The 121,965-nt window shown below is 31.7% G+C and overlaps 11 protein-coding genes, 1 long non-coding RNA gene, 1 other non-coding gene and 3 pseudogenes across 13 annotated transcripts; 6 read left to right on the top strand and 10 right to left on the bottom strand.

Annotated features, from left to right (window-relative positions):
- The first annotated feature begins 21,350 nt into the window (after positions 1-21,350).
- LOC129289431 (homeobox-leucine zipper protein GLABRA 2-like) lies at positions 21,351-29,014 on the top strand. The gene is made up of 11 exons (XM_054926203.1): positions 21,351-21,532; positions 21,650-21,948; positions 23,110-23,227; positions 23,327-23,521; positions 23,612-23,995; positions 24,870-24,971; positions 26,354-26,563; positions 27,473-27,647; positions 27,780-28,051; positions 28,134-28,220; positions 28,307-29,014. The coding sequence occupies exons 1-11, from the start codon at positions 21,449-21,451 to the stop codon at positions 28,685-28,687; spliced, it is 2,307 nt and encodes a 768-aa protein (XP_054782178.1). The 5' UTR covers positions 21,351-21,448; the 3' UTR covers positions 28,688-29,014.
- Positions 29,015-31,016: 2,002 nt separating this feature from the next.
- Positions 31,017-31,703, bottom strand: LOC129288958 (30S ribosomal protein S17, chloroplastic-like). Its single transcript, XM_054925782.1, has one exon. It carries the CDS (start codon positions 31,620-31,622, stop codon positions 31,170-31,172), a length of 453 nt encoding a protein of 150 aa, XP_054781757.1. The 5' UTR covers positions 31,623-31,703; the 3' UTR covers positions 31,017-31,169.
- A 2,600-nt stretch (positions 31,704-34,303) lies between these two features.
- LOC129289323 (photosystem I reaction center subunit VI-1, chloroplastic-like) lies at positions 34,304-35,570 on the top strand (annotated as a pseudogene).
- Positions 34,835-34,908, bottom strand: TRNAT-AGU (transfer RNA threonine (anticodon AGU)). The gene has a single exon. It is a non-coding gene; the product is annotated as a tRNA-Thr (tRNA).
- Positions 35,571-36,088: 518 nt separating the features above from the next.
- On the bottom strand, positions 36,089-38,806 carry LOC129289588 (rop guanine nucleotide exchange factor 12-like). Its single transcript, XM_054926383.1, has 7 exons — positions 38,429-38,806; positions 38,208-38,324; positions 37,889-38,043; positions 37,720-37,794; positions 37,348-37,611; positions 36,928-37,248; positions 36,089-36,774 (listed from the first exon to the last, which is right to left on the bottom strand). The coding sequence occupies exons 1-7, from the start codon at positions 38,676-38,678 to the stop codon at positions 36,358-36,360; spliced, it is 1,599 nt and encodes a 532-aa protein (XP_054782358.1). The 5' UTR covers positions 38,679-38,806; the 3' UTR covers positions 36,089-36,357.
- Positions 38,807-46,227: 7,421 nt separating this feature from the next.
- Positions 46,228-49,167, top strand: LOC129288745 (glyoxylate/hydroxypyruvate/pyruvate reductase 2KGR-like). The gene is made up of 2 exons (XM_054925478.1): positions 46,228-46,788; positions 48,464-49,167. Exons 1-2 carry the CDS (start codon positions 46,371-46,373, stop codon positions 48,985-48,987), a joined length of 942 nt encoding a protein of 313 aa, XP_054781453.1. The 5' UTR covers positions 46,228-46,370; the 3' UTR covers positions 48,988-49,167.
- Positions 49,168-50,121: 954 nt separating this feature from the next.
- LOC129288748 (dynein light chain 1, cytoplasmic) lies at positions 50,122-50,951 on the bottom strand. The gene is made up of 2 exons (XM_054925480.1): positions 50,649-50,951; positions 50,122-50,563 (listed from the first exon to the last, which is right to left on the bottom strand). Exons 1-2 carry the CDS (start codon positions 50,784-50,786, stop codon positions 50,405-50,407), a joined length of 297 nt encoding a protein of 98 aa, XP_054781455.1. The 5' UTR covers positions 50,787-50,951; the 3' UTR covers positions 50,122-50,404.
- Positions 50,952-51,262: 311 nt separating this feature from the next.
- Positions 51,263-51,372, top strand: LOC129289723 (U6 spliceosomal RNA; annotated as a pseudogene).
- Positions 51,373-53,734: 2,362 nt separating this feature from the next.
- LOC129288746 (uncharacterized) lies at positions 53,735-56,990 on the top strand (annotated as a pseudogene).
- A 653-nt stretch (positions 56,991-57,643) lies between these two features.
- On the top strand, positions 57,644-66,137 carry LOC129288744 (protein disulfide isomerase-like 1-6). Its single transcript, XM_054925477.1, has 12 exons — positions 57,644-58,356; positions 59,291-59,420; positions 60,283-60,448; positions 60,832-60,950; positions 61,908-61,988; positions 62,081-62,170; positions 62,277-62,348; positions 62,674-62,742; positions 62,956-63,036; positions 63,626-63,760; positions 65,633-65,686; positions 65,767-66,137. Exons 1-12 carry the CDS (start codon positions 57,812-57,814, stop codon positions 65,860-65,862), a joined length of 1,638 nt encoding a protein of 545 aa, XP_054781452.1. The 5' UTR covers positions 57,644-57,811; the 3' UTR covers positions 65,863-66,137.
- An 834-nt stretch (positions 66,138-66,971) lies between these two features.
- LOC129288747 (uncharacterized) lies at positions 66,972-67,686 on the bottom strand. The gene has a single exon (XM_054925479.1). The coding sequence runs from the start codon at positions 67,625-67,627 to the stop codon at positions 67,145-67,147; it is 483 nt and encodes a 160-aa protein (XP_054781454.1). The 5' UTR covers positions 67,628-67,686; the 3' UTR covers positions 66,972-67,144.
- Positions 67,687-70,108: 2,422 nt separating this feature from the next.
- On the bottom strand, positions 70,109-73,384 carry LOC129287623 (ras-related protein Rab7). Its single transcript, XM_054923844.1, has 7 exons — positions 73,220-73,384; positions 72,687-72,713; positions 72,483-72,582; positions 72,055-72,201; positions 71,883-71,963; positions 71,541-71,686; positions 70,109-70,464 (listed from the first exon to the last, which is right to left on the bottom strand). The coding sequence occupies exons 1-7, from the start codon at positions 73,270-73,272 to the stop codon at positions 70,395-70,397; spliced, it is 624 nt and encodes a 207-aa protein (XP_054779819.1). The 5' UTR covers positions 73,273-73,384; the 3' UTR covers positions 70,109-70,394.
- A 2,359-nt stretch (positions 73,385-75,743) lies between these two features.
- LOC129289322 (proline-rich receptor-like protein kinase PERK15) lies at positions 75,744-85,548 on the bottom strand. Its single transcript, XM_054926087.1, has 9 exons — positions 85,523-85,548; positions 84,697-84,905; positions 83,898-84,269; positions 82,440-82,526; positions 82,269-82,339; positions 77,667-77,743; positions 77,328-77,475; positions 76,273-76,434; positions 75,744-76,055 (listed from the first exon to the last, which is right to left on the bottom strand). Exons 1-9 carry the CDS (start codon positions 85,546-85,548, stop codon positions 75,849-75,851), a joined length of 1,359 nt encoding a protein of 452 aa, XP_054782062.1. The 3' UTR covers positions 75,744-75,848.
- A 3,351-nt stretch (positions 85,549-88,899) lies between these two features.
- On the bottom strand, positions 88,900-89,450 carry LOC129289320 (extensin-like; the record flags this gene model as incomplete). The annotated part of the gene is made up of 1 exon (XM_054926086.1): positions 88,900-89,450. A coding segment is annotated over exon 1 (474 nt), but the record flags the coding sequence as incomplete, so codon positions are not given.
- A 3,876-nt stretch (positions 89,451-93,326) lies between these two features.
- LOC129287421 (uncharacterized) lies at positions 93,327-95,038 on the bottom strand. The gene is made up of 3 exons (XR_008587702.1): positions 94,753-95,038; positions 94,540-94,578; positions 93,327-93,680 (listed from the first exon to the last, which is right to left on the bottom strand). It is a non-coding gene; the product is annotated as an uncharacterized LOC129287421 (long non-coding RNA).
- A 15,868-nt stretch (positions 95,039-110,906) lies between these two features.
- Positions 110,907-117,549, bottom strand: LOC129289319 (uncharacterized). Its single transcript, XM_054926085.1, has 6 exons — positions 117,481-117,549; positions 116,862-116,952; positions 116,593-116,674; positions 113,861-113,957; positions 113,698-113,775; positions 110,907-111,109 (listed from the first exon to the last, which is right to left on the bottom strand). Exons 1-6 carry the CDS (start codon positions 117,547-117,549, stop codon positions 111,083-111,085), a joined length of 444 nt encoding a protein of 147 aa, XP_054782060.1. The 3' UTR covers positions 110,907-111,082.
- Positions 117,550-121,965: the final 4,416 nt, after the last annotated feature.

Raw genomic sequence — 121,965 nt, 5'->3', positions numbered from 1 at the left:
TTGTTCCTGATAGCAAAGCCATCAAAGAAAAATAGTGTGTGGATATAGAATGAGTCAATGTCTTATAACTAGTCTTTTTATGGTCCAGTATTATTAAGCCTACCCTACATGATAAATTCTGACAGCAAACACATTGAATGATGAAATTTCCTAATGACAATTTGCTTGGTTAAAATATTTAAGGGGATCAATAATCAGCCTACGACGGATTCATCTGTCAGAGTTGGGTATAGAATTCAATTTCATGTGTACGTAAGATATTAAATAAGGCTATTTGCTGGCTGTCTTCAATATAATAATTTAATTTTTTAAGTCGACTTGATCCTTTACGATCAAATCTGTACGACCAAGTGGCTAAGAGTTTGATCCTTGCCATCTCCATTTTTCATAATTAAATAAAGTTCACCACAAGGTGAGATTAGCCTATGATTTATCCACATTCACTTCACTTATAAGGCTCCTCAATGTGGAACTTATAATAATGTCATCCCATTTAAGACTCAAGAGTCACTCGGCCTCATGCCAGTCATGATCCTTTATGAATATCCTTCTCTATGACATTGGCCTCAATGAAAGTAGCATTGTTAGAAGTGGGAAATGACCGCCCATAAATGAGGGAGAGAACAAATGAATAAAGAGTAACAATGGGCACTATATCTTAACTTAATATTTTAAGGCTCAAGTTTATAAATCCTTCTTCTACAGTCCTTTGAACTTCCCCAATGTGGGACTGGTAATACCTTCTTTTATCACGTAATTAAATTTTGAAGTTAAAATGGAAATTGATGCTAGCATTGCATGACCTAATATATATACTATGCTGCACCATTTTGGAGACTATAATGTGAATCATTCCAACTCATATAATTTTATTTGATCTTGATCTTCTGCATATAAATAAATACACGATTCATGTTTAGTAACAATCAGTTCAGTTGTGTCATATCATATAAAGAGCATTGTGATGTAGATTTTGCATCATGGTACTGCTGCAGAAACCCTAGTTTTGTCCTCTTCAGGTCTTCACTCGCTCTGCAGTATCTGCAAGATGCTTATTGGAGGATAACGTAAAAGAGGGTTGTGAAGTCCTCTTTCATATATCAGTAAGCTTATTAAGATAAAAGACAAACAAAGATTAAGAAACCATCCCTACATGCAGGAACTTATATTCATTTCATGCAATAGTGTTGGCTAATGGCCATGCATAAAGAACAACTCATCAAAGTGCAGAAACACTCATCAAGTAATATTTCTAAATCAAGTTACTCAGATTTACTTCAATAAAAGCCTTTAGAAAAATTTCACTGTTATATTTTTATTGACAAATCTGATATCAAGCAACTCAAGTGTTATGCACGAGTCTTGTTCTCAAGAATCAAACCCACCAAAACTTATTGTGTTGATTAAACTCATTAAATCCAGCGAATTGTACGCACCCTTTTCGGCTATTTCAAATTTATTATATAAAACTCAAGCATATGTGACAGCTATAAGGAGGAGTTAGCTTTTTTATTTCATCATCCCCACAAGGCTTCCTTTTTTCATCTAATCGTCAAAACTAACTGTCTCTCGAAGTTGGTTGAGATGCTTTCTTTCATTTTTCTTATATTCTAGTTTTTTACACTAGTTGAATGTCCAATCTTTCGTGTCAAATATGCTAAAAAACAGAAGCTCTTGGAATCCTTTATTTGACTGGACGTCTACTGATGCCATCTTAAGGAGGATTCATTATCAAATTGTCATCATCTTTATATATATATATATATATATCTATGAAGCCTGACAGTTCCCTTAATTACTTGTCGTGTTGGAATTTATATGTTAGCATGGTTGTTGGAAATGTCTAATTCAATAACATGATGCTAAGCCAGTCTTAGCCTAAATATGCCGACCACTGTATTGGGAAGATGCTCATTATTATGTTCATTTTTATAAGCAATTAGGCTCTCCCTTGAATCATGATTGTTAAGACAACCTATGAAATGTGGGACCGGCTAATATTTATTGTCTACATTTGGATAGAACTTGGTTCAATTTGCATGTATAAGAATTCTGGTGTTGTCTCTTGGATTTCAGCTGATTCTTAAGGGTTTATGCTAGTTCTGAAACAGACACCAAGGTTGTGTTGTTTCTAATGTTATAGTTGTAACATGTTTAATCAGTTTTTGCTTTTCAAAGATAAGTTTAGTCATCAAAGTGAGAAGAGACGTTTTGCGACACATTGAATCACCTGAGATAGAATGAGATTAAGCATAGAAGTATAAAGTAAAGCATATATACAAGGAGCTTTTGTTTTTTTAATGAATGAAACCATTATGATGTAACTAAGCGGTTTAATATTTTTCTTATTATGGTATTTTTTTGGCTGAGTATGTTCACCATTGGATTTTACTTTCTTATGAATCAGAAAGATATTCCATATATATAGCTTCTATCAAGGTTGATTTCTTTTATTATATACTCTCTTTAAATCACAAGTTGGAGTATTGATAACTAATTCACAGTTTTAAAAAAAGTTTTAGTCAAAATCTCAATCTCTTAAAAAAATTTTCAATTTTTCAATTTTATATATCCTTATTAAATATCTTATATAAGTACATTAATAATTGCAATTGAAATTAAAATCCATTGTTTTTCAAAAATAGTAATAAAGAAGTAAGGATATATTTGAAAAAGCATATTACAAAAATTATATATCCAATGTCTTATATTCTGAACCAAGACTTATAGAATATATCATATTTTGTGGTGTAGAGAAAATATACAGATAAATATAGATATTTTATGCTCATTTATTATAAGTTAACATCATCATTAAAGCCTACAATGAACTGCATGTGTGGATCTAAATAAGACTTTTTCAATAAAATAAATGAATTTAAAAATTTTCAGAAGAATAAAATTTTTGTTTTCCCTGGGAAAAATAAATTCTTAGAATACTTTTCTTTGAAAAAAAATTTGGAATAAAAGAATGAAAAAGAGAAGACAAAAAAGAAAAAAGGTTTGATTTGAACATATAAAGATTAAGAGAAATGTCAGACCAAACATTCCTCCTCCTTTTTCTTTCTAACATTAATTTTTGTTCACAATCAAATTATATAAAGAGATGCCATCCACATCCACTGTTATCAATTATACTGTGTCCCCAAAAATAAGTTTGAAAGTTGAAAGTTGATCTCAATCTTTTTGTTAATTATTAAATCAAATATAAAATTAGTTATAGTTATGACATAGTTTGGAAACATAAGAAACATATTCATCTGATAATTAGAGGCGTGAGTGGCATCTTTGTTGAGAACAAAAACTTATGCTAGAAGAAAGGGACAAATTAAAGGCTTGGAATGTAAGAAAGAAAGATCCCACTTTTGGGGGAAGGATTTTTTGGAATTTCTCTTCTTGAAGTTTCCTTGATGGAGGAACAATAAAATTATTTAAAAAGTTGAAAATAAATAAATAATTAAAAGGAAAATGTATGAGAAGAGAGAAGATAAAGATAAAGATAAAGGAAGCGCAAGTAATCTTCAAAACAATGAATGCTCTTATTCATTAGGTTTTGCAATGGAATAATCATGTGATTGCTTGAACCCATCTACCCTTCTCAACCACCATAACCACAACAAACATTATGCATCGCTGTTTTTTTTTTTAATGAAAATATGAAAATGCAAATTGAAAGATAAAGTAACATAGTAAGAGTTTAAAAGATACTAGACAACATTATGCCTGTTTTTTTTTTTTTTCATTTGCTCTAGTCAATAGCTTGTGGGAATCTCTTTAAGAGACATACCTAGCTACATATCCAGGGCTCGAACTTGATATTTCTAATTAAATTAGATCAATTTCCTAACTAGTTAATTCATGTACTAAATGGTTATACCTAGCTTTTTTATTTAAATTAAATGTTACTATAATTGTAGCAATAACTAGTACGTAGAAAGTACTTTTAACACATGTTAAAATTGACTTACTTGAATAATTTCTTTATAGTTGATAATAATTATACTAAATTGTATAGATTTTATTTGAATTTTTTTATGAGGAGAAGTCTTAAGTTCTTAGCTTTATGTGCTCATTGAACTTACTTTCAGTTAAACAAGGGCAAGTGAATTTAAAATTTAAAATAAATTAAACGTATTAATAATCAAAGCTAATAAAGGTTAAATCATAAATTTAAAAATATTTATTTATCTTAATTTAATTGGAAGAAAATACCTTAAATGTATAAACTTAATCACTTAGAGGTCTTTCCTTATGCAAATTATATCAATTTTATTCTAATAAAACCTTATCTCAACTTTTTTTTAGAATTTTCTTGATTTTATTTTATTTTTTCAAAACTTGCATAATTTTTTCCTAAAATAAAAAATAAATTACATACTTTCAACAAATTGTATTCAGACTACATGTGCATTTCGTTCTGTATAGAATACGAGAGGCAACAAAGTGAGTCAATTTATTTCTTTTATTCCATTATCTGGTATTCCATCGGAAACATGAGGGTATTATTATCACCCACCCAAACTAATTTGAATCCCCATTATGTGGGATCATTGTTACTAATGATAGTCTAACAGGTGCCTTAAGAATGTCTTTGGCATATTTATTTAACGTGATTATACATCACAAAATTTAAAATATATATATATATATATATATATATATATATCATAGCTGCATTCCATGTGTCTTTCTATCTAGCTATTTGTAAAATATACATAAACGACACTAAAAAAACAGATATCCGTGTAATTTTACCATAATTTGTGTGATTACTACTTGTTTTTCAAGACAATTTTTTTTATTTTCAAAATAAATGAGAAATGTCTGTAATTGTAATAAGCCTCAAATGATATTCAAGTGACCTATGGGAAATTTGCTAGGTCCGACAAATACATGGGAAGAGAAATTGTGTAAAATTTGCACAAATTTTGAAATATATATTCTTTATTTTTATGGGAGGTTTGTATAGGTTTTATTTCTCAGGAAAAAAAATGCTGATGATTTGATCAAATCATCACATGTTAAGGGTTTGAATCTTATAGATTAAAAAAAAGTTAGGAGAGAGAGACTCCAATTAAATCCAATAATAATAATACATGTAAGAAAAGTTAACATATATAATTAAGTTTTAAAAATAAAAAGAAATTTACATGATTTTAATAAAACCAAAAAATACTAAATATATATTTATGTAAATATTTACCTTTTATTAACCAAGCTAGTACTTCAAAAATGATTTAGCTGGTTGATAGGTAAATTTAATGATAACCCACATGACACCAAAACTTTAATTATGGAGGACTATTTTTGACTTGTGTATAAATCATAATCTTTGTTGTTACAACAATAACAAAATCAAGGTTGATAGTGCCAATCAACTAACCTAAGAGAATGAAATTTCAAGTAGTACTAATGCAATGATAATAATTAGTTTCTATTAGTCAAACAACTTTCATTTCATGTTTGCTTTACCACCCCATTATCACCTTTTGTTAACACTCGCCTTTGTGTTCCCCACCTGCCCCAATAAATTATTATTAGTTCAATTAACATGTTATAATAATGAGGAAATGTATAATTTTTAATTAAAATATACTTTTAATATATTATGCAAACTGGGAAAAATGTTATATAACTTTGATTGGTTGTCAATGGGTGAGATATGTGACATAAGAAAAGATAAAGGAAAGTTTATATACTACTAGAAAAATAAAAAAAATTTCCTTATTAAATTGCATTTTAGCAAAGAATTTTATCTTTCGCTAAATTCATAGCTAAAAAAGAGGTTCATTAAATTTAGCAAGGGATTGTATTTCTTTTTTAATTAGTAAGAGATTCAATCCCTCACTAAAATTAGCTAGGGACTAAATATCTCACTAACCTCTTGTTAATACTATTTAAAATTTGATAATTTTATTGAAGGATTAACCCCTCCATGATACCTCGCTAAATATGTTTATATTTAAAAATAATGAGACCACATCACCCGTCATATGTGTGTCAACTTGTAACATGCCACCAATAACCTCGTATCTCATCAACTGTCATGTCACCTACCATTTCATGCTTCATCACCTGCCATATGTGTGACAACTCATGACATATTATTATCCACCTTGCGTCATGTCACTTGCTTCTTATCATATCATATATTTACTATATTTATGTCAAAATCAAGACTTGAACCCTTGACCTCATACTTTCTAAGCCTTATGTTCTCATTCTTTTTCAGTTGAACTAAAAGGCACATGCAGTCATTATATGATAAATTAAATATATATTGGTTAACTAAATAAATATATTAAATAAAATATTACAAAAATGCACATATATACATATTAAATTTTATTTTCAAGTATTAATATGTTAAAAATATTTATATTTATTTAAATTATTCTTTATATTATATTTTTAATAAAATATTATTTTATTAATGACAATCAACTTAAAATAAAGAACATATTAAATATTAAATAATTTTATTATGAATATTTTAGTTAATTTTTATTTTTAAATGAAAATAATTAAATATATAATTAAAAGTTATTGTCAAAAGTTAAATTTTTTTTATAGTAATTAGCTAGGAATAGAAGTACTTGCTAAATTCCTCACTAATTATTTTATTTAGAGAGGGATCGGTAGTCCCTCATCATTTTCCTCATTAATTGTCTTATTTTAGAGAGAGATTGGCAGTTTCTCATTATTTTTCTCGCTAATTCTCTTATTTTAGATAGGAATTCATAGTTTTTCATTATTTTTCTCACTAATTTTAAGTCAAGCTATAAAATTAACATACCTTGCTAATTTAATATTTTAAAGAGGAATAGACGATCCCTCACTAAATTTTCTTACTAATTTACATTTTTTTTAGTAGTGATAATGCGTAGATGGGCACAAACCTAGGTTGGTAAAAGCCTCTTAGGGGAATGACATTTCTTTTCTTAAAAAAAAAAAGTTTAGGTAAATTGAGTATCATGTAATTTACCTGGAACCAGGGACATGGTTATAGATTTAAAAAATGCTTATAAAAATATACTTATAGATCACTTATTAACAAAGTTTTTACATTAATTAGTAGCAATATTTAATTTTAAAATAGGATTTAATTCAATAAACTTGCGGGATTAAATCAAATCTTTACCAATTGACAAGCCTTTGTTGGCAGGGAATGACATTTTGGATGCTATAAAAAAAAAGTATTAACACTTTAGTCTCTTAAATACTCGAGTCTCTTTAGATTTGAGGACAACTATTATATGCTATATTAATAACTTATTTTGGGGCAGGTAAGGATCAAAACGTTGGTAATTTTCTTGTGAAGAACTCAAATGTTATTCTCTCTATCTTCTAATTATAAAGCCATTTTACATTTTGTTTGGCAGATATCTCTTCCTAGAGAGATTCTTATTAATTTGAACGCTTGATTCGCTAACAATTATTTAAATTCTACGACAATGGATTAATCTTTTGAATCATATCTCAAACATGGTATTAAAAGCCAACTAAATTTGTTTATTAGACTAAAGAATTGATGAACTAATCCCCTAATCAATTTGATTAAAAGTTTTGGAAGAGGTTGACTATGTTAGATTTTGTATATTTTTCTTTTCTTTATTAAGCCTAAAATGACATAGTTTTAAACATGGCACAGAAACTCAGACTAGACCGACCGGGCCAACCCATAAACTAACGACCCGATCTCTTTTATCAATTTGGGTTTCCATCTAACCCAGTTAGTGGTTGACTCAGTGTGACCTAGCATAACCTGGCTAACCTAATGGGTTGACCAAGTTATTATTATTTTTTGCCAAAACTCCAAAAACAACATCGTTTTGGGGTTTTTTTTTTAAGTTTTCAAATTTTAAAATTGAATGAAGAAATAAAAAATGAAACCAGAGGCAAAGCAGAATGCATTAGTGTAGACATTCATCTCTCGCCCTAACCTAATCGGCCAATCACTCTTGTCTCTATCTCTTGTCCTTTTCTTACCTTAAACCTCTGCTTGCCAGAAACCTAATCAGATACTATAGTTCCTCTCCTCGTCGATAGCGTATAGCATAGCTCGATAACTAAGCTCAATAGCTCGTGCTCAAGTTTCAAATCCCAGCTCATGCTCAAGTGATGCTGTAATCAACGCATCCTAGTGTTCATCTTCGTGAGTCTCGTCATCCGCCATCAACGTCCTTTCTCTTCTCACCTTTACTATTGAAGTCTTCTACATCCTAGCTCGTGCTTGCATTCCCTTTGCATTAGGTAAGTCTTCATAGCTTGTGTCTCATCTTCTCTTCCCTCTCCCTTTTGCATTTTTTATTTTACTTTGGTTGATTGTTACCTTAAGCTTGGAGATTTGAATGAAGTTAATGATGAATTTGGTGTTGGTGAATATTAATTTTAGATTTTTTAATGATTGAAAGATTGTAATTGTAATGATAGATATTTAAAATGATGTATTTTATTATTGTTAGACTTTTTAATGGTTGGATTTGATTGAATTTTTTTATAATCAATATCTTTTTATTTAAATTATATTATTTTAATCATATCCAGTTTTTCACAAGTTTCATCCTCGGTCTAACCCTAATTAAACCACTAACTCGTGACCCAATGCCATAATTGATTTAATGACCGGTTCGATTTTTCATACCTTGGTTTTGAGTAAAAAAATTAGAGAAAAGTAGCAGTTCATCATATTTGCATTTTTGTAACTTTGTTTTATAGAATTATGTGTGTTTTATACATAAATGTTTTATTTACTTGTAGATTAATGCCTTTCTATTTAAATATCATTCTATTCAGAGATATTATATATGGTTATTTTTGTATATTTTATTAAATTATATTATTTTAATTATAATTGAGTTTGATCTCGATTCAATCATGAATTGACCATTAATCTTTAAATCATATTGATCAGTCCTATGACCAGTCCAATTTTCAGTGCATTGGTCTGGACAAATATTTTCAAGGTGCCATGAACGACCGCCTTATGACATAAGCATGAAAGATCTCTGATAAATGGTAGATTGTGCATTAAATTTCGTTTGTAATTTCATGCCGTAAGATCCTATACTTATATATAAATAAAAAATAAAAAAATATATATTTTCAATCTGCGAGTGATATGCCCTTCTTGATAGAATTGACACTCCCATGTTACAAGCAGAGCTCCCATGCTGGGGACTGAAAATTCACCCTCCCCACCCCCCCTCTCTCAATGTATAGACTTACAACCACCACCGATTTACATGGATGTAATTTCTCTCAATTAAAGGCATTATATATATAATTTTAAAATCCTGCACTTTTCTTGCATTTTATTATAGGTGTTTATACTTTTTTTTATATTTTAGATCCTTGTATTTTTATTTTTCGGTGTTATAAGGACCTGAAAAATTAAAAAATAAAAGTGTAAGGATCTAGAATATTGAAAAAAGTTCAAGAACTTATAATAAAATTCGAGCAAATTACAGGGATTTAAAGTGATATTTTTTAATAATTTTTGACCTTAATAAGATACTATTATAATATTTGATGAGAAGAAAAGTGTTTTCTATAAAAGACATAAAAAAATAAAAAAATGCACTTATCTCAATTTTTTTCTAATACATTTCTTATTTTTTTAGAAAATATTTTTGGGAGAAAATGACAAATAAATTTTCCTAAAATAGAAAAATAATAATTTGGTCTTATAAAATGTGATAATCACATAGAGGTCCCAAGAGACATTTTAGAATTAAATTTCTGTGTGAAATTACTTATTACCCCTCTACTTGATTTTCTAAATCATTATAGTAAGTAGTGGAATCAAACTTATGATATTTATACCAAACTTGTAAATAATATAATATTAATTCGACTTTACTGATAAAAAGTTATAATTTTTTAAATTGATTTACTTATTGGTAAAAGCAAACTTATGAATATTTATACCTAACTTGAGAATAATATAAAATTAGTTGAACTTTGCTAATTAAAAATATTAATAATAAAAAGTTGTGATTTTTTAAATTATTTTAATTATTGGCAGAATATAACTTAAAAATACTTGCACCAAATTTATGAACCATATAAAATTAGTTGTAGAAGAGTATCAAAAAAAATTTATACAAAAAATTAATCTCAAAAAAGCCTCTTACAATTTCACTGTAATTATCACATTTTGCTTGAGTAAATTGTATTTTTCTCTCTTAGAGAAATTTATCAATCTTCTTCCAATATATTTTGGTACACCAAACGTGAAGTATATGCATTTCTGAAAGGAATCTAGGCATCAACAATGAAAGTTAGGTGCATTAACGAAGATGCCACTGAGGAGAGAGTATCTTGAAATAATGAAGTGTGATGTGAAATGTCAATTTACTTGAATCATGAGCAGGCTCACCGTATGATCATACACTTATTGATGAGTGTAATCATTTCTTATTAGGTCCTTTGGATAATGGGCTCTACACCACTAATTTCTTCCCTCTCTTGCATACTTAATCCATAGCCTTTATGAAAAACAAAATCCCCACATACAAACCTCAGCCATATTTATATAATATAAAATTTATTTTAAACAAAATACTCCCTCCATTTACTATTATTGTAAAAAGCATTTTACCTAATTCATGCCTACTAAAAAAATAACCATAAATTATGTCACAAAATGAACACACACACATATTGTTAAAATACATATATTTAAAAAAATATTTCTGACCCCTAATTTACTATTACTATAAAGTATTTTTAACTAATTCATGCCAACTGAAAAAGTATTTGATATCTCAAGTTTTTTTAATTTATCCTTATTTAATTATAATCAACCCTCTTAATGTCTAATCAGAATTCATTATAACCATTAATTGTTTGATATAGTCTTTGGGGCCTTTTATGTAAAATTCATTAATTTCTCTTAAAATTATACAAAATATATAAATTGAAATGTAGCTAGAACTTAAAAAAAAAGTGCCTCATAAATTATGAATTAACTTGCATCAAATTCATCCTAAATAAGAAATGGTTAATATGTAATTTGGACCATAAACTATAGATTTAGGAATTTGAACCATAAATTATTAAAAAGTACATTTTAATTTTAAATAATTAAAGTTGAAGTAATTTCACTCCTACCATTAACTTTCAACTAATGTCTGTCAAATTGAGACCTAATATATAATTGTTATCAAATGAAGGTAGGAGGAGGGAGATGGAGGATAAATTTTGATAAAAATTACACACTAAATCCTAATTTAAGAAACGTTTATTGAAAGTTAACTGTAAGGATAAAATTATTTTAATATTAATTGTCTAAGATTTAAAAGATATCTTTTAAAAGTTTAGGTTCAAATCACCTCTAAATTTATAATTTAAAATTTAAATTATGTATTAACCCAAAAAAAAATCATAGTTTAGTTTCTGATTTATACATACATATATAAGGTGTCCTACATCACAGGTCATATTTGTTGCGTTTTGTCCCTAGTGCGCTGGTGCTGATTTCTTTTGAACTGAACTTGTACGGAGTTATTCATAACCATAACTTCATTTTCCTAAAGAAAAAAGTTATGGTTTATTAAGTTATAACACACCGTACTGTATTATACGAGCTGGGAATACCAATAGTTGGGAAGAATTATATTCAACTTGGTCAAATTAAAAAAAGGATGAATTATATTCAAAAATCACTCAAGTTATTTATTCATAAATAATGATTAATAACAAAATCTCATCTTAAAAAAATTAAAAAAATAAGTTACGATATTATTTCAACAATAATTTATTTTATATTAATATTTGTCCATAAATATCTTTTTTAAAGTTATCCTTGGATGTGATTCTCATTAAAGTTATTTATGTACGGATGCCACCGCTTCTTCTTATTTCGGGATTCACACCACGTCATTTTTTGTCTTTTGCACCCAAAATCTTAATTACAAGTGAGCCATTTGGACATGTAAGATTATATCAGATTTTATTGAATATTTAATGCAAACTAGTGAAATACACGTGGAATGCGCAAGTTATATACAATTTTTAAATGGGCGTTCATTTTATAGAAACTTTTTTTCAAAAAAATAACTTGTAATGGATACTTTTTTCATATCGTTCTATGCATAATGATATGTGTAATTAATAATACTAATTATCATCATTAATATTAAATAGATATATTATAGTATAACAATATAAATGGAAAGTAAATTAACACAATTTTATAATTATTTAAATTAAATTATTAAAAAAATTTCTATAAATAACATTAAAAATTATTTTGTTGAACATTTAATGCAAATATATTGACTATAAGGACTTGAAGTGCAATTTTCCTTTTATTATAACCCTGTTATAACTCACCGAATGACATGAAATCTTTTTGTCCTTTGTCTTTTTGAGCAGACAGAAACACATTAAATGTGGCCTTTATAATAAGGGAGAACAACGGATGGGTTTCAAGAGAGTTACTTAATTTAATTTAAATTTTAAGTGTTTAATTTTAAAAATTTATAAGTTTAATTCTTAATTTTATAACTTCATTATGATATATTTGTAACTTATATTTTAAATTTTAATAAAAAAATTTATTTATTTTTAATCAAATTAAAATATAAAAAATAAATTATAAATTTATCATAACAAAATTATAAATTAAGAGTCAAATTTATAAATTTTTAAAGTTCAATACATGAGACCTAAATTAAATTGATCATTTTTAATATCTCTCTGTCATTTTTTTAATAATAATCACTCCCAATTCCAGTCAATTCCATCCTATTGTCCTATCCAAGAATATGTTTTTTTAAAGAAAAAAAGATTGCGTGGTTAAAGTGTCCATTCTATATATAAAATTAGGATCATGTAACTTTCAGCTTTATGGATGGGGAAGTTGTCAATTCGGTTGTTCATATTTAATTTCTATTATTTCAATTTTTAATATTTGTTTTTATTATCGAACTAGTCTTCTGAATTTGTAAGATAAAGTGGCCTTTAAAAAAGCTAAAGTATAAATTAGGCGTTTGATGTATAACGTACATGTAGATTAAGTAACTTACGTGACCTTTTTTTTTTTTTTCCAATTTATGGGGCTTGTCTATTGAATATGTTGTTTTTCCCTCATTAAGTTCGCGTTATTGCAAGATAAGTCTATAAAACGTTAAGAACTACTATTTTCATTTAAAAGTATAAGACAATTATAATCGAATCTCACCTCTAATAAAGTAGTTGCTTACTTTTAAACTAATCATATCTTTCTATATTTACCTCTATTAAACACCCTATAATACATATAAAATCACTATTAATATGAATACTTTTAAAAAATTAATAATAATTACATCTCAAAAAATGAAAATATTTTACATTTTTTAACATCTAATTACTTAAAAAATGCCTTACATTTTTAAATGGAGAGAGTAAAATAATTGAAATTAAATTTAAAATATTAAATGAATAATTTTTTCAAATATAAGGGACGAAAAATTGCATTACCTTTGTGGATTATTCTCAACTACTCACTTTAATTTTATTATAAGTTACTTCTAATTATTTTATAAAATTAATTATAGAATATTAATTTATAACCCTGTTAAAGATTTTTTTTTAATTTTACCCTTATTAATTTAGAGTATAGAAAACATTGCATCATACTTTTTTTTTTTTTTGGGTGGAACATTGCGTCAGACTTCATGTTGTCTCCTAGAAAATTACAATAGGAATAATATTTAAAAAGTTAATTAACTTATACATATGAGACGATCGAGGGAGTAATTTTACAAGACTAAAAAGGCTTGTTAAATTTAATTTTCATCCTTAAAATTGTCTCATCTTTGCAATATTATCCTTTATTAATTAACTATAATAAATGTTAACCCAATCTTGCTCATTTCTTCAAATTCCTCTCCCATCCACAAATATACTTATTAGTACCACGAATTTAAACAAATTAATTTCATCATGGATTTTTTAAAGTAACTTATAAATACATGACCATAAAACACTTGTAGAACGTGGCATTTAAAAAATAACAAAGGAAACATTTTATATGCTTATTTTGCTCTCTAAAACATTTCATTTTTACATTTAAAAAATAAAATGACTATTCAATAATTAGATTATACAAATTCTTAATTATGCTTGGCTAAAATAATTTCCGACTAGTTCTTTAACTATTTCTTATTTAATTTCCATCTACATAAAATCACAATTTAATAAGGAAAAATTATTAAAATTTAATATTCTATTAGAATTTAAAACGAAAATTACTTTAAAAGATGACCAAATAATTTTAAATATGGCGGCCATGTTTCATAATAGTAGTATATTTAAAAGCATTTAATTAATTATCAAAATCTTTTTTTAGTGGTTAAACCATAATTAAATTTTTAATAATTAATAATACTTCCATTTTATTGCTGACAATGGAGATTAGGAACTTTAATTAATGTCTAAGATAAGAAGATTAATAAATTTGACTTTTAAGAAATGCACTTTCCACTTTAGATTTAAAGAATGGGAGCGAGCTTGGATGCAAATCCATTAATTGCATATTCCCAGTTTTCAACACTTTAATTGATATAAAGACACAATGAAATTTAATGAATTAAATATTTATTTATTCTCTCGACAGGCCAATTCAATTGTAAATGGACTTTCTTGTTTGGCTTCACCTTCAAGCCTTTCACCTTTCGGCTCCTGTGGCTCATGGCTCTGCTGACTTTGCTCGTATGAGCCGACTGGTCAAACATGTGTGAAGCGTATTGGAATAGCCGTTACACGTGGACACCGGAATAAACGTGTTCTACTATATTCATATTTTATATTTTCAAGCATTATTTAATTATTAAATTTAAAAGCAAATTGAAAGTTAAATATTTCATTACTTATATTACCTTAAAAGCAAAAATTATATTTAAAATAAGCTATTCCAATGGTCATCATAATAATAACTAATAAGATATCTACTTATAATACCAAATATTGAATGGTTATATAAGAGATAGCAAATCATTAAAAATTAAAATTTTATTTTGATTATTATTTATTATGTTTCTCAAAATTATCATCCTCACTTTTTAAAATTATATGATTTTTTTCGGTGTTGAAAAGATGATTATCATTTGTTTTTTAGGGAAAAAAAAATTTGAACATCCATGTTATGATTTTAAATGGTGTGATTAATAATTTTCAAATATACCGATAGTAATTTAATTTTATGGACATTGAGGGAAATTTTTAATTTTTTTTTAAAATACAGTGACACCATTAATATTTTATTGGCGAGCTTGATATCATTAACATTATTTATGGCCTTTGTTACCATTTTTTCTAAAAAATTTCGAATATGTCCTTCACTCTTCAAAATCTGCATTGGATGCTAGCTATAGTTCTGAAGTTGAATGGACTCACTTCGAGAAAATGAAAAGCTATTTTGATATTTAATTTTCTAGTACTATCATCTCAAAAAATAATTGCTTTAATTAATTTTTTATTAATATTGTGATTAGGAGTAGCCTTCTTTTTAGTGACCACATTTTGCCTGCAAAGCATGAATTTATTATTATAAATCCATCAACCTATGAGTAATCTGACCCTGAGTTTATATCAAGTGTCTAAATTTTATTTTTTGGGTCGAAGTTTCTAAGTTAATAGAATTTTTCTAAAAACTTTTTCTTCATGCATGCGTATATGCTCAAACCTTAGTCATCATGCATAAATGAATAAACCTAACCTCTTTCGCTAAGACTGCCATCTATCAGGAGTGACTTTTTATTTTGCCATGTCTCAAGTAAAATATAAATATTAAGCATTAATAATATCAAATTTAAGTATTGCCTCGTGCATTTGAATTAACGAAAATGAAAATAACAAATGGTTTTCAATATTGGATAATGTGAGTTGTTTTACTTAGTGGGGATGGAAACACTTGATTAATTGCCATTTGTATTATCAAGAAAATTAGACTCTGCCTTTAGTAAAGAATATTACTGATCTCACCAAGATAATAATAATGGGTGCATGTATAGATATCAAGATAGCCAGATTGATGCTGATTGTATAAGGCCTGATTAATTATATGACATAATACATTATGAATTTATTATATGTACAACTATATGGTATATTATATAAGGTTATAGTATATAATTGACTTTTCACACTTAAAGATAAGGGAGAATCACATCCAACCATTTCAGAAAATTATTCATAGATAATGACCAATACAAAATAACTTATTGTTAAAATGAGAACACATTTTTTTTTCCTTAAACGAGACTTGTTCGTTGTTAGCTCTATCTATGAATAATTTGCTTGAATAATCTTTGAATGTGATTCTCATTAAAAATATTACTAATCATCAAGCCTAAGAGGGTAGGGTTAGACTACCAACCATTGTACATGCATAGAGTCAGTAATTCATGCAGGCCAAGTTCATTTGGGTTGGGCTCAATTCAAGCTGATCTTATTTAGATTAAGCTTAAAGTATCTTATTCTTTTTAAAAAGCTTATATAACCAAGTACAATCCTAACTTTTTTTCTGAGTTCAAGTTGACCTGTTAGACTTGATCAAAATTACAGACTCTACATATATAGAGTTAAAAATTCTAGTAGTCGGGCTTATTTGAGTCGAGTTTAATTAGGGTCGGGCTTAAAACATTATATCCTCTTAAAAAACTCATATAATTAGGCTCGAATTCAACTTTTTTCGATTATGTTAGAGCTGATTCGTCAAACTTAATTCAAATTATAGGCTCTAACTGTATAGTTTGGTTAATTCGAAAATGCGTTAGTTTAATCAATGGTCTCAGATTCAAACACTAACAAGAAATATAATTATGTTAGAAACTCATTAAGAAAGTTTTGATGCCCTTGTGATCCATCTTGATTTGACTCGAATTAGTCAAGTTCCAATATAACTATCCGGTACCGCGGATTTGATAAAAAGACAGAGAGAGTATGCATGGTTAGACTTGATCTCATTTAATTTTGATATATTGGGCAAATCTTTTATATATATCTACTTAATTTTCTTCTGCAATGCAATAACCATGGGGTCAAATGATTATTAAAAAAAACTAAACATCTCTTGAGTAAAATATTCAATATTCAAGTTTTATAAAGGAAAATGCCATGTGGGGAGAATTTCATCCTATTTAAATTAAGTCTGACTCATATTGATGTAATTTGATTCAATTTTGAAACATAATCATCTAGGAAAATTATGGATTGTGTTATAGATTTTGAATCTTTGGTTGTAGACAGATAGAAAAATCTCCGAATCAATTTAATTTCAATAAATGCATAGACAACAGGCAATTAAATTATAATTTGTCCTTTGTGAGAGAGATGTGGTAGCTTTCAGCATTTAGTACGTACAAGTATATAGTATAATATCATACGTGTCATGTGTGTGGACTTTGTTTATGGGGTCTGGTTTGTGGATATGTATAAATGAGAGTTCGTTGAATTCAGAACTAAAATTCAATGTAAGATCGAGACCATTAGTTGTTCATTATTTCCAAAAAATTCCATGTTTTGCGTTGCGGTTTCTCTTTTTTATAACAAAATTAGCTGAAAACTTCCTCAAAAGCTGTCTCTGCACTTTCTTTCTTTCTTTGCTTTTTTTTTTTTTTTTGATTGTGGTCTCTCCACCTTTACTGTCGAGTCCTCCTTCCCAGCTTCCTTCTATATCCTCTATTTTTAAATGTAAAAGAAAAAAACTCTATCTGATCTTATATATAAGTTTTTTTTAAAAAAAATTATATTTCTTTTTATAAGTGACTTTCTATTAAAAACATGAGTCATTAATGAATTTCTTTCTATTTTATCTTTTTTACAATTTTCTGATGAGTGGAAATAAGAAGTTCCGTGAGAGAAAAAACGTTTATGGTACATTTATTAAGAGTAAGTTGGAAAATATCTTTTCATTTTGAGACAATATTAACAATCTAACAATATCTCATTAGATTTGATAAAGTAATTGGAAGAGACTTATAAAAAGAATCAAAGGAAATAATTAATTTACATAATTTAAGAAAATTAGTTAAGTATAATGATTATGTCTCAAATTAAAAAAGATTAATTTATCCCTATAATTAATAAAATAAATTTGTCTAGTGAAAATAAACATTAACTTTATAAGGAACAATTTGAGAAAAATATGATAAATGTTTGTTAAAATTTATAGTTTTGCTTATAAATAAAAACAAAAAGACACACATGGTAGTTTTTTTATTATTAAAAAAATAAAATATAATGTATACTATACTCCCTCTATCCCTATATATAAAGTGTTTTTAATCCAATCCTATATATCAACAAAAAGCTATTATTTAGTTGGAATCATATAAAATCATAATGGCTTTTCAATTTTGCCTCTACTAATGTCATAATTAATATCATAATGATAGTAGGTAAAACTTACAATATCTCATCTTTTTTTTAAGATAAGGGTAAAATTATTTAGTTACTTAAAAACATCATGACACTCCTTATATTTAAGAATAAAATAAGTTTTTAGAAAACACTATCTACTATATATGGGGATGGGGGAAGTATGTTATAGTTAATTAATTTACGTTTCTTAAAAAATTGTTAAAATCTTTATTTTGCTAAAAACTTTATAGTCATACTATTAATTAAAATAAATATAATATTTAACTTATTTAATATATTCTCATTAGTTACTTGAATGAAATATAATAAAGTAAGGGTGTGAGTGAATGTACATAACTTACCTAATACCCTATAGTTTAAATTAAACAAATATAGTAATAAATAAGAGAGAGGGATTGATGGCACATGTTTTAAATCTGTTATACAAAAATTCGTTTATATGTAAAGCTGCGTGAAATTACATGAAATTTACTTGGAAGATAATCTTTTATCTTGTTAACTATTTTCTTGAAAGTAAAAATTAATTAAAAATGTTTTATAATTTTGAACTGGGTGAGTAAATTTTGTTTTACATAAAATATTCCATGTCCAAGTGCAACAGAGTAAGAAAAAATGAAAGGGAAATGGTGGCATTTTTTTTATAATGCATGAAAGATTAGTAGAAATATAAATAAAAGTTAGAAATAGAAACGGAGGAGGTTGTCCACCAAGAAAGAAGTACTTCAATCCCTCCTATTTTAAATATAGGACATTTTAATTTCTTCCAATTAAGGGTTGTCCAAAATGTAGAATACTTTAATTTGTACAAAGTTGATAGTATTAAATTTTTCTTGTTCACTCCGGTCCCAAAAAAAAAAATCTTGTTCACCAATACCATTATTAAATATACAGTAGAGGGATATTATACAAGAAAGAAAGTAAATATATGATTAGGTGCTTTGGATCATCTGGCTATGAAATTGGTCCAACTTAACTAAAAATTTCAAGTTTGAATCCTATGTATACAATAATGATTAAATTTTTGGTGGATGATAGGCTTGTCTGCAAGCTGCCAATTGAATTAGTTTATAGTAGGGACGAATCTCCCCTGCTTCTCACTTCCCTTTGAATTTTTTTTAAATTTTCTTTACTAAAATTGCTAAAATTAATTCTAGAGCACAAAAAAAAATGTTTTATGTTATTTGAAATTCCCCTCATGCACATCATGCTGGATCCTTGCAAAGCAGAAAAAAAAATAAAGTAAATGTTAATTAAAATGTATTAATTTTAATTGGAATGAAATCTTTGAAAATCAGTGATAATCGTTTACTTATTTAACGATTCAAGAAACTTTCAGTTACTTTTCTTAATTCTTCTAAACATAGTTAAAAGAATCTTACATATTGGAGAGTAAAGGGAGTAGAAAGGAAAAGGACAAAGGAACACATGTCCAACCAACCAACCAGGTTGTGAAATTTAGATTCACCAAACCCTCCAATCAACTTGGAGTCATATGAGTGCCTTGATAACTGTACTGTGCAGAAGCAATAGTGAAGTATTCATTGGCTGTGTTGCATGTATATGCTCTTGCATTGTCTTACTAGGGTTAGGTGCTTTCATATGATACGACTTCACCCAAACCCTCCATCTACCATCACATTGTTTCTACTCTCTTCATTTCTCACGTCCTATATATTTTCCTGCAAAATGATTTTACAATTAAGTTCAAGCTCCTTATGACCTTACCCATAAATGATTTTTCATTTTTGTGCTTAATCATAATTCTTCCTGTTAAGTACTAATTAATAATTCTGATCGATGTGAGTTAAGTTGTTTTCCGGAACCCTCTTAATGTATTTTGGGAGAATGACAATTCAAGATCCTATATAAACAAATAATCTAAAATGGGAACTAGATTTGTGTAAACAATTGTTTTTAACTCTTTTACTACATGCATATAGACGAGTAGTTCTTATTTTTTGAAAATAATTATTTAATCTCTATAATTTTGACTTTTTTTTGGCTAAATCTATAATTTTGACTTGATTACAATTTTGTTTTTGAAATAACTAAGTGCAACTTAATCTCTCAAATTATAATAATTTAAACCCTTAATTTTTACATTTTTTTGGGTCTTTGATATTATTACTATTTACTACTTTCTCTGTTAAAAAATATAAAATATTTTTTGTGAAGTTGAATCATATAAAATATAAAATATTTTTAATCTTTTAAGATATAACCATTGTCTTTTTTAAAGATTGCCTCTATTAATAATAATTTTATATTTATTATAGAATATTTAATAGGGATAAATATAAAAAGATATAATTAATTTAAAAATAAATAATTACTTTATTAAAAAATAAAATATAATTAAAAATATTTTATATTTTTAAATAGAGAGGCGCCCGTTGATCCTAATTTTAATGTTTGTGAAAAATCTGAAATAGTAATAAATTCGAGATAGACACCAAAGACAGTTATGACCTGTGGCTGTACGAGCGAGTCAGCAGGCTGAAGCAGACAAAAGACCAGAGAGTCCACACTCGACTGGAAAAAGTGAATTACAGAGTCAAACCGGAAAAAAACACTGATTTCCCATCACAAACATCCAAACACAGCCTTAACTGCTGAGCCACTAAGCCGGACGAGCTAGCCACTTAAGCTGGCTAAACCCTGGACAAAAGAATCCTTAATTTTTCTTTGTGTTTTTATTTTAATTTTTTTAAAAAAAACCGTTGGATTCATAAATTCAACTGCTTTTAACGTTAGTTGGGTCTCACTCTCTCTCATCACCAAATATCTAACAGTCAACCCTACCAGCCTTCCCTCCTTTTTTGCTGTCAATTTTTATCTCATTTTTCATTACCGTCCAAACTAATAAAACTCGAAATTATAAACAAAACCAAAATGGAATAAAAAATAGTTAAAATAAAACTTAGCGAGTTCCTTCCTTTTGTTTTTATATTCTTAAATTGAGCAGTCCTTTACCCTCTCTCTCTCTCTCTCTCTCATCCACCATTTTTGCCCCTTAAAAAACTTAAGCATTCGTCGTCACACACAACATCCAACGTTGTTGTTTTTGAAGCAAATGGGCGTGGACATGTCGAATAACCCATCTCCAACTTCTCACACTAAAGATTTCTTCGCTTCTCCGGCTCTCTCTCTTAGCCTCGTAAGTGATATTATCCATTAAAGTTCTCACCTTTCTTCATCCCCGGGTGCTGAACTTCGTCACTTTGTTTTTTGTTTTTTGAATTCTCTGACTGATTTTTCTGTGCTGTCAATCAAGGCTGGGATTTTCCGAAACAGGGAACCTGCTGTGGCTGCCGGGGCTACCGCGTCCAGCAGGGAGGTGGAGGAGGGGGACGAAGGGAGCGGCGGCGGAGGCGTAGGAGGCCGGCGAGATGAAACAGTGGAGATTAGCAGCGAGAACTCCGGCCACACGAGATCCAGATCGGACGATATTGATTTCGAAGGAGAAGGAGAGCATGACGATGACGATGACGGCGACGGAGACAACAAGAACAAGAAGAAGAAGCGGAAGAAATATCACAGGCACACTGCTGAGCAGATCAGAGAAATGGAAGCGTACGTTAAATTATATCTATTTAATGTTAATTTCGGTTTCATCTTTTTTCTCTCTTCAGAATTAATATTTCAATTACATAATGAAGATAACATCACCAAACAAAACACATATGAATGTGTTCAGAAGGGATTACTTAAATTAGAATGCTATATATATGTTCATCCTAGCTAATCAGTCGAGCATAATCTACCTTTCAATGAAGTTTCTTCAGAGTATTGGCATTGCTAGTGAGAGAAAGTGAGAATAAACTACTCAGAAAGTTGAGAAAAGTTTAATTTTTTTCCCCCGAAATTTTTAATGTTGGGTGATTTTTGTGTGCAAATGTTAGGTGCCAACTAATCATCACTCACTAATTTGGAGAGAAACCAATGGAATGGGTCTTTGTGAAGTTTTGGAAAAGAAAAATATTAATATCAACTCAAAATAAAATATATAGGGAATCACTGAAAGCCACCACCTTATTCACAGCACAGAGTTATGAACAGTGAAATCTAGTTATACTTGTGTAAAAAAATAGTGACATATTAATATTTATAATTTTGAGAACAGGATTGCAATTTTGGATTCTTTCCAATTGTGTTGGGAAAATGAGCTCTGTCGGATTGCAAAGGAAACTCTCTTTTTAGTTGTTAATTACATTATTTTTTAAAATTCTTACATAACCAAAATATCATTTTAATTAAGACTAGGAGGAAGTTGCTTTTTTAAAAATATTAAGCTCAATCATAATACATATAATATTTCAATAGTCTAGATCTCTCCCAATATAATAAAAACTGCTCCCTTTAATTTTTATGCAAATCATCACTTCTAATTAACTCATCTAAATCGAAACAAGTTAATTAAAACAATAAAAGTTGTCTGAAAATTGAATTACTTTCAAATTTATCCCCTGCTAAATACCGTCATTGAATATTTTCATACATTGGAACGTGATAAAGCTCAAAGGGTATTTGTGGAATAATTCATTAAATTGAACACAAAACAATGAACAATGACTTATATTAAGGACTATGACTTCCTCTAGAATAGTAGCGGAGAGAGTATATAATAAGTTTAGAGTGTTAAAAAAATATAAATTTAGAGAAAAGAGTTTATCAAATGTGTCGTGACAGAAAAAAGTAGGCTGAGAAGAATTAATAATGTACATTATGTTTCAGGCTTTTTAAAGAGTCACCACATCCTGATGAAAAGCAAAGGCAACAACTTAGCAAGCAACTAGGCCTTGCTCCTAGACAAGTCAAGTTCTGGTTCCAGAATCGTCGAACCCAAATCAAGGTTTCTTCTTCTTGTTTTTTTTTTTTTTCAGAGATCAAAAAAAATCAGACCAAAAAATCCATCATTTTTGCGTACGTGTCTAACAAGCATTGCATGCAGGCAATACAAGAGCGTCACGAGAATTCATTATTGAAGTCAGAAATCGAGAAACTGAGAGAAGAAAACAAGCAAATGCGAGAGACCATCAACAAAGCTTGCTGTCCCAACTGTGGCATGGCCACCACAAGCAGAGACTCCGTCATGTCCACCGAAGAACAACAACTTCGCATCGAAAACGCCAAACTCAAAGCCGAGGTTCGACAACACACACAATCTCATGCATGCAGTTGCAGAAACTTATTGAAACTTGAGAAGTACTTGAAAACTTGCTGTACTGTGTTGCAGGTGGAGAAGTTAAGAGCAGTAATAGGGAAGTACCCGCAAGGGACGGCGTCTCCGTCGTGTTCAGGAGGGAACGAGCAAGAGAACAGAAGCTCGTTGGATTTCTACACTGGCATATTTGGGCTGGACAAGTCCAGGATCATGGAGATTGTGAATCAGGCCTTGGACGAACTGGTCAAAATGGCCACTGTGGGAGAGCCGTTGTGGGTTCGGAGCTTGGAGACTGGTCGGGAAATTCTCAACTATGATGAGTACGTGAAGGAGTTCGCGTCTTCTTCAGGTCAAGGTTCGAGCCATGCAAGGCCCAAAAGATCCATTGAAGCTTCCAGAGAAACTGGGGTTGTTTTTGTTGATCCCCCTCGCCTCGTTCAGAGATTCTTAGATGTGGTATGCCTTGCCTCCTTCAAATCTCTTATATTTAAAGCTAAAACATCTCTCTCTCTCTCTCTCTCTCTCTCGGGCTATAGAGAGACCGGTGAAGTTAAAGTCTAGCAAATTAGCTTTTGTATATCAATTATGACTCAACTTAGTCAAATGAACTCGATATTAACCATGGTGTTAAAGTCCAATCCGGGTTGGCAGTTAGACTAGTAAACCGGTTAACTAATCTCCTAACTGATCTGATCAAGAGTTTTGAACAGGGATTGATCAGGTTAGATTTTTTTTCCTCTCCTTACTAAGCCCGAAACGGCATTGTTAGATTTGTGCTATAGTAACTCTGTTTAATGTTCATTTGCTTGTGAATTGATGCTTTTTTTAATTAAATATTACTCTTTTCAGAGTCATATATAGATATTTTTATATATTTTAATTAATTTATATTATTTTAATAATGACTGAGTTGATTGTAGTTCAACCATGTTTAATTTGGATCATTAACCTTTGAATTACTACTTTAACCTGTTTAATGGCAGGACCAATTTCTAGTGCCTTGATATTATTAACTCGTTATTAAATTCTGCCAATATAAGGGTTTTGATTATGAATCATTCATGATCCACGATATTATAAGTTTAAATTCCACTATTGATAAATAAAATTTGTTGACAGATGATTTATAAGTGCTTTTATATGTATTTTTTAAATCTAGAGACATGTGCTGTTAAGATTAAATATTGCCAAATTGATTAGAGGATTATCCACTAAACAAGGAAAACAAACACTAAACTTGTCAATAGAAGATCATAATGGACTTGTAGGGATAGGATTAAAACATGTTTATGTTGATGAGAATGAGATCATGTTTGGGTGATATATGCAGAATCAGTGGAAGGAGATGTTTCCATGGTTGATATCAAAAGCAGCAACTGTAGATGTCATCTGCAGCGGAGAAGGGCCTCACAGGAATGGTGCGGTTCATCTGGTGAGTTCCCAAACAAACAAACAAAGAAAGCAAGAATCATTCACTTTAATTTTCCTTGTTTTTTCTGTGGGCCCACCTAATCAAAGCTTTAATCAGTGTTTTTAGTAATCAAAGCTTTAATAAGCTTTGAAAAAACATGTTTTTAGTATATCTTCAATATCATCTTCATTACATTCAGTAACGTACAGTAATAAGATATTTTTCAAATAATATATTTGTATTTCTCTAGTGTGGTCCATCTATAGAAAATGATGTCCTTTTACTTTATCAAACTTTCCACGTTTAAGAGAATCATTTCATGGCCTCAAATTCAATTTCAGAGATGAGATTCTCCCCCCCCCCCCCGGAATTTTACTACTACATTAGATAGAAAGTTTTACGTGGTTTACAATAACCCATTTATCTTCTATTTTTTTTATTTTAAAAAAAAGGTTGCTCGTGACTTTAAACAAAGCCTTTTGTTTGGATATGAGAAAGTGAAATGATAAAAAGATACAAAAAAGCATTAAAGAGAATATTTACGGAAGTTCCAATATCATTCACCGACTCTTTTCCGCAGTTTCCTCCTCCCCCCCCCCCTTTTCCGTACTCCTATGATACATATTGTATAAGATTTTAAATTAATTTTTTACTATATATTTAAAAAATGATAAAAATATATTTATGTGTAAAAATCACATCACTTTACCTGCATTCTCTTTATTTCTTTGGGCGCATTGCATGCATTACTTTTACCACCACATACTTTTAGGACTAATTAGCAAAGAAGTTTTGTTCATACATATGTGAGTTAATTGGCTTAACACATGACTTAACTAAAACCTAGACTCAAATCCCATGTATTACACGGATTGACTTGACACAATTGTTTTAAACTGCACATTTCAAAAATTTAAATGCACCAATGGTGATTGAACTAAGTGGATGGCATTTGATTCTTTTAAAACAAGGTCGAAAGTTTGAACCTTGTCGATGAGAAAAATAACATTAGGAGAATTACTCTAATTAGATTTAACAATGCTCAAATATAATAGATCCTAACTAAATGTATTAAAAAAAAAGAAATTTAAACTAATTTTAGACTTATATAATTATAGCAATAAACTTGGATTAACTTGATTAGTTGAACGGATAAATTGTTGAATTAGTATATTGACCAACTTAATGAAATGCTTTGTTTATGATGATTTACATTATGATTTTAACTATCAGCTTTAAAACTATTATCTTAGTGGAATTTGCAATGTATTTTGATACTATGAGCGGCATGGTTGTCTGTTTACAAAACAGACAACCCAATTGGCCAATCCCTAAAGCTTAAGAGCTATGGCATTCACGAGTGTTGTGGTTTTGGAAATTGAAAGTGAAAATGGTGGATGCAGATGTTCGCAGAGGTGCAAATGCTAACACCAATGGTGGCCACAAGAGAAGTGTATTTCGTGAGGTACTGCAAGCAACTAAGCGCAGAGCAGTGGGCGGTCGTGGACGTCTCCGTCGACAAGGTTGAAGACAACATCGATGCCTCCCTCGTGAAATGTCGAAAACGCCCCTCTGGCTGCATTATTCACGACAAGTCTAACGGCCATTGCAAGGTAATTTTTCCTTCTTCTCTCTTTCACTCCACAGCATCATAATAAGATTCTTTCCTCCTTTCATTTCTTTCTACCCTGTCCATCATCATGCTCAAGACTTTCACAAAGTTTTTCCTCAAAATTACGTCCAAGGATCCCCGATCATATCAAATTTAGGTTAAAATTCTGAATTTTCTGGGTACCTTTGTTACTTGGCCACTATACTATTAGTATCCTATCATTGTCAAATTATAATCATTTCTAATGACCAAAGTCAGCCAAACTTTTGGTGTTTTATTTTAACCTGATATTAGGAAAGTTGTTATCAGATTCGAAAGGTTTGTTTGGTTCAAATAAAGGATGGGGAAAAACATTTGTTTAGTTCAGAAGAGGATTAAAAGGAAGCTAATTATAAATTAATGATCTTACCCTTATCAAGTTTAAGTTGTTTTCTCTTTTAGCTGGTTCTAGGAAAGTTTAAGAGAAACTTTACCTTTAAGTTTTTCTTCCCTTTTTAAAAAGAATAATAATAACTTTCTTAAAGCATTCTGCGAAATTTGATGACAACTCTAATCTTTGAAGAATTGTTGTATTTTTTTTTAAAAAAAAGAAATTACTTCGTCTTGTTGATAGCCATGTGGCCTGGCCTGGCAGCACACCATGTCCATCCTTGTAAGCACCAGATCGCAGGTTCAATCCCACATGCCATTACTCATAATAAAAAGAAAAGTTAGTTGGTCTCAGTTGAAAACAAGATTTAATTTCAGGCAAAATTTAAGCATACCTTAACTACGTACCAAAGAAATGTTCATCCTAAAAGACTTAACCCCAGCAACAAATTTTTTTTGATGATTTTCAAGTATTGAAATGCAAAGATGTTAGTTCAGTAGAAGGCAGCTAAAGCCTAAAACCCAATGATTGTGTTCTCAGGTAACCTGGGTGGAGCACTTGGAATGCCAGAAGAGCACAGTCCACACAATGTACCGCACCATAGTTAACAGTGGCATGGCTTTTGGTGCAAGGCACTGGGTTGCCACCCTCCAACTTCAATGTGAACGTCTCGTTTTCTTCATGGCCACAAATGTTCCCATGAAGGATTCAACTGGTGAGACTCAGTACACAATAGCTCTCTTCATCAACATGAATTTCATTCCTCTAAAATGCACTGATATAAAAGAATACCTCTAAAATTGGTTATGATAGTGCTAACCAGATATGACGATTTCCACTTGTTCAGGTGTTGCCACGTTAGCAGGAAGGAAGAGCATGTTGAAGCTTGCCCAGAGAATGACAAGTAATTTCTGCCACGCTGTCGGAGCTTCAAGCTTCCATACATGGACCAAGGTTACCAGCAAAACAGGGGAAGACATCAGAATAAGTTCTAGGAAGAATTTGAATGATCCTGGGGAACCTCTAGGGGTGATCTTGTGTGCTGTTTCTTCTGTGTGGCTGCCAGTTTCTCCTAACGTTCTGTTTGATTTCTTGAGGGATGAAACTCGCAGATCTGAGGTAACACCTCTGAAAATTCTTTAGCCTATATCGCAAGTTATTATAACAACTAGGGATTAACTTTTCATCATCTTTGTTCTAGTGGGATATCATGTCCAATGGTGCATCAGTGCAATCCATAGCAAACTTGGCCAAGGGACAGGATCGAGGCAATTCAGTAACCGTCCAAGTAAGTCCTTCGCAATAGCAAATCACACATAATCTGATTCCTAATCAGTTCTAATCACACATAATCTGATTCTTCACATCTTGCAGACAATTAAATCAAAAGATAACAGCATGTGGGTTCTGCAAGATAGCTGCACAAATGCATATGAATCGTTGGTGGTGTATGCTCCAGTGGACATCCCAGGGATTCAGTCTGTGATGACAGGATGTGACTCTAGCAATCTAGCCATACTTCCCTCAGGCTTTTCCATACTCCCTGATGGGCTGGATGCAAGGCCATTGGTCATAACTTCAAGAGAGGAAGAGGGAAACACAGAAGGAGGGTCTTTGCTCACAGTGGCTTTCCAGGCCCTTACTAATACATCTCCTACAGCTAAGTTAACTATGGAGTCTGTGGAATCTGTCAACACTCTTATATCTTGTACATTAAGAAATATCAGAACCAGCTTACAATGTGAGGATGGTTGATCAAACATAAAATTGATACTATTATGATTGTTATCAGCTAGATAGATAGATTTAAGTTAGCTTTGATACGCATAGGCTTTCTTTCTAGTTAGAGTTAGTGTTTGGTTCAGCAAAAATATAGCTTAACTGCTTTCCGATCATCCCTTATTCTGGGTTTGTTTCATTCATTGTTCTAGTTGAAAGGAGGGCTTGCAGTAAATGTACATCTGAATCTGGCACTCCATAGAGAGGAAGAGACACCAAAACTTTTAGAACCAAGAAATTTAAGGTTGTCTCATGTATAGCATTATTATTTTATTAATGAAATGTGGTTTCTTTATTGTATTACAGTACACTGAAATTAAATCCAACGCTCGAAGATCAACTCTAAATTGATAAGGAGAGATATTATCTCTTTTAAAAACCGACCTAACTCTATAGAAAGCCTCGTACACTTGTTTTAATGGAACTATCAGAGTTCACCAAGTTTGTGATCTTTTATTCTACGACCTACTTGGTGTCAACCGCATGTATGTACAGTGCTATGTAGAAAGTTACATTGCCATACTCTTCGAACATAAATTTTAAATGCACTAGGCAGGACAATTCGAGCTGTTTGAAGTTGGCAAGAACAAAACAAGCTTCAGGGAAGGGACTAAGAATAATAATGTTTAAACTCAGCTTTCATAGAAATCTACACGCTTCTCTCTCATCCAAAGTTTTCAACATTTCAGCGTGTTTGCAATTTTATGCATGTGCACTTTATGCGATGTTCAATTTTACAAATACACTTTCAACGGCATCCGTGGATCTTCCATGAAAAACATAGCATGTCAGTTTCAAGATACACATGTACGTGCCTACACACACGGGCACACATACAGAAAGATCTAATATCTAATAAAATAGTAGAGTTTACTAATTTATCAGCAGGCCTTGCTTTTCTCCCTCTCATATTGACTTTTCATTAAAAAGACGCATAACTCGCAGTCATCAAGGAACTATCATTCAATTCCCAGCAATAGACTGATTCCTTTGTCTGGGATTATAAACCAAGATCAATTGCATTTAGATCCCAACCCAAAATGTACCCACAGAATTGGATTTCTCATCTCCTCAGTTATAGGCTATCTCATTGTGGTAGTTGACAAGAAAATGAGATACACTGAGGCACCGAAATGAGAATAAACAAAAGCCAGGATCAACAATTAAAATCTTGAAATAGCGATTCCTCCTTACTTGAGAAAAAGATGGCAGTGAGATAAAAATCCTGGATCTCATGGGCAAATGAAGTTGGTCCAATAGGTAAAAATGCAATTCATATAGGTGTGAATTTGAAACTCATAATCAATAGAAAACCTGTTAAGAAGTAACCTGTAAACACTTTTGTAAATACTCTTTGAGCTGTGAGATCTGTTTTGATATTAGTGGGCCCTTGAGACCAATTCAACTAAAGTTTTTCTAATTTAAAAAATATGGACCTTATGGGTCGAGCCATTGCCACTAATGAGAAAACACAGGTTAATAAAAAATGAAGAAGTAAAGTAATAAGGTAAGTAAAGCAAAAGATTTTATGATGTAAATATTGCTATCTGCATCAATGACCTCCACCACACTTGTCTAGCACAATAAGCATTGAAAGTGCAACGTAATACAACTCCGAATTTTTGAGGTTACCAACAGCCTACTCTAATTTCATCAAGTTTTGTCTGTCACTATAAGCATTCAAATTATAAACTCCTCGTGACAAAAGTTATAATTTTGGAGCAAAAATTCAAAATTTGGCCGGACGCAGTATCCTCAGATTTATGAATATCTCAATTTTCCCCCCTCAAGGTCATATAATTGCACCCTAGAACAAATCCAAAAATCAAATGAAATCTTTATGCAGAAGAAATTTCCTTTCATCATGAATACATTACAGAAAAATGAAAACCAAAATGATATAGAGGTGCATTAACAACCTTCACAAACATTTCATTAAACACTTTCAGGCAAAATGAATTCTGAAATCCAGTTTTATAACTAAGCATTTGCAACTATCATAAACCAAGACCAACTTCACACAACTTTTGTCTTGCATCACTGAAACTCTAAACGTCCCAGGACAATACATGTAACCTAGAACAGAGAACAAAATTTGGCTGGACCAAATTTCGTCCCTAAATTCAAGAATATCTCAATTTCCTTCTCAACGCCACACAAATACAATCTACAAAAAAATTAGGAAAACAACTGCCATTCTCTTTACAATATCTGAAATGGAAAAAAATAAATATTTCAAAATGTTGTAACTTGTAAATGAGCTACTTGAAGTTAAATCCCTGACTAAAGAAATTCAGAAGCGTCATGATTCAGAATATAGCATATTTAATAAGCTCAAATAAATGTAAGTGTAAGCCATACATATCCATCACGAACACATCATAAGACCTCTAAATCCGAAACAACTTCAACAAAAGGAAAGCACAATCAACAAATCAAACATAAAATTGACATCACCCTAAGCGACCGGCTGCTGCTCCTGCTGCGATTCCAACGGAATTCCAAGCTCACCGGAATCTTCTTTCTTCCTGGAAACCCTGGCCGGAACTGCGATGGCAATGAAGGTCTTGGTCTTACTGATAGGTCTGCTCTTCTCAAGCTGAACAACGTCCCCAACCTTGAACTGATTGTCAGGGTCATGAGCCTGATACTTCTTCTTCTTCCTGACACGCCTCTTGTACTTGGGGTGAGGCGCCAAACGAACGACTTCGACGGCAACGGTCTTGTCGTTGGTGGCACAGACGACCCTTCCCTGCATCGATTTCATGGCCCTGATCGGAGGAAGGAAGGAAGGAGGAGAAATGGTTGGAGGGGGAAGACAAGAAGCGGTTTTGGAGAGAGGAGAGGAGCCATGGAGGAAGGGGGTGGAGAGCTTGAGAGAGTGTAAGGGAGGCAGTTGCAGAAGTGACATTGAGGATTGGGACTACGGAGCCAAAGGGATCGGATAAGGAGAAGCAGATAAATAGTGCCTCTCTCCTCTTTAGCCTCTCTGTATTTTATCCCACCAGTGCATTGCGATGCTTGCTCACTATACGTCGGGTATAATTTCAATTTTGGTGGGGAATAAACACTTTTAGACTCTTTTACATTTTTTCAAATTCAATATATATAATGTTACATTAGTTTATATATAATTATATTAATTTCAGTATAATAAATTCTGTGTATTTGTAATTTTATTTTATTTTTTAAAAAAACTATACTAAGCCTTTATAACACATAGCAATAATTAAAAAAAAAATATGCAACTTCTCTATCCTAAGTTCTAAATAAGAAAAGTCTTCCTTTGGTTTCAGAATATATAAATTTTGCAAGGTATTTGCATTATAGGTTAAAAAAAATCTAATTAACATAGCAATATTCTTTTAAATTTTTAAATATACCCCTAATTTATTTTATAATTAATAAAAAGAGAAGACTTTAGTGCACCCTTATTTAATACTAATATATTATTATCCAATCAAATCAGAATAGATAAATTTTAAAGCTTTGATTATATTAATAATAAAAACTTATTATATAATAAATAATATATATATATATATATATATATATATGATTCACTTGCTTGAATTTGTTATAAAAATAAATAAACACGTATTCCCGTAAATGTATATAATTTTGTTGTATTTTAGTTATATTACCACTTTTTTAATGATAATAAATGGAGATTCAGCCCACATAAGCCAATAATTTATTTGAAAATAAATTTAAAAGTGATTTTGTATTTATAAAATTTACTGCTGTGATTTCTTTTTACAAGAAAATTTAGGTGATTGGTGACAGGGGTTTGAAAGCTCTTTAGGCGGTTATAGAGAATTATTGGAGCACCTTTGCTATCACTATTAAAGTGGATTGCGTCAAATGGAATCCAAGTCATGAGATAAGTCAATGGTACACAAAAAAAACATGAATTGGACAACCCTGTCTGATTACAAAAATTAGGATATTTGGATTGATTGATGTAAGAAAGATTTTGACGATGATGATACTCATAGTCACCATGCAGCCTTTTCTAGCTTGTTTAGAGCATGCTCAAGTATAGATCTTAACACATTAGCACCCTCCTTGTCCTTGTGTGAACAAACGCTGTTAGGAGAGCTTTACATACAGAAATGACACTATCAAACTCAAAGTGGATGGATCTGTACTATCCAATGGTAATAGTTGTTGAGAAGGAACCATTTGGGATAAATATGGGAACAAAGTTAGACGCTTCAATTGCAAACTTGTTAATGTCCCGCTAGCAATTGTGGAGCTGCTTGCCATTATTCAATGCCTAAATCTCTGTTGGGCAAATGTTTTTTTGACCTGTGGATATTTACTAAACCTATATTCAGATTATTTTTTGATTACTGATTCACACCATTTTAAAGATATCGTTTATAATGCCTGTTTTTTTTTTTTTATCATAAGAATTGGAGCTTGTTTATTTATCATTTTAGTAGAAGCTCCAATATTTATATATGCTGATTATTTGGTTAGGTTGTCCCTTTAATTAGATGTTAATTTCTGTATCTTTAATTATCTCTCACCTTCCCTTTAAGATTAAGAGCCATCAATTAAAAACTTCACTATTGCTGTAAGCATTTTTTCAATAAAAAAAAAAAGCTTGCTAAATTGCTCCTTTAGAGAGCACATCAACATCTTAAAAAGTACCCATAAAAATACTTATAAATTACCAACATATAAAATTATTATATTGATAATAGGATTCAATCATTCTTCTCATAGGAATAAAAAATTATAATTTTTTTAAAAAAAAATAAATATATAATTTGAAAATTTTAACCAACTTAGTAGTACAACGCTAATTAAATACTTTGTTGAAAAGATACTAAGTTATGGCTAAAGTATATCTTTCATCCTATAACTTTATATAAAATTTCAGTTTAGTCTTTAATTTTGTAAATTACCTTTTCAATCATTTAATTCTAAAATTGTTAATTTTAACTGATTATTTTTATGCTAAGTGTTATTATTTAAAAAAAAAATCAAATTTAATATGTCATCATTGATAATGTATTAATTTATTATCAATATTTAAAATTTTAATCTAAAATTGTTTTATAAAATTAATCATATTAAGATTAAAAGACTTAAAAAATAATTTATAAAATTAAATATCAAATAAAATCTTCTATAAAATTAAAAGAATAAATGTGCTTGATTAGCATTGAATAAAAACTGAAGATGGATATAATATTAGGAGAATACAATATAGGTCTCAAGAAGATCAATTAATTCAAATTAAGTTTTAAGTATCAATCTTTAACAATTTACAAAATTAACTCTCAATTTTACAACTCTATTATAATAAATTTATAAATTATTTTTTAAAATTTTAATATAATTAAATTTATTTTTTATTAAAAATTTAAATTTAAAATATAAATTCATCATAATAAAATTATAAAATTAAAAATTAAACTTATAAATTTTAAAGTTTGATATTTAAAATTTAATTTTAATTAATTCATCCTCCTAGCATCCATGTGTCATTCTCCCTGCTATATTTGATGGGCTTTTGCTTCCCTAGACCACGTGGCACCTCCTGAATGAACTCTCAAAATCTGCCCAAAGAAGACAAAAATGGCCACGTGGCACTCTCAGATCCAATTAACAGTTAAAAAACCGACGCACACCAGCTTGACAGCTTCACCGCACACGGGCGGAAAACTGAAGACCGTAGCAGCTGTTCAACCAGCTGCCGTCAAGGGCCTTGCCGGAAGTTCGCTCACTGGAACTAAGCTCTCCGTCAGGCCCTCCCGCCCCAATTTCAGACCCAAAAAATTGAGGTGCCTATCGCTTGTCGTTTCGTTTTCTTTTCTTTGTTTTGTACTGCGATGTTTCGCTTTTATGTGATGCATTTAAAATATGTTATTGCTCAGGACTGGTGGTTTGGTGGCAAAGTACGGAGACAAGAGTGTGTACTTCGATTTGGAACATCTGGGCAACACCACTGGGCAGTGGGATTTGTTGGCTCTGATGCCCCTTCACCTTATAACCCTCTTCAGGTTCTTTTCTTCTCTCCAATCTTCTTCACTTTTGATTTAATTTAATGCCTAGGAAATAGGAATTTTAATTGGAACAAACAAAATAGAAAAATCAAGAAAAACACTGTGCTTTCATTGAGAGTCGAACTCAAGACCTCCCGCTTACTAAACGGGTGCTCTAACCAACTGAGCTATGAAAGCTGCGATGTCAAAATGATCAAATTTTTTATCATATTCCCACGAGAATTAGTACATTCTTAATGTGTATTCAATGTGCTAAGAAATTGATCATTTCCTGGCATCCATTATGATTGTGTGGTGGATGTATCGATAACGGTAGTGTTGACTGCAGTCTGCAGTGTTGATCATTAACGAGCATAGTCCTGTGTTTTTATTTTTTATTTTTAGTTTGACTTGTCAATGTGTTGATTAGTAGCATAGCTATAGTATATATTAGTGATATATGCTCTTTAGCTCTTTAATAACGCAAAATTTCATAGCTCTTGAACTGGTCTGGATTTGCAGAGCAAGTTCTTTGAGACATTTGCTGCTCCATTCACAAAGAGAGGATTGCTCCTCAAGTTCTTGATATTGGGAGGTGGTTCTACCCTTGCTTACTTCAGTTCCACAGCTTCAGGAGACATTCTACCCATTGTTAAGGGCCCACAACAGCCTCCGAAGCTGGGTCCACGTGGCAAGATCTAATCTAGTTTGAGAAACCCACAATTTGGTTTTTGTTAATGTATAAAATTGAATATATCTCAATCCTCAATGTGTAAGTATGTACGCAGCATAAGCATCCTCTATGGTGTTTAATTTTTAAATGAGACTGAGACCAATATGTTTGGTCTGTTTGATTGTGATGTTCTTTCCTTCCCTCTCGATCTCCTTTTACCACAGAGTATGCATGACTTGAAATCAACCCTAAGAGAAGGGAACAGAAGGTTTTTTGTAAATCCAAATTGAATGAATCCTTTTTTTTTTTTTAAGGTTAATGAGCAAAGAAGATCTTGAACTATTATTCAAAAATCACTCTGAACTCTTAAAATATGCGAAACAAACTTTAAAGTTTTAAATTCATGGTAATACAAACCTTGACCATTAACTTTTTAATACTATTATTGTTCATGCATATATTTTTCAGGATTTGTTTTTCTATGAATTTAACTCTATTACAATACCCGTTTGGACAATAACGGTGTTAAAAAAGTTAACAGTTAGAGTTTATTTTGTTATAAATCTAAAAGTTTAGGATTTATTTTACATATTTTAGGAGTTCAAAATTCAGAGTGATTTTCGAATAAGAGTTTAGAGTTCTATTTGTTCATTAATCTTATTTTTTATGTTGTATTGACGACTTTATGGCTTGAACAAGCTATTACCTTGCTAGCTAATAACAGCTTAAAGGGAAAATAAAGATGAAGCGGGCAAAAGACTGATATCTGAAGTTATCAAAAAGCCAGATTATGATAACTACTAGACTACGAATCCTTATTTATTGTACAGATGGCATTATATCAAACAGTTGTTCAAACGGGTTGATTCTGCATAATCATCCTATCTAAAAAAGTCAAGAATAGACCAAGGATGAAACATAATCACTCAGCTATTCTCATGTTCAATCTTCAGCTTCATCTTCTGCTTTTCTGTTCAATGGCGTGATGTTGGGCTCCTCATGCCGCCCAAGTTCTCAAGGTAAGATACCTTCTTGTTGGTGTCTATGTTGGGAAGTTTTTGCATTTTTCCTTCCGTGTCTTTGCACAAGTCATCTGTAACAACCTGAGAGTCCTTCTTCATGTCTGAGTCACCTGCATCACCTTCCCAACCCATGAAATCTGAAAGTGTCATTGAAACAGGTGTTTCTGCCGCACCTGTATCCGACTCTTGTTTAGAAGGAGTCGGACTTGGTGACTTTGGAACGCCCCTTAGAGCGCTTCTTTTAGCATTCTTTGATGGGTTTTGAGTTTGATAATCTGCATGGAGTACATCTTCTATTCTTGAGAGAACTGTGAATGCCAAACTTTCTAGTATTCTTGAATAGCTCTCAAGAACTGCTTGCCCTACATCCTGTCAATTGAAGGAGAGATGTTTAATTTAAGCTAATGAAGCACAAATAACCAACATATGTAGTTCATCATGAAACCTTGCCATTGGAACTGGAATTTTCTTACATCTAATGAAGAGGAAAGAGACAAGGAAGGAGACAGAAGCTGGTCTTACCCTGTTGTACTGGATTTTGCTGATATCTAGAGAAGATTGAGGAAGGCCAGGGAAACGCTGCTTCAAGAGAAGCAAGATGGTTTCTGCTCTCTCTTCAAAAAGTTCCCTTTTTTCCAAACTCACAGCTGAACCCCAGGCTGATTTCCCATCCTTCTGGTTCATTTTCCTCTTCCAAATCACTATAGACGCCTCTATTCTGTTCTTGAGGTCTAAGATTTTATGCTCTGATGACAGGTCCATGGTTACCAGAAACTGATCAGGATCAAAATATTCTACTGTAATACTTCTGTAGTTTGAATCCCCCAGACTAGCTCTCCCATTCTGGAGATGATCACCATCATTTTAATACACGAAACTGGAATTTAAGCAAAAATTGAGAGAGCCAACTGAAACTGATACTAGTGGCTGCTTTCCTCTTACCTTTGGGAGGGATTCAATGTAATTTTCAGGGATCTCCATTTCTGTTATGACTTGAGCATTTATGGCCATGGCTGCTTTAAGCACTTGATTGACAGAATCTTTCTGATGCTGCAGAAATTTTCTCGAGTTTTCAGATAGACCTTCTGGGGGAACCTTAGGCACGGGCAACCACCACTTATCATCACCTTTTCTCTTTTCATTGTCGTCTGAATCTTTTGATACATAATAAAACTCACTTTGGCTTTCGAAGTTGTCCAGGCAATCCTGAGCATCATCCCCATTTGTTTCAGAAAATTCTAATCAATTGTTGCCTAGTAAAGAAAACTGATAATGGCATTGGCCACGCAAAGTTCTAGCTCATAGTGTTCTTACAATAAGCATAGCATCAAGCTTTCTCAATGCAGGTACGTTCATGAGGAGATCAACTCTTTGTCTTGTCGTCATAATCTATTCAATCAAAGATCAAGCTTTAATCGAGATCAGTGTCAGGAATCATCTTACACAAATTCTCAGAGAGACTAAGAGAGAGGGGAAAATTTACCTCCATGTGGGAGCCATCCTCATTTATTTGATGTGATGGAACCATTTCCACGATGTAATCAGTAACTGAAAGAAGCCAATCAATTTCTTTTCTCCATCTTGCTTTTCTCTCCGGTGGCATTGGCTCTAGTCGTTTTTGTTCACCAAACACAGCAGCTGCATCCTCAAGTGCCAAAAAAGACTTAAGTGCAAGGTGGTTATCTTTGTTCATCCAATATATTTTATGATTAAAACATAAAAAACTGAAGGATTAATTTTGTTCTTGATTATTATTTATATCATCATTGTTTGCAGGGAGATGAAGAAAAAAGCGAACTTACCAGCAAGATTTGTGAATGCATTAGACAGAGCCAAAGCAGAGGAAACACCCGTTCCTTTACCAGACATATCCTCGCCCAGTAGCAGTTTTGCAAATCTCTCCTTCATCTGTTCCATTTCTGAATGTCAACCACACCAAACAAAAATGGATTTCAATTTCATCCTCTGATTCAAACCAAATGGGCTGCATTACAAATGATGATATTATTATATATTTATTCACCTTGGTGTAGTTTCTCTTTAGCTTCTTTAACTGCTGCTGCTTCTTCAATGGTTGAGCTTGACTTATCAGGACCTCCATTTTGATCAGAAGCAGACTCGTCATTCAGAGCGTTTGATCCTTGACTTCTTGAAGACAATGGATCTTCCTCTTTTGAAGATTCCAAGATGCTTCCACTCTCAACGCTCACACTCTTTTTATGCCTCCCTTTAAAATTGAAAAGCTTCGACATGTAACCTTCCTGCTCCACCATGTCCAAATGAAGAAGGAGAAGGAGAAGCTCTCCTAGCTACGGAAGATTAACAAGGAAGAACCAACAAAACATGAGGTCTCAGAAAAAACTAAACTTTCGATCGTTGCTTGTGGTGCAAGAGATCTAGAGAGAGAAGGAAAATGAGGAATGAAAATCTTTTTTAGGAGATCGAGAGAAAGTGTGGAGCTGATTGTTTGATGGGATTGTGCTATTTTTTCCAATTTTTAGCTGGGTTTCTTAGAACGTGGGGTGCATGTTGTGAGAAAGTAGCGAGAAACAAATTTTCTTGCATTTTTTTTTTTTTTGTTGGGAGAGGAATCTGTTGTGGTGCATGAATTATGATGTAAGGTATTGGATGGATGAGGTTGTAGTCCCCAGGTCAAAGGTAGCTAAAGACCAGGATGACGGACAGACAATGTCCATTGCCCAGCCAATTAATTTATGGATTAAAACATAGATTATGTTACTATTAACTTTTTTTATTAAGAATCAATTTAACATATGATAAAAAATTACCTTCATTTTTAACATGTCGATTTAGAAATTGAGTGTTTTTTACTGTGATTAATTTTATGGTGTCATTAGGTGGAAAAAATTTAAGAGAATTGCATTAGAATCTTATACAAAGAAATTAATTATCATAAAGTTTATCAACAATTAAACTAAGACTATTAAATGTGTTGTTAATTGATTTTGTGTTAATTAATTTTCTCATGCAGGACTTGTATGTAATTTTTTTAAAAAAATTATGGGTATTTTTTAATATTTTTATATCTCCCATCTGAAGACTTGAAAAATAAGAAAATTATTCGCAGCAGTTCTGTGCTTCTCCCAACAAAAGAGTTAATCTTGCTCTTTATAATTATTAATAAAATAAATTAATCTTCACTTTAATTTTCATTTAATATGTACAAACTCTCTATCAACTGCACTCCTGAATGAAATTTCAATGTTACAATAATAGTAACTGTTTGTTTTGATTTTTTTTTTAGAAATACTAAGACAAAATTATAAAAGGTTATCACATGTATACTTTCATTTTTACTTTTTTTTAATGTTAGGTCTGACATAAGTGAAGATAAAAAAAAATGTTGTAATGTTATATTGCGAGAAATATATTAAATTTTTTAAAATAAAAATAAAAATTAATTAAAAGTAAAATAATTTTTAACAATATAAATATTCAGAGACAAAGATAATAGAATTAGACTTAATTATATGTCATTTTATATTTATATTTTTGGATATTTTAAATTCAACTTAAATAAATTTTACTTGTCCAAACTGTAATTTAATAGTTTTTTGATATTATATAATAATTTTTTTTACAAACATTCGATTAAATTAAATAATTATTATTATAATTTATAAAATACTTATTATATGAATGGATCTGGGCCACCACCAAATTTAAATATCTAATGTAAAAGGTTGTTGAGATGCTGCCAAAAAGATGAGACCATGATGAGTCATCGAAACACGGATAGGCTCACACTTTCATTATTTATATGATTTCCAAAAATAATAATAACAAGCAATTCTGACAAATCTGACCTCAATACTGCATACAAAAATTATTTACATAAATGATATACATTTAAAAATATTTTTACAAATACTATAAATTAAGAACTCCGCCTATGTGTCAAACTGATTTCTACTTTTTTTTTTTAATCAAATGTTGCAGTACAGAACTCTGTTTATGTGAGAGACCAGGTTCTTCATTTAAACTAAAAAAAAAAAAAAAAACTGAAGAAAACTAAAAAAATAAAAAACTATGATGCTACCTGTGTTGCGCCCCATTTCCCCTCTCCTAGATCCACCCTGTATCTTTTACGAGAGAATGGGAGATAGATACCAAATGAACTAATTAATTTAAATTAAATTTTAAATGTTAAATTTTAAAAATTTATAAGCTCATCTTTTAATTTTATAATTTTATTATAATGAATTTATAACTTATTTTTAAAATTTTAACATAATTAAAAAATAAATAAATTTATTTTCTCTGTTAAAATTTAAAACATAAGTTATAAATTTATCACAATAAAATTATAAATTTGAATTAAGGGGACCTCTCTATCATTCTCCCGTCTTTTATTCCTTGTGTGGTGTGGGAGTGAAATGTGAGTATATATTTATAAAAAATGTTTTTTTATGTAGAATGAATATGATATAAATTATATAATTATAATTAAAAAAATTATAAAATAAATGTTTTCCATTATATTTATAATGTATAATTTTATAGAATGTAAATAAATATGAATTAATATTTATATTTTTATGTTATTTATATAAATTTTATTTTATTTTAAAAAATTGCAATAGGCGCAAGAAACTTTAAAATATGCGCATATTATTTATAAAAAGTATTTTAAATAAATTTAAACGAGGAATAAAAAGACTTAATTCTGTCAACCGTTTCTACTCAAAAAGTTTAAAAGCTAAAATAATAATTATTAATTTTGTTAGATACGACAACATATCCAAAAGAGGGGTGATTTAAGTATTTATAAAATTTTTAGTTCTTTTGAAATTTTTTCAACAAAACTGTATTTAAAAGAATTTTAAAGCAAATTTGATTTCTAAACTTTGCATGTAAAAATGTTAAAGTTATTTTTGCAAGCTTAATATGTGTAAAAATGTTTAGAAATAATTTTTAAGTGCAAGTTTAAGTAAGAGCATGTAGATATATCAAATTTAATTTTGTATACCAAAACATAGCATAAACTAAGGTTGCTGAAAATATAAAGAGATAAGGGAGGAAAGATTACAAGCAATGATTTATCCTATTTCAACTTCACCACTAGAGCCTATGTTTAGTTCCCAAGCAATCACTTAAGATTTCTCCATTATAACACAAGATTAAGTAGGTGCTTGTCACCTTAATACAATCACAAGTTTAGTTCGTGCACTTGTGAGTCTTTACAGTTAGAGTCAGAAATATTGGTTGGGTTATGTAAATTAGTTCGAATAATTGGTTATAAGGGTCGAGTGGGTTAGAAAAAATTCAAATAAAAATGAGTTTTTTCTAGGCCAGACCATATAACCTGTAAACCATATAGGCTAACCCTGATGGGTTAGGGTAAGCCTGTTTAACCCATATTATTTTTAAAAAATAAAAAAAAAAAGAAAAAAGGGGAAATTTTGTACAAATATTATAAATTAATATGTTAGTATACTTAGAATGAATCATGAAGGAATATCAAATTAAAACTTATTTATTCTTTTAAAAAATTCATTAAAATAAATTAAAAATAAATAAATGAGTTGGTGAGTTAGCCCATTTAACTCACCAACTCTCAAGGGTTAAGGTTTTTCTAACCTATATAAAAATGAGTTGAACTCAACTCAACTAATATTTCTCTCAACCAGTGTGATTCAACCCATATAAGTTAGTTGGCCCATATTCTCACCTCTATTTACAGTAACTCACTTTACTAGCAAACTTCATTTTCTAAGGCCTCGTTTGGTATGATGGAAGAGTTTTTGATGAAATTGGAATTGAAATTGGAATCGGAATTGGAATCAGAATAGAATTGAGTTATAAATGTAGTTTGGTATGAAGATGGAATTTGAATATAATATTAATAAATATATGTATTTAAAATAGATAAAGACCAAAATGCCCTTACAAAAAAAATAAAAAGCTCAGCCATCATGATGGAGTGTGTATGTGAGGCACTTATGACAATTCTATGGAATTGTGGCAATTCCATCATGATGGAGATGGAATTGAATTCTAGGTATTTTGGTAAAATTGAAATTCATAAGGAATTGGATTCATGCATACCAAACAATTGAAAGCATGATTCCAATTCTAATTCCATTTCTCTTGAACCCAATTCTAATGTACCAAACATGACCTAAGAGAATAACCTCTATTGATTGCAAGGGAAATCTCTCCCTCATCTTTACAATGATTTTGAGTATGTAAATCACTCAGTTGAAACTCTTCTTGAGAGTAATGATGAGTACAATGAAGTTCTAATACTCAAATGATGAAAATATAAATGATATTGACTCAAGAACTATGATTTTCGTATAATAAGAGTAATATAAACAAGAATTTCATAACTTGATAATTTTTAAGGTTAATCACTTGTTAAGATAAATTTAAAGTGTTATATTTATAACCTATGGAATGAAATGGGTGTTGGAGACATAATATGAACATTTATAGTTGTAACATAGTGATTATAGCTATTGATGACATTTCTTGTGTGATACAAAACTCTTACAAGAAAATGTGACAAATCTCGTTGGAAACATGACAAATCACGCTTGAAATGTCATGTTGTATTGCACAGGTGACAAATCAAGCATAAATAGGAAGTGATTTACGCTTGATTTGAATTACAGAAACTATTAAGTCAAAATAAGGCTTTTGGGTGACGTTTCACGCATGTATAGGAAGTGATTCATGCATTATTTGGACACTGAAGCTTTTTAAGAACATTTCACGCATGTGTGCAAGTTTCAATCACGCATGTTTTAGAGGGTGCCACTACATAGAATTTTATAAGACTATAACTTACCCAATGCAACTTCAAATTTGACAAATTATATATCCTTAAAAAGCTCTTGAAGTTTAGTTTTAAATAAAAAAAAAGTTTCCCACTAAAATTTAAAATAAATTTTGAGATATTATCAAAAGAGTGAATAAAAGTCAACTCTAAATGTTGTGCAAAATCAATATCTAAACGCTCAACTTCTAAAATTTGCATCTTTTACAATAAAATTTCATTTTGAATGAATGAACTATCATTAAAAACATGTTGGAGTCTTTTTTCAAATGAGATATGTTTTACATTAAAATGATCTGTGTAATGAGACACATGATAAGAAACATGACCAAAGGTCAAATTTAATTTTCTGTACAATTGATATTCTAAAACTTAGATTTCAAGTGTTCATGACTTTTTCAATTTAATTTTATTTTGAGTAAATAGAAAAACTTTAAAAACTTTATGGAGTTATTAATTAAAGCATTTAAAACCTTATAAGATATATATGATCAAAGATGAAAAACATAATTATAGAAAATTATATCTCACTGTTTATCTTAAGAGCTAAAATATATGGTTTGATTTAAAATATCTTGAGCTAATATTGTATAACATCCTATAAATATAAGCATCAATTACTTAAGTTAATCAAGGTAATGAGTGAATTGATGATGTGTATGGCTAGAAGGTTTTAAAGAATGTGTTTTATTGTGATTTTAGCTTAAGATGTGGGTCTGAAGTGAAATTAAGCCATTCAGGCAAGGAAATAAGAAAAAAATTTGAAGAAAATTCCTCTATGCCACATGCTGCGGCATAAGAAACCCCTGTTGTGGCACATAAAGGCAATCAGCATGAAACTGGAGCTCTTTGTGTCACGCGTCGTGGCAGAGGGCTGCGTGCGCCGTAATGCATGACCAAATATTTAAATAAGCCAATTCATGTGTGCATGTGAAAATAGAAGAGGAGAAAAGGAGAAAATGAAGAATACGAAATTGCTTTGGTAGGGCACGCACATTTGGACCATTGAGGATATTTAGAAGCTTCTCAATACTTAAGGTAAGTATAATATGCTTCCTTCCTTTCTTCTACTTTCATTTTTATGAATAGTTGAGTTAGGGTTTGAGTATTAATAGAAATTTTTGGTCCATATAAAGTATGAGTCTAAACCTATTAATTAAAATGAATATAATAAGAGTTTTTTAGAGTATTTAAACTCTGCATTAATGGTTTTGTGAGTGGTTGGTAGTTGGGAGCCATAAATATCTAAAATTTAGCATTTATGAGGTGGTTGGAAATGTTTGATACTCATTAATGATATTTTAATGACTCATTAGTGATAATGTGAATCAATGGAACTTAGTAAACCTAAATAAGTATGATGGGTGATGAGTTTATGAGGTTGATGAAACGAGGAATGTAGAGTTTAATGTGAGTAAATTCTTAAAAATGAGATAATGATGATATCCTTATAATGTGATTGTAAATCATCATTTTTGACACTATTCAAGCCTGAGAAGAAGCTTTGGGAGTGGTTATTGTGAAGGATAAATCTTTGATCACTCAAAGGTTTAAGGTAACTGGAAGAAACTTAGTTTGTATAATTGTATATTAATTAATTACTTGTTAAAATTATTAGTTTGTAAACGTGATTGACATTTTAAATTCTTGATGCAAATTTGGCATGTTTGATAATGTAATATTGTTGAAAATGATATGCATGTTCATATACATGCGAATGATGATGATAATTGAGAATATGTTCATATACATGCGAATAATAATGATGATCATTTGGGATGCATCATAAATTCGTTGCCCGTGCTGTTATATGATAGCAAAAGTTTGCTATCAAATTTTATGCAATGTTTCGCGGCGCATGACAGAGGCTAACGAGCTACAGTGCATGGGCACTTAGCCATGGTGCACGAGCCATTTCTGCACTATTTTTCACTGTTTTGAAGTTTTACACAAATGTCTTGGTATTGCATATCTAAATCAATTGAGTTCAGCATAAATACTTTTAACCTAATGATATTATATCTGTCAAGTTCAAGGTTTCCAAAATGCATCCAAATTTATATGAATGTTTTCATTTTTCTTAAACTCTTTTTGGATCATCATTCTTTTTATATTTTCTTATTTTAAGTGTGGTATGCATGCTAATGACGACTTTGATTTTTTTCTCTTCATGCTTATTCTCGTCTTTATTTTGGACAACTTTAAATGATATATCATAAATAAAATAGTTAGTCCAAGTATCAACATATATTCAAGTTATGAAAGATGATACTATGAGCACTCTTGATATAGAATCAATTTAAGATAAGAAAAAAATATGATAATATAAAATAACTTTGATATGTACAAATCTTTTTTTCAAATCTCAAGTAATAAGAAACAACATGAGTAAAAACTAAAGCTGGTAATTAAGGCCAAGCTTGATGGGCCAGCCTAAACTCACTTGAAAAAAAGTTAGAGTCAGGTTTGACATATGGGCATTTTAAGAGGATAGAATGCTTTAAGTCCAATCCAAAAAAGTCCGATCCGAATAAGTTCGACCGTTATAATTTTAAATTCTATATTTATATAGAGTTGGCAATTTTGGCCAGACCCAACTAGCCAGCTCAAATTCAGTTGAAAAAAGTTAGGGCTGGATTTGGCTAAATGGGCATTTTTAAAGGGTAACATACTTCAAGCTTGGCCAGAATTAAGTTTGACTCAAATAAACCCGGCCTGCCTGAATTATCGACTCTAAAAAAACACTTTAAAATGCTTATTTTATAGTAAATTTTAATTACTCTCTCTCTGTATATATTTATATGTTTAAGAGTGCATAGAGATTGGTCTATTTCTATTAATTTTATTTTTAGAGACGTCATTAGTCATATTTATTTTTTTGTTAATGAAACTCATTCTATAAGGAGTTCATCTTATTTTTTTGATCATCTCCCACCTAATATTGAGTCGACTCTCTTCATTCTTCTATTTGCTTGTTGTACTGTCCTATTTGCTGACTTTTTATGAATTTCAGTTTCCATTCCAAAGAAATAAAGATCACTTGCACGCCACATAAACAGCCCTGGTGAAATCCTCAAAGCCTCGCTCGTCCTTGTCCAGTGATTCACTGGCCACACCCTCAGAGCCGCATTCTCCTCCGATCCCTAACCCTAATTACTCTGATATGGAATCCATCGGTGTTCTCATGCTCTGCCCAATGATCTCCTACCTCGAGCAAGAGCTCGATAAACGCTTCAAGCTCTACCGGTACTGGAATTACCCACAAAGCGCCCAGTTCCTCAAGGAACACGCCAATTCCATTCGCGCTGTCGTCGGTAACTCCAACTATGGCGCCGATGCCGCGCTCATCGACGCCTTACCCAAGCTGGAGATCGTGTCTAGCTTCAGCGTTGGAGTCGATAAGATTGACTTGAACAAGTGTAGGGAGAAGGGGATTCGGGTTACAAATACCCCTGATGTTCTGACCGATGAAGTCGCCGACTTGACGATCGGCTTGATTCTGGCCGTGTTGAGGAGGCTCTGTGAGTGTGATCGGTACGTGAGGAGCGGGAAATGGAAGAAGGGTGACTACAAGTTGACCACTAAGGCAAGTGTAAATTTTTTTTTTGTTGACTTTTGCGTTGCTAACAATTGAAGCTGCCTTTTGTATGTTGTCAATGGTTGAGGTTAATTTTATTATTTTTAAATTTGGATGCTTTTATAAGCATCTCGAGTTGTTGTAGGTAACCCCCCTGTAGAAAAATGGTTCAATGTTGTCAACTGGTTGATGCTTATCACAGTGTGCATTTTGATGCCAGGCTTTCGAATAATTTTCTTGGGAGCTAGAGTTTGTGCTTCTAGCAGAAGTACTTTTACTCTACAGTCTACAGTGAACTTTCTTCTTTGTAAATGAGTTCCTTAACAATCAATATACTCTGTTGTGCTATTAATTCAAAAGTCGAACACCATTTTGTTATCCACTGTTGTTGCAGCATGGTTGTGTCTAGAGTTGACTTATGAAAATCCGGATAGCCTCTTGTTTTGATGAATGTATAATTTCTTAAGTTATTCTGATTTCTGAAACTTTAGGTTGGAGTAGGAGTTATTTATCTTCCCTTTCGGTTGTATTCTGAACCATATCAGTTCCTTTATCTGGATAGCATTTGGTAATTGTACAGTAGTTCATTATAATTTGAGTCCCTTGGAAAACCAAAAAAAAGGAGCAAAACGTGAATTACTTATTTGTTCGAAGAAGAAAAACTTTCTTGTTTCCTGTATAAACAGGAGCTTCTAGTCCCTATTTTTGAATCAGATGTTTTTCATCCTACTTCCATCTGTTTATTTCTGTACAAAACATCGTACTTCCCATTCAGTTTCGGCCCTGGCAGTTAACTTTTGCGTTGTCTAAGTGCTAAACCTTATATTGACTATTTGACTGTTGAGTTTCTATGCTTTAAATGGCCCCCCAAAAAAACATGAGAATCTGAGCATTTTGAATGGCTTCAGAGTTTAGACATCTACCCATTCGACAAAATGACACCGTATTGTTCATTGCCTCGTTTATTTATTCATGTATCTTAGATCTCTTATATGCTAGATTTGTCTTGTGTGATTACCGTGCATTTTTTGGGTCTCAGGCTCGTTGTATAATGTTTATTTGACGTTATCCTGTATAACACAAGTTCTTATGTTTGGTTTTGGCATTAACGAACATATTTCCGAATACATCTAAAAACTCCAATCCATATTGAGGTGGACATAGTACTATCTTTGCTCTCGCTTCTCTATCAAAGTACAGAGCTATAATAAAACTGGTCACTGGACTCAACATGTAGGTGAAGACTAAATTAAATTAAATTTGGACTTGTCATTGTTCCATTCACATCTCATATAAGGTGTTGATGAAATTTATGCCCCATTTGGTAACATGGAAGAGTTTTTGATGGAAGGAAAAGTGGAAGAGGAAGTGAGGTGGAAATGAGGTTTTCAAACATGATTGGTATGTACATGGAAGTTGGTCATTTTTTATGGAGGAAAGTGATTTTCATGAGTACGAAGGTGGAAGTGAATTCCACCAATTTTGATGGAACTGGATTCTTTGGAGAATTGAGATCCACCATACCAAACAAGTTTTTCAGTTCCAGTTCTACTTCTCCTGTCCTAATTCCATGCTACCAAATAGGGTATCAATCTTTCTTATGCAAATGTACTGTACTCTGCACATGAAAATCTCTGCCAACTGCCATATCATTTTGATTTTGATTTTGATTTTTCCACTGCAGTTCTCTGGGAAAACAGTTGGTATCATTGGTTTGGGAAGGATTGGCAAGGCAGTAGCCAAGAGAGCTGAAGGATTTAACTGTAAAATAAGCTACTACTCTAGAACAGAGAAACCAGACTCAAATTACAAGTACTATCCAAGCGTTGTAGAGTTGGCATCCAACTGTAATGTTTTGGTTGTTGCTTGCCCTCTTACAGAGGAAACCCACCATGTCATCAATCGCGAGGTTCTTAATGCCCTTGGTCCCAAGGGTGTTCTTATTAACATCGGTCGAGGTAAGCATGTTGATGAGCCAGAACTGGTCTCTGCGCTTCTTGAAGGCAGACTGGGTGGTGCTGGACTAGATGTGTTTGAAGATGAGCCTAATGTACCAGAAGAGTTGTTTGGGCTAGAAAACGTTGTGTTATTGCCTCATATTGGAAGCGCCACGGTGGAAACTCGCACAGCCATGGCTGACCTTGTCCTTGGAAATCTAGAGGCGTACTTCCAGGGCAAGCCACTTCTAACTCCATTGGTTTAATCCATGCTCATCATAGGTCTGTAGAAGAGGTTACATCCAAATAATTGTTATTCAGATCATTGTCTCTTGTATTTGATGTATCTTGGGCGAAACTAAATTCACTTTCTCTGCCTTTCTTGTATGCAATAAATTGGTGTGATGTGATTAAATCACATATCTTATCGTATCATGTTTACCTAACGGTGACAACCTCTTGCCAGGAGACAAGAATGACAATAAACTAGTGCTATCCTTGTATCATTTAAAATTTGAAAAAAAAAAAGTTGAATTACAATGTTTGAGTCACTTTTAATGTAGTTTACTATACATTATAGATCATAAGCACATTGGATGTATTTTTATTTTTCAATATCACATTCAGTTTTTTTTTTAAATTTTAGTATTAATTACTCTCTCTGATCTACTTTATTAATCATTTTTTAAAAAAGTGAAGTGGTTTACTTTATAAATTATTGGATTAACAATATATTTTATTTCAAATGAAATATCTAAATTGTTGTTAAAAAAAAATAAAAAATAATATTATATAATTTATTTATTTTTTTATAATTATGTTTGTAATTTTATGAAATTTTATTCTTTATATTTTTATTGTAATAGTATTGATAAGGTCGGTAAAAATAATTTATAAATAAAATCAGAAAGAGTATATTTTTAAATTATCTCAACATAACAATTAAAAATAAAAAAAATGAATTAAGTTTTAAAACTTAAATCTCATATCAGTTAAGTCTCTAAAATTTTTTGTCGAAGGTTAATTCATACTGTTATATAATTTTTTGAATTGTTATTTACGACTTATCTCTTAACAAAATTTTTAAAACCTAACAATCATTAAATTGAGGAAGGAAACTTAACTGTCATCAATTAAAAAATAATAAAGGTTCAGTTTTCTATTTGATTATTATAACATCCACAGGCACTCACTAACATTGTTTATTCATTTCCACTTATAATGTGATGGGCGTCTTTTGCCCTTTTTCCCCCTCCTCTGACAGTCTTCTAGATAACGTTGACTGAAAAACCAAATGCCACCCGCAAAACAAATCACATCCAGGAAATTAGGATAAGGGCGCCCTATTCATAGTGTGAGCCAGAGAAGAAAAAGGAACAAGAACAATGAAAATGATCTGCAGAAGAGAATATGTATGTAATGGGTTAAGCATTTATTTATATGTACAAATGAACACTGCAACTTCTTTTCAAACTTGAAACTTCAAAGCATTAACAGATCACAGGAAAAGTTGCTGCTCCTGCTCTCTTTCTCTCTCAGTTCTTCCTCACCACAAGTTTCAAGTTCCAAGTCCAACACCAGGGGAAAGAAAAGGCAACAAAAAGAACTGCACTTTTTTCTCAGGTAGTTCGATTTGATGAAACCCTTTTTTTACAAGGAGACACACACGAGCTTAGGTCATTTTCAGAAAGGGGAAGAAGGTGAAGAAGCTCCTTTGAAGACGAGGAAATTGAGAGTCTCAAGTGTGAAGTAAATGAAAGTCCCCTGAGAATGAGTGAAGAAACACCCAAAACTTGAACCCACCACGCACTGCCATCCACACCCAAATCTGGTATCAAACTCCTGCAACTCACAGACCAAAATACTTTCATCAACTTTTTCAGGTTTCAGAGAGAGACAACGAAACAGAGAGGAAGAAAGTTAATACCTTTTTGATATGGGCGGCGATGGATTTACAATCAACGACATCAAAGAGATCCAGAGCCTCAGAAGCAGAAGCCATGGCTTGGATCTGCATCTTTACAGGCATGTCTGTGTCCTCTATCAAGGCCTTACCTTCCAACATTTCTTCTCTCCGATATTCCTCCAGAAGGATCTCAAGCTCCAGCAATGAAGAAGACAGATGGCTTTATAAAGGACTGTGGGTTGAGTGGTTCCCTCAGCTCATATTATCATATATACCCCCAAATTCAACTGTTTTTCCTATTTCTGCCTCCTTTCTTTGTCCTGTGCACGTTGCGGAGGACGGAAAAAATAAATATCTTAATTGGATATTATCTCCAGATATAATAATAATAAAAAAGTAATAATTTAGCATGTATTCTCAAATGTTATGCAACGCATAATGACCGCATCATCAATTCTTTATATAACCCTCAGTAATTAATTGAATTAAAACTTAAAAGTGGTAGAATTCTTGTTTCAAAAACTGTATATATTAAAAAAAAAGTCATATTATTTATAAATGAGCATACATACTCAAATGTTATGCAATACATATGGACCACCTCATCAAGTCTTTATACAACTTTTAGGATTGCTATGTCTCTCTAGATATATCCGATAAAATTGGAACGATACATGAATGATTAACATGACCCATGAGTCAGAATGACACATACCAAAATTATATTATTACTCTCTAACTTTTTTATTATGAACAAATATTAAGAATAGTGATGGAATTAAGAAAAAAGAGAGAAAATATATTTGAAGATTTAGCAATTAAGGAGAAGATTTGAAGACCGAAAGGAGTGCTCTTTTTCTCGAATAAATAAAGAACATTAATTACCAAAATAAGTGGCAAGAGATTGAAAGAGCTACAGTATAGAGAGCAAGAAAACTAGAATAAATATACCTAACATGCTTGAGAAAGAAAAAATAATTATACGAGCAAAAGCATTTAGTTGTAAACTCACGTTTATGTGCCTTTTTTCGGGGCGGAGTCGAATATTGGCAAACAAATTGTTTAGTAAAAAAAAAAAAGAAAAGAAAACAGAGATGATAAAAATGAAGAAAAAAATGCTTGAACATTCATGAGGAAGACGTAAGCAAAAAGATAAAGCGAAAAGAGCAAAAGTAGGAAAAAGACATAAAAAAGAATTAATACAAACAATGATGGGAGTGAGACTCTTGAGAGATCTTCCAAGTGAGGATCTGTATCCACGTCAATTTCTTCTACCTCTTGCCTTGCCGTGTTACGTTAATTAATTAATATTAATAGTAGTATTAATTCTGAGGCTGTCTCACACTCAAGACGATGGAGTCCGTATAGGCGTCTGTCTGATTCATGTCTGATTAACTCAGAAGAATCTCATCTCATCAAAAACCAAGATTAACATATTCATATACAAAACTCCATTGCTAATACTTAATTAGTTGTTTGTTTGAGAATCACGTGGCTTGGATAGAGTAAACTAATTTCATAAGAGGAAAAGATAAGTTCCACGCCATATCCTTTATCCCACGTAATGTCTGTCACGTATGCCTATCCACCGTGACTTGTATGTGGACCACTCATCGCCCCACTTTTCATTTTGTTTTCACTCCCTTGCTGTTTTGATGCTCGTGCTAATTTTATATAAAAATATGAGAAGCCTAAACTAACAATCAGAGTGGCGCAGCGGAAGCGTGGTGGGCCCATAACCCACAGGTCCCAGGATCGAAACCTGGCTCTGATAAATAGAGAAGGCTTTCCGCTATTTATTTTTCCCCCCTTCCTATTAGGCCAAGTTTTTGGGCTTCTTTAAATTGAGTTGGAGAACAGCCATCTGTGTGTCAATGGGCTGCTCGCTAAGTTCTCTCGGCGATCTGGGTTGAGGCCCAATCCTAACCCTGAAAGACTAAATAGTAAATACATTGAATTTTGAACCCTCGTCAGCTCGGAATTTTCCCATCGACCTTATCCGAATATTTTCTTTTTTTGAATTTTCCCTGTTCTGAAATGTTTGACACTACTCACTTGAAGATTGCGTTTTACGTTTCTAGCAAGTAGCACCCTTAACTTTAGGGGAGATCCTTACAAAGTTCGTTATGGATAAGGTAGTCTCTATTTATTATTATTTTTTGACAGAAAGTAGTCATCATTTATTTATTCAGTTATTTTTTGTTCGCCAAGGTAGTCTTTATTAATAGGCAAGGAATCTAACTCAAAATTCTTCCCTATGCTCTTTTGTATAAATCATTTCTAATTAGCTCATCAAAATCAAGGCAATTAAATTGTTGATGTTATTAAAAAAAAAGAAATTTTACAATTTATCCTTATTAAATTTATTATTTTTAAAAATATTTCCTTTCATGTATAACTTGTTATCTCTAAAAATCAACGCTTTTATACCAAACTGTCTTTCTCCATACCTCAAACATGTTACTTTTTGTGAATGTAACACTAAAAAATTGTCTTTTTTAATGAAACTCTTACACCAGGTTTCATACTTCAATCAAATCTGATTGATTGTTTGACTTATAACTGTAAATACACCATAGCTTTTGAGTATTGGTGAAGTTGCTGTATCCTTTTTTTTTTTAGTGTGTATAATAATAAAAATAAACTTCGTAGTAATTAATTTTTTTTATGTAAAATTTGATTATAATTCTTCCATAAATAAAAATGAAAAGGTGGCAGGCAGGGACAAGGACAATAACACCCAGAATCTAATTGGGCATTGAGTGTCAAGTTGATGGAATAAATGAAGACGCTCAAGTCCAAGCGTTATTTTCTGTTTTGTTGTGTTCTCAATAATAAGATGCTGCGATGGAATGTTATATACTAACGTCATTATATGTTATTGCTATTTTATTTAACTAAAAAAACATCTGCCGACATGCATCCCAAAACCTACTCCATCACTGCATGCTTATAACACACACAAACGCACTACTCTTTTGTGTAAATTTTGTCATCTCAGGTTTTTGACTCAGGTTAGTTTAACTTACGGACACTTTTTTGAGAACATATTTCTCATCATGAATTTGAATTTCATATATCTTGATAAACTGGATCAATCTCTTTAATCTTCCAAGCGTAGGATGATCATACACACATACTTTGAAAAAGTGTGTTTTTTTTTTTTTTTAATTTGTTGGCACTTGGCATTCATTCATTATATGTGTTTCTTACTTTTTTGGTGCTCTCCATTCCCATTTTGCTGATAAAAAACACAGTCCACTTCACTTTCTATGGTTCTTCTATCTTCACGAACATTTTCCAAATTTTACTTATTTTAAAGATACTCTACAAGTATATGAAATTATGAATTATGAACTGAAATTTTGGTTGCCATTTTCCCTAGTACAAAAGGCATCCTCTGCAAAATCTGCTTCCTTTTAAGGATACTCTAGAAGAACCATAAGTGGAGAAAATAGGAACTGAGATTTTTAAGTGACAGACCTATTTTTCTGGGCATCCTTAAATTCTTATCAAGTCACAATCTTTCGAGGATTCCATTCATACCCATGATGGTTTCTGCAAAATCTGAATCAGACACCACAAGCTTAGCTCCATCTTCACCTTCGAGGTCTCCAAAACAACCAGTGTAATACGTACAGAGCCCTTCGAGGGACTCTCACGATGGATACAAGTCATCATCGATGCAAGCGACTCCAATATCTAACAGCCCTATGGAGTCACCTTTACACCATTCATCATTTGGACGCCATTCGAGGAATTCTTCAGCGAGCAGGTTTTCTGGTATTTTCAGATCATTTTCAGGAAGGAAAGGTAATAGTAGCAGAAGGAGGAACGACAAAGGCTGGCCCAAGTGTGATGTGATTTTAGAAGAAGGGTCTTATGATGGAGACAAGACTTTATTTAGGCGTTGCCAAGTATTTATTGCTCTCTTGAGTTTCGTGGTTCTTTTCACTGTTTTGCTTAATCATCTGGGGTGCTAGTAGGCCTTTCAAGCCAGAAATTAAAGTCAAGGTAAGCTAAGTTTGTGTTTTTTGTGAAAATTCTATCACTCTTCTTTGTTATGATAGATTTGATCATAACAGTGGAAGAGTATGAAGACATAATCAAATCTATATAAGCCCATAAAATCATTTCTATATCAAAACTCAGGGATAGAAATAGAACACGGAAGCATACCTGAATCAATTGCCATGTTTTGAGGGTGTGTTTTCTGAATTTATTACAGGTGGGAACCCTGTATATTTTCAAGAAGGGGGATTGGAGAACGTTCCTTCTAACCGACCAAACCAATGATCACAACCCCTATTTATAGAGTTAATAGGTTTGTGATATTTGTGATTTGGCCTCTAAACAAATCATAAATATCACCTTGGTCTCTACACATTTATCCCATCATAATTATGCCCTTAAGCCTTTAAATTTAAATCCAAATAGATCACTTTATTTAAACTTAATTAAATAATGGCCACACATTTTTAATATTTACATGTGTGGCCTCATATGTTGGATTTGATTTCCAACATGTTATTCTTTGAATGAAATGCGAATTGCTTGTTTCTGCTATGTTAGACTGTTTTGGAACTTAATATTTGCCTGTTCTCATAGATTATGTTGTTGACTTGTGTTTGGGATCAAATGATACAGTCATTTTTGACGGTACTGGGATGTCCAAGAATGAATTTTAGCTAACGTGAGGGGTGTCTAAAAACTGTAACTTAATAATTAATATAAAATGAAGAAAAAAATTCCCATAAAGTCATAAATTGAGTTTTAAAATTTTGAATTATGATGTGCTGGTCTTTCATGACTTTTTGTTCAATTGTTCTTCGTCATTGTTTATGAGTGGTCGCCTATTTTAAGATCTCTTTGTATAATTTCCTGTCATGTTTCAGTATATTATCAAATGCATATATAGAAAATATAAGTAGTCTAATAACATACTTTTGTAAGGAAATGCAGAACAACAGTTAAGGTGCAGCATGGATTTAAGAATGAGAAGGCTAGACATGTACAACGGCTGTATATAAGGAAAAGTTAAAAACTTGAGGGTCATGACCCTTGCCATTCCTCTCTTCCCTGCCACTGAAAGTGATGAAGAGAATATTTTAAATGGAATAGGTTGAACAACAATATTAGAATGTTGGGTTTCTAAGTCATACATTAATGCTTGTTTCAATGAACTGTTGTATCACATTGGCAATTCTAGTAATATCAAGAGTATCAAAACTAAAGCTGCTTGCCAAGTGATTAAAAAAAAAAAAAGAATTCTTACTATGTCAAGTCTTGACAAGGTGATTGTTGCAGGGCTTCACAGTAGACAATCTGTATGTGGGGGAGGGATCAGACTTCTCAGGGGTTCCAACAAAGTTGATGGCTCTGAATGGCTCATTGAGAATGAACATATATAATCCGGCCAATTTTTTTGGCATCCATGTGCACTCCAAACCCATCAACCTTGTCTTCTCTGACATCATTGTTGCTTCTGGTCAGGTAACAACTCATTCCTCTTACTTCAAGTTCTCATGACTTAAAGCTTAGTTTATTAACATACTTGGCTCAGAGTAGAAGGTCAAACACTAGTTTATCCCTAAACTTATTTTGTAAGTGGGTTGGCTCTAGGCCTTATCCTAAATCTAATATTTGAAATGTATTAACCTTTGATTAAAGCTTTTATCCAACGTCAAGTTATATAGATATGGTTGACTAAACTTAAGTGTATGTTTGTTCAAGCGTTTGCACGTGTTCCAACATATGCAATCTCCAAAGCCACTCTTTTGATAGGTTGAAAAAACATGCGTTCGTAAACATGCTATTAAATGTTCAAGTTAGATTGAATTGACTTGATTTTTGATTATATTATATCAAATTAACTAACTGAAAAGTAGAATAAAAGACATGTTCTAGTATGAGATTGGTTTAGTTTGACTTGACAAATTTGAAAACCTGACTTGGCTTGATACAAAGATAGCTTCTGGGATTTGAATGTTAAAAGACTTGCTCGAGCATTCATACATGTTTGGTATGTGCAGATGAACAAATTGTATGAGCCAAGAAAGAGTCACAAAGTAGTATCAGTGAACCTGGAAGGCAACAAGGTTCCTCTGTATGGGGCTGGTTCAACAGTAAAAGTATCCCAAACTAGTATTGAAGTTCCATTGACATTGAAATTTGAAATCCTTTCAGTGGGATATGTGGTGGGTAAATTGATAAGGGCAAAGAACCACAAGCAAATCACTTGCCCTCTTGTCCTTGATTCTTCCATATCAAAGCCCATCAAGTTTAACAAGACTTCATGCACATATATGTAAACAGGGGAAGAAGCTAAATGTGAATACAGAAAATCCCTTCCTTTGTTTTCCAGTTTCTCGTATAATTTGCTGATCATGTGAATGCAGGATTATTTGCATCATTTTTTTAAAAAAATTTAATTTCATTTTAGCTCAAGTGGGATTTATGGGGAGTGAATTGATGTTTCAGAATTTTAAAGGGTTTGATTGTCGATAAATTTGGCAAGGGAAATGCTGTGAAATTTTTCCTTGAAGACTTGCCTCAATGTATTTTAGAGAAGGATACATTAGAGGTTTCTAATCTTTTTAAATGAGAAATCAACAATAACAAAATTTATCATTATTTGCAAAGGTAAAGGCATTTTCTCTCCTGATTTTCTGCTAATAAAACTGTTAAGAATGTTAATCCAGTCAAAATCAAAATGCGAAAAACTTTCATCAATTTGCAATTTACTTCACAGTTTTGCGCAACATGATCGTTTTATTAACTTTTTGATCCAAAATTTTCATTTTAATTTTTACAAAAATTCAAAAACATTATAGAATCAAAAAATCCATCTCACCAATTTTTTTTTTTAAAAGACATCTTGATCTTGGACATGAGAAAAATAGCATATTATCATTTGTGATTATTAATAATTTATTATAATCAACGTCGGTCAAAATAGTGGCACGCGATTACTCCCTCAAATCTTATTAACATGGGTCCCTGAAATCTCGGCGTGTTTATAGTTTGCCTAACGTCTCCACGCTTCCTTTCTTTACCATCTGTGGGCAGTCTTGGTTTCATCTCTGTCCCCATTTCACACTGTTCTACTGATAAGAACTAGATCTTCACACCAAGTCGCGAAACGCCACTCTCTCTCTCTCTCTCTCTCTCTCTGCTCGTATCTTATGATCACCAGTATTGGAGTTAACAGTATGATTACCAGGAAACCCACTTTAAAATTCTTCTATTGGGCCCTCACCATTCTCCTCGTACTGAGTTTCAATGCTGTTGTAAAGGCCTCTGACGTAGCCCCAGATGCTCAGGACACCGAAGATTTAGAGGGTATTGAAGAATTACTAGCAGTGGACGAAGAAGTAGAGAAGGAAGCAGAAGGGGGTAGTGGGGTGAAGTCATCGGAAGCGGACGTTTTAACCAAGGCCCAAAGAATCGTTCTTGAGCTCAACAATGACAACACCAAGAGGGTTATTGATGGTTTTGAGTTCGTTCTGGTTCTGGGGTATGCGCCGTGGTGTCCTAGGAGTGCTGAATTAATGCCCCAATTTGCAGAGGCTGCGACTTTACTGAAGGAATTGGGAAGCCCTCTTCAAATGGCGAAGCTTGATGCTGATAGGTATCCTAAGTCTGCTTCGCTCCTTGGGATCAAAGGTTTCCCCACTATGCTTCTGTTTGTTAATGGTAGCTCCCAAGTGTACTCAGGTGGTTTCACAGCGTAAGATGTTAACCCTATCCCTTCAATTAGATCATCACACCAATATCTCCCTTAAACACAGGATGTGCTAATTTCAGTTAGTTAGCTGTATGCCTGTATATATTCTGAATGTTTCCTTTTTTCACTAAGAATTGTGCTGCAAGCTTTTGCCTGGTGTCTATCTGGTTTATATAATCTGGAAATTTCACCAATGTAGACTGATTTTAGCAATCTAGAAATTTATGCCTGCTTCCGGAGGTTTACATCATAAGATGTTAATTTTGTCACTATAAGCTCGTGGTGCCAATTATGTTCTTGAACTCTGAATCTGCATACTTTAGATAGTTAGATGTCTATACGATTTTTGTTTTTATTATGTATGAGAATTATGCATTTTTAAGTCTTTTGGGCTGAAAACATTTGCCTGGCATGCGTAGCTTTTGTTTGTCATTGGTCTTTCCCAAGTGCATTCTGTTGATTTCACTGTGCACTATGCATTTCTGACAGTTAGGACTTCATTCTCAACTATACCATTGTAATAATAGTTTGTTCTGGAAATGTTTGCCCAGTATCTCCGTGGTTTATTTTACCTCTTATCTTCAATGTAGACGAATCAGTTTATCTGGAATAATGCTTTCAAAGCATTGATAACTATATATTGATCAGTCTATTATATTGCTTGTGTATCTTGAAATGTGTATCTAGTATTTTTTTCCCTCTATGTCTCAGGTAGGTGTGTCTATATGGATGTTTTTTCAGAATTACATCATTTTAACACTGGTTTGTCAGTTTATGCTGGAAATATTAGACTGGTTCCTCTAGAAACTTCTTCCATGTAGACTAAACGATTTAGCCAGGACAATATTCTCAAAGCACACACATACATATCATTATAATGATGGTCAATCAAATCTGTTGTATAACTCATCTAGTGATTCTTGGTTGATGCTTTCAGGGATGATATAGTGATATGGACGAGAAAGAAGACCAGCACACCCGTCATTAGAATAAGCTCTGTCTCAGAGGCAGAACAATTTCTTAAGAAGTATCATACATTTGTCATTGGTCTGTTTGATAAATTTGAGGTAAACGATACAATTTATGAAGAATTCTGAGGCTACCAGATCAGTGATACTGATTTAAAAGAGGATAGATTGAGTGAAATTTGTCTATTATTGATATCTAATGCCGCACTGATCATTTATTTGAATTACTCTTTCATTTTTATATCTTTTGCTTGAACTAGCAGTTGAACTGGGGACCTCAAAATTTTATTTTCATTGCCTTATCATGAAGACCTAATCTATCGGTCATTTCTATATCTTAAATAGTAGAAGTGAGAGACACGACGGAAAGAAACGAAATTGCAGTTTTTCTTTGGTTCAGAAGAAAAAAGGTTTAGATTATAAAAGGTTGAAGAATAAAGATGAAGAAAGAAGGTCCAAATTTTTGTATTCACAAGGTCTCTGGGGACACATGACTTTCCAATTTGAAAATTTTCCTTTCCATTCCATTCCGCAAACAGACTAGCCCTTGGTTGGCTGTACTGAGGATGTTTTCATAATATACATTCAGTTGTTTTCCAGTTGCTTATAGATGCAATAGCTTACAGTATTATTTAAATATATGCAGGATGAAATGTAGTGGTGTTTACTGTTTATTTATTCACATTTTCTTTGATCAATATCAGGCATGGGATTTAAATTTTAGACTTATTTTGGATGGGGTTGGAGGTTTCTAGTCTGATTAATAATTATTTTGCTGATGTCAATAAAGAACTAGCATTTTATAGCTACTCCTTATATTTAGCAATTTCATGGATTTTGCATATTTAGTGGAGCTACATATTAATTTATAATTGGCACTGTGTTGATCAGAAAAAGCTGTTTTTCTGCCAAGAAAAATGCAGTGGTGCAATAATTTATTCTTTTTTATTAAAAATCTCAGGGTTCTGACTATGAAGAATTTGTTAAAGCTGCAAAGTCCGATAATGAAACCCAGTTTGTTGAAGTGAATAAGGCTGAGCTAGCCAAAGTTCTTTTTCCAGATCTCAAACATTCTGATCGTTTTCTTGGCATTGTTAAAAGCGAGCCTGAAAGATATACTGCATATGGTGAGTTTGTAATTGGTTTCAATGATTGTTTTTCAATTGGTTCTGGTGTCTTTGCATCAAAAAGTAAAACTGCAGATATTCTGGTTCTCATTAGAAGCGTATAGATATTTAGTGCTTGGAATTTATGCTGCTGAGTTATTCCTGGATTTTACATTGAACTGTTACGCATTCATATCAATCAGGCTCATTTAAATATGGTGAAAAGTGAAAACTATATTACAAGGCATTTTTATATACATAAACTTTTGCTCTGAACCATCCGTTTTTCCCCTAATTATACCATTTGTTCTGTTGTTATTATTATTATTATTATTATTATTGCTTTTTTTGGAAGGATAATTGTTCAGAACTTCCTTCAACAATTAGGCTTTCTGTCTTTGTAGATGGAACCTTCAGCATGGATAAAATGTTGGAGTTTTTGGACTACAATAAGTTTCCATTAGTGACAAAACTGACACAGATGAATTCTATGAGAGTCTACTCCAGCCCAGTCAAGCTTCAGGTTGCATATATTTTTAAATTCCTTTTTAAAATGGATTTTTTTATCTTTTCTTTTTCATTCACGTTCAGTTTTGGGCATTTTCTTCTTTCGCTAGACTTTCATGTTAATATTACTGCAATGCGATCTACATCTGATATTAAGCACTCCACTATCCGTACAAAGTATTACATATGGACCAAGATTGTTTGCCTCCACCTATCATGATAATTAGCTACTATAATCTCTTTCAAGTTCTGTTGCAAATGAATTTTCCTTATTCACCGGCAGCCAGTAAAGCTGCCTCTTTTTTTAATGTTTTGGCTTCCTTTTCTCTAAAATTAGTCTGTGAACATGCAGCATTCTAGTTTGAGCAATTGATTTAATAATTCAAGACCTCAAGATGGAGTTTTGTCTTCGTAATTCCAAATAAGAATAAATACATTTATAAAAAGGAAGCAGTAACCTGCATAATGATGCAATAGCCTGCATAATGATGCAAAACATTGGCAATATAATCATACTATTTGAAGTATCTGCTCCTGTGAAAATAAAAAAAATTCGTATTTTAACTTCTTGCCATGGATTTGGCCTCAGGATAGATACTTGATGCTTAATAAATGATTCTAACACTAGGTAAAAGGAACTGCAACTCTGATAACTTGTTGACAAGAACTTGTTAGACGCTAGATTAATCTGAATAACCAAAGAAAGATCAAAATTGTTTATTCTCAAAGTTCAAGAAGTCTCTAATATCTGGAGGAATGCCTACAGTGAAATTTAGGAAATTTTGAGGCACCAAGGGATGTGCTAAAACTTGTGTGAAGCATGTACCAACTTGTGGCGTCTGTCTATGCTGCTGCTGATGCATAATAAATTTATTTCAGCAGAGTCTGTATTGGCTGCTGCTTTTTATATATAATTATTTATATTGTTGTTTAGATTAATAATAGTTGAAGTTAATTGTCTGTTATTATCTAGGTTTATGTCTTCACGAACAATGATGACTTCAAGAATCTTCTTGAGCCTCTTCAAGATGTTGCAAGGACTTTCAAGTCAAGGGTAGTTGCTCTGGCCTACGTTTGGAACCTCGAAACGATTTCATTCATCTTGGCTGTGAATCTTTTGGTATCTAATATATCTTCCAAATGCAGATCATGTTTATACATGTGGATATTAACGATGAGAATCTGGCAAAGCCCTTCCTAACATTGCTTGGTCTAGAAGAATCAAAACATACAGTGGTTAGTTTACATACTGAAAACAAGTATTTGTTGAGGTATTATTACTATTTTAGATAACTCTAGCAACCTAAAACTCATGCGGTTTGTTTCTCGGTGTGCCTAATAGGTTGCTGCATTTGAGAATGGAGGGAGGTCAAAGTTTTTGTTGGAATCAAAACCGACGAGAAGCAATATTGAAGTAAGTTTCTGTCCATATAAATTATCCTTCCATTGATTAATTACCAGGGAAACTTAACTAGATGCATTGACACCCCCCACCACAAAAAAAAAAAAAAAAAATTTTGCCCCCAAATTGATAAGGCCGCAGTCAAAACCGCACAATATTACAAGCAAATCAGGAAACAATTGAACGTGAAGAGTCCTTGCACCCTAGCAGTGTATCATTAAAAATTCTAATATTAAAACTATCATTATCCTCTTGATGACCGCCCCCCCCGGGCAAAAAAAAAAAAAAAGAATTTAGCTGCAAGCCAAAATGACATCTTCCTCTTTTCTTTTTTCAGGAGTTCTGTAACAAACTTGTGGATGGTTCTCTGTCACCATACTTCAAATCACAGCCAATACCAGATAACGTAAGTTTGTTTACATATTTTTTACAATAGAATTTTCTCTATGAATGTGCATTAGTGAAGCGGTTAACATCATTTATAACCCTTTGGTTCATTTAAAAAGCAGCCTGTGTCCCTTCTATTGTATGTAAAATGTTCCTATTACAATAGTTAGGTAGTTTTATCCCAAGACTGAATCTGGGTCAATCTCTTCAATTGATCTCCTTGTTATTGCAGACAAACGCTAGTGTCCATGTTGTTGTGGGGAAAACTCTTGATGACATGGTTCTGAACAGCGAGAAAAGTGTGCTTCTAGAGGTTTGCAAAGTTCTCATATTTATACCATCTACTTGTGATTAAACTTCAAATGTTTTCAGGAAAAAAAAAAAAAGAAAGTAAATACTGCTTGTACAGCTGAGACGTGTCATTTTCTGTAAGCCATGTGTGATTTATAAGTCATGAGTCTACTGGTGCTGATGGAAGCAACTATCCTATTGTAAACTATATGCTTAACTTGAGCTGTGATGAATTCTCAGGGCTGTTTGTCTAAGCTTAAAAGAAAAGTGATTTTTATTAAACCAAAAATGAAGGATTTATTGAAAGAACCTTAAGCTAAACATGACTACATGAGGGATGTGGTGAAAAATATAAAAATAAAAATCTGTCTTTTAGCTTATTTTGGATTAGCATATCAAAATAAAGTGAAAACATATTTCCCAACAAATCTCTCATATTTAGTTTAATCAAAATATTTTTTTTTTAATTTAAACAAACAGGCAATCAATTTTACACTATATGATTTAGAATTCTTTAAGTTTTAGTTTTTTTCCCCAGCCAGTATGACAAGGCATGTATTGACCCGGCTTCTAGATGGAGCTTGTGTTAACTTATTGTGACTGTAAAATAGGTATTTGCACCTTGGTGTATCAATTGTGAGGCCACAAGCAAACAAGTAGAGAAGTTGGCTAAGCACTACAAAGGATCAAGTAATCTAATGTTTGCAAGAATAGATGCTTCAGCTAATGAACACCCAAAACTGCAAGTAAGTGCCATCAAAACTATTATTGGTCTTAGCTTATTTTATGACATGAAAAGACAATAAAGAACTAATGAAGAACTTTTTTATGGAATTTTAGAATGCTGGCAATTTGTTATATCTATCTACTGGAGACCTTTTACAATGTTGACAAAAATTCTACTGGCAATTTGTTTTTATCCAAGACAGATGACTAAAAAAGTCTATATTCTCACTTTACAACAACAATAACAACAAGCCTTTATCCCACTAGGTAGGGTCGGCTATATGGATTGCAAGACGCTATTGTGCTCTATCATTTATCAAGTTTTTAGGAATATTATTAATTAAGAGATCGTGTTCAACAACTTCCAAGAGTGTTCTCTTAAGCCTTCCTCTACCCCTCTTAATCGGATTCAAAGTTATATGTTCCACTTTTCTCATTGGTGCCTCCCTTGGTCTTCTTTGTACATGCCCAAACCCTCTCAACCGATTTTCTATCATTTTTTCTTCAATAGGTGATACCTTCACTTTTTCGCATACGTGCTCATTTCGAATTTTATCTTTTCGTGTATGTCCGCACATCCATCGTAACATTCTCATCTCTATTATTCCAACTTTATGCTCTTGCTGTCCCGTTAGAGCTCAGCATTCACTACTATATAACATTGCCGGTTTGATAGCAGTGCGATAAAACTTTCTTTAAGTTTATTAGGCACCTTACGGTCACAAATAACTCCTTTAGCTTTTCTCTAATTAAACCATCCAGCTTGAATCTTATGTGAAATATCTCCACTGATTTCGCCATCATTTTGAATAATCGCTCTCAAATATCTAAACTTTTTCATTTGATGTATAATTTGATCTCTCAATTTCACTTCCAAATTATTGTCGGATAGTCTCTTACTAAATTTACAATATAAATATTCCGTCTTACTCCTACTCAGATGGAAACCTTTCGACTCTAATGTCCTCTTCCATAATTCAAGTTTGCAATTAACTTCTTCTCTTGTCTTTGCTATAAGAACTATATCATCCACGAAGAGCATACATTTGGAAATTTTCTCTTGAATATGTTCCGTCAAAACATTTAAGATCAAGTTAAACAGATAAGGACTTAGAGATAATCCCTGATGTAATCCAATCTTTATAGGAAAATCCTTTATTTGACCACTAGGTGTTCTTATACTAGTTTTTACCTCCTCATACATATCTTGTATAGCTTTAATATAAGCAATCCGTACTCTCTTTTTTTCCAACGCTTTCCAAAGCACTTCTCTTGGTATATGATCATAAGCTTTTTTCAAATCAATAAAAACCATGTGTAAATCTTTATTTTTACAACAATACTTTTTTATTAATCCTCTTAATAGATAAATCGTCTCTATATTCTCACTTTAACAACAATTAATTTTATATTGATTTTTGTTTGTAAATTATATTTTTCAATGGTCCTTGTGTGTGATTTTACTCTCTTTTTTTTTATTAATATCATAGTTCCAAGGTGTGGAGAAATAATATAAAACTACAAGATTTTGTCATATTAAAATCGACAAAGATACCTTTCGTTCCTATATGTAAAGTTTTCTAAAATCTTTTTTTGTCTTTAAATATAAAAGGTTAGCATATTTTTTAATGAATGGACCATTATACTCTTTTTAGATTAAATTGAAAAGAGAAAAAGATAAATACTGTCATTAATTTACTTTAAAAAAATATTCATTTTTCATTTACAATAATTAAGGGTAAAATTAAAATGTTACTATATTTTTAATTAGATAAACAACTTTTATTGGTTTGCGTGATTCGGTAAAAAATATTTTATATGTAGAGACAAAAGAAGTATATTGCAAGGTTATATCTATCTTCTAACAATGGATTGTTGCTTTGATGAGTTAGGTGAATGATTATCCAACTCTCCTACTTTACAGAGCAAGTGATAAGACCAATCCGGTAATTATTTCCTAACTAGAGTTAGAATTTTTGTTCATGAATTGAAGATCTGTGACTTATAATAATTCTGTTTTCTGCAGATCAAACTTTCTTCAAAATCTAGTTTGAAAGAATTGGCTGCATCCATCAACAAGCATTTAAAAGTCAAGGATCAAACCGTCAAAGATGAATTATAGGAGATAGAAAATATTTTTTTGTAAGAGAAAAAATATCATCAAGAGGGAAAATGTTACATGGAAAAAATCAAGGAAAAGGAGAGAATGATGGAAACTTAGACATTTAAAGGCTTATGCTTGAGTATTTTTTATTTTTTTTTTCTTCTTATCCTGAGACTGTGGGTTGGTCTGATGTATTTTCAATTGGCTGAATCCATGACTGTAAAAGCATGAGCTTATTGCCAAAATGCAAAAGCTAGACGGATAAATTATAAAGTGGATATACTTGAGAGTTAGAGCTGAACGTCAGAGTAATGTCATTATATCATGTAGTTTTGCCAAAGCCCATATCAGTCAATGAACCTTAGGCTGGGACCATTTTGAGTGCTTGCAATCATGTGAGGAAATATTGCAATGCTTAATTTCTCAGATTAATCCAATATATTAATATATTGAATACTTTTCTTCTTAGACCATCGGATTTTCAGAAGTAAAACAATGAAAATGACCACTGGAAGCAAGTAAAAGAAACCATTAAATCATAATATGACGTATTTGGAATGAAAATTGTAATGATGACATCAAGTCATCAAAAGTTGCTAGATGAGATTTAAGAAACCAGGGGTTTAATTTTTTTTTATTTATAAAAAAGATGAAATGCAGATTTCAGATTTTTCAATTCTCTTATTTTTCTTCTTGCACAGAACTTTACAGAAGGAAAGAGAACACAAATCGAAAGAAACTTACAAGGTACTAAAACTCTAAACGGTCGAGATAGTGGTTTTAAGAATTAATGGTTTAAATTGTGGTTGAATTGAAGTCAATCTAGTCAAGATTAACTCATAACGATTACACGTATGTAATCTAACAAATTGAACCAGGGGCTGAGTTTTACTACCTAGAAGTACTGAAGAAGTTTCTAAACACCTTGGATTTGAGAATTAAATTGCACGTGGTTAAGAAGTAGTGAATGAGGCTTTCTTTTATATTATTCTGTAATAGCTTTAACAGAACTTGTTACGGTAACCTTTTTCTTAGTCTCCTACCTCGTAAGTAAGAGAAGAGACTCTTTAAATGGTGATAAACATGGAAATTATAGGGCTTATGCTGAACTTAAAAGGCACAGACAGTTCAAAGAAAGACTATTGTGTTGCATTACCAACTCCTTTCCTTTGTGTTGTGTACAACGTAAGATTCACTATTCAGAACCCACAAACACACCACTTCCTAATCAAGATTGAGAAAGTTACGCATCATATTGAAGTGGAGTATATAGATCAAGAACAGACCAAGATCAAAGATTTCAAGCAAAACCTTCAACCAAAGTTGGTCTCTTACCTTCCTTCTCTTTCTCTTCCTCGTCGGCGTCATTACTAGTCTTGATATCATCTTCAAGACCCAATCCTTGCAAAGAATCCACGCATGCTTTCCCCTCCTCTCCCAATATCTCTCCCTCTCCCCCTACAATTACCTTGTCCCTCACCTCTTCCCAATCACAAACCTTAACTTCGTCGGCACCAGTTTCAATCCCCTTCACGACGGCGCAGGGTCCCTCTGGTTCACTCTCCGCCATGACTCCGATGACCACATCCGAAGCGTCCTTTCCGGTGGGCCAAGGATCCTTCACACAAGCTGCATCGTCATCGTCAGCAGATAAAACAGAGGTTGCCCGCGATTTCACGGCGAAAGCGGCTTTGAAGAAGGCTTCTCTGATGGATTCCGGAGGAAGAGCACATTCTTCGAGGCCAGCATCTTCAATACGCGGAGGTAGGATCTGGTGCTCCATGATCAGAGCTCGATTATGAAAACCCTTGATTTTCCCAAGACGGTAGCTCAAAAATATAGACGGTGTGGTCCTGGCTCATCCTCGCTCATGTATCCCGAAGGGATCAGGTCGGTGCTGGGTGACTCATGGGCCCTAAGTTGGGCTCGGACTGTGGATACATTGGAGCCATTGGGCTTCGAACATGCGAAAACTCTTGGACCCAAGATGGTCCGACCCATACACAAAGGGGCTTGTAGATTCATATAATACCTAAGAATTTCTGTCAGGGTAGACATCTTTCAATTAATTGTCATGCACGAGGACTATGGTTGGGATCCCTAACTATTTGTTTAAGTGATGTGAACTTCTATCATTCATCAATTTTAGTTGATAGAAGTCTTTTATGTTCTTACTTTAGTAGCATTTAAAGGATTTAAGGGCTTGAAAATTGAGTAACATCTACCTGCTTCTTGATCTCAATTGCGATATTTGGCATCAGTAATCTTCCTTAAGGTAATGCTTATATAAGTAGATTTGAATTTAGATCTTAAATTTAAAATTTATTATTTGAATAGTATAATAAATGCTAAATTCAAAGGCAACAATCAAGGGAGAGGGGAAATGAAAATGGATTTGGATTATAATAACTAACATTTTAAATAACTATTTGACTGAAAAAACATTTCAGATGACTGGGGTGTAAATAGATATAAAATTATAAAAAAAATCTGATAAAACATATATTTGGAGCTTTGAATCAAATCCAAATTCATAAATTTTTATAAATCTAAATGATAAGTTTGGCTTAAATTCATATCCAAAGTTCCCTCCCCATATATGAAACCCTGATATTTCAAATTGATTCATGTATTTATATTGGCATCGTGTCATATATTAATATTTGCCAATACTTTTTTAATATATATCCATAGAGTATTGAAATACTATTTTTTATTTTTTAAAAAAATTAATTTTTGATACGTATCCGATACTTCTATATTGTAAATTGATACTGTAAAGCTAATATTTTAAATTTATTTTTTAAAAATTAAATTCGTTAAATGAGGGGATAATTTTTTTTTTCTAATATATTTTTGTGATTTGCTTTTAAAGTTAAAAATTGAATTTTCCTTAAAAAAAATAAGTTTTAGATATAATGAAAAAGATAAAAATTATATATTTTATTATAAAAGTAGGACATAATCTTTTGGTATATAGACCCTAAATAGTAAACTATTAGTAGAGATTATAGATGGTAGGCAATTAGACAAATATTGAATAAAAGTATAATTAATGATTATGTTTTGTTTGGTATTACTATAAAAACTTTTTATGTCTGTTAGCTTGGTTATTTTTTAAATTGAAACTATATTTTGAATATTTTTTATGATATATACTCACTCTATTAAAAATGTAAGATATTTTTAAATGAATCTCATCTTTAATAAAATAATTACATATCTTTAAACTAACTTTATAATTTCATATTTATTCCTATTTAATAGGGTGTTTCAATTTAAAATAAATATAAAATAATTTATTCAATAAGGGCACTTTTAAGAAAAATAATGATCACATTTTGAAAGACTAAAAATGTTTTACATTTTTTAACATTCAACCCCTCAAAAAATGCTTTACATTTTTAAACAAAGAAAATATATATATATATATATATATATATGTACTAGAAACATATCATATCTTATACTTTTAAAAATGAAAGTATTGACATATCATATACACGTATTAGTATTTGTACGTGATAACTCCTTACATCCAAATGTAACCTGAATTTAATTTTAAAAAAATCAAATTCATTTATGGTGTGTTTGAATGGATGAAAATTTAGATTTAAACTAAATCTCCTATTTAGATATTTAAGAGGCTATGTCAAATCCAAATTCATGTTTTTTTATAATTTTAAATTCTATCTAAATTTTATTTATTTAAAATTTTAATTATTCCAATCGTCTCATTTTCTTAATTTTTTATTATTGGTGTCTTTATTATTTTGACCACTCCTTATCTCGTTCTTATCCATTGAAAAATAAAAATATACTTATCTCTTTTAATCTCTCAATTCTAATATTTATCTCAATTCATTTTTCTTTCACTTTTAAAAGTTTACATCATCCGACATCAATGATTTTGAATATATCAATTTTAAATTTTAAATTTAAATTCAAATCTATTAATCTTAACATTACCATATGAAATTTCTATGAATACATAATTTTGAAAAATTTTGAATTTAATAAGAAAGGAAAGACTCTGAAAGATTTTTTTTTTTTTTGGTTACAATCTCAAACTAAACTTTTTTTCTTGGGTGGGGAGTAGAATTTCACCCCATACTTCCAGTAATTTAGCCTGTTTAATTATTTTCAATAAACTATCACCACTTGAACTGTTTTTCCTTTATGGATTATTTAGAACAACTAACTGGAGAAAATGAAAGAAACAGACAGAGAAATGGACAACGCCTACCGTCCTACTCATGCACCATTTAGTAACATATAACCTCGAATCTATTGTAATAAGCAAGCACAACTTAACCAGAATCCTCAGTATACAATGGATGAAATGTGGTAAAAAAGAGTTTTGATACAAATATCAAGTTTGATACTAGAAAAAGTGAAAGGCACAAAAGTTAGACCACTAATGATTAACAAAAAAATAAGTAGAAATCATAAATTGTCCTCAATTTTTCCACAGTAAACAATGTAGCTGACTAATGACTGAACAATTTGAAGGGAAGCAAGTAGAGGAAGCAGGTCCAAGAACTCTGAATTCAGCACTCACAGCCTGTAGACCTTTGTTGCCGTCCACCAGCACCAACATCAACTGTATCAGGCAGGTATCTGTCACAATCAACAACAACATGTCAAAACAAATGTCCAGCAAGGGCATTCACCACCGCCTATACTCAAGACTATTCATTTAAATCTTCAAACGAGTTGGACCCTCAATAATGAATGCATTAAAACTGTCAAGGGTAATTTTACGCAGAGTTCTACTTTTTGAATATTCAAGTTGTGTTACCATTAATATTTGTGTCACACTTTAATAATCAAAATATAAGAGCGGGAATTAAAGTGCTTTTGATAATGTACGACCCGGATCTTCTAAGGTATCACTTCAACTGAAATAACGAAAGAACAAGAGCATAAGAGGTTGGTCCCGCCTCTACCCTTTTAGATCTCACAAAAGTGAAATCAAACCTCTCTCTTTCTCACTCCAGAAAATTCTGGTATAATGGCGAGCAAGCTAAAGTTCTCCATAGAGTTACAGACAAGTAAATGAAACTTGAACCCTGATATCTTCAGGCCAAGAAAATAAAAAGAATCCTGATATCCTTAACTTGTTAACGTAAAGAAATGGACATCACTTTTTTGCAGTAAAATGCCAACCCCATGCTAACACCATGCAATAAATCGGGACTGCTCTTGATAAAATGGACTAATTATTGTCATATTAGGAGTATTTGCATATTTTACAGAGAAAGAAACCAAACTGACAACTTTCAACACATGTCAATTCGCCAATTGATCATAGCCATATTAGCAAGGCTATTTATTCTTCACATAGTGCCTCAGATAAGCTGATTTTCTATAACAGTCTTAAAAGACAGCACCTTAAGACCAATTAGCGCGCCATTTTTTTAAAACACATGTTAAATTGGGTGAAGTCCATTAAACACATTACCCGTCATTACTGAATGCATTTAGATGAAAAGGATTAAAACTGGTTTTTTGACTGATTTTATTAGTTGTTTACCACAGAAAATCTTTTGACAAGTCAGTTTGTAGAGTCAAAAAACCTGAAACCATGACTAATTCACTGGTTCACAGTCTGATTTTTTAACCATGGTAAAATTATGCACAAGGTCACAAATAATTACATGCAAAAGTAAAGATCAAAATTCGGAATTACTCACACTTCTTCTTCAGGTTCATTCTTGAGTGCATTTTTGGCTATACACTGGAAAGCAGCCTCTACATTAAATCCTTCTTTTGCAGAGGTCTCAAAGTATGGAATGTTTCCCTTGGAAGCACACCATGCTTTTGCTTTCTTCTCAGAAACCTGCAACAACAGATATTGAAGACATTGCAGTCAAGTAAAATCAAACACCAGTAAGACACCAAAACCAGAAGAGAAAAAGTGTTTAAATCTTCTCTGAACTCCAGCAGGAAGCCTATTCATTCCAGATAATTCAGTTATATGGCTAGTTTCATGGATTATCAGAAGCAAACATGCCATGAAGGGAGAAGAAACTTACAACTCGGCTATTACCACCATCAACATCTATTTTGTTTCCCAAGACAACGAATGGGAAGTTTTCTGGGTCAGATGGACTAGCCTGTAAAATCACATGCTTGTGAGAATCAATCGCTGGTAATTTAATTATGCCAAGTTTCTTACAATCCTGGAGCCCAAAGATTAGCAGCCACCTGTATAAGAAATTCTTCACGCCAGTGGTTGAGATTATCAAAAGATTTCATGACATTTACGTCATAAACAAGGACACAGCAGTCTGCACCACGGTAGAAAGCAACACCAAGACTCTGAAACCTCTCTTGACCAGCAGTATCCCATATCTACACATAGAGGGAGACATTCATTGAGAAAACACTTTTTCCTTGAGAAACACTCAGTGAATAAAAGGATAACTTTCAAAAAATAATACAACATACAATCATGAGCTGACTTTAAATAGATAATGAAATAGAAAAACTTAAAAGGGCAGAGCAACACTTTTTTCTGAAATGACACATTCATCCTGGAAGACTGTGCAAGCTTCCAGAAGAAAAATTCTACTGAGTTGGAAAATTGATCATATTGTTATCCAAAAAGGTAATAACATTTTCATGTCCTTCACCTGCAATGTGAACAGCCTATCTTCAAATTGAACTTCCTTGGTGAGAAAATCAGCACCAATGGTAGCCTTATATTGATTACTGAACTTACGGTTCACATACCTAGATACAAAAACATTAATGATCATAACAATCCTAATACAATTCAAATACAGGGATATTCATCAAATACTTCCGACAGTTAAAAAAAAGGGTTTCGGGCATACTGATTCATCAATGATGTTTTACCAACCCTGCAAAAGTCAAAGAAATGCCAATCAGAAAAGAAAGCGTGGTGATTAACTCAACAAACAATCGAATCCCACCTAGGTTATAAGTTTCAAAACACGGGCATACAGCACCTCACTGGCGTGATATATAATGAATCCATTTCATGCAATAATATACCCACTAAATCCCAAAAGATATTTCCTCAAACAAAATTTTATAAGCCAAACAGAAACTGGTTTCAAATGTCAAATTTATTATGTTATCAGGAGGATCTTCAAGCATTTGCTTATTATCTTTTCACGATTCAGATGGAAACGAGAACGATATGAAGGGGCAGTCCAGCAAATTTGATTAAGGTTTGCGTAAAACAAGCAATAAGCACAAACTTGACAAAACAAGCAACAAATCGGAGAATTCAATAAAATTATACACCCCAGGAAAGCAAAATAATAGTAATAACCATTTTTCTTTGTCGGTGTTAATCAAATTCAGAAGGAAATTAAAATTGAAAAAAACAAAAAAGGCGTACCCGCTGTCTCCGAGGATTATGACCTTCAATAACATTCGCCGGCGAGACGCCATGGATCAAAACGATAAGTGGAAATTTTACCCAAAAATGAAATATTGATAGCGGAAATTGGAAGAAAGAAATTGGGATTTGTGCCTCAAGAAATCTTTTGAAGGACAGATGGAGTAGATGGATTTAAATAGAAAAGATTGTACCAAACAATCTTATGCCAACCATGCCACGACCTGGCACGACTCTCGTTCCCAAAAATGCCCACAGTTTTGAGTTTAATCACGCTTTTCACTTCTCTACTTTTGCTGCCCGGGGGTAAAAGTTAGATAAAATGATAGTTCGGTTTAAAAGTTTGATTTAATAACAGTTAAATTTTTAATAACTTTTTAAAAATAAATTATAAACATAAATTTAAATAATTATAGATAAAAATTTAAAATTTTATTTTAAATTAAAATTTTTAAATTTATAGTTTTTGAATGAATATTTTTAATTTATTTTTTTTAAAAAATGTATCAAGAACTTTATTATCAATTGTCATTAATTCAATATTTTAAAATTTATTTATTATTTTTCAAACATAATTTCATTTTATCTAGATTTTAATTTTTAAGTGTTAAGTTGGTTAAAATGTTTGATTTTTGTATGCTAAATGATTTTATAATAAGGGTATAATAATTAATTAAAATTATTTTTATTCTTCATCCTAATTTTAATTTTTGTGGTCCTTTATAATAAATATTAGGAGTTTTAGTACTTAATTTTCACTTAATTATTAAATAAAAAATTATGTATACTTTTCATGTTATATTATTATATTTCTTTTGTCTTATATCTTGAAATGTATTTCTTAATGTGATTCATTTTCATGAAAAATAACATGCTTTGAAAATAGATAATAAACTATTATAAATTTAATCTTGTTAATTTATTTATTTTATATATTATACTGAATATTTTGAATTTTTTATTGGATTAATAAGTAATATATCTTTTAAAGGCTGGTAGGGAAAAAAAATATATTTTAAAGATGTTCTATCAATTTGTATTTACTTTAAAAATTAAGTTATAATTTTGGTTCATTTCTTTTTGTTTAATCCAATCACAGTTTTTTTTTTTAAATATTCTGACTTACAAAGGCCACAGATTGGGCTCCTACTAATTGAAGTAAGCCAGACCAATTCATATGGGTGGAAAGTTTTTGTAACCATAATTTTTCTTTACATTCACAACACTTAAACCCAATATTTTACTTGAAATTAATATGACTAATTAATCATATTTATTTTTATTTCTTCGTTCAAAACTATCTTTAGCTACAATATAATTGTATATTCAAGATCATCATGTTGAGGATCTTTAAGTAACAACAACATTGACAAACATTTCCACGTACGTAACTAGAATTAGAATCGCAGCATCTCATTCAAAAATATCATTTAAATAGTCAAAAAGTTGACAATATTTGCTTGATCATTTTTTTTTCACAATATTATTAGTTACTGAGTATAGAATAAGAGAATGCATTGATCTATTTCTCATGTTACACACACACATTTGAAATTTAATGAAGTAATATTCTGTTTTATTGTTCCGCGATAATCACACTTTTGAAATAATTTAGATCGTTCCTACCATGCAACTCTCATTTGTAGTGGTGGGATAAGGTATTTTAATATTTGCATGTGAAATTTCATAAATTTATTGGTTAAATTTCATCGATTCACAAGTAAACATGTCAGGTTTACAACTTAAACATTTTAATCTTTAAGTCAATTTTTTAACATATTGATGCTTTAATATTTCTGACTCAACTTTGCCGATTTGCAAGTAAATATATCTATCCTATCTGCAAGTCAAAATCTTTTCAAATTTTCGTTATTTACTTGTAAATAAGTTACTTAATTGGAATTTATTTATAATTTTCCTTAAAATTATTTTAATGTGGCAATCCTTCAATATCAGACAAACTATTCTTTGAATTGATCAAGAAATAACATAACAAAAACAACCAAATAATGTAAACCCGACAAAAACGAAAAGTCGAGAAAGGAGGAGAATTAATGACTCAAAGTAATTATGTGTTGAAGAGAACGACCACTACAAACAAACGCACACACATTTTAGTATAATGATGATATGAAAGTTAATATGATTAAAACCATAATGTCTTTGAGATTAAAATAACTAATTTATTAAAAATATAATTAATCAAATAAACACATACACATTTGCCAGAATTTTCTTATGAGATACGTATAAACATATACCCAACAATTTGCACGTTATTGGACCTGCAAAATATTCGATGCACCAAAGTTATATATCCTTGCTTATACTCCATTCATCCTTATATATATAAAGTATTTTTAATTGAATCTTATAATTTTGCCCAAATAATATTACAATTAATATTATGATGGTAGGTAAAACATATCAATAATATCTCTTCGGATCCCTTTTGACAAAATAAATTTATAAAAAAAACATTATAAATAAAGATAAAGGGAATACCTTTATATTTAGGGACAAAACAAGTTTTTAAATAAAAAAAGCTATAAATAGGAGTGGAGGGAATATGACTTTAATATGTCTAACGAGAACATCATGTGTACATATATATTATTAGCCTTCACATTCAAGTTTGATGTTCATTACTTGAATATAGTTTGGAGCCAGAACTACTGGAAGTGGACTGATAGTGATCAGATTCAGTGGTGCTATATGATCCGAGTGCCATCTTCCTCAGCTTCTTCAGGTCTTCGCTGAGTAGACGCCTAGGTGTGCTATCCACAGTCAGATCATAATCATCCAGAAAAATCACTCCCGCTAAAGCTTGAACCACCTGCTTTATCAAATCAAATCAATCCTCAAATGGTCAATTGTTCCATCTTGGAAGTACGGAATCCCAATAGTTATGACGCATTCTAGCTGATTTCTAACCCACATGTTGGTGATGAATAGCCTATAGGTATAGCAACTAAATAAATAGAGAGCTAGCTAGTTTAAAATTAAGCTAGCGCGCGCATACAGATCATATACACCTTATTTTACGCACGAACCTGGCTCATTCGAGGACGACGTGTGGCTGAATGGCGCACGCAGTTTGCAGCACAAGAAACCATGTGAAGCATCTCTTCAACGTCGTAATGATTCTGCAACCTTGGATCAGCAATAACTTCAAAGTTTCTGTTTTCCACAGCTTCGGAGAGTAAAGGTGCTGCCTGTGATTTGCAACATGTATCAGTGCGCGCACCACATACAGTTATCTGATCAGGCTCACACACTATTATTTATCTTTTAAACTTTGAAATATATAGCTGATGTAGAAGAGTAAGATCTTCCCATTGATTTTGATTTACATGCATCATAGAGGAAGAAGCATTTGCCCCCACTAGTTAAGGGGAAAAATTAAAAATTATACAAAAAAATTAAAAATTATACCTTGAAAAATTTTCAATTTCCCCCACCTTAAGAAAATCATGCCTCCTTAAAATTTTTCACTCATCTCGTTAAATTTTATCTGATTTAGAAACTTATCTATATATAATAAACTTAAATAAATAGGAGAATACTAGTGAGAGTCTCTAAAAGAGAGAAAAAAACAATTAGAGCCTTGAACAATTGAAAATTCATTCATACATAATCAAGTTTATCGATTGACTTATGTACAGATCAATTCTCAGTTGTTCAAGATTCTCATTGTTTTTTCCTCTTTTCTAAGGCTTCTCCCCAAATAAAAATAATTTTAGAATGGAGGAAATAATAATTAAAAAATAACTTTCTCTAATTGTATGGATAAAAAAATTATCTAAAATTTTTTTTACACTATACAAAAGAAAGTAGATAAATTTTATTTAATAATAATAAAATTAAAACAGTATTATTTTCTAATATTTATACAATTTTTGGTTTTATAAAGACATTATTATTTTTCTATTATTATAAATGTTATCTTTAGTTTAATTTAATAAACATTAATAATATTATATTTAAAAAATATTAATATTTTTTTAATGTAAATTTTGCCCTCATTGATTTTTTTTTTGAGTCCGTCACTGATATATATATATATATATATATAAAAGAGAATTATATATTGAAGTACAGTACAGACCCAGTCAACCATACTGCCATTGGGAAAATGCTCAGCATTACCGACAGGTTTTCGTCCTGTGATCAACTCCAAAAGCACAACACCAAAGGAGAAGACATCTGACTTCTCAGTAAGTTTCCCGCTAGCTGCATATTCTGGAGCTAAGTATCTGTATTCATTCAGTGAAATACAGAACTTCGTGAAGATTGAAAAAAAAAAAAAGCTAATCAAGGGGAGGGGGATACAAAGAAAGCTACTATATATGCATATCCAACATAATTAATGGCAAGATTCCACGGACACAATAGTGAGATTGAAAGGAAAATATTAATAAAAAAAGACTCATTAATTAAGACTGACCCGAAAGTTCCCATTATTCTACTCATCAAGACTTGGGACTCTAATGAACATAATCTGGCGAGTCCAAAGTCTGCAACCTGATTAATAGACAGGGAGCACATATTATTTTGTTAGATATATATTGCATGTATTGATATTCAAGTGCTACATAATGGGACAATTAACGGAGTCAATTAGCTTTACATATTTATTATATTTAGTATTTGAATGGATTCTTAATTAGTTCAGGAGATCAACATTTTTTATAAATAGAAAGTGAAATGATTTAACTCGTTGATGTCTTGTTAAAGATACAATTTTACATAAGAAAGGGAGAGTTCGACTTCCAAAAAACTTCAGTTTTCTCCTCATGGGATCAACATCAAAATTCGTTTTCATAATAAAAGAATAAATAAGAGTTCGAATTACTTTTAGAATATAATTATGTACGAAATTATGGAAACAAGTTAACGATCTGAGAGTAAAACTTTTTTTCAGTAGTATTATTAATGTAATTATGTAAAGGCATTATAATTGTTATCTAGAATATTCTAAATATATATTACTATTTATTATTTGCCATTATTTGAGAGATATTATTTGATAAGATATTGTTGTAAATAGTTTTTATGAGGTTATCTTTTCCCCCTTGTATATATTATACTCATTATAATAGTAATTGATATAGCATTTTTCAATCCTTCTCTAGCTTATCTTTCTCGTCTCTGATAGCTTTCATGGTATTAGAGCTTTATAATATTTTTTTTCCATGATAAGTCAGTTTTTGAAGAGTATTATCCTTTCCTTCATAGTGTTGCCATCCTTCATCACGAGTTTAGATCCACCTTAAATTTATTTTCGCATATCCACAAGGCAATTTTGGTAAATTGACATTTGCAAATTCGTTAGCAGTATAGAACATCCAACGCATTAGGCAATTTTCAATAGTCAGATCATTGATTAGTTTCCTAGTATGAGTGCCATGCCATTCATACTACAGTCTCTGGTTTGGATGTTTTCAATCCTTCATTCTTTTTTGTAAGCCTTTTTTTCCTTAAAAAATGGAAAATTCATTTATTGCTCAATCTATATTAGTTACCTTGAATGGTTGCAATTTCCGCCTTTGGTTGAAAAAATGTGATCTTGCTTAGCCTACTTTGGGATCCTCTCTAATTGAATTGAAAACTTTGTTGCGCACATTCATCTTCAGTTCCTCTAGCCCATCTGCTGCCTTATCTACTCTCATTGATAAATCCACTTAGTATTTTGACTCTGCTTGTTGCAATCATATGACAGGTTAGAAAAATTTCTTCTCCTCTATGACACCTAATTCTATTGCCTATCCTATACACACTGCTGATAATTCTCAAATGCTTGTTAGTTATATTGGTATTGTCACATTGCCTTCCCTATTCATTCATGATACATATTTTGTTCTTGCCATTAAGTTTAACCTTCTTTCTGTTGGACAATTTGTTGATATGAGTTATGACGTGTTATTTAATAGACATGGTTGTATTGTGATGCATGGATTCTCAAATAGGATAGGTTGTCAGGATTGGGCGCAAAGTTGGTCGTATGTTCGAGCTTACCTCAATGGACTAACTTGAGATTACTGTTTCCACATTGTAGGCTACCTCCACATCCTCTTCTTTTAATTCTTCTCTTGACTTATGGCATCGTCATCTTACTCACCCTTCTTTGAATAAATTGTGTCCTTTAATTTCTAGTAGTCTTTTAGGTCATGTTCATAGTCATTCTTTGCAATGCGTTTCTTATCAGATTGCCAAACAACCTGCTTTATCTTTTTCATAAAAATCATTCTGTTGCTGTTTCTCTTTTTGATTTGATTCATTTTAATGTTTGGGGTTTGCACCTACTTCCTTTATCGGAGGATCTCGATATTTTGTGATTTTTGTTGATGAGTTTTCTCGTTTTACTTAGATTTATATGATGAAACATTGATATGAGTTACTTGAACTTTATATCAAATTTGCTACTATGATTCACACTTAGTATTTTAAAGTTATTAAAATTTTTCATCCTAATAATGCCTTGGAATATTGTGACTCTAGATTACTCACGTTTCTTGATTCTCAAGGTACTATTTCTCAATTTTTGTGTCCTTATACTTCTCAACAGAATAGTCATACTGAGCATAAATACCATCATATTCTTGATTTTGTTATAGCATTGCTCATTTTCTCTTCTTGTCCTAAATGGTTTTGGGGTGAAGCAACCTTAACCTCTATCTTTTGCATCAATTGACTCCCGTCTCCTGACACCGATAACATTTCTCCTTTTGAGTGCCTCCATAGTTATCCTCCCGATTATAATCTTTTGAAAGTCTTTGCTTGTGCTTGTTTTATTCTTCTTCTATCTCATGAGACAAAAAGCTTCAAGCTTATTCTTGTGTTTATTGTTTTCTTGGTTATGATTCTGAGCATAAGGATTATCATTGTTGGGATTCTCTCTCACTATATTTGTATTTCTTAGAATGTTGTCTTTTAGAAAAATATTAAGTTTTTGTCTATAATTGATCTCTCATCATTATCATCTTCTTCATCTCCTATTTTTATAGATATTTCTACTGATCTTTTTTCCAGTGACTCAAGTACAGATTCTTCTACTGAGCTTGTTTCCACAATCGATGTTGCGCTCGCTCCATATGTGCCTACTGTCATACCTATTGCTCTTCCAGCACAAGTCACTCCTATTGAGCTCGTATCGTCCATAGACATTCGACCCAGTCGTGTAAGAAATCCTCCTTCTTACCTCAATGATTACCATTATTTTTCCACCATTCTCTAATTTTAGGAACCCAAATCCTTTAAGGAGGCCTTTCATGATCCCTTTTGGCAACAAGCTATGAATGATGAATTACGGGTCATAGAGAAAATACATACTTGAGATCTTATTGATCTTCCTCTTGGTAAAACTTTGGTTGGGTCTTGATGGGTCTACAAGAACAAGAATAATTCTAATGGCTCTTTGAAGCAACGCAAGGCTCGCTTGGTGGCCTAAGGATTCACTCAGGAGTATGGTGTTGATTATGAGAAAAATTTTGCACTTGTTTCCTGTATGACCTTTGTTCGCAGCCTTTTAGCCATTGTTGCTGTTAAGAACTGGCCTCTTCACCAGATAGATGTTAAAAATGCCTTTCTAAATGGAGATCTAGAAGAAGTGTATATGAAACCTACCTAAGTATCAACATCTAAAAGACAAGGTCTGTTGTTTTTGTCAAGCTCTATATGGGCTCAAGCAGGCTCCATGTGCATGGTTTGCTAAGTTTAGTAACACTATCAGTCAACTAGATTTTTCTTGTAGTTCTCATGACTTGGCTCTTTTTGTTCGCTCCACTGCTCATGGTATTGCTCTATTGTTGTTGTATGTTGATGACATGATTATCACATGTAATGATGATATGGGATTTCAGGAGCTCAAGACATACTTGGGCCAATAATTTAAAATGAAGGATTTTGGTAGATTGAACTATTTTCTTAGGCTTAAGGTCTACCATAGGAGTGATGGTATATCTCTCTCTCAAGTCAAGTACACCACAAATTTGATATCTCGAGCTCACCTTTTTTATGAAGAGGTTGAAATTACTCCTATTGAATTGAATGTTCACTATACGTCCATTAATGGCACCTTGTTGGATAAACCTACCTATTACCACCAACTGGTTAAGGGTCTCATCTATCTTGCTGTCACCCATCTTGACAATGTTTGTGCAGTTCACATTATCAGCTAGCTTATGTTTAAGCCTTGCATAACTCATTATGCAACAGTTTTTCAGATCATCCGGTATATCAGAGGCACTTTGTATCATGGGCTTCACTTCTTTACTAGCTCCTTTCTTACGCTACAAGCTTACTCTAATGCCGATTGGGGTGGTGATCGTGATGATCGATGGTCTACGATATGTTTTTGTATCTTCCTTAGTCATTCCCTTATCTCTTAGAGAAGTAAGAAGCAAACATTAATCTCTCGCTCCAGTGCTGAATTGGAATATCATACACTAGCAAACATTACCACTGAGGTACTTTGGCTTCTTTGGTTACTTGATGAGTTGAGAGCATCTCAGAATTTCTTCACAGACATTTATTGTGATAGTCAGGCTGTAATCAAGATTGCTAACAACGATGTGTTTCATGAGTGAATCAAATACATTGAGATTGACTGTCACTTTACTCAGCAACATGTTGTTCGAGGCACCATTTGACTTGTTTCAATTTAAATCAAGTATCAGTCGGTAGACTTGTTTACAAAGTCTTTTCATCCAGGCCGCTTTCAGTTTCTAGTAGATAAACTCAAGTTGCACTTTGTTAAGCTATCTTGAGTTTAAGGGGGGATGTTATCTAGAATGTTCTAAATATATATTGCTATTTATTATTTGCCCTTGTTTGAGAGATATAATTTGATAAGATATTGTTGTAAATAATTTTTATTAGGTCATCCCTTCCTCCTTGTATATATTATACTCATCACAATAGTAATTGATATGATATTTTTCAATCATTTTCTAGTTTATTTCTCTCCTCTCTGATAGCTTTTAATAATCAACTTACTTGTTGATTCCTATACTTCACAGGAGGTTACGTGTGGTCATATCATATGTACCTTTGGCTCAAAATTATCACCAATAAGAATGTTGGCTGCTTTGATGTCACGGTGTATGATTTTGGGTTGACCTAGAACAGTATTGGACTGAAATAAGTAAAATTTTCAAGACCAATAAAGTGAAGTAAATATAGAGGATTAATAGTTATATCAAGTTAATTATAAACTCACATTTTTCATGAAGGTATGCCAATCCTTTCGCAGCGCCAATGGCAATCTTCATCCTTCTTTTCCAGTCTAAAGTTGCTAAGCCTTTTTCTGAACGATGATATATATATTCATGCATGTGTAGATCAAAGCGCATAGGAAACCAATACGTTGTATTAATTCTAAAGAACAATTTTACTAAAGCAAACAATTAACGATAATATAGCAGTGCTAAACAAAAATTGTGTCCCGCGAAGATACTCTATGCGAATGTGACATTCTTAGAATGCAGCCTGCTGGACTGCTCTATGTATCTGGTAAAATCCAATTGTAAATCTTGTCTTTAATTAGAATAAATAATCATCATTAGGTTGCACTGAACCTATCCCACTATTTCTTCTCAAGACTTCTTTGATATTGGAACAGGGATCTTTTTATTTTGACTATATAAATAGGGTTTTACGTTGATTTGTTTTTTTCTATAAACCCTATCTCCTTAGTCCTCATTTAAAAACAGAATCATAATCATTATTGTGAGATTCTAAACTTAGAAGCGTTCGTGCGTATTATGTTTAAGTTGGAATAAGGACATGATATATTTTGGAGAACACCTGATCGTTATACTCAACTATATGTCACTTTACCAAAAAAGATATTAGGAAGAGGGAAGATAATAAAAATACTCATAAGATTAATTCTTCATTGTAGATCAAATTTTACTCCTTTCATCTCAATTTATAAGATATTTTTTGAGATGATCTAGTGTCATAAAATATAAAACACATCAATAAAAATAAGATTTCACTAATTATACTTATTCAAATATTACCCTTCCTTCCTTATTATATTCTCTCTCTCTCTCTCTCTCTCTATTTAATGTTTTGCAAATAAGATTATATTAAATGAAGGGCATTTTTTAAAATTTATATGTTTATATTTTGAAAAAATAAGATTGTAAATTATATTTAATAAATTTTATTGATATGCATGATTTTACCTAAAAGTATCTTATAAATTAGGGTTAAAGGTTATTTTGGCCTTCCAAGTATTCGCTTAGGGTCTACGGATGTCATGAACTCAATTTTCGGTCATTTTTTCCCCTAAACGTTTGAAAGTCCATACATCATTAACCCTTTTTTAACAAAAAATGTACACATGGCATCCACATTGAATGCATAGTCAATTAAAGATCATTTTAATCCTTGAAGTATGTGGTTAGGGACACTTGCTACGGAGGAAGTATTATTTTTCAACATTTTACCATCACACACTAACACACAAATCTATTTGTACTAGTCCTCACCCCTCATGACTCAAACTGCTACTTATTTTATTGAAGTCTACACACAAAACTGGACTTCTTGGCACTCCAAACGCGCGCTCGCGCGCGCTCATGTCCTTTTAAAAAGATGTTCTAAAAAGATGATGAGAAAAAGCTAAACATGATTCAAGGTTAAAGTAAAGAGAGGCTTTAAATCTTACCATGGAGGTGGAACGCTAGGGTTTTATTTGGGACAAGCTCGTAAACAAGCATCATCTTGCTCTGTGCTCGGTCGATGCAGTAGCCAACAAGGGAAACAAGATGTCTGTGATGGACTTGGTTGATGATCTGGACTTCAGTCTGGAACTCTCGCTCTGCTTGTTGGATTCCAGATTTGAGCTGCTTAACGGCAACACTAGTTTTATCAGGTAGGACTCCTTTATGGACAATGCCATAACCACCTTCGCCCAGAAAATTTGAGTCTGAGAATCCATTTGTTGCCAACGCTAATTCTTCGTATGTAAATGTTTTTGGTCCCAATCTCAAGCCAATGGAAGGAGATGGTGGTGCAACTGAAAGTGCAACCTCTTCATCTGACAGACAAGGTGGCATCAACAATATAATTGTTTCAAGTATGTGTGAGATGAGGCCTTCCCGAAAACTAGGGAAGCCTACCTGACTGATGATATGTTGAGTTGGATTGGGGACAGTTTGTCGATTGTGTTTATTTTTTTTATCTATTATATTTCAAATGTAAAGCATTTTTATCTTTTTTAAACACTCACAAAAAAAAAAAAACTCCTAGGAGGTTTAGGTAGAAATTAAAGACATTAGTTGGGCAAGAATTCTGCAAAATCCTTTGCATATATTATATTAAAACTTATGATTTTCTAAAAAAAATATCTTATGTTTGAAATGAAAACATATATTTTCTCATGCAGGCTTAACCTCACAAAACCTTGAAAGTTGAAAATGCAAAATGCTTGAAGAAAGAAAGCGAAGCAGAAAGGTTTATATTACCTTTAGGTTGGTGTGGTTGTGGAGAGGGGTCGCCCAATCCAGAGAGTTTGATCCTTCTCCTCTTTATCCATATAAACAAACCCACACATAATAACCCCAATATTACCAATGAACCAATCACTGTCCCCGCAATTATCCCTGCCGGTGGTGGAGACCGCTGCGACGGCGAAGGTGGCCCGACAGACGACCATGGGAAAGGTATGGGGACTCTTAATTATGTCTACATAAGTATGTGTCTGTGTGTAAAGGCTCCCATAGCTAAAAATTATAACATAGATCAAGCAAATATCATTAAAATGTGAATACAACTAAGTAGCTTGTGACTTTTTTCATATAATTATGAACAAAACCTCACCCTCAGTTATTATATTAAAAAAAATTAAAGTATAAATTTAATTATTCAACTTTACACAATATTTTACTTTAGTCCCTTAAGTTTATAAATTATTTTTTTAGTCTTTTAACCCTAATATTGTTAGTTTTAGTCCAACAAGTTTTTATACTAAACTTTTAAATATTGACAAAATATTTTCAAATATTAACGTATTAAGTTTAATTTTTTCAAGATAACAATGATTGACACAAAAAAATAATCATTTGAAACTAACAATGTTAGGATTAAAGGACTAAAAAGATACTTTATAAAATTAAAGGACTAAATTAAAACTTTATATAAAGTTAGAAAACTAAAAATATACTTTAACTTAAAAAAATTAACATGGAGACTAAAGCCACAAGGTTTCTAGAAAATGAAGAGAAGGGGGACGTAAGATCTCAATTTGAATTCTACGAGTATTTCAAATATTCTCACTTAACGAGAGTTCACATTGCAGCTGTAGGATTTAATTTCATTAACGTTTGATAATTCATATTTGATTAGAAATAAATAAAACAGTAAAGAACGGTTATATAAAGATGCATTTTAATTATTTATTTACAATCATATAAATCTTTGGATTAAAATATAATATACTTAATTAAAGTTGATGCATGTGAACTTAGAAGTTCTCCTTCTATAGGTAGCAATTTAGCTAGGAGAAATCTTAATTGAATACACTCAATGACTCAATAAGCGATAGGGTGTTTGGATTGAAGGAACAATCGATTTTTAAAGCAAAATAATCGATTTTAGAGAAAATTATCTAAACAGCTTTGTTTGTACTTAATTGATTATTTGGGCTGGAATCGTGTTTTTTATTAAGCTCCTCCTGGATACTTTTTGCTCATCAATTTTACCGTTACAATGTACTATTAATTATTTGTCGGATTTTCACCTGCCAAGATTACCCTCATTTCATTCCATTACACGTGATATTTTTGCGTTCTCTGTTCCTATTCTCTTCCGGAGCCTCGAGCTCTTCTCCCGTGTCTCACTCTCTCCGATCTCCTTCTTGTGCTGTGTCTCCGCCGTCGTCGGCCCACCCCCCACGTGGTCGTCGTTCGCAGTCTTTGATCTACGGACAGCGCAACAGTCTCCGAGCTCCGATCTCCTTCTTGTGCTGTGTCTCCGCCGTCGTCGGCCCACCCCCCACGTGGTCGTCGTTCGCAGTCTTTGATCTACGGACAGCGCAACAGTCTCCGAGCTCCGATCTCCTTCTTGTGCCGTGCTCCTTCTTCTCCTAAGCTGTCGTCCTCCGTCCGTCAACTTGGTCGCTGTTCGCCATCTCTGAGCTCCGACCAGTGGTAGCAAGCTTTAGCCATGGTCGAATAAGGTCCATGTTGCCTCGATCTAGTTGCCTCATCCCCGATCTGCTGGTCTTCGTCCACCGTCGATCTGGTCCGTGGAAGAAGAAGGTCGGTGTGCTCCTTTTTCAGTTTTCTATCATTTTAGGTTTCCCTCCACATTCCCTGATTCCAAGCTTTGTGGACCATAGTGTGCTAAGATTAGGAATATATTTTTGTTTGAGATTGTTTTATTTGTTGGTTAGCAGATATCCTCCACATTCGGTTTTCCATCATTTGATTGTTTAATTCCAGACTGAATGTTAATCCTGTTATAGGTTTTGTTTGTGTGTTTTGGATTTTACCCACGGGATGTTAATCTTGTTATGGTGATTGTTCTTCAAAACCCTGATTTTTTTGGGTTTATAATCTTGTTCTGGTTTTTTCGTTCGGTTCTCTGATTAATATAGTGAGTCACGTGGAGTGCCAAGTGAACGTTTTTGATGAAACAAAATTAGTTAAGGTCAAAGTTAACATTAATCATAGGGAGATGTTCTGTTTTTTTTTTTTTTTTGGTTAAGTGTACGTTCTTGTTCTGGTTTTTGCCTTTGGTTCTCTGATTGTTCTGTTTTATGGTTGGCAAAAAGTTTATGGTTTTTTCAGAGGGTTGGAATTACGTTGGCAAAAAATTTTAGGACTGTGAAGGCCTTATATATATAATTGTGTGTGTGCTCTATCGATAACCATAGGGAATAATCATGATCTACTAGACGAGTCTTGTATGGATATTGGGTTGTTAATTTTAATTTTGTGTATAAAGAAGATAATGTAATGATTGACTATCTTTCTAAATTGGCTTATAGTCTTTCTATTGATTGTTATCTTTTTGATCTCCCACCCATTCAGTTACCTATGGGATGATAGTTTTTATTGGCTCTGTTTTTAGTTTGCTTCTTTATAACTTTAAGGGAGACATTCACCTAAAATCGAGCAGGATGCCAGATGTCACTCACCTAATTAGTGATTTTAGAGTTATAAGAACTATAAATTATCCAGTAGCCTGAATTCTTGATGAATTATTCCCAACCCTACAAAATCTTTTTTTTTTTTGGGCCAAATCCTGAGAAATCAAGCTACAAGAACTATATATTTGATTGGAAATAATGATCTCCATTAAACCAATTATCAAATTTAAAGTGCCATGTTCAATCTTGCAAATCAACAAATGCCATCCATCTTCTACTTGCTTGCCTATGGACTTAAGTAGGTGATGAGTTTTAAAGGGCATTGAATTGAAAAAAAGAATTAAAAATTATTGCATATTTGGTCCATTTGAAAATGATTATTATTCTACCTTACATGTGAAATGTTGGACTATAATCAATTTTCTTAATTTTTCATTCAAATTGGAACACAAGTTGTCGATATACATCTTCATTACAAGATAGTAAATATAAAGTATAATGTTCTTTTTGAAGTAGAGTATGTGTGATATCTCTAGTAAAGCTACATAAATTGTCAACATCTTTGACAACTCGAATGAATTTTTTATGTCCGCCTTTAGGTGTATTTGTTGGTTTAATTTATTTATGTAGAATTTTTCAACTTTCAAACATTGATAATAATATCTTTTTTACAAGATAAAATTGATGTGTAGTATTTAGAATTATATCTTTCTCTTTTATTAAAGTTATTTGAGCATAGATATATTGAGTTATTTATTTACATAACTTAAATTATTAATATTAATATAATTTAATTTTCTATAATTAATTAGATGTATAAGGTAAATAATATATTTTACTTCTTAATTAAAGTTTAATAAATTTAATAATATTATATACAACTTTATCAATAATTTAATTTTAAAAAGTAATATTTTTTATAATAATTTGTACAGTTACAATTGATTCTGATTAAATCATCTAAACATCTTTAATTCTATTAAATCAATTTTAAAAAAATAATATCCAAAACAAATTACGTTTTAAAATAATTAATGATAATTAAAATCATTCATATTAATTAATTATTTGTGAAATTCAAACGGAGGGACAGAATTTGGAACGACACTCACCAAATCTGGATCTATGTGGGAGTGGGATTGAGAAGAGGGAGAGGGAGAACTGTGATGGACCTTAACGCCTTTGATATCTACGCTAAGCTTCGGCGCTACAAACGATATGATAAATAATATTTCATAAAAACTGAACAAGGTGTACCTGATGACGATACAGACGGTCTTGCCAGCATCGGTGGAGTCAGGGTAGGCGACGACTCTGGAGGGGGAAGAAGAGGTACAACCGAAGGGGAAATGGGCTCCGGCGAAGTCGGGGGAGGGGGAGGTGGGTAGGAGTATGAAGGTGCAACCGAAGGGGAAATGGGCTCCGGCGAAGTCGGGGGAGGGGGAGGTGGGTAGGAGTATGAAGGTGCAACCGACGGGGGAATGGGCTCCGGCGAAGTCGGGGGAGGGGGAGGTGGGTAGGAGTATGAAGGTACAACCGAAGGGGGAATGGGCTCCGGCGAAGTCGGGGGAGGGGGAGGTGGGTAGGAGTATGAAGGTACAACCGAAGGGGGAATGGGCTCCGGCGAAGTCGGGGGAGGGGGAGGTGGGTAGGAGTATGAAGGTACAACCGAAGGGGGAATGGGCTCCGGCGAAGTCGGGGGAGGGGGAGGTGGGTAGGAGTATGAAGGTATAAACGAAGGGGGAATGGGCTCCGGCGAAGTCGGGGGAGGGGGAGGTGCGTAGGAGTATGAAGGTGCAACCGAAGTCGGGGGAGGGGGAGGTGACTCTGGAGACAGCGGGTCAAACAGCGCCGCTGAAGTCAGGGAAGGGGAAGGTGGGGAGGAGTATGGAGGTTCAGCCGAAGACGAAATGGACTCCGGCAACGGTGAAGTCAGGGGAGGCGGCGTCTCTGTAGGTGGAGGGGGTGAATACATGGCCGTCGAAGAGTTGTGTGTTCGTTCTTGAGCTGCTTCAGAAGGAGAATGAAGAGTGAATGGTGAACACATCATGAAATGGAAGCAATAGGCAGGACTCGTGAAGCATTTTCTAAGAATTAGATGTTAAAAAACGCAGGAAGATAAAAGGCAGGTTGACTATCTTGTTAAGTTGTGCCAGTCTTTCTAATACTTTTATTCCCTTGACTTATATTTTGTTTTCTTTTTTGTGGGTTAGATTTCTTCTCTCCGGATGAGCTGTTTCTCTTAGCTTTCTGTCGTTGGTTTACATTCGGTTGAATGAAGTGCCCTTTTAATTCACAAAAAAAAAAAGTTAAAACATACAAGATATGTTTAATATTTTAAGGCATAATTATTATGTTTTCTTAAAATATTATTAAAAATAAATTATTTTATATTTATTTTAGAGTGAAACACCCTATTAAATAGGAATAAATGTAAAAAAATAATATTAATTTAAAGAAAAATAATTATTTTGTTTGAGAATAAAATTTAATTAAAAATATTTTATATTTTCAAACGAACGACACCAGTTACAAGTTACAACTAACAGACGAGAGCGAGACAATGAACATTAAGAAGAGAGAATGGGTGAGAAGGAGATACTGGACGCGTTTAATTAGCGTGGTCGATTGTTTTGAGTGTCGAAATTTCTTCACCTATCATCCGTCGCTGAACTGGCCAAAACAAAGAAACAAAAGCAATGTCTATTTCTTATAGTGAGTATAAGATTCCGACGACTTAATTGCTTGGAACCAAAAGGCACGACTCTCAATTTTTGATTCTTTCTCACTTCAATAATACAAGTCACTTTTAACATAATTATATATACAATTCCCTTCATTTTTTAATATAAGATAACTTATCATGTATTTTTTAATTTTTATTTATAAATAAAACTACAAATTTCAAGAAATACTTATTATATTTTTTTCAAATTATTTTTCATGAAGTCAATATTTATTTTCACTATACACATTTGTTCCATTAACTGCAAGAATAATTCAGTTCAATTTTTCTTTTTAGATTTTAGATGTAATTATTATACTTAACTTTTTTTTGTCGATAATTATCATACTTAACCAATTTTTTAAAATTGTGAATTAGTTATTTTTTCTATATTTGAAAACAGGGGAGTATCAGTGAATTAGTTAGTCATCTTTAAAATTGCAGTCTTTTTATATTTACTTTTATTTAATAGGATGCTTCAATTAAAAAAATACTCTGCTCTCTAGATCATAATATATGACATTTTCTAGAGCACCACTTGATCCAAAAAAAATTTTGACAAAAAAGAAGTCCATTTTATTCATATAAAAAAATATAGTACAAACACCAGTAGTGAAAATAAAAAAAAGAACACTCAAAAAAAATTTAAAAAAGTACAACCTAACACACAACTCACAAATAATATCCCTATTTTATAGAGCATTGCATATGTTTTTTTTAAATATTTATGTTACCAATTATACCTTAATTTATTATATTCCATTAAAGAATTTTTGAATAAATTAAATATTATATGTCACAATAGGTACAACTAAAAAGATGTAATGCTGCATTCGGATGGGTAGATTTAAGTTGAAAATTTGAATTTAAAATCTCATATTTGAAATTCATAGATTCTAAATTATTTGTTTAAATGATATAAAAAATTTTAAATTATAATATTAAAATTCTTTGTTTGGATCTAAAGTAAAATTTTAAATTTTAAATTCTATATTTGAATTTAAAAGAAACATGAATGATTAGTCAAAGTCAACTATCCAAATGGCCAACTTCCACTGGGATCAAACAGTCAAAGCCGATTAGAATTGTAAGGATAGAATGGCTGACTTCCATCGAGATCGAACCAATGATGACTGCGACAATGAGGATTGGATGGCTAACTTCAACCTAAACAGGGCTGACGATGACAATCGGGACTGAATGATTAACTTCCCTTGGGATCAGACCGTCAAAGCTAATTGTGACTATAGCACTAGCAACGATCGAGATCGGACGGTCGACTTCCACAGGATAGAATTGACGGGACGACAGGGATCGAACAATTGACTTCCATTGGGACCAGACCAACGCGACAATGGGGATCGAAGGTCAACATCCTTCGAGATCAAATGAAGTGACGGAGGTGCCCAAACGACCAATTTCCACTGGGACTGAATTGACAATGACGATGGGGATTGGATGGCCAACTTCTACTAGGATAGGATCAACAATGATGACTAAGATCGAACAGCCATCCGTTCCTATCTTCACTATCACCATTATTGTCAGTCCTTGTGGAAGTCATTCATCTTGTTCGATCCTGGTGGAATTCAATAGTCTGTTCCCCATCATCACTGTTGCTATCAATCTTATCCCTTCCTAATCGTCATCGTTTGTCCGGTCTTAGTAGAAGTTGGCTGTCCTGCCCACATCCTCGTCGTTGAGGTTGGTTTGCTCCAATCTCAATTATCACTATCAATCCTATCCTGATGAAAGTCAGCCATCTGGTCCCCTTCATCATGTCTCCTCAATTCATTTTTGTCCCAATCATTATCGTCGCCTTATTTCATTTTTGTCATGATCATCAATATTGCTCTGGTCTCAATGAAAGTCGGTTGTTCAATCTCGATTGTTGCCGTTAGTTTGGCCCCATTGGAACTCGACCATTCGATCCCTATCGTCACCATCATCGTTGGTTTGTTCCCATCCCAATAGCCATCATCGATCCGATCCCGATGGAAGTTAGCTATTCAATCCCCATTGTCATCATCACCATTAGTCCAATCTTGTCCCAATCATCATTGTTAGTCCTATCCCGGTGGAAGTCAGCTATCAGGTCCTTGTCACAGACGTTGGTCTAGTTCGGTCTCAATTGTCACCATTAGTTCGATCCCAATGGAGCTTGGTCGTTCGACCCCCATCATCACCGTCGCCATCGATCTAGTCCCATCCTGGCCATAGCCGTAAGTCTGATCCTAATAAAAGTCAGTTGTTTCATCTCTATCATTGTCATCAGTCCGGTCTCGATGGAAGTTGGCCATCCGATCCCCATTGTCATTATTGGTTTGATCCTGGTGGAAGTGAGCTATTCGATCCCTGTCATCATTGTCAATTTGATCTTGGTGGAAGTTAGGCTTCCTATCCTGATCGTCTCTGTCAATTCGATCCTTGTGGAAGTCGGCCATCCGGTCTTGGACAATGGTGGCAGCTTGTTTCAATCAACTTTGACTATTCGGTCTAATTACCTTTGACAAGCTGACCAAGCCTTCGTGATTTGGGTCAAATTTCAAAAGAGATTGAGTTAGGATTTGAAATAATGGAAATTTAAAAAGGATTTCAAATTATAAATGTCACACCCCAATATTAAGGGTATAATCCACATGGAACATGATGTAGATTCACATTCCATAAGCCTTGATTATCTCAGAATTAAGCTAAATTAATGATATATGTGCAAGTTATATCTAATAGTAAAGTTCTTAAAGTTTTTTGTAAAAATTTCAGCAGAGTATCCCCTATAATTTAAACCTTTCAATATTTTCAAAACAACTACAAAACCTGCCAATCAGACTAGCAAGGAGACTAGCTCTATTCCAGAAATTTTCACAATAACAAAATAAAACTAGAATCTAACTATGGTGTATGTGGAGCACTAATTTATAATTTACAAAATACAATATAAGATTTTACCAAAAAAGAGTCATCACCATGTACTTCCTTTATCCAAAAAAAAAAACAGAAGAGCCCTCACTAGCTAGTTGGAGGAGCAGGGTCAGCTACAATATTTGAGGCCAAAAAATTTTCTAGTGAGTAGTGTCCAAATCCAAATTTTAATAAAGAATATATATATATATATATATAAGATAATAAATACAAATTTAACTTCAATAGCTTAATGAAATAACAAATTATTCAAAATTGTAAATAAATGATGATTTCCAGAATAATGTAATTTTGAATTCAGACAAGCAGATAGAATCCCATAAGTGTATATTAAAAATTTTATTGCTCACAAAATATAAAAACTTACAATAAACACACTTTTAAAGTAAAAAAAATTCCAAAAAATAATAAGTTTAAATTGGAAAGTTTAGGAGGGCTTCATCAAAACGACTAATAAGTGTGGACACACAGTCCACGAGAGCAAGTAACTAATCAAGTGTGGCCAAAGGCCACAAAACAAGCGCAGGCTTGAAGCCTATGAAAACAAGTGTGAGTATGATGCTCATAAATAATCATCCCTCCATTCCACGTGCGTTGGCCATCACACGGGGTTGGCACCTTCAATAAGCATCTTGCTAGTTGGGTGTACCATGGCGAGTCAAGAGCTAACGAAACTGCCGTTAGCATCTAGCGTTTTGAACTCAGTCCTCCTAGTTAAAATCAAGCGTGCTTGGAGTGGGAAACAAATTTAAAATTTTCACTTTCAAAATATACAGTTCGGTTGTCATTTTTCATTCTCATATTCATTGTCATTTCCTCCATGCACAAGTTGTTGTGCTAAAGGTTTGCATATCAAATATAAAGTTAAACAATTGAGCTGTTTTTTTGAAAAGTAACATTGTTTATCGTATATCAACTTTAATTATTATTTATCAATAGCATAAATCATTAGTAAAATCAAGATCTCATTATTAATAAAATAATTATTTTAAAAGTAGAATTAACAAGAATGTTTATATAACAAATAAAGAAATAATATTAAAATTTAAGTAAAGGAATTTTGTAAACAATTACTAAAAATTCATTTGAAACGCTTATCCACTCACTTGAGTTTTTAAAATCTTATGGTCTAATTTTCACAACTTCTTGCTTATTTCAATGGTGCTCCAAAATTAATCTAACACATATCCCAACAATTCTTTTGTCACTATGTACATTTGTAATTTCTCCAGGCTTTATTATAAAATTTAATAATCCTAATTCCACCAATTTCCTCTTTCAATAATTCCTACAAGCATTATAAGAACCTTCATAATTAACTAAATTACATGGCTAGCATCCAAGCAAAATCAATAATTTCTACGTTTAGTTTCTTCACCATAGTTTCAGCTTCGCTTAATAAGAAAGCAGAGTGTCTAATATTAACTAAAACAACACCTAAGTCTTCCTACAAGTCTTATGATAGAACTATTGAGGAATAGAGCATCAATATCAGCCAGTGAAAGGGAAAAGGAAGGATTCACGTCACTATTGGAATTGAAGGAATAGGAAGAAGAATCAATATTATACCTCTATCAAAGTGTAATGATAGCTACTATGCACCGAGATCTGAGACCAAACAAAGAAGAGTGTTAGTGCTTCAACTCAGCTGTACAAAGATGAGGAGATGGAGCCCGAAATTATTGACAGGAAGATAAATAAAAATTTAAAACCAAAGCTTCCTCACACACGGACATTCAGCAGACAAAATAAAGGAAGGATGAAGTCTGAACTTGCACTCACCTCTAACGTCCCTGTAACCAAGAAGAACGATAGAACTGTATCTTCCTCTTCCACCGTGACAGATGAACGAAGATAAAGGAAAGGAAGAAGGTGACAGCAATGACAGCAACACAGTGACAGACTCTCGGTGACACAGAATAGCACGATAACAGTGGAAAATATTAGCAATCCAACTCACAGTGGCTGGCAGGGGAACGATAAGGCCGGCAATGACAATGATGACAGCAAATGAAGCAACAGCCACACGAAAACTCTCAGCCGGCAACCAAGTAAGGTTGTAGGCAAGGGTTAGAGAGAGGAACCGACTATGTGAGGCTCTAAAGAAGTGTAGAATGGCGGTGAGAAAGAATGATCGAGATGCTCTGTTTTTATTCGCGTAAATGAACTGATTCAAAGTAAAAGAAGAAATGGAAAAATTTCAAAAGAGCACAAGAAAATTACAATAAAAGACACAAGAAAATTACAAGAAAGAACTCAAAATTTTTCTGTAATTTAAAACCAAATTTCGGCTTAGACTCTAGATCCTTGCAAAAGTTTCTAGCATAATCTCCTATAAACTATCACTTTTTAATTGCTATAAAACTTATTAAAATATTAGAGAATTTTTTTTAAATTAAAATTTAGAGTCATTACAATAAAGAGATTGAGGTAGAATTCAAATTTAAATCCGTACATTTTTAATTACTCAAAAAATAAATTTAGCTCAAATTCAAATTTAAATCCAAATGTATTCAAACATAGCATAAAAGTTTTAGAAAATTAAAATATTAACCAACTTTTCTTGCACTATTACAAAAATCTAGATATAAGATACCAACAAAAATGACAATTAAAAAATAGGTCATATATAGGTGAGGCATGATGGCATTACAAAAAAACACCTTTAACGTAACTTTTTTAAGCCTTTCCATGTTAAAATTGGGGGGACATATATTGAGGGATATGGAAAGTTAGATTATCCACATGACTTTTAAAAGTAACGTGAGTAAAACTTTCATCACTGTTACTTAAAAAATGACATGGATTCCAGGACTTTTTTCGTCACTTTTTACTTAAAAAGTGAGGTAGAAAGTCTGATATTTTTTTTAAAAATAGAATCTTTTTTTTTAATTGAGGTTGTTGAACCCTCAATCCAAAAAAAAAAACCATCTATTATTTGAAAAAAAAAACTATGAATTACATACTTAACAAAAAGTTCATATGAATTCATCAAGTCTAATGGCTCCATCAAAGCTCTTGCACTAACAGTATTTTCTACTGAGCAAGAGAGTTGAAATTTGAATATTTGAATATATATATGTGTTTGTAAATGTCTAGAAAAAAAATTGTGTTCTAGAATTATGTAACCAAGGACAATCTATCCAAGTCTTTCCACTTAGCTTCTTTTTACCGTTGAAAATATCAAACATCACAATTCAAAAGTGCCTAGCTAGGTAAACTAAGAATTGGACTCAGATCCACAACAACACACATGTGCATTCAAAAGACAAAATGGCAGACCATGTGTGGAACCCACTAATCAAAGAATATTAACTAACAAGAGACATAAACAGATATATATATATATATATATATATATATATATATATATATATATTAATTCCAAACTCTCTCAAAACCCATTACAGTTCACATACCCATGAAAAATATCCCGACAACCATACAGGGCATAATATACTCTATCTAGCAGAGGCCTTATGCTAACACACAACAAGTTCTGCAAATTATGACCATAATAAGTCCTTATGTTAACAAAATTACAGGTTATGCATAGATGCAACAACATACACGCATATGTCTATACACATATAACATGGAAAGAAAGAAACCTCAAGCTAGCAGACTTGTCCAATGTCACCATTATAACGTTTTTGCAACATTTTGTGATCAATAGCAATGTTGGACCGTTGAATGGCTACATCAGGATCTAGAAGGGCGTTGAATGGCTACATGATTTCTCTGGTTTTTAAGTCATTTTTCAAAAAAATAAAGTAAATAGATATATTTATTTAATAGTTATTTATAAAAATACCACTGGTTATATTTTTTACCTCACTTTTCTAAAAAGTGATGTAAATAAGTATATTTGGCGTACTAAAAACTCTATTTTGTAGTGGTATGGTTAAACAAAAAAACTAGGTGTTATAGTTTTTAACTAACTAATTCCATTAGCTTAGTTAGTTTTTCGTCTCATTGATCATTTTAAAGTTACTCATATCCTACATTAGCAATTTCAAGCTAAGAAAACATCATTCATTAGCAATGTCAAAATCTTAACACAATAGCTAAGAATTTTAGAGAAACCAAGCATCAATTTCGATCACTCAAATCAACTCTAATTATCATGAAATTTGGCACATTAATACATTTCAATATATAGTTTATAATGATAAAACTATTTTGATCAAGCAAGGCATATAATTTAAACAAAAAATTATTCAAAAAATTTATAGAAAAATACAATCATAAGGAATATCCTTTTGATCACTTATTTCCATCCTCATAATCATCCTAAGGCTACTAATATCATCCATTAGCATTCTCAAGCAAAGAACACATCAAAAATTATCAATTTTCAACAACCCACAATTCCAAAATCAAGCAACAAATGAGAAGAAAGTTAAACAAGTAAAATCAATCAATAAAAGTCCAACACATTGAATAAATCATTCTCACAACCAAGAAATTAATGGATATTGAAAGAAAAGGCAGAAAACACAAAGAAAATATGCATTGAACTAAGAAGTATTGAAACCCAAAGACAGCGAATCCAAGACAATGAACAATGGCAAAGGAGGAGGCGTCTTCATGTTGGAGCAATGCACGATGGTTGACTACAACAATGGAGGCACTTTGTGGGAGTTTTTTCAATTTCATGTGCAAGAGGAGAAGAGGAGAGACTCACTCCAACAGAATAAGCTAAATATGACGGCTTATATTTGACGGTTATAAGTGAAAAATGACAAATAAAAAAGGCGCTAAATACTTAACGGTTGTTTCAAAACAACCGTCAAGTATTTAGTATATATTTGACGGTTATATTGGCATAACTGTCAAATATATATGCATCCCAGATTTGATTTTTTTATAAATATATTTTACGCTTGTTTTACAATAACCGTCAAGTATATTTCGGAGGACTTGACGGTTATTTGTAAAAAACCATCAAATAGATGGTTCAAAAGGAAAAATAAAAAAAGTTAATTACTTGACGCTTGTTTACTAATAACTGTCAAGTATGTCTGCATTTTATTTGACGGTTGTTTAATAACAAGCGTCAAGTAATATATACTTGACGGTTATTATGAAATAACCGTCAAGTATTGTCTTTTTGATGGTTATTTGTAAAAAAGTGTCAAATATATGGTTTAAAAGGAAAAATAAAAAAATTAATTACTTGATACTTGTTTATTGATAACCGTCAAGTATGTCTGAGTTTTATTTGATGGTTATTTAATAATAAGCGTCAAGTAATAAATACTTGACGGTTATTATGAAATAACCATCAAGTATTGCCTTTTAAATTTACGCTCCAGAACCTTTCATTTTCACATTTCTGCAACTCGAACGTTTTCAAAAATACACCCAGAGTGCTCGAAAATCATTTTCCGTCACTAAAACTGCCCAAAAACACAAATTTAGACTCAATTCTTCTTGGGTTTTGCTCATGGGTTCCATTTTTTGGGGTTTGTGGGTTGTTCGTTCATCCAAGTCTTCATTTCGGGCGTTTTGGGTTCGTTCTCCGTCTTCCATATGTAAGTTTAATTTCTTCTTCATCTGTTTAATTCATTTTTGGGTTTAGTGTTTAGGGTAAATCTGACTTCAAATTCCCCTACTTGCTTCTCAACAGTGCAAAACGCGAGTTGTCTTCTTTCCTCCTTCCCTTGCTCTTCTTCTTCGTCCTCGTGCTCTGCCTCTCTTAAGTAAGTTGGCCTATCCTTCTTCCTTGTGATATTATTGTCAATTGATTGTAATTAGGGAGTTGATTGGAATTAGCAATTGGAATATGAATTTTTTGTTCATTAGAACTACGATTTGTGATTGAATGTATATAGGCTTTTGTTTTCAGTTCTTTGTTAGTTCTGAAATTAAATTTAAGATTATATGAAAATTAATTTACTATTGGGCATTTTATGAATTTGTTGAAAATTTCTTCTCTTGTTGTATGATGGTGATTAATTTTGTTGTTGGATAACTTGATTAGATATGATTGAGTTATATTGAATTTATAGGACAAAATAGATTGTTGGGATAAAATTTTTATATCAATTATTGTTGGATAACTTTATACCTCATTTGTGGTTCCTAGCGGCCTTGAGTCGAGATTCAAGCTGATTAATCCCCACGATGTCTCTGCCTATAATGGAATTACAAAGGAAGCTCTTGAAGATCAAGCAAGGCAGCTTTCAAATCAATTTAAGGATAGGGGAGCAAGCAATGATACTTTATTTCTTGCTCCTTACTGTCAAGGGTAAGCCACTTTCTAGCTACTTTTGGTACAAGTAAATATTTTTTATATTTACTTATTTGATAACACTTGTTATTTTTTATTAGGGGGCACTGGATGCTTATTGTGGTTAACCCTATTGCTTCAAAAATTTGGTATCTTGATCCTCTTAACGGAGAACCAAGTAATAGGCCAGATATGGTAGAACTTTTTAATAAGTAAGTTGAATTTTTATTAATTGTTATTTTAATATCCATATATATTGAATTTCTAACATTTATTCTTTATTTCTTTCTTAGAGCTGTGGTCTTGTATCGAACTGCGACCAACAAGACCTTGTCCCCTAACTTAAGGGTATTGGACTCTTGTGAGACATGGGTCACAGTTAAGGTAAACCTAATGGACTGAGTTTTTAATTAACAAATCGTGGCCTTTTAACTATTATTTTATTGATATGTGATTTTTTTGCACAATGTCCACTCCAGCCAGATCAGAGCAATGACTGTGGTTATTGCTTGATGAGATTCTTGAAGGACATTATCACCCATGCCCCTATCACATTACCTAACAAGGTATATATTAAATTTAATGATACTTAAATTATAAATTTTAAAAACTTTTTTTAGATAGCTATTAACTTGAATTTGTTGTAACTCTTTGCATACAGTACTTCGAGGATGTCTACTGTATTCAGTATGCAGCTGCACATATAGAGGAAACTCTTGAAAAGGTAGCTCAGGCTGTGTTTAACATGTGGATAGCAGCAGTGGTTAGGCCTAATTAGTTTTGGTGTACACATTTATTTTTTTGGTCAATTTTATGTCTGAGGCTAATTAATTTTGAAATTTAAACTTGTAAAGTAGGTAAAGTTATAGATTTCTTTATGGCATTGGGTTTAGAGTATAGGCAGATATAAGATAAATTAAAGATATTTAGATTGTAATTTCAATATAAATAATGATTCAATTGTTTTTTATTGTTGGCTGGCTAGTATATATATTTGATTGCTTTGTCTTTGTAAGGGGACTGCTTAAAAAGCAGCCCCCAGCTTTTAAAAAAACACATCATAAATACTTGACGGTTATTTAGAAAGAAACGTCAAGTATAAGTTTACTTGACGGTTATTTCAAAATAACTGTCAAGTATGTGCGAATACTTGACGGTTATTATGAAATAACCGTCAAGTATTTGGCACACAGAATTTGCGAAAGCATATTTGACGCTTGTTACAAAATAACCATCAAATATTACTAAATACTTGACAGTTATTTAAAATAACCGTCAAGTATATTGCTGCAGTATATGTAAATGTTTAAGTGATTATTTGACTGTTATTTTGAAATAACCGTCAAGTAATCTCTAAAATATTTGACGGTTTTTAACCGTCAAATAAATATATGGCGCCTCATTACTTAATGGTTAAAAACCGTCAAATAATTTCTAAAATAACCATCAAGTAAGGGGGTATTTTGTAGTAGTGACTATTGGCGTGATAACTAAAATGAAATGAAAACAAAGTTTTAAAAAAGAATAAATAATGGGCATTTGAATGTCTGTCATTTATTTCCTAATAAATGATGGGTGTTTCAAACACTCATCATTTAAAATTTATTTTTTTTTTTTTTTTAATATCCAAAATTTGAAAAAACCTGTCATTTATTATTCTATCTTTACATGATGAGTGTTTAAAATACCTATCATATAAAAGTAAAAAAAATTAGTTTATTTTTTAAATCTCAAAAACTAACATGTTATATGATGGGCTTTTAAAAACTTGTCATATATTATTTTAAGATAAAACACTAGTCATTCATTGTTTAACTATCACCTCCTCAGCTATGTATGATGTATTTTTTTTTACCATCATTTTTGTTAGCATCTTATATCTAGATTTTTGTAGTAGTGAACATAATGACAATTTAACAGAAAAGGCTAAAGTTTATTTTTAGTCTTTGCACTTTATATAAGGTTTTAGTTTAGTTCCTTAATCTTATGAAATATTTTTTTCATTCCTCTTTCCCTAACCTTATTAGCTTCAAATAATTGTTTTTGTGCTTATCATTATTTTGAGAGTTAATGAGCAAAATGGACCTTGAAGTATTGCGTAAAAAGCACTTTGAACTTGAACTTTTAAAATGTACAAAATAGACCCTAAACTTTTAAATTCATGGAAAATTAAACCCACCATTAACACCATTAACACTATTGTTGTTCATCAAGTAGGGCCCAATCAAAATGTTGATGTGGTAGTTCCTTATTGATGTGTCATTTTTAATGAGCGTCACAGATCCTAAACTATTGCAAGGGTAGCATCTTGGATCCTAAACTTTAAAATTCAGAGCAAATTATCTCCACCATTTATATGTAGAACGTTAACTATTATAAAGATAAAATTAGCCTCAAGTTGGTCCATTGCAGTGAATGCATTGTTCGTCATGGTAAACGACTTATAATTTTATGAAATTACATTTTTTGCCCCTTTTTACAATATTTTTTAAACGATTGGTATCTTATGCTTTCATGTAATTTATAAGTTTGATTTAGTCCTATTTTAAATAATATTTTTTTATTTAATAGTGAAAACTTGGGATCACATTTGAAAAAAAGTTTAAGATTTTAATTAATTGATTAATTTATGTTTGAAATCTATTGATGAAATTGTCTGCTTTCGCATCTATCATTTATAAAATCCTCTCATACTTAAACTTCTTTTTAAATGAAATCCTAAGTTTTCACCATTAAATAAATAAATATTATTTAAAATAAGACTAAATTAAAGTTATAGAGTATACGAAAGCATGAGATACCAATAGTTTGGAAAACATTGCAAACAAGGGGACAAAAATGTTATTTCACAAAATTATGAGTCGTTCACCATGGCGAATAATGCATTCACTTGGTTGACTATGTTGAAGCTAATTTGGTCTTTATAATTGTTAACGGTCTACACATAAATGGTGGGAAGTAATTTGCTTTGAATTTCAAAATTCAGGGTCTTGTAGGATGCTACTCTCGTAATAGTTTAGAGTCTGTAGTGCTTATTAAAAATGATACATTAGTAAGGGACTGCCACATTAGCATTTTGACTAGGCCCCACTTGATTAATAGTAACAGCATTAATGGTAAGTTAACGGTGTGGTTTAATTTGCTATGAATTTAAAAGTTTATAGTCTATTTTACATATTTTAAGAGTTTAAGATTTAAAGCGCTTTTCGTGCAATACTTCAAGGTCTATTTGCTCATTAACCTTATTTTAAATAATTGAAATTAATATCAACATTTAACAATATTTTATCAAATTTAAAAATTTAATAAAGAATTTTTTTGATAAAACTAATTAATAATATTAGAATTAAAAGACTGAAAAGATATTTTATAAAATAAAATGACCAAAACAAAATCTTATATAAAATTAAAAAAACTAAAAATATCCTTTAAAAAAATATCAACAACGATGTCATTTTTAACTCAAACCTGTCAAAAAGTGTAACCATACAATTATATATAACTAGGGCATGTGTGGAGTGTGAGGTGAAATTGGATTATATGAATAATATGAATTCTAATAAATTTTATAAAATATATGTAAATTTTAATTTATTATATATAATTTAAAGTTTTAAAGTTGAATTTGATGTTGAATTGATTAAAAAAACTAATTCACAATTTATTAGCCTAATCAAAGTTAAACTATATTCTAATTTTATATTTTATTGAAAATACCTACTAATTTAAAATATCAGGATAAAGATTAAATTTCAGGAAACAAATTAAACAACTAATGTAAATTTAAGGAACTACAAATTTCATTATTTCTAAAATATATTATCTGATACAAAAAATTGTTAAAGGACTATTTTAAAATTTTTATAATTAATAAATAGTCATGTATATAAAATGCCTCATGATCAACTAGTTAATTATAAAAATATGAATATGAGGAGCAGTCGTTGTGGGCTCAAAAATTAAGGCGCGTAAATCTTGCAGGCTCAATCATGGAGACCGAAATACGTTCTATTGTCCACAATTTGGTCAATAAAAGAAGAACGAATGGATTTATTTAAAGGCTTCAAGATCAGAACAATAATTGGCAATTACGGATTGTGAGACCCTTGAAAACATTGTTTATAAATTAAATTATAATCACTTCATCTTCAGGAGGTCCCGCTAACTCATATATATCTTTCATCAGATCATTGCTTGTCTCATTAAGCCAATCTCTTTTGAAAAGGTTGATTAAAGACCAGATGACTTTCATGAAAAAATTTATCCGTTCATATATTGGGACAACATGAAAAATTTGTGCTGGTCCTGAAATGTACATCAAGCTCCTCAGTCTGTTAATGATTTCAGTCCCATAAATTTATGAAATGTTCTTTGCAAAAGTCATTTCAAAGGTCTTTTGCAATTGGCTAAATTAAAGCTTATGAGTGAGTTAATCTCACGTTTCCAAAATGGTTTTATTCCTGGAAGGCTGATGTTGTTGGGATGTGAAGTCTAAGTTGACTTGTCTTAGTATGGAAAAAAATCCCACATCAAATATAATTGGGTTGAAAAAGAGGTATATAAATGAAAAAAAAAGCTCAATTTCGGTGCGTTAAGGTTTTAGATTAATATGTAATGTTATACTCACTTGTTATATAGAATATTCTTCAAATTAAATATCTTCTATCATTATTGTGTATATACCTCAATCATCATTAAAAAATATTATTTAATATTATTATATAATTATTAGTCATTGTTGTGTTGTTTATTTTCTTGGTGTATAAATGTATCCTTTAAATCAATAATACATATGGCATTTTTCAATCATTCTTTAGTTTAACTCTCTCGTCTCTGATAGCTTTCATCACTTGTATATGTATTCTTAGAATCATTAGGTGGCCCAACTGTGTTCTTCCCTCTTCTGAGATGTTCCCCCTACCTAACAATTTAATCTAATGATCAAAAGCAAAACAAATCAATTAAGAGGTTTAAGCATTGCAAAGAACATCAAAGAGTATCAAAGAATCCAAGCCTCATGTTTTTCTAGTCGTGGTGTATTGCTTTTCTGGATTGATGCTTCTCTAGAGCCATATGTGGTTTGTTTCGCCTTTTGGTTTCAAAACTAGTGGTAACATTCCAGCAAATGGTTTTGAAGACTAGTTATGCTATTTGCTACTTCTTCATCAGACATCAGAAATAGCAACTTTTGTTTGTCTGTCATGTACCCTCTGGTTTTTTACGAATGAGTGTGTGTTTAAAGGCAATTCTACAAATGTTCAGAGGGGTTAACTTTATTATGATTAGGAGATTGCAAATTCAGGTAGTAGATCTATTATTAGATAATGGTTGAGATATTATGTTAGCATATTTAGTTTCTAACTAATTATGTAACCTCTTAGCTTGATAGAGACGCTCATGTCACATGTGTATATACACCTTGTATTCATCAGAAGTAATGAGATATCAGATCATTCTACACACTTTACTCTTCCTCTCTCTCTCTCTCTCTCTCTCTCTCTCTCTCTCTAATCTTTGATTTCTTTTCCTTTATAGTATTAGAGCAAATCAACATTAGAGTCATGTCAAGTTCTTTTAAGTCTACACTTTCGCTAATTCCTTTGGATCTCTCAAGGACATCATAACATTCAATCATCTTATCTCCATCAAACTTGACGAGAGTAACTACCTGATTTGGAAATACCATATAGTCTTTGCCATTTATGGTCATGATTTAGAGAAATTTATTGACAAAGCAAACAAACCACCAATGAAGTATTTGGTGAGTGATCATTCAGATGGATTCACTGTTAATCTTGAGTTTTAGATTTGGCACAACTAGGATCAATTCCTCATGTTATGGATATCATGCTCTATGACCGATGGCATCATTACTAGGATTGTCAGATACGAGACATCGTTGCAGATCTAGGAACGCATTCAAAATCACTTTGCTTCTCATACTCAAGCTAAGGTGCATCAGTTGAAAGCACAACTTAGAAGTACCGAGAAATGAAATCTTTCCACCAATGATTATCTTCTCAAGATTAAAGGAGTTGCTGACTTCCTTACTGCAATCATACAACTAATTTTTGAGTCCGATCACATTGATTTCATTTTTGAAGGTTTACCAAAGGAGTATGACCCTTTCATCACTATAGTATCTACACATATTGATCCTTATACTGTAGGTGAGGTTGAATCGTTTGTGATAGCTCAAGAATCAAGAATTGAGAAGAATATGAAAGCTACAGTAAAAGAGGTCACATGGCTAAAGAGTGCTAGCTCAGATTTGATGAAACCTTTCAGGCACTCAATGTGAATTACTCTAAGAAGGAGTTGCTTTTAATGTTACTATAGATTTTGTTATAGATCCAGACTAATACTTGAGTCCAGACTAGTACCTGGACTCAGGCGCTACTACTAATTTTTTATGATGATCAGGACATCATTAATAAGTCAGTTAAATGTTAAACTGACAAAAATTTTGCTAGAAATGGTTAAGAACTATATGTACATTGCACCGGTAATTCTTCTCTAAAACTTTCACCTACAAAATTCACTCTAAAGCTACGCAATATACTTTATGTCCCTAAAATAACCAAAAACCTTCCTAGTACTCCTTCATACCATTAACACGAGTTGGGTGTTCAATATTAAATCCAAGTTCTAGAAGCTCTTACAACCTATAGATCACTCTCAATAGATTATACAAGACTCGTGCAATATATCATGACAAATCAATTGCACATATATCACATTTTTAATACTCAATCTCTTGATCATAAAAACATAAGGGGGAGTTAAATTCTCATAAATCATCACATAATTCAAAATACCTAAACATTTATACATATCCCTACTTGTAGTAGTATTTTGGCCCTATATGAACTTTACAACCACATCATGTACAGCTCAGGGCACAAAATACACATTCAAATCAATTTCACATTTAGTGCAAGTAATCAAAAATCATATGATAACCTAGTTGGTAAATATCAATCAAAATACACATAAATAAATTTACGAAGCCTACTATTAGGATTTTAGCATAATCCTATGCCTTTGGTCGTTTCCCTTGATCCTGATCCGATGAGCTAGCCCCTGTTATATTGAAGAAAGAGGAGTGAGTACAATCACTCAATAACCAAGGTTAATCTAGCCTATGTAAATGCATGAAAATTAATTAAAAAGATGCAAAGGGAAATTACACAACTTTCGCAAGTATATTTGCTTTTCAAAATATTTCCATGACCACAATACTAACAACCGTGTGGCCGGACACAAACATACATCAAAATTCTTACCAATATTAAGTATCTAACACATATGGGGTCACAATACTCACAACCGTATGCCCTTATCAAATTATGCCAGATCATAATAATAACAACTATATGGCTAGGATATGATATGAATGCTATCCTTATACCTTATTGATATATTCGACATGAAATGGTGGCTATTTAGTGGGCTATAAACTTGGACTACACAAGCCTTCTACTCGTGAGGAGCTACTCAACCAAGACTATTACACTCACTTGTGTGTCATAATTTTCCCCAATACTAACAATCATGAGGTGTCATATAGCCTTCTCATAAATCGGTAGAGACTAATTAGGTTTGAGTTCCTTAAAGAACAAATGGGACAATCCCTCTACAATAATGAGATAATGACTACCTCTCGATTCTAACAGTTGGCAACATGGCTAGCTTCCGATTCTAATGATAAGTGATAAATAGTAATTTTATATATTTTTATCTTTTTAATTTAAACTTTTAAGTATTTATTTGAAGCTAATTGAGTTTAATTGAATATTATTTAATTTTATAAGCCAATCTTCAATTTTGGAATTTTGAATTTTAATATATAAATAATATTTGATATTTTTACACAGCTGTTATTTAATTTTATTTTATTTGTGCAGATTTTTTAAATCTAATTTAAAAGACATTGATGAATATTATTATAGATAAAAGGATATGGACATACTTGAAGATCAAGTCAAAAATCAAATTGCAGAAACTATGTTTATATTTATTTTGAGTTTTAAGTGTAGTTTTCAATTAGGGTCATTAAAAGTAATTTTATCTTTTTAATGAATTATTAAATTTGAATTATGAAGAGACGCAGCACATGATGCTCCAAGAGACGCACGACTATTTAAATTCAAAAATTGGAGGGACGAAGGGGAGTATGCGGATTGAGAGACGCAGGGGCGACAATTATGGACAGCTGCCTTGTGATGAACTATAAGGCATGATTTTAAATTTTAATCAAAATTTTTAATATTAAAAAAAATTTATTTTAACTTTATTTTAATTTATTTGTCTTTTCTCTACCTTTTTATTTTATGTTTTAATTAGTATTACTAATTAGAATAGCTTTATTATATAATTTTTGAGTTATAAATTTTATCTAAGGTTTTACTTACTATAATTGATTAATATAGCCTCATGAGAGTAATTTGACTGGCTTGAGTGATTACTCATACTTTATTTCTAGTGTGATTTTAATATAGAAACATCTATTAGGTTGTGAGTTAAAGGAGATTTCAATTAATTCACAGTTTAATTTTTTATTTAATTTTTGAATGATAATTTGGGAAATATATAATAAAACTAAAATAATAAATTTAAATAAAATTAATTTATTTTATAGATCAGGAAGATTAAGTTTAGATAATTGAATTGTGATCAGTGGCGTAGAGAGGGGGGAACAGGGGCCATGGTCCCCCTAATTTTTTAAAATTTTCTTTATATTATATAGGTGTTACATACTTTCGACCCCCCTAAAATTTATGAAAACTTTGTAGTATATATGTTTTTTAATCTTGGTTCTCCTTATTCTTAAATCCTAGCTCCACCTCTAGTTGTGATTAATTGCACTGTTTGTTCTTGGTAATTTTCTCAATTGAACTTTTGCTTTATTTATTTAATTTTAATTTATTTTTTGAATTAATTTTATCATAAAAATTGCCTCATTATTTAGCTTTTCATAATCATAATTCAAGCAGTTAATCCATTAACTTTTAGAGAGACAACCTAGATTGTGCTGTACTGTAAAATCTAGTTTTTATTAATTTTGATGCTATTTGACAATAGTGTCAAAATTTTGGCACCGTTGCCAGGGAACCAACTATGTTAACTAGTTAAATTAGGAAGATTAGTGTTTTCATTGTTTTTTTAGTTTCACTTTCCCCCTGTTTTGTGCTTTAATTTGGTCATTTTAATTACTAATATCATTCATGTGGTTGTTGGAATTTTTTCCCACTTGCCTAAATTTTTTAAAAATCGATATCTTTATATTTTGGGTAGTGTTGAGTGAAATTTTCAGCTTTAGCTGTTAAGTGACCTCTAATTTGGCCAAATTCCATTATTATCATCACTTTCTTATTTTTGATTTTTTTTTACTTTTAGGTTATTTTTCAATTTTTTTTCCATATTCAATCTTTTGATTTTTTTCCTTGCTTGTTTTAGGTAGTTTGTTTTATTTTTGTTTGTTATTTTAGTAAGGATAGGGTCCACTTTAAAAAAATTAATGATTTTGATCATACACTTGAGATGACTTTGTGCTTCATTTTGTTTTCCTTTAGTTTGACTAATTCTATTTTGGTTGTGGAGATGGTTTGAAATAGTTATCACCTTGATATTGATTTTTGTCCATCTATGCTTTATCAAGATGCTTATAGTATTGATAGGAAAATTGATGAGTTGTCCTGTGTTGTTAGACAATTGCTTGTTAAATAGGTATTGGCACAACCACTTGAATTGGCCCCTTACCATCCTTATTGTCACCCTTTTAAGAGTTCCCCAACATACAATGAGCAATGGTCACATGAGAACGATGGTCGCTTATACTCCAAAATAGCTAAGTTAACATCAATATTGTATTAGTAGCAACTAAGGTTATTCTTCATTAAGGAGGTTAAGTAAGGTCAATTAAGGCTAACTAGTGAACTAAACTAACTAAGATTTGATTGATTTTAACTAATTAAACTAAATAGATAGATTTAATTAAAAACCTAATTAACTAATGAAATGAAAATGTGAGTTTTTAAACCCCTCTAAGGTGAAGTCTTAGAAGTTATGGGAGGCTAGATTCATTATCTATTTTTTTAATTAGGCTTAAGTTAACTTTCACTATCTTAACCAAATTAAACCCTTTACACAATTTTGCATAAGTATACCTTCCTAACCAATTCGAATAACTAAATCCTTGCATAATTTTATACAAGTCCCTAATTAATTTCTTAGCTAGGTGCAAAATGATCAATTTTTTTTTAGGTTCCCCTTATGGGTAGCTCGGCCTATGGTGAGTCTAATGCATAATTTTACACACAAGATATTTTATCAAATACTAACCAAACATATTTATGCATAGCCAATGTAAGATATATTCACAACATAAAACATATATTTATATGAATTACAAGGTATTGGAGAATATTTTTAGCAACTACTCAAAGGAGAATCAAGTGGAAAAATAATAAACCATCAAGTTAAATACCAATTTTGATCAATAAAAATAAGATATAACAATGTTCTTAATTTTAAGAATAAGATTACATCAAACTAGGTTTAATGGAGAGCGATGTGACCCTTCAACCTTCCTTGAGATACTTCAAGACTCCTCTAGCATTCTTTCTTGCTAGCACTCCTCATAAATTTAGCCTCTAATCATTTTGAAATTTACTTGAGCACAATCCTTCCACCATGGTTGAACCATACTCGTGAACATCTTGAAGATTTTAAAGCCAAGCTAAGAAATAAAGCACTAGAGTTTGAAGTTTGAGGTAAGAGAAGAAGAATGGTGGAGTTGGATTAGGGTTTTGATAGGGCCTGGAGGGCCAGGCTTGAAAGCCCTGTTTAAATAAGGGTTCGGGCTTTGAAAATAAATTTTTTTAAAGTAATCGGGCTTGAGGGCTTGGCCCTGATAAGCCCTGTAAAATAGGGTTTGGGCCCGGGTTGCCCTTCAAGCCCTGTTATATTATTTTTATTATTATTTTTTTTTAATAAAACACGTGTTTGAAATTAATGACCTGCTCACCTGATCTTACATATATTATATTATTATTAATTTTAATTTATTCTAAAATTAATTTAATATAATTTAATAAATATCAGTGTATAGTATAAAATTTATGATATTTTTTATTTTTCTATAATTATTATGTTTGTATATTTATAAAAAAATGAACTATTTTTAAATGAAGATTTAAATTTTATTACTAGACTTCTAATGTATGTTATTTAATTCTAAAAAATTATGATGATTTTAATTTTTTTAATTTTAAAATATTTTAATTTATTTATAATGTTTAATTTTATTTTAATTTTTTTATTTTTTAAAAAGGGCTTACGGGCCTGGCCTTGAGCCCTGAGTATAAGGGTCGGGCTTTAAAAATGGGGATCAAAATGGAAAATCGGGCTTTAGGGCCCGTATTCCCAGCTCTAGGTTTTGATGGTTAGATCATGAGTTATGGAGAAGAGAAAGTGAGATGGAAATGAAGAATATGAAGAATAATGGAAAGAGAATGGAGAAGCATAGCTGCAAAAAATGAGGGTAAATGGAAGAATAAATGTTGAAAATGAAATTAGAGTTGTTTGATTCAAGTCTTGGGTAAAAGGGCCTAACTTTAGTGTTAAGTACATAGGTAAAAAAATAAGTTAGGGTAATTTTATTCTTTACTATGGTAAAATGGATGAAAATTCAGATAAAAAATGGTCTGAAAATTGAATTAAATAAAGATAAAGGTAATGGAAAATTAAGAGAGAGAGAGAGAGTGGAATCAAAGTGTGGTACAATATGTGCAAGACCATGCAAAGCTTGTACTTTCATCCCAAAACTCAAGTATTTAGCCTCTTGACTCATCTAGTATTCCAATCTAATAGTCTTCATGTTCCAAATCCAAGGGTACATCCCTACATAAATAAATGTGGCACACTATATCAAAATTCAAAGCATATGGATAATATTTGCATTTTGCAATTAAAATTAATTCTTAAATATGTGACAAAATGTAATTAAATAATAAAAACTAATTAAGACATCACATAAGAGGCTTTGGGGTGTGACGTAGAGCCCAAGAATTGTAAGCTTGCACATGCACAACAATGACCTAACCTAAGTGTAAAAAAATAAGTTAACTCGAAACTTTAATTTTTCAAAACAGTCAACTTGTGAAATTAATTATTCTCAATCTAAGATGAATTTGAAAAATTTAATTAGACCATTATTCTTTTAGACTAAAAATTCATCTTGAATAATTTTCACAAAAGTTTAATTTTATGACCAAAATGTCCCTAATGTATAGAATCTTACACTTAGCCAATTTTTCATAATTAATACAATAAGTGTGTAATTTGGGTAAATATAGTATGATATTTGGTCAATAATAAGAAGAAAAATTGTGTAATAAATGTGACTTATCATCATACTACCATCCACACCATCACTTCCACTCCTATCCTTATGAGAGAACCCTAGCTTTTGTCCAACAATAAGCAGTCAATACCATGTGAATTTACAACATTGACTCCTCTTCTAATAGGTGAACTCCCATATCATATGATCATGCCATGTACAAATATTCAACATGTAGCAATGCAATTTCATTGACATCAACCTGTTCATATCATGCTCATTACTTTCACCACAATCATGCTTAACATAGATTTCAATTTGCAATTAAATCTTATATTGTTCATTTATATGTGTACTTGCTTTTACTTAATAATGTGATAACCCAAGAATTTTAGTAAGAATTAAAATTTATGAAAATGTATTTTAGAGTATTTTTTATTTGAAAATTTTTGGGAATATTTTTAGGCTATTAAGAAAGAGATTCAAGTTTTGCACATTCTAGCTTGTAGGGTTGTTCAAATTATACCCATCTTGATTGGCCCAGTCATATTGGGATGGGTCTTGTCCTGGCCCGAAAAAAATTAGGATGAGATGAGAAAGGCATTCGAGACGGGACAGGACACAGGATTGCCCTTTGGACATCTCATCCCGTCCCGAATATTATATAGATATATATATATATATATATATATATATATTATTTTTTATTTTAAAAATATACATTAAGTATACTCTCTTTGTTCAAAAATGTAAGGCATTTTTAACCGAATCTCACCCCCAATAAAGTAGTTACCTACTTTCCAACAAACCCTATCTTTTCATATTTATCCCTATTAAACACCCTACAATAAATATAAAGTCATTATCAATAGGGGCACTTTTGAAAAAAAAGGTAATGATTACACCTCGAAAGAATAAAAATGCCTTACATTTTTTAACATCTAACTCCTCAAAAAATGCCTTACATTTTTGAACGGAGGGAGTATTAATTATAATTTCAATACGTGTTATTCATATTTAAAACTAAAATTTTTTTATATTGATAATTTTAATGATACAGAGCAAGCAGTATAAGGTAATATCTTCTTTTACAATATATTAACTACATTAATATAATTTATTCCTATATCTACCTATTTAACAACTTTTGTTTATATCACATTTCTTGCTTTATTTTCAAAAGCGTCACTAGCTTAATATATTTCTACTAAAGAAGAAGAACAATAACTTGATGTTGTGCAAGGCTTGTCCGTTGTCGTTGCTCTTATGGCCTAAAGATCACTTGTAATTGCTATCATAATGTATTATATCTCATGTATATTTGACTTTAAGTTGTTTATTTGTAGTTGTGATTGATGTAATTCAATAATTCTTGTGATTCATGTACTTATCTTGTTTTGGTTTTAAACTCAATAACTTATATTATTTAAAATTTTAATTAATGAATGTTATTGTTCAAGTCTTTCTCCTGCATTGTTTACTTTATCGAGACAGCTGGACGGCTCAATCTCATCATGATCCTATCTCGATTCCTAATTGAACGGGATGACTTTTGAGACAGGACAAGACACAGGACAAAAATCTAATCCCGATCATTTTTTCAAATGGGACATGGGACAGGGATGTCCATATCCCGTCCTATCCCATAAACACACCCCTACTAACTTTTAACCAGATTACAGATGGTTTAACCAAACTAGTTTCTAGTTCTTTATTTGAACCTTTCAAGCAATACTTAAGGGTTAAAGAGTCCACTATCACAAACATAGGCTTTTAACAGCGAGTAAAAACACTTTTAATGGCAATTATAGAACCATTGTTATTTCAGGGGATGTCACTTTTAATAGTAGTTACAAGTCCGCTATTGAAAGTTGCCCGTTGATTGCATTTTTTAAAAAGAATTGCTATTAAAAGTCCCCTTTTTCTCCATAACCACTGTTAAAAGTGATTTTTTTAAAAAAATTAATTCTGTTTTTACTTATTTTCCCAATTCCTACAAATAAAAATATTTTATATAATTTATCGCCAGCTAGCTAGTTCTAGTACATATAAATAATTCAAATTTCAATATAAAATTTTATAAAAATTACATAAAACTGAAATGATCTATACATTTTTCTAAAAAAAATATCTAAACCTCACATACCATCGATAAAATATTGTGCCCAACGTGTGAGGATGTCGTCAACCTCTTCCTCAAAGAATGGATCCGCAATGTCAACATCTAAATTAAAGTATGAAATTACAATTAAAACATTAACTAACTAATTTAAATAATAATAAAATTAGCTTTTCAAAAATATATTTACCTCATTAGTAAATTCAATTATTCTTAATGTGATGATGTTGAGCATGTGTCTCATCACATATACACTGCACAAACTAGTCTTTTGTGATTGCCTACGACTCTGTATAAGATCATATATACAAGTAATCAACAATAAATCTTAATAATTAAATAAGTTCATAAATTGTTAGTTTCACTTACCTTTGGCTCGATCCATATAGGATCCTTAAGTTTATGTGTGTGCTTTTTCAGGACCATTATTTGATATGTTTTCATTGCCCTATGGTCAATATCACAAGATTTGTAATTAATATATCCATAAAAATTGATAGTTTTTATACAAGAATACTTATAAATCTATCGTCTTCTTTATGTCCTTATTTGATTTGTAAGGAGGAAGCATAAGAAGATAACTGTGTTACTCTCCAATAAAAGAACAATTAGTTTCCAGTAGTCTCCACAAAATAAAGTGAGTTATTAGAAAGAAATTCACATTTAATAAAAAAAACTATCAATCGTAAATTGATCTCTACGAGTGTCATATATGGAGCCATGAAAACTGTCACACTCCAGTACTAAGGATATGACTGGCACAAAATATGAGATAGACTCACCTTCCATAAGCCTTGATTATATGAAATTAAGCTAAAATATCAATAACTAATTATATATATAACTATAAGGTTCAAAAAAAATCTTAAATATTCTATAAAAATTTTGGCAGAATCTCCCCTATAATTTGGATCTCTTAAAATTTCTACAATAACAAAACCTTTCAGCTAATTCACCAAAGGAGCTTAGCTTCACACCAGCAGATTATATATCAACAAAATAAAATTAAGATTTAACTATGGTATACGTGGAGCACTAAATTACAACTTAATAATACAATATAGTATTTACTTAAGAGATGATCAAAAGGTGCTTCCACTATCTAAAAAGCTATAGGGCCTCTCAATATTTAGTAAGAGGTACAGGGTTAGTTATAATATCTGAGATCAAAAAATTTTTCGGTGAGTAGCGTTCCAATCAGAGTTATAATTAAAATAATTAAGAAGATAAAACTAATAAATTTAGTCTAAAACAATTTTATGAAATAATGAAACATATACTTGAATTAACAACAAAAACCAATTCTTTTTTAATAATACAATTGTGAAATTAAACAATATTAATAGAACAATCTAAATTTATCAAGATTTGTACTGCACGTAGAATATAATAATTTCAAGTAATGATGCAATTAGGTGAAATGCTTTTAGAGAATTTATAGAAATAATAAATTTTAATTTTAAATTTAGGAGGGCTTTATCAAATAATAACAAACGTGGGTACACAGTCCACAAGAGTAAGTAACAAGTCAAGCGCGGCTGAAAGCCACAAAACAAACATAACAGGGGTCACGAATCAAGCACAGGCATGAAGCCCACGAAAACAAGTGTGAGTACAATACTCACAAATAACCATTCCTCCATTTTACATGTGTTGGCCATCGCACAGGGCTAACACTTCCTATAAACACTTTACTAGTTGGGTATACCATGGTGCGTCAAGAGCTAATGGTACTGCCGTTAGCATCCAACATTCTGAACTTAGTCACCCTTATTAAAATCAAGCATGTATGGAGCAAGAAAATAATTTCTTATTTTTCACTTTCAAACACCGTTCAACTATCATTTCATTTGTCCAATTTTTTTTTAAAATCATTTTCTCATACATGAATCATTGCATTGAAAATTTTTTATATCTATATAGAATTAAGTAATTAAATTGTTTTTGAGAAATAATATCATTTATCATATATCTGTTTCAATCATTGCTTATCAACAATATAAATTATCAGTAAAATAAACATACTTGCATTAATAAAACAATTATTAGAAAAATAGGATTAACAAAATATTTGTATGATTTATAAAAGAATGATAGTTAAATTTGAAAAAAAAAAGGAATTTTATAAACACTTCTCTAAAAATTAAATTTATAACTACTACTCACTCATCTGAAAGTTTTTCAAGAATTCTAAAGCCTGCTTCTCTTAACTTTTCACTTTGTTTCTAATTATACCCTTAATTTTTTTTGACAAAAATCACAATTGTAAAGTCATTTATCAAATAATTTTTCAAGCATTTAGTGGTCATTTAAATTTAATCCAAATAATATTAAAGAGAATATTTTAACCAATTATGTTTTAAATATACTTAAGTTAGTTAAATATTTGACAACTCTCAATTCATTCTCATATCTCCTTGTAACTTATTCTCAATCATAAGTTATAATAACTTATGTCAACTATTCTCATGCTTCTTTTAAATTTAATAACATGCCAAACAAGAACTCTATGTATTCCTCTCTTCTATTTTGGTATTTTAAAATTTTTAATTAACAACTTAAACCAAAGCTTACATATACTTTTTCAAGCTATAGCATGATAGTTTAACAACCCATAGTTCACTAAATTCTTCTCCCTCATATTTTTACAATTACCTTAAAGGGCATGCATTTATTATTGGCAAAATTTTGAGACGAGTGATCAAGAAATTCCAACAACTTCCCAATTTTACTTTCTTTAACCAAATATAGTTCAGTATCATGGTAGAATAACATCCAATTATACATACTTCTAATTGATTCTAACATTTCATGACAGCAGCAGTGAGGAATATAGATTTCATAATTCAGCCAGAGAAGGGAGGGGATGATTCGTTGCTGCTATGGGACTCAAAGAGGAAGGAGAAAAGAACTGCAGCTCACCTCCAACGAAATTGAAGTGGCCACCACGATAAATCAGCACGCGACCGACGCTGAAGAAGGGAAAGTGAAGAGCTCCGATCTGCTGTACGCGCAAGAAGGAAGAGGACCAAAATTTCAGCTAGCAGGCGCAAGAATCAAGCTACCATAGACACACACACCCATATACGGAACTTCAACAGCCGAGGGAGAAGAAAAGAGACAGACCGAACATGAATACACACACCTCTAACAGCTACAAAACAGAGCAAAAACGGGGAAGAAAATTCAACCTTTCAGCTGTACAAAGATGGACGAGCAACTGAGCGAACAGAACGGACAAGCCTCCGGCGGTGAGAAGAAACGAACACACTCACGGGAAGACTGAAGCAAGTGCGATAGGAAGGGAAGAAAAACAGAGGAAGAACGCGAACTCTGTCACTCTCTCCGCTCTGTGCCAATGGCCGACAAAGGGAAAGAGATATTGAAATAATAAGTTCATTAGAAAAATTATAAAACAAGACCCAAAGTTTGTTGAGAATATTACAAAATAATATCTCATCAGATTTTTGTTATTGCTATTATAATATTTTTATTAAAAAAACAAGGGCACTATAGTACTTTCTTAATAGGGAAGGAAAATGATTAAATTTAAATTTTTGGGTCATTACAAAAACGTCTTTTTTGACTTCACATATTCGTTACTGGAGGTATTGGGATCTTATTTCTAAAGTATTTCCTTTCTCTATCATATGATGAGGGCAAAAAAATCTCAAATTATCACCTTTGTCTGATGTAATGCACAAACGATGGAAGTACCTATGATAATGCAATCATGTTCGTTGACTAAACTAGATAAGTTAAATATATTCAAGTAAGACATACTTATATCATAAATAACTCAATTGTTACTGTGGTAAGCTGACTTTTTGAGAGAAGCTGATTCAAATCTTCTCGTTCAATCATCACTGGATTCTCCATACATACAACGTCATTTTCCTTTACAAATTTTTTTTCTTTAAATAATTTATCGTAAGCCAGTAAAATTATTTGTTGGAGAGGAGTCAATTGCGATAGCTGCGGTTGCAACGAGGGTTGTGAAAGTTTCAACAGGGGAAGATTTGACGAGGGAAATTGAAAAGGCAAAAGATAGTTAATTAAAAAAAATGATAAGAAAGAAATATTTAATAAAATGTACCGCAGCTTGAACCATACTAAAAAATCTCTTGGGCGACATGATAAAAGTACCATTAGAATCAGACATTGTCTTGACCTTTTTAGTGGGGAATGAGATGAGCGCCTCTGCTACTTTTACATCTTCTACCACCACTCTTACTTGATCTTATTGCATTTGCTTGTGGTAGATGGTTTGACCCAAAATGTAAGTACTTCCAAGAGCAACCAAGCATCTATTAGGATCCTCTAGATATAGCTTACACGATTCATTGGTATTTCCCACTGAAGGACCCTTTGACACACGTCTAAGAACATTACTCTCTTTTGTGCTATGATATCCAAGAGACTATGTATGAGGTATATCGGCAGTCGTCTCTTGTCATGAGGTCATAAAGGTCATCATCTCCTCTTTTATTTTTATAAGCCGAGCTTCCAAGCAGACTTCCAAACGAGCTTCAAATAAAGCTTTAGCATACTTCATTTTTTGTTGTCTTACATTTGTCATTACACTTTCCAGCTCCTCTTTTGTAACAACACCTGAGCTGTTAGGGTGTGCATATGCTCTAAAGTAATCTCTGATCTTCACATCAAATCCAATACCTCTAACTCACCCTGGATGCTTTAGTTTGCCTATAGCAACTGCCAAGATGTATTTCTACCCTCTAGAATAAAGGATCATTGAGATTGTTGTTCTTTAAGAGCCTTCTATAACAAACAAAATTAAAATCATAACATTTTGTATTGATAATTGAATAAAAAAATTAAAAAATTAAATGTTACTTATAATCCTTTTGGCAACCTCGCATGCCTTCTCACTTATATATCCTCCTTGCTTGTATTGATGACCATATCTCCATTTATCCTCACGAGAGATAGGCGATGGTGGGGATAAGAAAATAGAAGAATCAATTTAGCTTCTTCTTCTCTCTTCCTCAATTAGCTTCTCATCCATCAAGATATCATCAATACGATTATAACCCCCATGAGGTATTGTATAGGGGCATTTATTTCTCCAAACAATTTCTTTCCCTTTTTGCTCGTTTCTCCTATTAATAAAAAATTAATAAAGTAATATAATTAATTAAATTAAATTACTATAATTAAATTAATTAGAAATTGACTTACCATAGCTTTTTTAGGAGTTTAAATCCTATAGAATTCCTACATGTATGTTCATCTAAAAACTGGTATGTCTCGAGAGGATTAGGACGAGGCTGACCTTCTTTTAACTTGATATGGATAAATTTCCTAGCAATATCAGTCTTAAAATCTCTCCAACATTCTCCACAATTTTTTAGCATCTATCTCCGACATGCTTCATCATTCAAAACATCATAGATGAGTTGGAATTAATAATAGTTAATATTTTACATGTAATAATTACAAATGTTTATAACTTTAAAATGATATACCTGAATGCTTTCTCAAATTTATTCCTTCACATATTCTGGCACATCAAGCCAATCTTCATAAAAGATATTAGACTTATTACGTGATAGAAGCCCAAGGTAGCTGACAAACTCAGCCTTATTTGGCCCTTGCAGTTTCTGCTGTCGATCGAACTGGATTGGTAATCTACAGCTAGTAGTCCTACTCAAGGTCAACTGTCTTAGTCACATGCCCTATCTATCCCTTCTCACTAACTGGCTCTAATTGGGATCGCTTTCACCTCTATAAGCAACCTTTATAATAGGCTGGCTCGGAGTAACATCTGTAGTAGGTTGGCTCAAAGTAGCCTCTGCATAAGACTTGCCCTGAGCACTTTTAATAGGTCCACTCTTATTCTTCTCCAAGTTCTAAAAATAAAATATAAAGAATTGTAATTAAAATATAATTCAAATAATACAAAAATAACTAAAACACAAAGAATTGTAAATAAAACATAATTTAAGATTAGAAAACTAACATTAATTTCAAAATTAAATTCATATAGAGATATTCTCCTATATTCCTTCATGGTGATCACTTCATGTGTCATCTTTATCATCTATCTCATCTACATTTAAATTGGGTATTTCTGATAAGAAGGTAGGAGTTTTAGAAATATTGAAGCCTGTTTTGTTCTTGTCATCACTATCAATCATCCATTTTTTTCTTTGAGAGTTATTGACTAACGTTTATATACCGGATTGGTGATATAGAAAACTTGTTTTGCTTAATTTGCCATAATAAATGGCTTATCCCTATAAGTTAGTCTTTTAAGATCAACTAATGTAAATTCTAACTTATCCTCTTGAACGCCATTGATGTCAACCTACTTACACTTGAAAACAAGTACTTTAAATTTTGTACAATCAACCTCCCAGATCTCTTCACTAATCCTAAAATAAGGTATGGATGCCATTTATTCTTATCTTTCTTACTTGAGAAGTGCATAGCTTTAACTACTATCGTAACTCCACTATTTTGTATAGTGCTCTTCTCATTAAGAGACTTTGTATAGAAAGAATATCCATTAATATCATATGTACTCCAGCATATTACATCCACGTTAAGACCCTCTACTAACCATTTAATTGTATTAGAAATGTTATCTTCATTTAAGACTTTTTATTTGAAACAATCTGCAAAAGTCCTGTTGTACTCTTTCGAGAACCTTTGTTTAGTTATTCTCAGCCGATTGCATTCTACCATTAGAAGTTCTATGTAAATCTATGTAATTTTGAACTTTGTCAATATTATTCAAGATATATAAATGTACTTCTTATATTTCATCACAATTCATGCTCTCTATTAATACCTCATGTATGCCCTAACCTAATTGTCTCCTTTCCTAATGATATTTAAGAAGCCCAATTAGTTTTATATTTGACAAGTAATTAGAACAAGATTTTATAGCTTCTTCAGCAACATATTTTTGAACTAAGATGCTTCAGGGTAGTAAAGATTCTTCACATACCCTTTCAATAGTTTCATGTATTTCTCAACTGGATACATCCATCGTAAGTAGACAGGGCCACACATTGTTACCTCCCTCACTATATAATATTAAAAAAATGAAAGAGTAAAGTGCATCTCTAGTTGACATAAGATAATACAAGCTTTTTGGTCCAACTCATCTAATTTAAAGGGATCAATAACTTTACTACATATCACATTGAAGACAAAACAAAATTTAGTTATTGTGTGCCTCAAATCTTCTTTCAATATATCTTGAATGGCCACTGATAATAATTGTTGCATCAAGACATGACAATTATGAGACTTTAAGCCTACTAGTTTTAACTCTTTTATTGACACAAACTTATTAATATTTGAAGAATATCCTGACAGCACTTTGATCACATTTAAATACTCACAAAAAAAAATTTTTCTCTACCTTGGACAATGTATGAGAGGCTGGGGGACAGTAAGTCCGCTTACCTTCTGATCTCGAGTGTAAGTCCTTTCATATTCCCATTTCTTTTAAATCTAATCTTGCATTCACACCATCCTTGGTCTTGCCTGGCATGTTCAAAAGTATGCCAATAATATTATCACACATTTTTTTCCACATGCATAACATCAATATATTGCCTCATCTTCAAGATGGCACTAATATGAAAGATCAAAGAAAATAGATCATTTTTTCGATATATTTTTGCACTTGTATTCTTTTAAATCGTACTAAAGATTGTGTTGATGTCTTTTACACGTTTATAGACTTACTCCCTGGTCAAAGCATTTAGAGCATGAAGGTACTCTTGGTAGCTATGAAAAGCTTTCTTTAATTTATGATAAAGGTGATCTCATCTAAGAAATCTTTGATGGCCAAGGTAGGCCATCTTCCTTCCATGTTAAAGTTGATGGTAGCATGTGCCTTCTTTATAAATTAGACATGCTTTGTGACCCTTGATGCTGTACCCAAACAAATTCCCATACATAAGAAAGTTGTTTATAGTACAAAAGATCATATCATGTAACTTAAAATTCTCTTTTTGATTTTCATCAAACACATCCACATGTACGTCCCACAACTCTTTCAAGTCTTCAGTCAAAAGGTGTTAAGTAAATATCAATGTCATTTCCAAGTTGTTTTGGTCCTAAAATCAATATGGATAGCATTATGTATTTCTATTTCATGCATAATCGAGGTGATAGGTTATAAATCACTAAAAGAATAGGCTATGACCTATATATACTGCTAAGGCTACTATAAGGATTCATTCCATCAGTAGAAAGTCCAAGCCTAAGGTTCCTTAGTTCATTACCAAATTTAAGAAATAATTAATCAATTTTCTT

Source organism: Prosopis cineraria, unplaced genomic scaffold, assembly GCF_029017545.1.
Source record: "Prosopis cineraria cultivar Desert tree isolate PC_DT_omini unplaced genomic scaffold, ASM2901754v1 PC12, whole genome shotgun sequence".
Lineage (NCBI taxonomy): Eukaryota > Viridiplantae > Streptophyta > Magnoliopsida > Fabales > Fabaceae > Prosopis > Prosopis cineraria.
Note: the sequence above shows the minus strand (reverse complement) of the source record. Positions and strands in the feature narration are given on the sequence as shown.

Coding starts and splice junctions, on each gene's coding strand:
- LOC129289431 (XM_054926203.1), top strand. CDS start 21,449: ATGGGCGTGGACATGTCGAATAACCCATCTCCAACTTCTCACACTAAA. Junction 23,228..23,326: donor ATCGTCGAACCCAAATCAAG/GTTTCTTCTTCT, acceptor CATTGCATGCAG/GCAATACAAGAGCGTCACGA. Junction 24,972..26,353: donor GGAATGGTGCGGTTCATCTG/GTGAGTTCCCAA, acceptor TGGTGGATGCAG/ATGTTCGCAGAGGTGCAAAT.
- LOC129288958 (XM_054925782.1), bottom strand. CDS start 31,622: ATGTCACTTCTGCAACTGCCTCCCTTACACTCTCTCAAGCTCTCCACC.
- LOC129289588 (XM_054926383.1), bottom strand. CDS start 38,678: ATGGTGGAGCAGGAAGGTTACATGTCGAAGCTTTTCAATTTTAAAGGG. Junction 38,325..38,428: donor TAAAGAGAAACTACACCAAG/GTGAATAAATAT, acceptor GTTGACATTCAG/AAATGGAACAGATGAAGGAG. Junction 37,795..37,888: donor AGGATGGCTCCCACATGGAG/GTAAATTTTCCC, acceptor TTGATTGAATAG/ATTATGACGACAAGACAAAG.
- LOC129288745 (XM_054925478.1), top strand. CDS start 46,371: ATGGAATCCATCGGTGTTCTCATGCTCTGCCCAATGATCTCCTACCTC. Junction 46,789..48,463: donor GGGTGACTACAAGTTGACCA/CTAAGGCAAGTG, acceptor TGATTTTTCCAC/TGCAGTTCTCTGGGAAAACA.
- LOC129288748 (XM_054925480.1), bottom strand. CDS start 50,786: ATGTTGGAAGGTAAGGCCTTGATAGAGGACACAGACATGCCTGTAAAG. Junction 50,564..50,648: donor TCGCCGCCCATATCAAAAAG/GTATTAACTTTC, acceptor TGTGAGTTGCAG/GAGTTTGATACCAGATTTGG.
- LOC129288744 (XM_054925477.1), top strand. CDS start 57,812: ATGATCACCAGTATTGGAGTTAACAGTATGATTACCAGGAAACCCACT. Junction 60,951..61,907: donor CCAGCCCAGTCAAGCTTCAG/GTTGCATATATT, acceptor GTTATTATCTAG/GTTTATGTCTTCACGAACAA. Junction 61,989..62,080: donor CAAGGACTTTCAAGTCAAGG/GTAGTTGCTCTG, acceptor TTCCAAATGCAG/ATCATGTTTATACATGTGGA.
- LOC129288747 (XM_054925479.1), bottom strand. CDS start 67,627: ATGGAGCACCAGATCCTACCTCCGCGTATTGAAGATGCTGGCCTCGAA.
- LOC129287623 (XM_054923844.1), bottom strand. CDS start 73,272: ATGGCGTCTCGCCGGCGAATGTTATTGAAGGTCATAATCCTCGGAGAC. Junction 72,714..73,219: donor ATAATCCTCGGAGACAGCGG/GTACGCCTTTTT, acceptor TGACTTTTGCAG/GGTTGGTAAAACATCATTGA. Junction 71,687..71,882: donor ATGGTGGTAATAGCCGAGTT/GTAAGTTTCTTC, acceptor CTGTTGTTGCAG/GTTTCTGAGAAGAAAGCAAA.
- LOC129289322 (XM_054926087.1), bottom strand. CDS start 85,548: ATGAAATTAAATCCTACAGCTGCAAT. Junction 84,270..84,696: donor ACAACCACACCAACCTAAAG/GTAATATAAACC, acceptor CTTGTCTGTCAG/ATGAAGAGGTTGCACTTTCA. Junction 76,435..77,327: donor ATGGCAGTATGGTTGACTGG/GTCTGTACTGTA, acceptor TGCAAATCACAG/GCAGCACCTTTACTCTCCGA.
- LOC129289319 (XM_054926085.1), bottom strand. CDS start 117,549: ATGGAGAATCCAGTGATGATTGAACGAGAAGATTTGAATCAGCTTCTC. Junction 116,953..117,480: donor CAAAAAGTCAGCTTACCACA/GTAACAATTGAG, acceptor CACTTGCTTCAG/TCTTCCCGTGAGTGTGTTCG. Junction 111,110..113,697: donor GGCACAATATTTTATCGATG/GTATGTGAGGTT, acceptor TTATTTATGTAG/GGATGTACCCTTGGATTTGG.